This window comes from Saimiri boliviensis, chromosome 1 (assembly GCF_048565385.1).
Source record: "Saimiri boliviensis isolate mSaiBol1 chromosome 1, mSaiBol1.pri, whole genome shotgun sequence".
Taxonomy (NCBI): Eukaryota; Metazoa; Chordata; class Mammalia; order Primates; family Cebidae; genus Saimiri; species Saimiri boliviensis.
Window position 1 is genome coordinate 158,423,177 of NC_133449.1, and position 124,295 is coordinate 158,547,471.

A 124,295-nucleotide genomic window follows, 5' to 3' on the forward strand; every position below is an offset into this window, starting at 1 on the left:
AGGAGAATCACTTGAACCCGGGAGGCGGAGTTTGCAGTGACAGGAGGCCAAGGGTGGTGGTGGGCACCTGTAATCCCAGCTGCTTGGGAAGCTAAGGTAGGAGAATCACTTGAACCCGGGAGGCAGAGGTTGTAGTGACCCAATATCACAGCACTGCACTCCAGCCTGGGCAACAGAATGAGACTCCATCTCAACAACAACAACAACAAAAGATTATGGGCACCGGAATCATTTGGCAGGGCCCAGCATGGGAATACCCTGAGCTACATAGGCATGGACATCCATACAGACCCATAAGCAGAACGGTGTGCACGTTCACACACAGTGACACAGGTACTGTACACACAGGCACAGACACATAGACACATGTATAAATGGGTCCACATCAGACACACACATGTACATATCACACACAGACACAGGCATATATATGTATATACACCTGCATGTGTGCACACATGGAACTTTCTTATATTCTCCCCCCATAAGCAATTTGCAGTCTCACAACGCTAGAAATGATATCTACATATTCTCCTGGAAAAACAGACTTCCTACAACACGGCCTAAGCCATGACCAGAGGTGCCTGAGTCCCTCCTCTTACAACCCCTGCTGCTGTACGCATGTGCTGAGGAAAAGCCAGAACCCAGGATCTGGGCCACTCCTGCCTGATTCATTCCTCTCTAGGGCCACAGAGTTTCCTCTTCCCGGCTTGGAGCAGCCTCCCAGGCTCAACACCTTGAGTTCTGCCCCTGACTCATTCTGCTTCAGCAAAGCCCTTAGACCTGTGGTTTGCACAAGTCAGAGCACTACCCAAGGCGGGGATGGGGTGATGTTGGTGGTGGGAAGGGGGAGGTCACTATCAGGTAGTCAGGCAAGGGCTCTGGAGAAGGTTAGGGTGTGGCTGTGTGGCTGCGGTGGGGCACAAGGAATGTGTACCAGTCAGCCCCGCTGGAAAGGTCGCTCATGAGGTAGAGAGAGTATCCAGCTGTAACCCAGCACTGTCTGCATTTAGGACTCCCTGACATTGCAGCTACTAGGCCCTGCCCTGCTCAGGAAGCTTCAGCTACATTGTCACTACGGGGTGAGGCGTCTGTGGAGCCAAGGGGATGGCTTACCCTAAACCTGTGACCCAGCCCCTCACCAATTCCAGATCACGTTCTAAGCAGCACCCACACTCTCAGTTTCCAGCTCAGCAACCCTCAGCTTGCTTTCTAGACCTCTGCCAGGGATCTTTCTGCCAAAGGTAGGCTGTACCCATCTAAGGGTGGCTTGAGGGATGGCCAAGTTGTTGTTTGCTGGGAAGACATTAGAGTGGTGAGGATGGAGTGTGGCCATATGGGGTGAGATGTCTAAGCACCTGCATATAACCACTCTCTTATAGGAAGAGAAGGGGCCAAGAGAAGGCAGTGGGGGCTGGAGCCACAGGACGCTCCATTTGTACTCTGGCTTTGTGTCCTGTAGTATTAGGGACAGACCTGCCTGAAGTCAGTCGGTCTCAGGGCAGAGACGTGGAGCCCTCCCCAAAGGCGTTTGTCAGGCTGACTTTTTATTGCAATGATAAAAGCATGAGACTGTATGTAAGAGAAACTGGATTCTGGCCAAGTTTTAATAGAGTCCCACTGGATATGAACGTAGGCTCTGGGGTCAACTACTTGGATTTCAAAGCTTTGGGACCTCCTGGCTGTGTGACCTCAGACATAATCACCTTGGTGAGCCTCACTTTTTTCGTGTGACACATGAGATCAATAATTGTCTCTCCTTCATGGGTAGAAAAATACTTAGCACAGTGGCTGGTACCTAGTAAGTGCCTAATTAGAGTGATTCTATGTGACACTAACTGCTTTCTTTGAGTCTCAACCCCACTTCAGAAAAGGAGGGGATGATACTAAATTCAGTGTTTTGTTTTTTTTTTGAGATGGAGTTTCACTCTTGTTACCCAGGCTGGAGTGCAATGGTGCGATCTTGGCTCACCACAGCTTCCGCTTCCTGGGATCAGGCAATTCTCCTGCCTCAGCCTCCTGAGTAGCTGGGATTACAGGCACGCGCCACCATGTCCAGCTAATTTTTTGTATTTTTAGTAGAGACGGGGTTTCACCATGTTGACCAGGATGGTCTCGATCTCGTGACCTCGTGATCCACCCACCTTGGCCTCCCAAAGTGCTGGTATTACAGGCGTGAGCCACCGCGCCCTGCAATTCAGTGGTTTTAAACATTTCTCCAGACATTCTCCGTCTGGGATTAGGTCTGAGGGAGAAGCATCTCGGTGCCCAGAGCACAGCAAATGAGCTGAGTATTCTCCCAGCAGCAGGACTCTGGCTTCACAGATAGTTTAGACCTCGAAATCCTCATCAAAGGGTTTGGAGAGGAAAACAGTTCTTAGAGAGCTGTAATAACACCTGGGGGTTATAAGGCCCCGGGGGCCTTTGCATATGCTGGTCCCTTTGCTGAGAACACCTGCTGCCTCCCACGTCTCAGAAGGGACGTGGGAGCCACTTAGGTTTCAGATCAGAAACCTCACTTCCTCAGGAAAGCTCAGAGCTTCTGTTACAAGTTCTTGCTCCCTGTAACCATCCCTATCTACACTACACATCAAGGTTGGGGAGCATTTGATGACACTCTTCCAAGAGGTTTTCTTTCAGCTCCATCCAGGTTTAGTGCCCTTCTGAGGTGCCCCCAAAGAACCCTGTGCTGTGCATTTTACATACTTAAAAACTCTTGTCAGTTCCAACTCAACTTAGCAAAACATGCTGAACAGAAAAAGGCTTCTGAGTAGCTGCAATGGGTTTTACCATGTAATTTACTCATAAGGAGCATGTGTTGCCCAGAGATGATAGATGATATATTCTTTTCTTTTTTGGAGATGGAGTCTTGCTCTGTTGCCCAGACTGGAGTGTAGTGGTGTGATCTTGGCACACTGCAACCTCCGCCTCCCAGGTTCAAGCGATTCTCCTGCCTCAGCCTCCGGAGTAGCTAGGATTACAGATGTATTCATTTTATACTCAATGCAAACATGTAGTTATCTAACAGATTCACTGTTGTAAAGAAGAGAGAGAGAGATGGCCCCTGGAATAATTGACTGCTGACAGTGTCAATGAGAGTGATACTTTCAACCTTGGCTATCACAACTCCCATGGTTCCGGAAAGCCACCACCTTTTTCTCCACTGTCCAACAGCCACTGCGGAGAACCTCATGGAGTGGAGGACGAGAGATGTGAAAGTTCAGGGGGATGGAAGGAGGCTTCCTTGACACAGTGGCATCTGAGCCTGACCTTGAAGCCTGGCTGAGTATGATTTAGCCAGGCTGAGACTGTGTGGGTGGATTAGAGAAGAGCAGGGGAAGGGAGGAAAGGCATTTCAGGCAGACAGAATCATCAGCAAAAGTTCAGGCAAAGACTCATCAGCAAAAGCAGCCGAGATATCACCCATCCTGGAGGCCCTAGATCAAATAGCTTCCTCTGCTGCATGTTCCCAGAGTGCTCCCTACTCACCTGTCATGGAATGCACTGCACTGCACCTGTCAGCTGGGTCAGGGTGTGCTCGGTACAGGTCTCTCACCAGAAAAGAAACTTCTAAGGCAGGAACTTACTTGCCTTAACCACAGTTCTGTCTTTAGGATTGAAAGAATTAATAACTACTCATCTACCCTTTCTGCTATGAAAACACACCACACACACACACCGCATCCCCCACACCACACAGACACACCACACCACACACACCCACACACATCACAATACACATACCACACCACACACACACCACACACATACCATACCCACCACACACAAACAACACACTACACACAAACACCACACCACACACAAACACTCCACACACCACACACACACACCCTTTCCCCTATGAAAACACACTACACACACCACCCCCTCACACACACCACACATACACCACACCACACACACATCACACAAAACACACACACATCACACACATCATACACACATACCCTTTCCCCTATGAAAACACACCACACACAAACCATCCCCCACATACATACCACACACACACTTTTCCCTGTCAAAATACACCACACACACACATCACCCCCTCACACATACCATACACACACCACACCACACACACATCACACACACCACACACACACCACACACACCCCCTTTCCCCTATGAAAACACACCACACACATGCCGCCTCCCACATACACACAACACACACACCACACCATACATATACCACACACCACACACACACACTTTCCCCTATGAAAACATACCAGACACACACACCGCCACCCGCCAACACCACATACCACACACACACCATACCACACACACACCACACACCACACACCACATACTCCACACACACACCACACAAACACCATAGACAGACACACACACCACACATACATCACACACATACCACACATGCATCACACACAGCACACACACACACAGTGCACACACACACTACACCACACATGCACCACACACACACACACACACACAACCACAACCACATACACACACAGACTCTCACAAACCTGCTTTTACCCTCAGTGTCTAGAACGGTGTCTGGCAAGAGGTAAAATCCTCAATTAGCATATGGAATGAATGAATGAAGAAGTAACTCTCCTTTATTAGAGGTGAAGCTCTGGGAGGCCAGGGCTCACGTCTTAAGCAATGTTGTTTTCCATCTCCTCTCGAAAACGGGGTCAAGTGGGGCCCTGAGAGAAATGTCCGTATTCTGGGAGCAGATCTCCTGGCTTCCGCTCGGGTAGCAGAGGAGGGCCTCAGCTTCCTCACTCTTCAGCTCTTTACAACCTGCCCATTCTCCCATCAGGCGTCAGTCTTTCTTTCCAATCCTAATTTCTACAACTTCCCCTCAGCTGTCGATATCATGATTCCCACAGATCCCTGAAGCCACCCTTTTTCTCCATTGTCCAACAGCCACTCTGGAGAACCCCTGGAATAAAGGTATAAGGGCAAGAGGCTCAGTAGGATAGGAAAAAGCTTCCCTGAGACAGCAGCATTTGAGCTTGGCCTCAAAGAAGGTTGGGTATGATTTAGCCAGGCTGAGACTGCAAGGGTGGCACAGAAAGGAGCAAGGAGGAAAGGCATTTCAGGCCGACAGGACCATCAGCAATGGCTCCAAGGATTACCAGTGAAAATTCAGAGCACTGTGGCTCCTTCCCCTAAGAACACTGGGGGATTCAGTGTTATGGGGGTAGACGGATTGGTGGGGGCTGGAAGAGATTTGTGACTTGGCCTCATTTTAAAGAAAGGAAGTCGTGGTATCATCAGCAAAAAGAAAACTGAGATGTGGCCTTTCCTATGAAAGAAACTCACTGTGCAACCATATGCAGGACCTTGCCTTTCCTGGACCTCCTCATCTACAAAACAAACGTTCTGAATGAGGCAATCCCGCCAATTTTTCTAGCTCTGAAGTCCCGTGACTAAAACTGGTTTCCCCCTAGCTTCTCACTCCGATTTTTGGCCAGACCCAGGACTCGTGACCAGAGAAAAGGTCAGTCTTGCTGATTTCAGGACAAAAGAGGGATCTGTCTGTGCTGCCAGTGCCCGTTTCCCATGCCCAGGGCTTTCTTTGCTCATGTGGTTGGTGTGTCCGGCTGTCACCATGTCTATGGTGTCACCTGCCCCTACTAGAGACTTTCATCCTCAGGGCTACTGGAGCATCCCCGGAGCTTGTCCTGGGGGAAGCTGGCATAGCAGGTCAAGGAGTAGAGGTGAGGGAGGGGGGCTATGGGGACCTGGCAGGGCACTGTGGACACCCTGATGACACTTGGCTCGCTGGCCCAGCTTCAGCCTTCCTTTCCTATGCCCACATATGTTTCCTGCTGCCAACAGATTTTGGAATGAGTCAGATCTGGCTTTGAATTCCCTCCTTACTACTTACAAGCTCTGGGCATTTGGCCTAGATATTTTACTTTCCTGAATCTCAGATTCTCCATCAAATTGGAATGATATTAACTATGCATTTGTTTATTAGCTGAATTTGGCCATCCATTCATTCATATCCACATTCTTAAATAAGTGTTTATTGAATACCTACGGTGTGCACACACAATGCAGGGGATTCAGTGGTCAAGCTGACATGGCCACAGCTCTCACGACATGGTGTAATGGGGTTGCTGGCTTGCATGTCCAACACCATAGTCACTGACCACCTGTGGCTACTGAGCATTTGAAATCTGGCTACTATGACTAAGGAACTGAATTTTGAATTTCACTTAATTTTAACCAATCTAAATTTAAATTTAAAAACTCAGTTCACTTTTAAGTACACTTGACATAACTTGGGAATATGAAGCTACTTTTTCATCTATAAATTTCATGACATCTAAATATGAGTCAACTATCACCAACAAACATTTACCATTTGAGGCAAGATGTGCTAGAAGTATCTGAAAACATACTAGATTTTAAAGACATTGCAAGAAATAAATGAATAAAAAAATCTTACAAAAAATGTTTAAATATTGATTACATGTTGAAATGATAACATTGTGAATATATTGGTTAAATACAAATATATTACCAAAATGAATTGCACCTCTTTTTTTTTTTTTTTCTTTTTAAATGTGGCTCCTGGAAATGTAAAATCACGTAGAAAAAGCAGCTCACATGCTTTTTCTATTGGACAGTGCTGTGTTAGGCAATTAAACAAGCAATTACAATGTAAACTCATAAAATTATGGTGAGCATTAAATGAGATACTGCCAGTAAAGTTCAGGGCAAGTATTTTGTCAATATTAGCTACAGCTAAATATCAGACACTGGACTGAACCCCAAATCACTCCTTTCCCTGTCTTGGAGCTGAGCTCTAGCTCCTATTGCTGAAGATGACTTCTTTCCTAGGAGTCTCCTGGGTCTTTCATGCAAACAGGGTCTTCCTCATCCCATCACATGGTCCTTTGGACACTCTGACACGTGTCTATTAGAGCGTGAGCCCAGGTGGGCTCCTCAACCCCCTACTTGAAACTATCTCTGCCTTCTTCCTCCTCAGCAGTACACTTTTCTGCCCACCTCAAAAACTGACCCATTTACCAGGACGTTCCAAGTCATTTCTGGATTTCACAGATTGATACTATTCCCCACAATGGGGAGGGGCAATTCAGCATTGCTTTTGCTTTTTTTTTTTTTTTTTCTTTGCCAAGCAAGATCTTAAAAAAAAAAATCATCTCATTGTCATCTTCTATCACTTTATTTTATGAGAAGAAAGACTTTTAAAAGTGAGACACTTTTTTTCCTTTTTTGCAGAATTTGACAAACTAATTAAAAATTTATATGAAACTGCAAAGGACTCAGAAAAGCCAAAACAATCTTAAAAAGGGACAAAGTTGGAGAACATACACTTCCCCACTTTAAAACTTACTGCAAAGCTACAGTAATCTAGACAGTGTGATACTGACATAAGGATAGGCATATGGGTCACTGAGATACAATTCAGAGTTCAGAAATAAACCCTTATATTTATGGTCAATTGATTTTGACAACGATGCCAAGACAATTCAATGGGAGAAAATAGTCTTTTTAATAAACAGTGCTGGGACAACTGTATTTGCAGATATGAAGAATGAATTTGGACCCCTGTATTACTCCATTCACAAAAATTAGCTAAAAATAGATCATAGACCTAAATTAGTTAAAAACTTTTATGAAACTAAAAGGGTATATCTTTGCAACCTTGAGCTAAGGAATGACTTTCTTTCTTTCTATCTCTCTCTCCCTGACCTCTGCTCTTCCCCTCCCCCTCCCCTCCCCTCCACTCCACTCTCCTCTCTTTTTGAGACGGGCTTTTGCTCTGTCACCCAGGCTGGACTGCAATGGTGCGATCTTGGCTCACTGCAACCTCCACCTCCCATGTTCAAGGGATTCTCCCACCTCAGCCTCTGGAGTAACTGGGATTACAGATGTGCACCACAACCCCTGGTTTATTTTGTATTTTTGGTAGAGATGGGGTTTCACCGTGTTGGCCAGGCTGATTTCAAACTCTGACCTTAAATGATCCACCCACTTCAGCCTCCCAAAGTACTGGGATTACAGGCATGAGCCACTGCATCTGGCCAGTGATTTCTTAAGATATGATACCTAAAGCATAAGCAGAAAAAAAAAAAAAGGACAAATTGGGCATCATCAAAATGAAAAGCTTTTTTGTTTCAAATGACGCCATCAAGCAAGTGAAAGGACCGACCTGCAGAATGGGAGAAAGTATCTGCTTATTGTACGTCTGATAAGGGACTTGTATCCAGAATATATAAAGAACTCTTAAAACTCAACCATATATAGACAACGCACTTAAGAAAATAGGCAATGATTTTAAACAGATATTTCTGCAAAGATTACAAATGACTAATAAGTATTTGAAAAAATACTCATTCTTAGTCATTAGAGAAATACAAAGGGAGACATCACCTCACACCCAAAAGAATGGCTATGATAAAAAGGGCAGATAATAACAAGTGTTGACAAAGACAGAGAGAGACTGGAACTCTCACGTGCTGCTGGTGAGAACATAAAACGGTACAGCCACTTTGGGAAACAGTTCAGCAGTTCTTCAAAAGGTTGAAGATAGAGTTATGATATGACCTAGCCATTCTACTTCCGCATATCTACCCAAGAGAAATAAAAACAGATCCACAAAAAAAAAGACTCATATACATATGTTATTAACATCATTATTTCTAATAGCTAAAAAGTAGCAAAAGCCCAAATGTCCATCATCTGATGAATGCATAAACAAAATGGGATATACCCATACCATGAAATTTTATTTAGCCATTAAAAAAGGAATGAAGAGGCTGGGCGCTGTGGCTCACACCTGTAATCCCAGCACTTTGGGAGGGTGAGGTAGGTGGATCACCTGAGGTCAAGAGTTCAAGACCAGCTTAGGCAACATGGTAAAACCTCATCTAAAAATGCAAAATTAGCCAGGTGTGGTGGCTTGTGCCTGTAGTCCCAGCTACTTGGGAGACTGAGGCAGGAGAATCGCTTGAACCAGGAGGCAGAGGTTGCAGTGAGCTGACATTTCACCATTGCACTCCAGCCTGGGCAACAAGAGCAAAACTCTATAAAAAAAAAAAGAAAAGAAAAAAAGGAATGAAGTACTGATACATACAATAACAGAGATGAACTTCAAAAACATTGAGCTCAGTGAAAGAAGCCAGTCACAAAAGAACATATGTAGTATGATTCCACTTATGTGAAATGTCCAGAACAGGCAAATCTATAGAGACAGAAAGTAAATCAGTAGTTGCCTAGGGCTGGAAGTGAGGAATGGGGACTGGGGCGTGGTTGCTAATGGGTATGAGGTTTCTTTATGGGGTGGCGAAAATGTCCTAAAATTAGATTACAGAGATGGTTGCATGACTCTGTAGGTAAAGTAAATGTCATTGACTAGCATACTTTAAACAGATAAATTTGATGGCATATAAATTATATCTCAATAAACATAAAAGTGGGTGCTAGGACAGACAGTATATTGGTTAAGAATGCAAGGCTCTGGTATCCCAAGGTCTTCAATGAGTTCTAGCCTTGCTACTTTTTTGTTTCCTCTTCTTCTTTCCCTGAGAGACAGACTCAAGTTGCCCTGAATTTATGCTCCATTTTTTTGTTTGTTTTGTTCTTGAGACAGGGTTTTGCTATGTTGCCTTGGCTGGCCTCAAACTCCTGGGTTCAAGGGATCCTCCTGCCTCAGCCACCATGTCCAGTTTGCCATGTTTAGCTGGGGCTGGAAGATATTTAACGATCATCTACTCCAGTCCTTCCCCAACACATTTTAAATAAAATACTAATAATCATATCGTCGTAATAGTTAACGATCATTGAGCCTTTACTGGGAGCCAAGTACTATGCTCAGCATTTCGTATACACTGTGTCCTCCAACAACTCTCAAAGGACTCAAGGCCACAGTGTCAGTAAGCAGCAGCGCCCTCATGAGACTGTCAGCGTTGGATAAAACGTCAGTACTCTTCATCAAAGAATGGTTAAAAGTGAGGATTTGGAGCTTGGCTGCAAGTGCTTGCACCTTAGCTCTGACTCTAGACAAGTTATTGAACTGCTTAGAGCCTTAATTTCCTCATCTTTAGAGTGGAGATATAGGCTGGGTGCAGTTGCTCAGGCTTGTAATTCCAACACTGTGGGAGGCCGAGGTGGGAGGATCCATTGAGGCCAGGAGTTCAAGACCAGCCTGGGAAACTTAGCAAGACACCCCCCCGATCCCATCTCAAAAAATAAAAAATAAATGAAGTGGAGATACAAATCCTATGTAGAGTTATTGCGCTAAGCTGTGGTATTGCATGTAATTCACCCAACGACGTGTGCGGGCTGGCTGTTTGTTGTCATTATCACTCTATGTGTTACCTCCTTGTGAGGAAGCCCAGAGCATGAAACAGAGTCAAGTAAGGTCCTTCTGGCTGAAAAGAGCTGGGGCCCCAGTTCTACATGTCCTATCTGTATTCTGCTGCCCCTTCCTTCAAGGCAGCACCAAAAACAAACACCTTTCTTTGGGACTTTAGGGCTTCTTGAAGCATAGTTTGAAATCACTGTTCTTAGCCCATCCTCCCTCATTCATTGCAGAGGGAAAGATACTACTTAAGGTCACACAGTCCAGAGGCAGAGACAGGAATAGAACCCTGGCTCCCTGAGTCCTGACTCGGTTGTTTCTGTAACAGTTGGGGTCCCCAGGTCTCCCTGCTGCCTCAGTGGAGATTGTGCTACTGCCAGAACTCCCAGATTCTGCTCCCTCCCTTCCCCTAGTCTCAATGATAATCCTTTAATGAATTAAGTGGAGCAATTACGGGGGGTTATAGGAGGGTTTTGGTACTTTGTGGTAACCAACTGGTATCTTGCAGAGTCCTGTTTACTGTCAGTTGTGTACTTAGAGATAAACCCTTTCACTTTCCAAATCTTCACCAGAATTTCCTCCCCACCACTCTCGCCTCCAAGTTAGCAGTCCCTACCAGGTAAAGGGGATAAAGTGTGAACAAGATCTTTATCTTTTTGCCTCCTCTCCAGAGTTCAGTTGGTACAGCAGATGGACACAAAACAAGCAAAAACCAAGGCACAATCCAAAAAGATAAATATTGTCAAGTTATCTACCAGTTTGCAAATCTCTTTGCCCAGGGTGGAGTAAGAGGTTGGGTCTTGGAGGTAGCACAGAACTAGGCTTTTCTGTCTGGAAGGTTTCCCTGCTGATCTTCAAGGCTGGCTCCTTATCCCTTCAGGGTCACCTTCCCTGACTGCCACACTAGAGCAGTCTCCAAGCCATTCTAGCCCTTTTTCTGCATTACTTTTTTAGAAGGACATACCTCTATAAAACCATCTGATTGATGCATTTGCTGATGTGTTTATTTTTCGTGTTCGCCCAGCCCCCTCCCCAGTAGAAGCTCTGGTGGTGAGAAGTATGTCTGTCTTGCTCATGACTCCATAGCCAGCATCAGAGCAGTGCTTGGCATCGGGTAGGGACTCGGTAATATTTGTTGAATGAGTGAGTGCTAGAAGGAATGGGAAGGTAAATGGCAAAGAAATGGGATTGGGAAAGGAATCTAGTTCTAGATCCTTCGCTGACTTGCAGTGTGATCTTGGGCAAGTTTCTCAGGCTTTCTGGTTAACCTCATTTTCTCTGCTTCCATTGCAGAATTAAAGGCTTAGAGTTAGCCTCTCTTTCAGCTGTGTGCTCAGAGCTCCTTAAGATGATTTTCACATTGAAATATAACCCAGGCTGGAGTGCAGTGGTGCCATCTTGGCTCACTGCAAATCTGTGTCCTCCGGGCTCAAGCGATGTTCCCACCTCGGCTTCTTGAATAGCTGGGACCACAGGTATGCACCACCATGCCCAACTACATTTTTTGTATTTTTAGTACAGACAAAAACTCACTATGTTGCCCAGGCTGGTCTCAAACTCCTGAGATCAAGTGATCTGCCCACCTCAGCCTCCCAGAGTGCTGGGATTACAGGTGTGACACCGCGACCAGCCAAGCTCCCTAATCTCTTTTTTTTTTTTTTTTTTTTTTTGAGACGGAGTTTCGCTCTTGTTACCCAGGCTGGAGTGCAATGGCGCGGTCTCGGCTCACCGCAACCTCCGCCTCCTGGGTTCAGGCAATTCTCCTGCCTCAGCCTCCTGAGTAGCTGGGATTACAGGCACGTGCCACCATGCGCAGCTAATTTTTTGTATTTTTAGTAGAGATGGGGTTTCACCATGTTGACCAGGATGGTCTCGATCTCTCGACCTTGTGATCCACCCGCCTCAGCCTCCCAAAGTGCTGGGATTACAGGCTTGAGCCACCGTGCCCGGCCTGCTCCCTAATCTTAATAGCACAGATGAATGCATTTTGACATGCATTTGCATTCATGCCCCCTTCCAATTGATATACATCTCCACCTCCCAAGGTAACCACTATTCTGTCTGCTGTCATGTGAATCAGTTTTGTCTGTTCTTGAAATTCACATTCATGGAATTGTACGGCACATGCTATTTTGGATCTGGCTTCCTTTTCTCAACATTTTGACTGAGATTCCTCCATGTCATCATGTATAGCAGTAGCTTGCTATTTTTCATGGTTCTGTAGTATTGCTCAATTTATTTGCTGTACTGTTAAAGGACTTTTAGGTTGTGTCCAGTTCTTGGATTTTATGAGTAACAATGCTGTAAACATCCCATGCATGTCTTTTTGTGGACATAAACACTCTTCCCTTGGGTATATCCTCAAGAGAGGACTTGCTGGTTGTATGGCTTATGTGCATGTCAAAGGAAATGCTGTGGCTGCTGTCTGTGGTTTCAGGCTCTGCTCCCAGCCCCCAGAAAACCAAGCCCACTCTCTTGCAATTAAGTGCCCTTAGTGGGAAGTTTGGGCACATTGATGTAAGGACAAGGGTAAGGAATGAAGATCCAGAAGACAGACCAACGTATGGTACCATTATTCGTACTGTTTCATAGATAAACACACTGAGATTCAGAGAAGGGAGCTGATTTGTCCAAATAAAGTAACTACTGAGAAGAAACCCTGGATTTAATCCAGATTCAACCAACTCCAGAGTCTTGTTTTTAACGACTCTGCACTAAAGCCTCAGGGAGTGGGTACCTGTATTTTCACCTGTCCAGCATCCATTCTGCTCTTGCTGCTAACAGCCCCCAATTATCCTTTGGGGAGGCACCAGCTGACACTTGAAGCAGTCTCAGTGGGCTCTCACTTCAGGTGCCTTCTAAGTTGGACCAGGACCAGCACCATGGTGGAGCACGTATGGTGCCCAGAAGAGCACCTATGGAGCAAAGTATAAGAGGGCACCCATCCTCAGGGTCAGCAAATGCCTGGTCAGCCTCACTCTTCTCACAGCCCTGCATGGGGCTCAAGCTTAGCCAGCCTAACCTCCCTTTCAGAAATCTGGATCTTAAGAGAACCAACTCCCAGAGAGGCATTGCATTTTTCTGGTGGTGATGGGTGATTGCCTGTGCAGATTGCACATGTGTTCCTGGTTCTTTCCTAACTGTGAGCCCGGTGCTATCTCTTATTCTCTGTGTCACCCATGGCTCTTCATTAAACCTCCCTTTTTGCTTAAGTTAGGTGGGGTTGGTTTCAGTGGCTTTTAGAGAACCTAACAGAATATGTGATTTGGAACACGTTGTCATGTTTCTTTCTTTTTTTTTTTTTTTTTTTTTTTTTTTTTTTTTTTTTTGAGACAGAGGCTCGCTCTGTCTCCAGGTGTCAGGCTGGAGTGCAGTGGTGTGATCTCGGCTCACTGCAACCTCCGCCTCCCGGGTTCAAGCAATTCTCCTGCCTCAGCCTCCTGAGTAGCTGGGACTACAGACGTGTGCCACCATGCCCAGCTAATTTTTATATTTTAGTAGAGACAGGATTTCACCATGTTGGCCAGGATGGTCTCGATCTCTTGACCTCATGATCTGCCCGCCTTGGCCTCCCAAAGTGCTGGGATTACAGGTGTGAGCCGCCACACCCGGCCCATGTTGTCATGTTTCTAAGCACTCTTCCCTTGGGTTTATCCTCAAGAGTGGACTTGTTGGCTGTATGGCTTATGGTTTCACATATGTCTGGAGTGGGCTTGGGTTCCTGGGGGCTGGGAGCATTGTTTCCATCTGGGAAATGGGGATTCTACGCTTGGCACTTCAGCTGGAAAACACAGCAAGCCCCTAGGCAAGGGCTCCTTTATGCATTGCTCTCTAACCCCAGCTCCACAATGGCATCAACTGGGGAGTTTTAACAATCCGATGCCCAGGCTTGTATCTTATCCCAATTAATTCAGAATCTCTGGGAGTGGGCCCAGATATCAGTACTTTCTAAAGCTCCGCAGATGATTCCAATGAGCACCAAGGGATGAAAACAACTGCTCTGAACTACCTGGGGATTTCTGTGGGTAATTAGCAGCTCTGCTTCACCGGCGCAGCCCACACCTTCATGCCTGGGACTTCAGCATAGGCATTAAGTGGCCTCCATCTGGGCAGCAGCCAGGTGGGAGGAGGAACAAGAACCACTTATCTACATTAGGCCTCCCTCATCCCCAGGTTCTGTGAGGATCCCCACAGAAGCCTGGTGAAAGCTGGAGGGCTTAGCTCAAAATCTTTAGGCAATTTGAGTGGCTTGTGTCTGGGAGCTACTGAGGAGTCTGAAATCTTAGGGGCAAGGGCTATGGAGAGGTCACTGAAGCTATTTTCTTGCCCATGGGCAGGTGGCACTGACAGGGGCCTTCCGAGATGAAGAACTGGATTCAAACCTCAACCATGCCAGATGCCAACCAGTGAATGTGGGCAAGCAACAGCAGTTGCAAAACAGATGTTTATGGAACAATTACTGTGTGCAAAGCCCCAAGCCAGACAGCCTCAATCCGGGCGCATCAAAGTACTCTGATTTAGAGGACAGAGGTGGAACCCCAGAATCTGCCTTTGTCAGTAGGCATTTGTCTTAGTCCATTCCTGCTGCTATGAAAAAATACCCGAGACTGGGTAATTTATAAAGAACAGATATGTGTTTCTCACAGTTCTGGAGCCCGGGAAGTCTAAGATGAAGGTCCCAGGCAGGTTCAGCGTCTGACAAGGTCTCTGCTTCTGAGATGACACCTTGTTGCATCCTCCAGAGAGGATGAACGCTGTGACTCACATAGCAGAAGAGATGGAGGGGCAAAAGGGCCTAGTCATTTCCCTAGAGCCCTTTCATAAGGGCACTAATTCTATTCATGGGGGTGGAACCCTCTTGACCTAATCAACTCCTAAAGACCCCATCTCTTTGTATGATTGCATGAGGGATTTTCATTAAGAATTTTGGAGAGGACACAAACATTCAAATGATAGCAGCATCCAAGTAATTCCTAGATAGATGGGCTCCAGATAGGAACCCTGAAGCTGTTTTATCAACGTGATTCTAAAGAACCCTGAAGCTGGTTTATCAAAGCGATTCAGTGCTGGGCATCACAACAGAAGCTGTGGTATCGGGGAAGAACAGCACTTTTTGGATGGCGAGATAAAGTGAGTAAGCCAGATGCTGACTTCAAGCAGCTCCAACACATTAGGCCCTCAGCTTTCTCCACTGTTATTTGATGGCATAGGACCTACTGTTGTGTAGTATAAATTCCGGCTCCTACATTGTATTCCTCTAAGAGTCACAATTCATATACTAGCTCTGAATCCCCTGCATTGTCCTCTTGAAGTGCATCTAGGACTGAGATGTTGTTTAAATGTGTTTATAACCACTATCCTCTGACAATGGCATACAGCTTTGTGCAGAATGCGCTACCATCTGCTATTTCAGGTGATGCTCATAATTTCCTGTAGTGGCAGGCTGGATCAGTTACCCCTGTTTTTCAGCATAAAATCCATATTATCACATGGCCGGTAAGAGTCAGTAAGCAGAAGGGCCAAATTCAGATTTGGAAATCTGACCCAAAATTGGACAAACGTGGACCAAGATTATCTGTCTCTCTGCTTGGCCATCAATTTGTCCATCATCCATCCATCTATCCGTCCACCCATCCATCCATTCATCCATCAATCCTTGAGTCCATTAATCCACACATCTGCTTTTATCTTTCATCTATTTAATACACTCATCTGTTTCTGTGTATTCATTTATTATTGTGACTTGGTCTCTATAAAAATCTGCCTATTCAATTTGGCAAACATTTACCCAGAGTCTGCCATGTGCCATACACTCCCTCTACTTGTACCTCCTGGCTCCACGCTCCATCTACCTCATCTTTCCTGACTACTCCAGCCCCCACTGAGTGCTTTCTCCTCTGGCCTTTTTGCAGGACCCTTTGTCTATGTGGCCACGGTCTCTGCTCTTTCCTGGCCCACATTCTAGTTTGACTGATTGTGAGTGGACCCTTTGTCCTTCCTTGACTGCCATGATCTGGCTCCATTCCTATCCTATGACAGACTCCAGGGAAATATTCATTAGCTGGATGACTGCATCCCCAACTAGACTGTTTGCAACTCAAAAGCAAGGACAATATCTTTTCAAGAGTTTCATTCCTTCCTCAGTTCCCAGTTTAGGGTTACACACATGGCAAGCATTTTGCTCACGATAGAGGGCTTAAATTCACAGTCCTTAGGAGGTGTAAGGAACTTTACAACTTTCATTCTTTCAACATATCTTGCATACATATGTTTGCTAGATGCTCTTGCTAGGCATAGAAATTAGTGAAAACAACATTTTACAGAGGAGGGAGGGAATCCCGGAAAAGGACAGCCTGATCACAGTGAGGAGAACACCACCTCTCTGCACCTAGATAGTTGGTTCCTGAGCCAGATAGTGTGTGGCTGAAGATCTCCAGAGAGGAGGTATTGGGACAAGGAGGTATTGGGCAAGCTTGACTTGCCGAGTCAAACCAGTCAGGCCCCATCGAGAAGCCACTTCTGCAGAGAGAGCCTGAGTCAGCTCTCACCTGCATAGATCACATCAGGATGACCAGGGGCTGGCAGCGGGTGGTGGGAGTGGCCCTGAGTATGCTAAAGGAAGGAAAGTGGGGGTGCTCCAGTGGATCCTGGGGAACCATACCCTTGACAGGGGATATCTGAGCCATGGAGTTCATGTCCAAGGGCCAAGGATACTCCAATCAGGCCAGGTTTTCCCTCACTCTTGGGAAATAGCTTGCTGACCTTGCCCTCCCGTATGTTAAAAGCAGAGATTGCAAAGATGTCAGTTTATCAAGCACAGCAGATCTTAAACTTTAATGAGCCCCAGCATGACCTGGGGAACTCAAAGCATGGGTAGATCTCTGTGCACTCCATGATATAGACCATAAGACACACTGTTGAGTAAAAAACTTGCAGAATGACAACCCCCTTCCCCCTTCCCACAATCAACACATTTCTGTATATTTCCCACTGGCATATTTGTATATGAATGTAAGTATCTAGAAAGATTACATACCAAAATGATGACATTGGCTGTCTTTAGAAAGAATATTGGTAGTGATGGCAGAGAGGGCTTTAGCCTTAAAAGGATTGTTTTATTATTTTATTAGGAAACGGTATCATGTATTATTTGTGTAAAAAACCTGTGGAAGCCAATTTCTTTTCTTTCTTTCTTTCTTTCTTTCTTTCTTTCTTTCTTTCTTTTTTTTTTTGAGATGGAATCTCACTCACCAGGCTGGAATGCAGTGGCACAATCTTGGCTGACTGCAACCACCTCACAGGCTCAAGCGATTCTCCTGCCTCAGCCTCCTGAGCACTTGGAACTACAGGCATGCCCACGCTCAGCTAATTTTTGTATTTTTAGTAGAGACGGGGTTTCACCATGTTGGTCAGGATGCTCTCGATCTCTTAACCTCATGATCCGCCCACCTCGGCCTCCTAAAGAGCTGAGATTACAGGCGTGAGCCACCATGCCTGGCACAAATAATTTTTTTTAAAGTTTAGATTTCTTCAAAACTTTTCACCCATTTTGTCTGGTTGGAAGTACAAGAATCTGCATGATAGCCAAATTTTGGGGTGCTTCTTTGGAGATGACTCCTGGGTGCTTTTGTAGAGATGACCACTTTGAGAAAACCTGGTCTAGTCCAACCTCATATCATAAAAATGAGCATTTTGAGGGTCAAAGAGGGTAAGGAATTTGCCTGAGACCACACAGCATAGTAGTGACTAGGATGGGGTTTGATCCCAGGATATTTTACTCCAAGCTGGTGTGTTCTTCTGCATACAGTGACAAGAAAGGAAGCTTACTAGGAGAGGTAGGTGGTAGATGTCCACGACCAGAGTGTGAGGGGTCTGGGGCTCTGTGCACTGCTGAGTTAGTATAGTTAGCAGTTTCTGGCTGGGGGAACAGGGATAATGATGGGGGCAGAAGGGGGAAGAAGGGAAAGGCAAACATTGCTTATCTTCTCAATTTTTCTTTGAGCTGCTTTGTTCTCAGACCTCCTCCTAAGGTTCCTTCCTGTTTCCAGCAGGGGCAGTGGCTCAGGGAAAACACACAGCTTTACCCTGACAGCCTTGCTGCTGGGTGGCCTGGGGCAATTTCCTTCCCTCTCTTAACCTCAGCTTCCTCATCCACACAGTGGACTAAATCGGAGTCTCACAAACCTGGTTCGGCATCCTCTTGGAGGCTCAATTAAAAGTATGCAACACGTTTCGAAATAACATGTTGTACACGATAAACATATGCTTTTTTGTCAATTAAAAAAGTAATAAAACTCAGAATCCTGGGAGCCTTCACGATGGGGTTGGGGCCTGGAATGTACATTTTTCAACAACTCCATGTCTCCCACCCCCACTGACAATTCCTACAAACTCTGAAGTTAGAGAACCACTGGGCTACTGAGTCTCTTTTCCCTGAGCAATCCTCCCTGCACTGTGGGCCTTGGGTAGAACTGAGGCCTGCTTGTGAGGAGAGCTTGGAGGGGCACCGTGATCCCCACTCCCCAGGAAAGCCCTGCCTCTCTTCTTGCTGTCTCTGTCTATGTTGGGGTTCCCCAGCGTCTCTCCTCTTAGGGCCAACCACTTCCTAGTCTGGTCAGAATGTCTGGAATGTGGCTTCTCAGGGAGACAGGGCCAATACAGCTGGCAGAGCTGCCTCAGGAATTCAGGCAGCAGAGAGCAGACTCCTGCTCCCGAGGGCCCCTGCTCTAATGGCCTCCAGGTGACCTGCAGAAGCCAAGCCCAGGTGGGCAAAGGAGGGCTGTAGGGCTCTGAACAGGCTGGGAGGTCTTGTTAGGCCTCAGTTTCTTCACATACATTCATGTCCTACTCCTCTGCGTGGGTGATATTTTGGCGCCTCCAAAGCAATTTTGCATCTATAAATCCTCTGCCCCATCACATTTCATCAGCACTGTGCAAAGAGCTACGGGAAATCTGCAGATAAATTAGACACCAAACAGATCCAGGAAGTTTCCACTTTTTGGCCCTAGGCACAGTGCTTAATGTATTACCACCAATTCGTCACCTTATTTAATCCTCATGATAACCCCTGCAAGATAAGAACTGTTATCATCTCTATTTGGCAGATGAGAAAACTCCTCAGAGAGGTTAAATTACTCAGTCGACGCCACACAGCTGCAGAGCGGGGTTTGAATCCAGATCGGTCCAACTTCAAGTTTAAACTTTACCCTGTGCTCCACTCCCTGACAAGTGCTGCAAAGGAATGAGGAAAACACAGGAATATCTTGTCCTGATTTCACTGTGAGACCCGAACAGAGCAATCTGTGCTCCATGATGGCAGGGAACCCTCTAGCAGTGCACAGAGATGGTCCCGAGCAGACAATCTCATGATGAACCTGGTAGGTGTGCGTGGAATGATAGTCTAGGCAGAGAGATAGCATAGGCATTAGAGGGTGGTAGGCTGTAGCTGAGGACCCATAGGCTAGCTGATTTGTAGAACTAGCTACATAATTTGCAGGGCCCGTTGCAGAATAAAAATGTGGGGAATCTTATTCAAAAGTGATTGAGATTTACAAGACAGAGACAGCAGAGTAGTGAATTGAGGGTGGGTCTATCTACAAGTGCCAAGTGGCATGTCCATGCCAACTCCTGTGATTTGGTTGGACTATAGCCTAACAGTGGTAGTTAAGAGCATGTATCTTGAAGCTGGATAGACTTAGTTCAAATCCTAGCTCTACCATTTAAAGAGATGAAACCTTAGACAAGTCACTTAAATCTCTCTGACTGCGTTCTGTCCTCTGCAAAATGAGAATGATAATAATAGTATTATTTTCAATGGCAAAAACCGCAACTACTTATGCACCAGCCTAAGACTTCATAGGGAAGATCAGTTTCATGATTCAATGAGATGGTGCTTAGCCTAGTACATAGTAAGTTAGGACAAATACTGTCATTATTACTGCGACTATTATTGTTGTTGTTATTTCTATGCAATGGGGAAAAATGGGAGATGGTGCTAGAAATGTAGTCTATGGTTAGAAAGAAGGAGATGAGACAGAGGTACTGGTTCCCTGGGCCATGGCTACATCAGAGTTGCAAGTCTGAGGGCAGGTAAGGGTGGGGATAACATCAGAGGTTCTGTTTCAAGTTTTCAGAGTGACTTGAAACCTCTCAGGGTTCTCACTGGGGAGACCTAATCAAGGCCATTGAACCAGCCAGCCCAGCTCCAGTGCGCTCACCCCAGAGCCCCACCCACCAGCAGCAGCGTGGGCCAGGCCAATTGAGGACTGGGCTGGCAGTAGATGAGCTCATGCCCGTAGGCCTGGCCAACAAGGCCGGACGCTTCTGCTGACAAGAGCCTGTCAGAACTGCCGGCTGGGGGTCAGGATGAGCTGGAGAGCTCGGTGGTGCCCAGATGCCTATGGCCAGCAGGTCTGCTGAGTGTTTGATTACATTCCCGGGCACCCCAGGCAATGCCAGGGTTGGCCGTTCCCACTCCTGCTGAGTTCCGTCTGTCAGCTGCAGAGCTGCCATCCCAAGCCCGGCCCCCACGGCCCACCTACCTTCCACCTTCTGCTTCTCCTTTTCGGCAGCAGCCCTGGCTACAGAGCCAGGTGGCCTCATCCCCCGATGACTTCATCCTCCTTAAAGGCATCATGTCCCTTTGACCGTCGTGCCTCTAGAGGCTTTCCTGTCCACAGACCAGGCTTGAGGCTCTCTGCTTTGTTCTTGCCTCCCAGGTTCACTCTCATCTTTCTATGTGCCCTTCCCCAAGGAGAATGCAGTGTAAAGGAAGGGGCCTCAACCTGGAAAAGCAGTTTGCATTTCACAGTCACCGAACGTGTTGCAATGTAACCAGTGCATCAGCCAAGTGTCCCCAGTGGGCTGAATCCTCTCTTGAGACTGGTCTTCTAAGGTGGACGACACTCACTTGGCACCTACCCTGTGTATGCGGCACACACGGTGGGGTCATGCAGCAGTTCTCTCAACTAGGGTGACCAGCCATTCTGGTTTTCTTGGGACTGTCACAGTTATTGAAAGCCCTGCATCCTGGGAAACCCCTCAGTCCCAGGCCAACTGGGACGGCTGGTCAGCCAACCCTGTACGTGCGTCTGTGACATGCTGCCTCTGATGATGTGTTGGATTTTCACTGAACAAATCTGAGCCTTTAGCCGGCCCCAGAAGGAGTCAAGGGGAGTCAGTTTTAAAAATTAAAATAATACTGTCTATGCTTCTGGACTTTATGGGCACCCTGAAATCTGCTGCCTGGTGAGAGTGTCCTCTGCTCTGTCCCCTCATTTACATCACTGCTTATTAGGTTAGTGTGACCGCATTGCTCTAGAAAGAAGAGCCAAGGAGGGAAGGAGAAAGAGCTTACCTGTTTCATAAGGAAGAAGAAAACTTTCCCCAGGCAAATAGGGGAAATGGACATGACTCTTTTCTAGTTATTTCTTTAGAAAACTACAATACCCCAGTAAAAACTTTAGAACTCTAGAATGTTAGAGCTGGATGTTAAAGATCGGCATTCAACACCTCCTTCACTGAGAGAGGGATGCTGAGGTCCAGGGAGAGGATTCAGAATCAGTTACAAACACTGATGCCTGGGCTCCACCCACAGGCAGTCCAGGGCCTGGGCTTCCCAGGTGATGCCAATATGCAGCCTTGGTTGAGAACCACTGAGATAGGCACAGACCCATCCCTGAGGAACTTCAAATAGAGTAGGGCAGGAGTTAAAGTGAAGAGGGGCACACGCAAGGGCCAGAGTCACACAAGGGGTCTCACCAGAGGGTTGTGAGGAGAGGGGAGACCTAGGCAGTGCACAAAATGTTGGGTTAAGGGCTTCAGACAGACCGGGGCTTGATCTTAGCCTAGTCTAGACCAGTGACCTTGGCCAAGTAATTAAAGCTTTTCTGAGCTTCAGTTTCTTCATCTGAAACACAGAATGATAATAGTACCTAATCCATTGTGGTGGTGTTCAGAGAAATGAGGTAATTCATGCAGAGTGCTGAGATGCGTGCGGACACAAAGATGAGCTGTTATTATTATTGTTATTACTTCTAGATCAGGTCAGGGGCTTGGTTAGGCTGTGCTCACAAAGGGGAGTGGAAGATGAGCTATGCTAAGACAGAGAGGTACCATTTCAGCAGGAAGAGAGAGAATTTTGGATATCAGGGAATGAGAAGTTTCTGAGCGTGCTTGGAGGGCATGAGGAGTCAATTTCCCTGGTGCACAGGAGGCTGGAGGCCTGAAGACCCATCAGAAAGGTCCTGGGGCCAGGAGGGAGAAACCAGGAGTGGGTCAGGAGAGTGGTAAAGGAACTGGGGACAAGCGAGTGGATGCTGGCAGCCTTATGAGGCTCTGTAATTTATCCTGATACCCATCTCCGCCTCCTGCAACAGGCTGCAGATAGTCCCTGTACTGGACAGCCTGGAGCCCAACCTTGGCCCCAGTGAGGGCCCCCGAGGGAAGACAGTCGCCTGCCACTCTGCACATGACTAATCAAAGGGCCTGTGGGGCTGCCCTGCCACTCTCCCTCTGGTTAATGCCTAATCGGACCAAACTTGGAGACTTGGGTGGCAGTCAGCCAAGTGGATAATTGCTCAGGTTAGCCTTGATCACAGGCTACCTGGGAATCGATCACAGTAGCCCCCCTCACGCTGCAACTCTCTGGGTCTCTCATCCGGGGCAGAGGCAGCCTGTAGAAGGGAAGCCGCAGAGAATTCTACTGGTGGGGATTCCCTCTGGATATCTTGAGCAACACACCATAGCAGCTTGCTTGGTGCCTGTGGTCATTCTGGATGCTGGTGACAGGTCCCTGAAGGCACGACTCACAGTGGCTGCAGCAGCTGCATGAATGAACTCGCGCTGAGAGCCAGGAAATAGCAAAAGCCCCATTGCTCCTATATAAGCAACAAGACCAGAACCTTCGTGGTTTCGCTAATCCATAGGGTCCAGCTTAAACGTCTAGACACCCAAGTCCTGGCCATAGTACCAGGTCTCAGTTTTGTCACATGGCAGGTGAAACAGATCTGCTCTGAGTGGTCCCAGTGTGGCTGTGACTCCATTTAACAAATGTGGAGACAGAGACTTAGCAAATTTAAGTCATTTGCCTTGGGACACAGCTTATAAAAATAACAATAACAACGATACGAATAATTCTTATTTATTAACCGGGTGGAAGGGTGGCTGCTCAGCTGAACATCAACTAGCATTGCTAAGAGTTCAGACTGATTGCTGGGAGGGTGATAAGCGCCTTGTAATTAGAGGCATGCAAGCAAAGCCTCACTTACGTGCCAGGAATGTTGGAGAGGGGCTTCAAGATTTGGGGGGAGGCTGGGGATTGGACTGAATGGTTGCAGAGTTGTTTTCAGCTTTGTGGGGCAGGAACTATTTCATTTACCTCTGTGTCTCCAGGGCCCGGTACAGTGTCTGGGAAAAGGTAGACATGGGGCCTCACCTGTGTATGAACACACAAAACAAGCAAACAAATGTGTCCTATAACTAAAAAAGAGGCAGCAGGGGACAGGAGAGCTAATTCTTGTGTAACTCTTCTCCCCTTCTTTTGAAACACTGGTTCTCAACACAGTGGAATCATCTGGGGAGCCAGAACAGAGAGGCACCTCATGAAGTGTGTCTCTGCACCCCAGTAAGCCATCACACACCGTGCTTTGTGCTGCACACACAATCGGTCTTGTTAATCTCTACAAGCTTATGAAGCAAGTATTCTTGTTACCCCCATTTTATAGATGGGGGAGCCCAAACTTAGAGAGGTTAAGTCAGGTATGGGGAAGTCACAGCTGAAAACAATAGGAATAAAAATTACCTTTTATGGGGGACTTTCTCAGCTAAGTCCTTACTGGTTTCTTAGCAACCTTTATCTCATTTAATTCTCATAACAACCTTATGTAGTAGGAGCTATTATTATCCCCATCTTTTCAGAAAAGGAAACTGAGGCTCAAATTGGTAACTCACCCAAGCTTACTGGGATAGTAGCTGGCACTGCCAGGGTTTCGAACCAGATCTGGTTGGCTCCAAAGCCTTGGGGAAGAAGGGCTGTAGTTGTTAGTCTCAGATCTGGAGCATGGAGAAGTGGAGAGAACACTGTTCTGAGAGCCAAGTGACTTTTTCCAGTTGCCTCGTGGTCTCTGTGTGACCTGGGGCAGTACTACCTGTCCAGGGCCTCAGTTTATCCCCCGGTGAAACCGAGAAGGGAGGTGGAGATGGGCCTGATTTCTCAGCTCCTTTCCAGCCATCATTTTCCATGACTCGATTCCCCACCGTGAGTTCTGGGCCACAAACCAGTTGGCTTCCTCCCTCCCTCTCCGTGAGTCGGAGAGCTGGCAGGAGGGGATGATCCGCCTCAATTCTCCCACCTCCCTCTTCCTCCTCCTCCTCCTGGGCTGGGACACACCTACTCCAACTTTCTCAGCAGCCTCTCCAGCTACGGGCTGCGCGCCTTCCTGCTCCCAGTCTCTGCACCTCCCTCCGGAGCCTGTCAGCCTGGCCCTCGTGAGTGGGGCGCCAGCCCAGCAGCCCACTCTGGGGCACCCTCCCCTACCTGAAGGGCACAGGTAAGAACTGCTGGAGGATGGGAAGATGCGGGAGGGGGCGGCAAAGTTAATCCAATCTTGAAACTGGTTCCAAAGCAGGCTGGAGGTGGGGGCTTCTGGAAGGTAGAGAAGGAACCAGGGGATGGCTGGAGCAAGCACAGAGAGAGCAGACAGGGACATCTGGGCCTGGATCATCCAGGAACACTGAAAGAAGCCAGTGCGGAAGCCAGCCCGTGGCTGGGGATCGGGGCCCAGGAATGGACAAGGCTGGAACTGTGATCTTGTGGAGGAGGAAGGTCATATTTGCACGTGTGGGAAGTTGGGTTCCTGTCCTGGAAGAATCAAACCCCCCACTTGGGCTTTCTGGAGATAAGCCTTTAATAGGACATGGGGGAGATTTCCTCTGTAGTTTTATGGGGAAGTGCCGGCACCAGGAATTGAGAGGCACTGGTTTCTTGTGTGTGTCCAGGTGGGCACAAGAACCTTATCACAGACAAAGCTACCTGGTGGCTAAGGGAGAGTCAGATAGTCTGGCCAGCCCTGGCTCTCCTGCAGCTGCTGAGATTAGAACCTCAGCTTCCCTGACCATAGAATGGGGGGACATGCATAGTCTCTAAGAACTGTGGAAGGCTGTGAGTCTGAGTGGCACCAAGACAGCACTGGAGTGGTTGGGGTGGGAACAGCCCTGTTCCCCTGTCTTGGGGAAAGCAGAAATCTGATGCATATCTCCGGAGGCAGGAGAGCCAAAGTGGAACGCTGAGCAGAGCCACTGCTCTAGAGTTCAGTTCTCAGAGCGGGTGCAGTGCCATTTGTCACAGCATGGGGAGCAGTGAGGCAGTGCAGAGGTTTACCAAGGGCTCAGAAAGGCTCCCTCTGTGCCCAGCCTCAATCTGGAGCTGATGCCTGGACTCAGGGGAGAGGAGAAGGTGGAGGAACAGGCTGGGAGGTAGGTGTTTCTAGTCCTTCAGCCCTGTTTTCCAGGTGGGGAGCAGAGACTGGACAGGTGAACATGTCTTGCTTACGGGACTCTACTGAGAGTTATTACAGCTTATGCTCATTGACTGTTTCCTGTGTTCTGGGGACTATGCTGGGCATGTCTTTTGGAATTTTTGAGGTTTCAAATCCAGGCAGTGGGGCAGAGTGAGAAGAGAATTTCACTAATCATGTCCCTGTGACTCACAGGCTGTGTGGCTTAGGACAGTTTCCTACCTCTCTGGGCTGATGCCTCAACATATTAAAAAAAAAAAAAGGCAGTTGGATGTTTGTTAAGATCCCCTCCTCCCTTGATTTATTTATTAAATATTTATTTATTTTGAGACAGGATTTCTCTCTGTCACCAGGCTGGAGTGCAGTGGCATTATCATGGCTTACTATAGCTTCCAACTCCTGGGCCCAAATGATCCCCCCATCTCACCCTCGTGAGTAGGTAGGACCACAGATACACACCACCACAACTGGCTAATTCTTTTAAAAAATTGTTTTTTGTAGAGATGGGGTCTCATTATGCTTCTCAGGTTGGTCTTGAACTCTCAGGCTTAAGCAATCCTTTCATCTCGGCCCCTAAAGTGCTGGGATTACAGGCGTGAGCCACCACACCCAGCCAAGATCCCTTCTGAATCTATTCTGTTGGGTAGATGGAGCATGAGTGATTTTCTCCATCTTGCTGAAGAGGAACCTTAAGAGGTTCAATGTTCCATGTCCATGTAAGAGGCAAACTAAGGTCTTCCCGCAGGGCTCCCCATAGAGTACATGTTAGACTTCTTGCAGGAAGATGCTGAATCCATGATGTCAGCTAGCCCGATGCTCAGCTCCCTGCGTGCCCTACCCTAAGTGTGACTGAATTCACCTTGGCCTGGAAGTTCTCCTTCCAGATGCTCTGTGACAGGTTGTGGCACTGTCCTGGTGCTGCCCAGGTAAGACCAGGTGGGAGAGGCTGTCAGGCAGGCACTAAGCCTTAGAGACAGCCTGTGTGTGTCTAGGGGGAGATGGAGTTGGTACGGTTGGGGACCTTCCTGCATCCCCTAGATGAACCCTGTCTTTTGGATTCATTTTAGGAGGCAATGGACATGACCTCTAAAAGCCTCCTATGATCCCTGGGCCCCTAGAATGCAAACTGAGCTAGCTCAGAACCTCAATACTAGTATTTCTAGGACTAATAATACTAATACTCACATTTATGATGGAGGTTTATACACAGGTTTACAAAGTAAAGTGTGGGTCCAACTCCTGCTTATTAGCCATGTGACCTAGGCCTCAACTTCTCTAAAAACTCAGGCTCCTCATTTGAAAAATGGGGATCATCATAGCTCTTCTACAGAGAATTGATGTGAGAAATGAGGGGGTGCGTGGAAGGGAATGCAGGAAATCCCTAGGGCCTTCTTTATTATGTTCACCCTCATCAAAGAATGGATTCTTCTCTCTTCCTCCCGGAGTGGGTATCATCTCACAGCACCTTGACGTATTCCTTCCTAAGACTGATCACAACTATAATTATTGATTATTTGTGTCATTTTTTAAAATATTGGCTCTCCTACCAAGATACGCCATGGGTCTGTCTTGCTCACTGCTCTGGTGCCTGGATCCGGCACAGTGCCTGGCACATAAAAAAAGCTCATTGCCTATCTGCCGAATGAATGAATGAGTCTTCATTTTGAACTCATAGATGAGAACTGCTGCTTACTGGAGGACTAAGTATTAGCCCCAACCCAGTCACAGATACAGTCAAGTGGAAGGGCCCTTAGAGATCACTGAGTCAGACAGATGGTAATGGTGAGGCCTCACCGGGGAAGTCTGGTAAGTTGACTGAGGTCACACAGCAGTGGGGAAAGCCAGACCACTACACAGATCTTTGACTTGCCTCTGCCTCATTCTGCCTTGCCCAGTTCAGGAGGTGTTCCTGTTTTTTATGTGAGTGACAGGTCAGTCTTGAAGGCCGGTGAATGGCTCCCACATCCTCCGGAGGCAATGTGGGATCAGCAATGAGGGTGATCTCTAGATTGTGAGCTGCCCTCCAGAGGACAAAAACGTCATCAATCAGACCCCTCTCTCAACAAACACCAACGCACACATACACATTCATACAAAGACACACACACATCACTCCATCACTATTGCCAGTGAGTCAGCATATCACTGTAACTACAACTGGAAGAACCCTTGGGAATTCTCTGAAGTCTCCCTTGAAGAATCATTGCTCCCATTTTATAGATGGAACCATAGCTTCTGAACTATTTGCCTAAAGTCACATAGCCAGTTTGTCTGGGCTGGCATGCACTCAACAGTGAGCTATTTGTGAGCATGGGACTTAAACAGTGAAAAGAGAATTCTCAATGACTCAATCCCTCTATGCACAGGTCAGCAGGTTATACCTGTGAATAGGGGGGCTAAATCATTGAGAATTTCACAATTCCCTTTCACAAACCACTTCTCTCCTACTCTGCACAGCTGCCCACATCACCCTATACTGCTTCTTGTTGTCGTCATTGTTTTCAGTGTGGAGATGATGAATAGACTCAGAAAGGTTAATCCCTCCCTGCAAGTCACACCGTTCTGTTACCTTAACAGACACTTAATGAGCACTTACAATGTGTCAGGTCCCCAGAGACTCACAGTGGGTGAAGGCAGGGCCATAAATGGGTGGTTTAATATCTCGAGGTAGGTAGTAAAACACATGCAAACTCAGGCTGGCATGGGGACCCAGAGGAGTGACCGTAGCTGGGTTATAGATTCAATGAAGTTCTTGGAGGAGTTGGCACTGAACATCATCAGTTTTAAAGGCTGAATGAGAGTTAAATAAGGAAAGAAAAGTGGGAAAGGCATTTAACAGAGGGAAAATAACATATGCAAAGGCACAGCAGTTAAAACAGCAGATGTGTGCAGGAACCTATAAACCGGGTGGGGAACATCTGGAGACTCGATCCGAGAGATAGGTTGGGCCGGATCATTGAAGGTGATCTTTTTTGTGTATGTCAGGCCAAAGAGCATGGCCTTTCCAAAAAAAAGTCACTTATATGTAATATACTGTTGAAGGAAAATTATATACAAAAGTAAGCAGCATGGTGTACAGAAGCCCTATCACCCAGCTTCAACAATTATGTTTATTTTGTGGAGGTTTTGTTTCTTTTTTTTTTTCTTTTTTTTTTTTTTTGAGATGGAGTCTTGCTCTGTTGCCCAGTTTGGAGAGCAGCGACATGCTGCAACATCCACCTCCTGGCTTCAAGTGATTCTTGTGCCTCAGCCTCCCGAGTAGCTGGGACCACAGGCATGTGACATCATGCCCAGCTAGTTTTTCTATTTTTAGTAGAGACAGGGTTTCACCATGTTTCCCAGGCTGGTCTCCAGCTTCTGACCTCAAGTAATCCGCCTGTCTTGACCTCCCCGAGTGCTGGGATTACAAGTATGAGGCAGCATGCCCAGCCTGAGCCACTGTGCCTGGTCAACAACTATGTTTCCTCTATACCTCCACCAACTCCTCCCCTATCAGATTATCTTGAAGCAAAGTCCCAGATATATAATTGCACCTGAAAATATTTCCATATATTTCTTTAAAGTAGAAGGACTTAAGAAAGTAATTTCAGGAGCATGGCTTTTATTTTATAAACGTTGGGGAACTGTTAAAGGAGTTTAAGTCAGAGTGCTTTGGCTGGGTAGATCTATCTGCAAGGAAAGGAGTCAGATTAGAAGGCTAAGATCTCCTGTTTTTTCCCCCTTGGTTGATCATAGTGCCTGATATTCCACCACTACGCATTGATTAACAAATTATCTTCCAAAATCCAGCTCTTCCTGAAAGGGGCAATGTAATAGGCATTTGCCAGTTTGGAGTCTGCAGAAGAGAGAAATCCTCCCTTGCCCCCTTTTCCGTTCCTGGGCAGCCCCTGCAAGACCACCTGAGGCAGCAGGAGAATGCCATCTTTCCTTCCACTGGCTGGGGGCAGGGAGCTCACAGAGGAGAATTCTCTGGTTCCCATTTGGCTCCAGTGCCCGCAGCAGTTGGCCTGGGCACAAGCCAAGCAGGATGAAACACGCCAGTGGTGCAGTAATGTCAGCATGTGTGCACGTGTTGGCCTGCATGTGCTCACGTGTCCAGTGTCAGAGCTGCTGCCTATCCCTGCAGCATCCTCTCCCCTCAGGGTCTTCCCAACAAATGCAAGGCTCAATGGTGCGAAACATCTCATTTTGGACACTTGGAAGCTTAGCCTGAGGGAGCGGTAGAGATTGGTATCAGTAGGGCACGTGAGCTCCGGAGCCGGGGTGCTCGAGTTCCAGTCCTGGCCTTAATACTTTCCATCTCTGTTACCTTAACACATGATTGTACGTTTCTGAGAGTTGTATAATGCTATCTACCTCACAGAGCTGCTGAGAGTTAATGCGTGTACAGGAGCGTAGTCAGAACAACCTAAGAGCTCTCTAAATGTTCGTTACTATTATAGATTTAGGGGCTCCTGAAGTCTTGGGAATTGACTTAGAGGATCATAACATCTTGAAAAATTCCTAGAATCTCAACTCTTGGAAGTATACATTACAGAACGCTATTGAATCCCTGGTACACTCTCTACTCTGGCCTGGTAGTATCTGACAAATTCAAAAACAGAGTGCATAAATTGTAAGTTACAGCTGAAAATTTTTTTTTCTTGGGATGGAATCTTGCTCTGTTGCCCAGGCTGGAGTGCAATCATGTGATCTTGGCTCATTGCAACCTCCGCCTCCCGGATTCAAGTGATTTTCCTGCCTCAGATTCCCCAGTAGCTGGGATTACAGGCATGTACCATCATGTCTGGCTAATTTGGTATTTTTAGTAGAGATGGGATATCACCATGTTGGTCAGGCTGGTCTTGAACTCCTGACCTTAAGTGATCCGCCTGCCTCGGCCTCTCAAAGTGCTTGGACTACAGGCATGAGCCACCATGCCTGTCCACAGCTGATAAATTTTTATAAAGTGAACTCAAATGGTGGCTAACCAGTAACTGGAGCAAAAAGCAGACATTCTCAGTCCCCCAAGACCCCCCTGGTGCCCCTTGCCAGTCACTGGCCACTACGTAGTGACTCTTATCCAGATGGCCAGACTATTCTCAACGCCTCTGAGGATGGCCACGTTGCTCCTTATTTAGGGGCTATGTACTATTGTTAGGAGAACTCCAATTATTAGAGAGGTCCAGGGAGTTAATCTGGAAGTTGCTACGTTACACTTTACCTTAAATTATTTCATTTTTTACTGTCATATTTCAGTGACAGCCTAATTTAGAGGCAAGCCTCCCAAATATCTGAGACTGTTTTTTAAAAAATACAAATTACTTAGCCCCATCCGAAGTCTACAAACTTAGGTGGAGGAGTGTGAGGGTGAAGGCAGGGAATCTACATATTTTTTCTACTTAAATTCCGGCAACTTTCATTTAAGGAATCGATATTTTTATAAGCTCCAAGGGGGCTCAAGGTGAGGTCTGCTGGGCTTGCTAGCCCTGGGTCTAGCAGTTCAGAGTTTGGACTCAAGTCAGATAGATGATTTGTTCCAAAGCATGCTCCACACTCACTGGCCACTGACCTTGGACAAGGCACTGGGCCTTTCTGACCCTCAGTTTTTTCATTTGTAAAATGGAGATGAAAGGATAGTATCTGCCTTTGTGGGTTGCTGAAAGGCTCTAAGACATCCACAGCACAAGAGCTCACTAAGTGCGAGGTGCTATAATCAACTTTACTACTACTGGACAGAACCCGTATGTGGTGGGGCCAGGGGAGGTCTGAATCTGGCATCTGAAATTTTGAGTTTGAGTGTTGACTGGGCCAGTTGCTAGCAGTATGACCTTGGACAAGTCCTTTGAGCCTCCATCTCCTGGCCTCGACTTCCCTACCTATAAAATGGAAATATGCCTTGCTCCTTTCATGGGGTATTTGAAGGAACTAAACAAGAAAATGGAGCAGAATACTGCTCCAAGAACAGAAAAATGCTGCGGGAGGTAAACCCCAATGAGCTGGAGCCCTGCTAAGCCTGGGAACCCCATGGAAAGTGGGCTTGCCATTGTCCTCGAGGTTCTGTGAGGGCAGGCCAGGTAGGGGAGGGTAAAGGGAACCGCTGAGGTGTCGGTTTTCCACAGCCCTGGTATGCCCTGGCATGGTTCCTGTGATTCTTGGTTTCTGAGAACTAGCTCCTTCCTGGTTCCTGGGCCAGGAAGGGTCTAAGATCCCATCGCTGTGAAAGCCCATGCAATTTGCAGGTAGTCCAAATGCTTTTATTATTTTAATGTCTTCTTATTTTTTAATTAAAGTCTTCTTTGAAGTCCTTTACTAGTGTTTAAAAAAACCTTTTTTTTTTTTTTTGAGACAGAGTCTTGCTCTGTCGCCCAGGGTGGAGTGCAGTGGTGCAATCTCAGCTCACTGCAACCTCCGCCTCCCAGGCTCAAGTGATTCTTGTGCCTCAGCCTCCCAAGTAGCTGGGACTACATGTGTGTGTCACCACACCCAGATAATTTTTGCATTTTTAGTAGAGACAGGGTTTCACCTGTTGACCAGGCTTGTCTTGAAATCCTGACCTCAAGTGATCCACCTGCCTTGGCCTCCCAAAGTACTGGGATTACTGGCATGAGCCACTACACCTGGGCCCTAAAAAAACCTTTTTAATAAAGTATAATAAGCACACAGAAAAGTGCACATCTTAAGTGTACAGCTTAATGAATTTTCCAGAAGCTAACCAGCTCCCAGATTGCTAAATAAAATATTACTATTATTCCAGAAACTCTCTTTGTATCCTTTCTTTTTTTTTTTTTTGTTTTTTTGAGATGGAGTTTTGCTCTTGTTACCCAGGCTGGAGTGCAGTGGCACAATCTTGGCTCACCGTAACCTCCACCTCCTGGGCTCAAGCAATTTTCCTGCCTCAGCCTCCCGAGTAGCTGGGACTACAGGATCGCCCCACCATGCCCAGCTAATTTTTGTATTTTTAGTAAAGACAGGGTTTCACCATGTTGACCAGGATGGTCTCGATCTCTTGACCTTGTGATCCACCCACCTCAGCCTCCCAGTCTTTGTACCTTTCAAGTCACACACCACTTTCCTCCCACATAAGAGTGACTCTATCTTAATCTAATCTATCAAATCTATGAATTTGTTTTGCCTGTTTTTAAACTCTATAAACATGGAATAGCACAGTATGTAATTTAATATATGGCTTCGTTTGCCCCATATTATGTGAATGAGATTCATCTCTATTGTCACCTAGAACAATAGTTCATTTTCTTTGCCGTATAGTATTCCGTTATATGACCATACTGAGATCCATTCTGCTCTTGATAAATGTTTGGATTATTTCTAATTTGGTGCTGCTATAAGTAGTGATTAATCTTTTGGTGAATACATGTTCACACTTCTGTTGACCTTGGAGTGGAACTGCTAGGTTGTGAGGTGTGGATATGCAGAAGGAACCCCCTTATTTTCAGGTTAAGTTCCATTCATTACAAGTAGAGCATGGCTCCCCGGGGTTCAGTCTCTAGGAGATAGAAAGACCTCAGGAAGATGAACAGCTGCCTCTGGGGTTGGAGATGCTGATGAACAGAGGCATGTGCAGACAGTGACATGTGCAGGCTCAGAGACTTTCAGGTGATACAGCTAATCATAAAACTCAGATCTGTTGCTTTCCCTCTCTCATCTGCTCTTCTGTTTCACTTTAGCAATAACGTTGTGTCCACTTTGCTGGAGGGCCAGTGCTCCCCCACCAACAGTCAGCAGACCACCTACAGAGGAAATGTGACTCCCACTTTGAGTCCCACGGCAGCCCACCTGAATCAGACTTCTTGAGGATGAGACTGTGATTTTTAACACAGTGACATTTGAGAATCACTTCTCCAGCCTAAACACTTTTTTTTTCCAGCCTAAACACTTTCTAAAGACTGCAGCCTTTTCCTGATGTCCTCCATCCCCCCTCCACTGGGGACATAGGATCAGGCCACATTTGGGCTATCAGCTTTGAAAGGAGGCATGGTAGAGCATAAGATTCTAAAGAAAGAGATATTCCCTTGCTCAGCAGATCCTGAACACCAGTCACACCAAAATCACCCAGGGAACTTGTTAAACATCTACGTTGGAGCCCCACCCCTAAGGATTTTGATTCAATAGGTCTGGGGTGGGGCTGGGAATATGTATATTTTTAACCTTCACCCTCATCCCCTCAGGGAATTCCTAATGGTGGGAATCTCCAGTTCAATCCACAGGCCAGCTTTGAAGATGAGAACACAGACTGGGCCCAGCCACTCTGTTGAGTTTTGTGTCTGCTGACAGCTGGGCGGAGCAGTTACCTTAGCTAAGAAAAAATTGGTGTATGTGGACAGAACCCAGGGGGCTTGAATGTTGAACACAGGGACCTGGCCTGCAGCCCACCAGCAGAGGCTCATTTGCATCTCATTAATACGCACCTTGGGTCACTCAGGGTTCTCCCAAATCATCCCTGACCTGTCTCGTGCCTTGGCTTTGCAGTCAGGTTCAGCCAGCTCAGCAGCAGGACCAGGCACCTCAAACAGCAGAAAGCCTGTCTTGCCCCACTGCCAGAGCACAGCTCCCACCTGCAGCAACCTGCCTGCCTGCCTGGCTTTGTCCTAAGCTGTTCTACTCAGAAGGGAGAGGACAGACAGATGGCTGGGCTGGGCTGGGCTGGGCCAGGCCGGGCTGCAGGAAATGGAACCTATGCTGAGAATCTGTGTTTGCTGGCAGGAGAGGATCTGAGGTTATATGATCTCTGATATGGGAGAGGGATCATATCATCCTCCCCCTTCGCAATTGCCCCTTCCAACCCATGGGCGTGGGCAGCGGGCCAGGGGGACTGTTGGACACACAGGTGATCTGAGTTTTATCCTGGCTTGGCCTATACTAGCTGTGTGATCTCAGGAGTTAAATAACCTCTCTGAGTCTCAGTTATCTCATCTACCAAATGAAGATAATTATAAGGTTGGTGTAAGCTAGCTTAAAGGAGATAATGCCTGCCAAGTGCTCACCACAGGGCCTGGCACGCAGTAGATGTTCAATAAATGTCAGCTGTGAGCAGCTGCAAGCGCTCCATAGTTCCAGACCTCACCATCTTCAGGGCATCTGGCCATAGCTCAGCGGAGGATTAGCTCAGCGAGGTAGGAAAGCTGGGACTAGTCTCCATTGCTGATGGATGGGTGGAGGCCCCATGAAATGAGGTGATTTGCTCAGGGCTCTCTCACTGGGCTCCCTGCTTGGCCCTCCGATATAATACCAAAGAAGTAGGAGTTGAGGTTCCTGAATTGTCATTTTCATCACAGCAGCCACCTCACGGGGGCTCACATAGCAAGACACTGTACCGACTGCTTTGTGCCCTTCACTTAGTTCAGATCCTCATAACACCCTGATGATTACATTCCCTCCTTTATGTCTGAAGAGACCAAGCCTGTGTCAGGTCCCATGATTTACCCAAAATCACACACAACCAGCAGTGGGCCGGGGCAGGACTCTAGCACGGTCAGCCCCTCTCCAGAGCCTGAGTGTGCGGCCTGACTGTAGCTGCCCCATCTCCTGGAGGGGCCTGAGTTAGAGGCAGAACCTGGTTAGGAGCGGCCACATGTGGCTGATGGTCTCACGGAAGGGAGCAAGGAGAAGCTTCTGTTTCGTCAGTTAAGAGGAACAGTATTCCTTTTGCTGATGGCCACAGGGCCTGCAGGATCCCAGGGAGGCTGTTTATTGTGTTTTGGATAGAGACAGGCAGGGGGCCCAGAGTGCTCACCCCAACATGTCAGTGTCAGAACACAAAAGATGGGGAGATTTATGTTTTTATAGAATGTGCAGGACATTTTCTTTTCTTTTCTTTTCTTTTTTGAGATGGAGTTTCGCTCTTGTTACCCAGGCTGGAGTGCAATAGCGTGATCTTGGCTCACCACAACCTCCGCCTCCTGGGTTCAGGCAATTCTCCTGCCTCAGCCTCCTGAGTAGCTGGGATTACAGGCACGCGCCACCATGCCCAGCTAATTTTTTGTATTTTTAGTAGAGACGGGGTTTCACCATGTTGACCAGGATGGTCTCGATCTCTTGACCTCGTGATCCACCTGCCTCGGCCTCCCAAAGTGCTGGGATTACAGGCTTGAGCCACCGCGCCCAGCCATGCAGGACATTTTCTACCTGGTGTTGTCACTGTCAATACCCTTCTGGCCGCTTCACACCCACGCTCTGCCCCCTCTTCAGCTCTGGGATGAAGGAGGTCACATCTGTTATAGTTTGAATGCTGCTCAAGTTGCGGCTTGAGCTTTGCTGCAAATCACTGCAAACAGAGAAGGAATGTCACGAAGACCCACGTGTGTGTGTGTGTGTGTGTGAAGGGACCTTCCTTCCCACAAGGGGCTCCTGTGGGAGTGAGGGTCAACACATATACAGAAAAGAATTCCTACATTCTACACGTATTTTTTGAGCACCTAACGTAATGGTAATAACAATCACCCATTAGTGACCTTCTGCATGGCTGGCAGTGCGCCAAATGCCATCCATGCATGTGCTCATTAAACCCTCCACTAAGGCAAGTGTCACTAGCCTCATTTCACAAATGGGGAATCTGAGGCTTAGATAGGCTCAGCCATGTCCCTCGATGCCAGCAGAGGCAGCACTGAGAGCAGGTCTCACTTCGAAGCTGGGTCTTTCTCCCTGTACACTCCTCTTGACTAATGCAGAAGACTTTGGCCTTGTGAGATGCTGAGGAGCTCCCCAGGCTGACAGTGGAGGTGGGGTTGGGGGAACAGCATGACCAGTACCAAAATCCCAGGATGGAGGAGCCCGGGTTCTGGTTCCGATTCAGTCACCAACATGCTATGCAACTTGAAGAGACCCCTTCCCTTCACTTGGAATAGTTTCTTATCTTTATAGTACAGAGCTTAGACTGATGGTAGTCTTCAAACTGTGCCCTAGGGAGGCCAGGGATTTCACTGACAAAAGGACAATGTGTAGGGGATGGGGCTCTGGGCCCTACTCACATCTATCATAGTGGGTCTGTTTCAATCCACTTAACATAATAATGAAAGTTATAAAATAACAACAGTTAGCATTTATTTAGCAACTACTAGGTACTATGCATGTGTTGAATGTTTAACTGGCACCGTCTAGTTCAACCTTCAGAACACTATCTGAGGTGGATTCTGTTAGTATCTTTCTCTCTTTTTTTAAAAATGTATTTGCTTATTTATTTTTTAAATTGACAAAATTTGTACATATTTATGGTATGCAACATAATGTATTGACAATGTATGTACTGTGGAATGGCTAAATCAAATCATTTAACACATCCATTGACTCATATTCCTATTTTTTATTATTAATTTTATTTATTTATTTATGGTACTTTGGGCTCTGGGGTACATGTGCACATCCTGCATCCTGCGGGATTGTTGCATAGGTACATACATGCCATGGTGGTTTGCTGTCTGCATCCCCACCCCCACTGTCACCTACATCAGACATTTCTCCCAGTGTTTAGAGATAGGGTCTTACTCTGTCACCCAGGCTGGAGTGCAGTGGTGTGATCATAGTTCACTGCAGCCTCAAACTCCTGGGCTCAACCAATCCTCCCACTTCGGCCTCCTGAGTAGCTAGGATTACAGATGCAAACCACCACACATGGCTAATTTTTAAATGTTTTGTAGAGATGGGGTCTCAATTATGTTGCCCCAGCTGGTCTTGAACTTCTGGCTCCAAGCAATCCTCCCGCCTTGGCCTCCCAAAGCTCTGGCATTACAGACATGAGCCACCATGCCTGGCCCCTACATGCTTATTTTTTGTGATGAGAACTATTAAAATTTACTATCTTAGCAATGTTCAAGGACAATACACAATGCATTTCTTAATTATAGCTACCATGTTGTACAACAGATCTCTTGAACTTACTTCCCCTCCACCCAGAGAGCCCCGGAAGTGGGGCTGGATTTGTCGATCTGCCAGAATTCTTCCTTTCTCTCACTCCCACCCCAAGCCCCGTGGTCCCGGTGCTTCCTCTGCTTTGGGAATTTTTCAACTCCAAATGCAAATTTTGTATTCTTTGACCCTCTCCCCAAACCCCACCCCCCATCCCAGCCACTGGCAACCATCATTCTACTCACTGTTTCTACGAATTTAACCTTTTTAGAATTCACACAGAAGTGAGTATATGTGGATTCTAAAAAAGTATTTGCAGTATTTGTCCTTACGTACTTGGCTTATTTCACTTAACACAATGCCCGCCAGGTTCATATATGCTGTCACAGTTGACAGAATTTACCCACCTTTTAAGGCTGAATGATATTCTCTTGTGTATACAGACCATATTTTCTTTATTCATTCATCTGCTGTTGGACATTTAGGGTCATTCCTCTTGGCTATTGTGAATAATGCAGTAAACACAGGCGTGCAGGTATCTCTTCGACATACTGATTTCATTTCCTTTGGATGTATACCCAGTAGTGGGATTGCTGGAGCATATGGTAGTTCTATTTTTTATTTTTTGAGGAACCTCCAAACTGTTTTCCGTAATGGCTATACTAATTTACATTTCCACCAACAGTGTCTGCCGGTTCCCTTTTCTCCACATCCTCTTCAACAGCTGTTTTCTCTTGTCTTTTTGATAATAGTCATCCTAACATAATCTCTGTGGTTTTAAGTATCTCTCTTTCAAAGGTGAAGAAAAGCAGAGGCTCAGAGATCAAGTTATCCCAGGTCGCCCCAGTTGGGACTTGAGGTCTTGGTTTGAAAACTCATCCTTTTACAAAGGGTTCCATTGGCTCAAACTGGCATAAACCACAGGATAGTAAGCACCCCACGAAACGACGCCCATTCAGCAGGGACATTCTGGCCTTTGCATTTTGTTCTCTTCTCCATCTGAAAGCAGCTTTCTAGTCCTCCTGGAGAGCCTATCAGGGCACAGCCTTCCTCACCTAGAACCTAAGGGAGGTGACTTGCCTCCTTGTTCTGTGTCAAGAGCTTCTAATGAATAAAACGCCGGGCAGTGCTCTGCTAAGCTGGAGTTGGCTTTGATCTTTTTTTTCTCCACCTTTCCCTTTTCAGGGATTTTAACAGTTTTTATCTAACAAACTCCTCCTACCAGAGAGCCCCAGAAGAAATAGGTCTAGAGTTCTTGACCCCTCAGGCTTCCTTCCTTCCCTCTCTGCCACCCCAAGCCCTCGCTTCTGGGGTTCCCTCTGGCTTAGGGACTTTTCAGCTGCAAATGCAAAGCTCATGGATCCATATAGACAACCCTAGGAAGAAAAGACCCCAGGCACGCCTCTTCCTCTCTCTGGGCCTCATTGAGTATCAGGAGCTGCAAACTCGAAAACCCACAGCTGCGTTTCCTTGCTCACGTCTCAGGGCCTTCGCCTTGCCTGTTCTGTCTGGAACGCTCTTTCTCAAGATAGCTTTGTGGCTCTCTTGCTCACTCTGTTCAGCTCCCTGCCCAATGTCACCTTGTCATATAGGACTTCCCTGACTCTCCTTTAAAAAATAGCCCCACACGGTGTTTCTTTATATTGGTTTTCATCACTTGACATAGTCAATATTTTTTTGTTTATTGTCTCTGTCTGCCACTAGAATACAATCCCCACAAGAGCAGAAACCTCATCTCTCCTGTTCTCTGTTCTAGATGCCTGGCACAGGGCAGGCCCTCAGTGAGTATTAAATGAATGAACAAATGAATGACTTTGGCAGAGGAAGCTCAATAACAGAATACTTTCTTCACATCTCCAACTCTGTTCCTTTTCTTCACCAAAGCTCCAGGCCTCTGGAAGAAGCCCTTTTCCTCCTTCAAATATTCATTTCTCCAGGGTCATATTATGACTTTTGAGGGCTCCAAGCATCTTAGCCTTTGTGGGTCTCTTCTTCCATGAAACAATTATAAATTATAATTATGTGGTTATAAATTACAAATTATGTTTCATGACAGCATTGGTATAAAGATGTATGTATAGTCCTGCACCACATCATGACATTTTGGTCAATGTGGGACTGCATATATGAGAGTGGTCTCATAACATTATAATACCATATTTTTACTGCACCTTTTCTATGTTTAGGTATGTTTAGATACACAAATACCATACTTACAATCACCTACACTATTCAGTACAGTAGGATGCTGTCCAGGCTTGTATCCTAGGAGCAATAGGCTGTACCACATAGCCTAGGTGTGTAGTAAGCTTCACTATCGAGGTTTGTGTAAGTGCACTGTGTGATGTTTGCACAATGACAAAATCACCTAAGGACACATTTCTCAGAATGTATTCCCATTAAGTGAGACATACTTCTGTTATTATATATCAAAACTCTTGAACCTAAAAGTTTTTCTTTCCTTCGTATTTCAAATAAATTAAAACATTTGTTATTGATTCAATTTTCAAATTCAAAAGGAAATTCTCAATAATTTGTTGACTATAGTAACTTTCCATAGTAGTCCTCATTCCTGAAAAGACGTTTAAAAACCCAAACACCTAAACTATAACTTAATGGATTTAAACTAGGGGTGAGTGAAAAGCTGTTTTTAAAGATTCTCCTGGTAATTCTAATATGGATTAATAGTTGAGGTCCACTGTTCCAGATAATATTTCCCAGTTTGCTCCCTTAGATCATTCCCAACCTCCCCTAAGGCATAATTTGGGGACATACTCATTCCAAAAGCTAATCTTTTTTAATACTCCCTTGTTTCCTACACCATACTGCTAAGTATATATGAATTTTAGCTTTTTCCCTTCCATACCTCCCTAGCCCACATATGAGAATCTCAGTTTTTCTTAAGAGAGTCTCCCTTTTCATTCTGCTTTAATAATATGCACAGTCCCGGGTCCTGGGTGTGCCCACTGTACCTTATAGATGAATGGACCCAGCATCTTCCTCTGAATCTCATGAATCCTGTGGTTCCTGTGCTGTGCTCCCTAGAGCTGGGCTGTCCAATGTGGCAGACACAAGTCACGTGTGGCTTTTAAAAGTTAAATTAATTAAAACAAGATAAAATGAAAAACTCAACTCCTCAATTGTACTAGCTGCATTTCAAGTGCTCAATAGCCAGCCATGGATGGTTCGTGGCTCCCTTCCAGGACAGCACAGAGACAGAATGTTTCATCACCGCAGAAAGTTCTGCTGGAGAGCACAGCTCTAGAGTGAGCTCCAGCTACTTCAGGCCTTTGGGATGTCTCTCTTCTCAGAATGTGGATTCCTATTCTGTGCTGGTGTTTGCATCCATCCCGTGCTAGATGAGTGAACCTGGGCATAGTCTTCAAATTATCCAAGCCTCAATTTCACATTTACAGATTGAGAGTAATGAATGTCATAGTACAGATGATGATGATACATCACTAACTGGTACTGAGTGTGTTCCAGCGCTATGTATTTGCCATAGTTTAATTCATTCAGTCTTCTCAACAACTCCATGAGGTAAATACCATTATCATCTCCCTTTTACTGAAATCAGAGAGATTAAATAACTACCCAGGAACACACAGCTGATAAACAGAGAGCTGGGATTTGAAACCAGGTCTGTCTGATTCTGGAGCCCACTTTCTTAACTTTTAATTTTGTCAGTTGCTGCATGTTCTACCCAAAGACCAAGCGAGATAATGCATGCAAATGCTTACTTGAAAACTTACAGGTTATCTTAAAGATATAAGCAGAATAATTTTTGTCATCAATAATAAAAAGAATACTAATAAATAATGGGACCTCATATGCCAGCTCTCTTTCATCCATGTCCTAGATAAGGGTTTCCTTTTTATTCATTACTCTAATTCCAGACTAGGCCAGGCATGGCTTTTCAAGTCCACACGGCAATTTGCTGAGCATTATTGGCCCTAATAAGGTGTTACTCTGTGTCTTTCCTCCCTGTGCTTTCACCTGTCAAATTATCTGTCTTCCTTGGGAAGTAGGTAGGAGTAGCTATTATTATCTCCATTTTACGGACAGGCAAATTGAGACCCAGAAAAGATTCCGTGGCATTCCCAAGTCACAGGACGCATCAATGGCTCAAGCCACTGGCTCCTCTCCTGGCTGTATCCAGTTCTTTGTTTTGTTGTATGAGAATCTAACACCAGCTGCCTACAAACTAACAAATGACTCACATGTTCATCCAAGTTTCTTGAAAGTAAATTAAGTCTCCCTACCCTTGATGAATTCCAGTTGTCTTAAACCAGTAGAGCCCTGTCCATACCAGAGTGGGTGTCTTGAATAGGAAAAACCTTCCTTTTGATTTGAGGTCAGATAACTCATCCCAGTGATGTAGCCCTGTTTTGGTCCTGCTTATTTTCAAAAACTGTCAATGACTCCCTACTACTTAGGGGAAAAATTATTTCAGTGGCTAAGACTTGACAAGCAGGTGCCTAGAATGTCACCATTCTTTCACACACAGTTTTTATTCTGGTTCAAAGCACAGTCTCTCTTAATTCATTTCTCTCATCTCTTTCATAAACAGAATATGTTTGGGATTCTTTCTTGAGAGCCACAGTCTTAGCACTGAATGCCTGGAGCAGAGGAGTAGGGCAATTAGAGGGATTTGTTACCCATTCATTTCAGCCCTTCCCTCTATATGCACAGACATTATTTATGGATAACAAAAAAGGTCTGCAGGCTTAGGCGACTTACTTGACCAAGAACATAGAGAGAATGAGTGACTTTAGGTCTCAGCCTCCCAACACCCAGGTCAGGGATCAGCTTATTACACTGACTATCAACCAAGCATTGGCAAGTGTATAACCCTGATCCACAGCCAGAGGAAATCCCTTTGCTGCCTTTAGCGGGGGGCTTGTTTAGGGTCTGATGGAGACCATAGGCATGCACTGGCCAAACAACTGTGCCCATATGAGTTGGAAGAGACTTCAGAATGCCTCTTATCTCCCTCAAGGACAAATATCCTTCTACAATGGAACATGCTCCTCAGGTGGTCACCCAGATTCTGCTTGGATTCCCCCAGTGACAAGGAGCTCTCCACATTCAAACTTTTATCAATGACTTGGATAAAGACATGGATGTTACAACTGTCAAGTTTCTGAATGTCAGAATCAAGATCCTGAGAAGCTGGAGTAGAGAGCTGAAACAGTGTGAACTGAATCACAGCCTCATGAAAGCCCTATAGCACTAAGTGGCAGAAAATCAGCCTGCACAAGCATAGATCAGCAATGACATAACAATTTGTCTGAAAGTTTTGTGTGTTTTTTTTTAGACAGAGTCTTGCTCTGTCCCTAGACTGGAGTGCAAGGGCACGGTCTCAGCTCACTGCAACCTCTGACTCCCTGGTTCAAGAGATTCTCCTGCCTCAGCCTCCTGAGTAGCTGGGATTATGGGCATGTGCCACCACGCCCAGCTAACTGTTGTATTTTTAGTAGAGATGGGGTTTCACCATGTTGTCCAGGATGGTGTCCATCTCCTGCCCTTGAGATCTGCCCACCTCGGCCTCCCAAAGTGCTGGGATTACAGGTGTGAGCCACTACACTTGGCCTGAAAGTTTTTATTATACACAAACTTAACAATTAACAGTATAAGCCAAGTGCTAAAAGTCGTATTACTGGGTAATATTTGTTGAAAACTGTATCATGTATTGTGCTCAGCACTTACGTGCATTAACTAACTTTATTCTTGAAATAATCTTAGGAAGTAAGGAAACTAAGGATCAGGGAAGGCAAGCCATTTGCCCAAGGTCACACAGCCAGAGCCTGTGTGTTGCTAGCCACCTTCTCCTGCCTTCCACATCTTTGAACTGGGACTGAGAGTTACACATATCCTAAAAGGGTTCATACACATATCCTAAAAGGGTCCATTCATGGCCAGGTAGACACAGAACTGGCCACACAATTAATGTACCCACACAATTATTCAAAAACTTGACTACTAAGTATACATGTGTGCCCTCTTGCAAATGTGCACATTCATTCACATGCAGATCTCTTTCTGGGCCTGAGGAGTCAAGGAGCAGGAGGCCCCACCCCAAACAAGCGCCTGCTCGCAGCTTCCCGGAACAGTCTGTGGCTAGGCCAGCAAGCTTGGACTCGAACAGAGCCCCATGGCTTCCTGCTTTGTTGGGGCACAGGCTGGACCTTCTCCAGAGGCTTCAGCAGACCCCGCCCTCACCCCAGGCTTTGATTCTGCCTTGGCATTAAAGCTGGTTACTAATGTGTCTTGACTTTTGTCTACATACCAGGCACTGTGCTGAGTACATTAACATGCATGATCTTCTGTAGTCTCCATAAAACCCTGTGAACATGAATGCAATACTCTTAACAGCCCTCTCTTACAGATGAAAAAGCTGAGGTTCAGGGACATCGAGTAACTTACGGTTAAACAGGTAGCAAGCGGTAGAACTGTGACTTGAACTCGAACCGTCAGATTCATAAGTGACCACAGCTCTTTCCAGAAGCACACCTGGGAGGAAGGAACCTGGCTCTAATTCTCACCCTGTGACCTTGGGCAAGTCTCTTTCTTTCTTTGGGACTTCATTTTCCAGCTTCCAAAAGGAGGGAATGATCGTGAAAGGCTCTGTTAGCATTCATTCTGTCACTGCTTTTCCTAAGTCTGGATTCTTCCATTTTTCAACTAGTGTTAATTGAGCCTGGTTCTACACCAGACACTGTTCTAGACACTAGGGGATTCATCTGTGAATAAGATACACAGAGCTCCTCTCTTCGTGGAGTCCAGTGTCAAGCGAGAAGACAGTTATTAAACAAACAAACAAGAAAATACTGGGTAGTGATATGCGTCATGAAGAAAATAGGGCAAAGTGATAAAGAGGGAAATTGGCAGGAAGGCTACTCCAAACAGGGGCTCAGGAGGTGACATTTAAGCTGCAAACTGGATGACAAGAAGGAACTATCCATGTGAGAATCTTAAGAGAGACAGTAAATGCAAAGGCCCTGAGGCAGATCCCAGTTTTGTGTGGCTGCAGCTCGTGAACTGGAGAAGCAGCATGGGCCCAGATGGTGCAGGGGCCTTCCAGTCCAGGGTAAGGAGTTTCTATTTTAATCTAAGTGCTAGGAGAAGCCACTGGAAAATTTTAAGCAGGTAAGTCGTATGAATTGATGTATATTTACACAAGGTGTTTTAAAATAGTCCCTGGGTGTCGTGAGCTGGGGGTTGGGTAATGCAAGGAGCCCAACATGTCTCTGTGCCCTGCAAGCCTGTTCACTCATCTGGACCTGGGGCCAGGAAATAGCTGTCGCAGACACTGTGCCCTCCCTCAGCAAACTACTCCCCAGGTGTGCAGGTCTTACAGCCTAGGCAGGCCATGGGCACCAAGCTGCCATCCAAGGGTGCATTCTCTCTGCATTTTAGCCTCCTCCAGGGAGACCCCTCCCCTTCCCCTTCCCTACAGCTCATCTTAACGGCGCCTGCGCTGCGAGGTGCCTGTGCAGCCACTTAGCAGAGTATCTTGCTGGGGCCTGCCCAACAGGGTTGCTGAGCCGGTGAACAGGAAGCTCTCCACACAGCAGGGCAGGCAGGGCTGGGAGGCTGCGTGCACCCTGGGCTCTCAGAGCTGTGGAGCCAGTGGACCTGGGACCGGGGTGAGGACTCATTTTCCCTTGGGGTTTCAACTTCAAAAGCAATGCCATCCTGCAGGGGTTGGGAGACGAATGACTCAGGGTTCCCTTGGGGGCTGGGTCAGGGGTAGAGTGAGTGTGGCTTTTCCCTGGGGCCACCGTGGGGTGGGCTGCAGCCTTAAGCATGGGGGGACAGTAGGGCCAGGCAGGGTGGGAAATGTACAGCAGCTCTTTCTGCCACTAGCTTTCGGACCTCGAGTCAAGAATCTGCCTCCTGCCTGCCCTCTCCTTTCTCAGATGCATGGGCTTAGGGCACCACCAACAGAATCTCAACAGTCGGGAGGCAGGTGGTAGGGAAGCTGGAAGGGTGGGACATACTGAAATGATTCTCTGTCACAGGCCTTCAGACCCCGAGTTAGACAGGCTTTTCTATTCCTGCCTCCCATCTGGAGATGCTGTCAGCAGGATCTTGGGGAACCCCGTGTCCAGTTCATGCAGGACTCTGGGAAGACAGGGCTCCAAGCCTCTCCTTCCCCGCTTGCCTTGGAAGTTTAACTCTTCCTTGGTTTTGAAGAGCAAGGCAACTGGAAAATCAAGTCTGGCCAGTTTCATCCAGGAATGCTCCAGCACATCTGGCTAGCAGCCAGAAGCTCCTAGAAATCAAGGCTCCCAGGGGCAGGTCAGGCATCAGCCCTGTGCACCAGCCTTACACGTGGCCCTGCCAAACCCTGCCCTGCTCCCTCTGCCCCTTGTTCCGTCCGGTCCTGATGAGTCTCACATTTTCACCCAGGCTGGAGTTCAGGGATGGGCTCTGTGGGAAGCAGCAAGGGTCTAAGTGAGGCAAAGCATTTACTTACGATTAATTCAACAAGAACTAACTCCCAGGGACTAGTTCTTACCTGGCCACACACTGTGTGACTTGGAGCCTGACCGATCTCGACTTTGGGGCTCTATTTCCTCATCTATGATGAAAACCAGGGACAGAACCCCATCATCTCTAGTGTCCATTTCAACTCAGACATTCCAGAAGCCTGGGAGTTTTCATGTTCCAGGTTACAAGATGAGTCAGAATCATGCCTGTCTATAAGGGACATGTGGTGAAACAGGTACAGATAGGGGCAGAGAGGCAGCCTGGTCTGTGCAAGGAGCTCCCACTAGCTATAAGGCCCTGGGCAGCTCCCTTCTTTTTATGAACCTTAGTTTCCTATTATCAATAATGGCTGATATTAAGTCAGAACTGACAATAAACCAGGTACCTGATAAGTCATTTACCTTTATTATTTCACTTAATTTTCACAGCAATCCTGTGAGATTGATAATTTTCTTGTCCTTATTCTACAGAAGGTGAAATGAAGGTTCACTGAGGTTAAATAACTCGCTCTAAAAGTCACCCACCTAGCAAATGATGGAGGCAGGGCTGAGAGCCAGGCAGCCCGATGCCAGGCCTGGGATCTTGGTCCCTTTGCTTTCCTGCAGCCTCTGCATGTGGGGAAACAGCTCACTTTGGGTAGAGCTCAGCCCTAATGGAAGGGCCTTGTAGGAAGAAGAGAGGGAAGAGCAGTTTAGAACCAGATTGCTAAACTTGGTTCCTGGCTAAGAGCTTGGACTATCTCACCATCATCCAAGGAGTCACAGAAAGTTTTTGGGAAAAAGAGTAAGAGTCCAGGCCTCTGTTCTAGCTGCTGAGTGCCTTTGAGAGTGCATTCTGACTAGTCTGTTGTTTTTCAGCCACGGGGTTTCTCAGCCATGGCACTATTGGCATTGGGGCTGGATAATTCTGTTGCAGGACTGTTCCTACCCAAAGCTCATCTTGAATTGTAGCTCCCATAATCTCCCTGTATCATGGGAGGGATCCAGTGTGAGGTAATTGAATCATGGGGGCTGCTCGTTCTTGTGCTGTTCTCTTGATAGTGAATAAGGCTCAAGAGAGCTGGTGGTTTTATAAAGGGGAGTTCCCTGTACATGCGCTCTTGCTGCCATGTAAGACATGCCTTTGCTTTTCTTTTGCTTTCTGCCATGATTGTGGGGCCTCTCCAGTCATGTGGAACTATGAGTCCATTAAACCTCTTTTCTTTATAATTACCCAATCTTGGGTATGTCTTTATTCTCAGTGTGAGAACTGACTAATACAAAGGCACTGTCCTATGCATTGTAGGATATTTAGCAGCATCCCCGGCCTCTACCTGCCAGATCCCATTAGCATCACCACTCCCAAGATGGGACAGCCAAAAACACCTTCAGACATTCTCAAGTGTTTCTTAGGGTCAAAATCACCTCCAGTTAAGAACCACAGCAGTGGAAACCATTTTTTCCTCCCTAACTTACACTCTGTCTTTCTTTTTCTGCCCAGGGTTTCGGGAGTTTTCCACCATGACTATTGCCCTGCTGGGTTTTGCCATATTCTTGCTCCACTGTGCAACCTGTGAGAAGCCTCTAGACGGGATTCTCTCCTCCTCTGCTTGGCACTTCACGCACTCCCATTACAATGCCACCATCTATGAAAACTCTTCTCCCAAGACCTATGTGGAGAGCTTGGAGAAAATGGGCATCTACCTCGCAGAGCCACAGTGGGCCGTGAGGTACCGTATCATCTCTGGGGACGTGGCCAACGTATTTAAAACTGAGGAGTATGTGGTGGGCAACTTCTGCTTCCTGAGAATAAGGACAAAGAGCAGCAACACAGCTCTTCTGAACAGAGAGGTGCGAGACAGCTACACCCTCATCATCCAAGCCACAGAGAAGACCTTGGAGTTGGAAGCTTTGACCCGCGTGGTGGTCCACATCCTGGACCAGAATGACCTGAAGCCGCTCTTCTCCCCACCTTCGTACAGAGTCACCATCTCTGAGGACACGCCCCTGAAGAGCCCCATCTGCAAGGTGACTGCCACAGATGCTGATCTAGGCCAGAATGCTGAGTTCTATTATAACTTTAACACGAGGTCAGAGATGTTTGCCATCCACCCCACCAGTGGTGTGGTCACTGTGGCTGGGAAGCTTAATGTCACCTGGCGAGGGAAGCATGAGCTCCAGGTGCTGGCTGTGGACCGCATGCGGAAAATCTCTGAAGGCAACGGGTTTGGCAGCCTGGCTGCCCTCATCGTTCATGTGGAGCCTGCCCTCAGGAAGCCCCCAGCCATTGCTTCGGTGGTGGTGACTTCACCAGATAGCAATGACGGTACCACCTATGCCACTATACTGGTCGATGCAAACAGCTCAGGAGCTGCAGTGGAGTCAGTGGAAGTTGTTGGTGGTGACCCTGGGAAGCACTTCAAAGCCATCAAGTCTTATGCCCGGAGCAATGAGTTCAGTTTGGTTTCTGTCAAAGACATCAACTGGATGGAATACCTTCATGGGTTTAACCTCAGTCTCCAGGCCAAGAGTGGGAGTGGCCCTCATTTTTATTCCCAGATCAGGGGCTTTCACCTACCACCTTCCAAACTGGCTTCCCTCAAATTCGAGAAGGCTGTTTACAGAGTGCAGCTTAGTGAGTTTTCCCCTCCTGGCAGCCGTGTGGTGATGGTGAGAGTCACCCCAGCCTTCCCCAACCTGCAGTATGTCCTAAAGCCATCTTCAGAGAATTTAGGATTTAAACTTAATGCTCGAACTGGGTTGATCACCACCACGAAACTCATGGACTTCCACGACAGAGCCCACTATCAGCTACACATCAGAACCTCACTGGGCCAGGCCTCCACCGTGGTGGTAATTGACATTGTGGACTGCAACAACCATGCCCCCATCTTCAACAGGTCTTCCTATGATGGCATCTTGGATGAGAACATCCCTCCAGGCACCAGTGTTTTGGCTGTGACTGCCACTGACCAGGATCATAGGGAGAACGGCTATGTCACCTATTCCATTGCTGGACCAAAAGCTTTGCCGTTTTCTATCGACCCTTATCTGGGGATCATCTCCACCTCCAAACCCATGGACTATGAACTCATGAAAAGAATCTATACCTTCCGGGTACGAGCATCAGACTGGGGATCCCCTTTTCGCCGGGAGAAGGAAGTGTCCATTTTTCTTCAGCTCAGGAACTTGAATGACAACCAGCCTATGTTTGAAGAGGTCAACTGCACTGGGTCTGTCCGCCGAGACTGGCCAGTAGGGAAATCAATAATGACTATGTCGGCCATAGATGTGGATGAGCTTCAGAACCTAAAATACGAGATTGTAGCAGGCAATGAACTAGAGTATTTTGATCTAAATCATTTCTCCGGAGTGGTATCCCTCAAACGCTCTTTTATGAATCTTACTGCTGGTCATCCCACTAGCTATTCCCTGAAAATTACAGCCTCAGATGGCAAACACTATGCCTCACCCACAACTTTGAATATTACTGTGGTGAAGGACCCTCATTTTGAAGTTCCTATAACATGTGATAAAACAGGGGTATTGACACAATTCACAAAGACTATCCTCCACTCTATTGGGCTTCAGAACCAGGAGTCCGGTGATGAGGAATTCACTTCTTTAAGCACATATCAGATTAATCATTACACCCCCCAGTTTGAGGACCACTTCCCCCAATCGATTGATGTCCTCGAGAATGCTCCTGTCAACACCTCCTTGGCCCGCCTAGCAGCCACGGACCCTGATGCTGGTTTTAATGGCAAACTGGTCTATGTGATTGCAGATGGTAATGAGGAGGGCTGCTTTGACATAGAGCTGGAGACAGGGCTACTCACTATAGCTGCTCCCTTGGACTACGAAACCACCAACTTCTACATTCTCAATGTAACAGTATATGACCTGGGCACTCCCCAGAAGTCCTCCTGGAAGCTGCTGACAGTGAATGTGAAAGACTGGAATGACCACGCACCCAGATTTCCTCCTGGTGGGTACCAGTTAACCATCTCGGAAGACACAGAAGTTGGAACCACAGTCGCAGAGCTGACAACCAAAGATGCTGACTCAGAAGACAATGGGCGGGTTCGCTACACCCTGCTCAGCCCCACAGAGAAGTTCTCCCTCCACCCTCTCACTGGGGAACTGGTCGTTACGGGACACCTGGACCGTGAATCAGAACCTCAGTACATACTCAAGGTGGAGGCCAGGGATCAGCCCAGGAAAGGTCACCAGCTCTTCTCTGTCACTGACCTGATAGTCACGTTGGAGGATGTCAATGACAACTCTCCCCAGTGCATCACAGAACTCAACAGGCTGAAGGTCCCAGAGGACCTTCCCCCCGGGACTATCTTGACATTTCTGGATGCCTCTGACCCTGACCTGGGCCCTGCAGGTGAAGTGAGATATGTTCTGGTGGATGACGCCCACGGGACCTTCCGGGTGGACCTGATGACAGGGGCGCTCAGTCTGGAGAGAGAGCTGGACTTTGAGAGGCGAGCTGGGTACAATCTGAGCCTGTGGGCCAGTGATAATGGGAGGCCCCTGGCCCGCAGGACCCTCTGCCATCTGGAGGTGATCGTTCTGGATGTGAATGAGAATCTCCACCCTCCCCACTTTGCCTCCTTCGTGCACCAGGGCCAGGTGCAGGAGAACAGCCCCTCGGGAACTCAGGTGATGGTAGTGGCTGCCCATGACGATGACAGTGGCTTGGATGGGGAGCTCCAGTACTTCCTGCGCGCTGGCACTGGGCTTGCAGCCTTCAGCATCAACCAAGACACAGGTACTGGGAGTAGGGTAGGATGGGGTGCTGGGGCCGGGAGTAGATGGGTTGAAGGAAAAAGAAGTCAGGCTGCAGGCTGAAATGAAAGGCAATAAATCGGGATCATTTTTCCTGTGTATTTTATTTTAAATTAATTTTTGCAGGAAATATATATTTCTATATATGTGCATATAGACATACACACATATGCACATATGTTACATATTCTGTATATTAAAGTGATTCATCCGATTATAAATTTTTTATATAAAATTTAGCATGAGTTCTCCCCTGTGTTCTATCTCCCCAGATATAATCTTTATTAACAGTTTGGCTTATTATCTTCTAAAGTTTCTTTCTTTTTATCTTATATGTCATATTTTATTTTACCGTTATGAAAATATAATATAATAGATACTATTATAAAATTTACTTTTTTCACATCATGTAACATCAAGACATTTTATTTGTCAGTTCATCTGTTTTAATTGGAATCATATTATTCTACCATATAGGCGTAATGTTCTTATTTATATACTTTTACTTATATGCATGAGTCTCTACTGGAAAAATTCTCTGTTTTTTTTGAGACAAAGTTTTACTCTGTCGCCCAGGCTGGAGTGAAACGGTGCGATCTTGGCTCACTGCAACCTCTGCCCCCCACCCACCCCGAGTGCAAGTGATTCTCCTGCCTCAGGCTCCCAAGTAGCTGGGATTACAGGCGCCCACCACCATGCCCGACTAACTTTTTTATTTTTAGTAGCGATGGGGTTTCGCCATGTTGGCCAGGCTGGTCTCGACCTCCTGACCTCAGGTGATTCACCCAACTTGGCCTCCCAAAGTGCTAAGATTACAGGTGTGAGCCGTCATGCCCAGTCAAAGAATTCTTAAAAATGAAGTTTCTAGATCAGAGGATAATGTGCATTTTCTGTGTTAGTAAGGAATTCCAAATTGCTCTTCAAAAAGGTGACACAACCACATTCCTTTTTTTAAGTTTCAAGGAAAATAAGCCAAGTCAGGACTTTCTGAGTGCTCACTATTGTTAAGGCCCTAAGATAGGTACCCGGTGGAGATCCAAAGTGAATAAAGGAAGATCACTGCTTTCAAGGAGTTTGAAATTTGGTGGGTAATTTATTTCCACCAAAACCAAGTTGTGATCGTTTGTTCTCAATGTTGGCTTTCAACAACCTTTGTCTCTTAATCTAATTAAGCTGTTTATTTAGAAAGAGCCTAAGATTAAGGGTCAGTCCCAGACCTCGTTCTTCCACATACTTGCTACATAATCTTGGTCAAGTCGTGCCACCTCTCTGAGCCTCAGTTTCCCCAGCGGTCATCTCTATCATGCTATGACTGTGAGCGTGGGCCACGCCCTCTCACATAGGCCCTGCCAGTGCAGTGTGATCCATGAGAGCTTGGAGTGTAAGCTTCTTTTGCTCATTCTTAGACCCTCAACTTCTAGAACAGTGCTAGCCCATAGTAAGCAATTGGTGGAGGAAATGAACTAAAGAATGAATCTCAGCCCATTAAAATCATGAAAATGGTGGAGAAAAGAACAGCAATTTATTTGTCAAATCCCTAACCCTGAAACTGATAATTGCCAGGACATAAAGTGTGAAAGAAACAGTTCAAGGACAACTATAAGAAAACCTCACTTGCAGAATGTGAAATACATCAATGGAACTTGGTTAAAGTAGTCAAGAGAAGGTAGATAAACTACCACTATCTTCTGAAAACCCTACATATGCCCACCTGCTAAAGGCATGGGCCCATTTTAGCAGAGGAAGGCTCTGAGAGGTTCTAGGATAAGGATGTTAATTCCCCTGTGTTCAACTCAGCATCTCCCACATTATACGGTGGAAGCAGTTCCTTCTTTTCATAGAAAATCGATTATTAATATCCTCTCCACTGTGCAGTTTGGGGAATGGTGGGTAAGGGCGACTTCTAAAGCCACTTTGAGCTCTAAATTATTTTGGGTTTGCTGACTTACTGTCTCTAGGAATGATTCAGACTCTGGCACCCCTGGACCGAGAATTTGCATCTTACTACTGGTTGACGGTACTAGCAGTGGACAGGGGTTCTGTGCCCCTCTCTTCTGTAACTGAAGTTTACATTGAGGTTACGGATGCCAATGACAACCCACCCCAGATGTCCCGAGCTGTGTTTTACCCCTCCATCCAGGAGGATGCTCCCGTGGGCACCTCTGTGCTTCAACTGGATGCCTCGGACCCAGACTCCAGCTCCAAAGGGAAGCTGACTTTCAACATTACCAGCGGGAACCACATGGGATTCTTTATTATTCACCCTGTTACAGGTAAGAATCCAAAAAAAAACTGGGTGAACAGGGATCTCTACAATGGGGGTTCTCAAATTGTGGGCCCCAATCAGCACCGTCAGCATTACCGTGAACTTGGAAATTCAGATTCTCCGATCCCACCCTGGACCCACTGAATCAAAATTTCGAGGGTGAGGCCCAGCAATCTGTGTTTTCACAAGACATGCAGGGGATTCTGATGTGTTTTAAATGTGTGCTAACATTTGACCACGCTGTTCTACAAAGTCCATTTCTGGGAAAATGAAAAGGATCTGTCGTCCTGTTTCCTTCCCTGGGGCCCAAGGAAACTAAGGAGGTTGCCCATTGGTCAAGCTGGGACTAGTTCAGACCTCTAAGAGGTCCCAGCCTGACTCCTGAGTCACAAGCCACAGGTTAAATCCCTTAACCCTGCCCAGAGTGGTGGCAACGTGAATCCACTTATGTTGTCAACGATCTCAGCAGCACCTGCCCAAAGCCTTCCGGGACAAGGATGGTGGGTGGTTGGGAGAAATCCAGAGGTCAGCAGCTGGCAGCAGTGAGTCAGATGTGCCCCATCGAGATGTTTTGTTTGATTTGCTTAAGCTTTAAACAATTAGTTTTTCAAGTTGGCAGCCAACACTTGAAACTTAGAAAATTCCACAACACACTCCAGACTTCTGGTTGTTTTTTAAAAATGGAAGGATCAGGCCACACTGTCTTCATAGTCCCGCTGAGCCACCATGGCCAGGAACTGACAGCAGCTCCCTTTGTAGACCTGGCACAGCCGCTCTGGTCCCTGCAGTTCCTACCTTTGTGTTATCCCTAGCCTGTGTCCCTCATTGTCGCCACCTGCTGGCTTTCCTTGGTGCTGCAGTGTGTGAGCCCTGTCCCGCTACTGCAGACGCTTCTTAAAAGCCGCATCTTCCTCTTTGGGGATGAACAACAATCCTATTGTAGAGGAGGCTAACATTTTCCCCACGGAACCCAACATCCTGTTTCCCATCTCAAGCAATTTACTCTTGTCCGAGAAGGATGGAACCTGCTGAGACTGGAGGAAGGGAAGAATGCGAGCAGGCAATTCCTTGATTCTTAAGACAAAAGGGAACCAGGAGGGGGTTGAGGTTGGGAGTCTTGGTGCAGACAGAGGAGTGGGTGAGATTTAAGTTCCTATTTGCCTGCTAACATTTGTTGCCAACCTTTCCTGTTAACCTTTGATCTCAGGGTGTGGAGTAGTTCTAGGAGGAGGATGCTTTTCTCCTGGAAAACAGGCTGAAGCTGCCTTTCTACCTGGGCCCATCCTGTCCCTCCCTCTTCAGAAGTGGGAATAGATCTCTCACCTAAGGCATTAACTTTTCAGCTTCTTCCAAATCCTTGTTCTGTTTACTATCAACAGTTCACTGACAGTAGGTCTGGCAGGATGCCCTAGTGGGCAGAGACATTCTTAGACTAAAGAAGGGAAGGAATCTTTATTAGCAGGAACATTTTCTAAAGTAGAACAAATTACCAGTGCACCCCCAGCCCACCTTTCTCATCACCACTTTTATTTGTCTCACTTCCCTACTTGGATGCCTTGGGTGGTTCCTCTGTACCCTTAAGATAAAGTCAGGAAGCCAGGCACAGTGGTTCATGCCTGTAATCCCAGCACTTGAGGAGACCGAGGCAGGAGGATCGCTTGAGCCCAGGAATTCGGAGCTGCCTGGGTGACATGGCAAAACCTCATCTCTACAAAACATAAAAAATTAGCCTGGTGTGATGGTGTGCACCTGGAGTCCCAGCTACTCAGGAAGCTGAGGTAGCAAGATGGCTTGTGTCTGGGAGGTCGAGGCTGCAGTGGGTCATGATCATACCACAGTTCTCCAGCCTGGGTGACAGAACAAGACCCTGTCTCAAGAAAAAAAGAAAAAAAAAGATAAAGTCAGATCCTGCTGTGCTGTGTCCTACAAACTCATGCCTGGTCTGCCCTTGCTGACCTCTGGCCTCATCTTGCCCTCTCCTGCTGCCCCTCACCATGTTCCAGCCACATGGCCTGCCTCAGTTGGGGACCCTTCCATGCAGGACTTTGCGTGTGCTGTTCTCTCTAGCAGGTGACTCTTCTCTCCTTTTGTTGGTTAACTCCTGCTCTTCTTTCAGATTTAAGCTCAGCTGTTCTTATAGAAGTTTTTCCTGATACCCTAACACACTTTCCAGCACCGCCTACTCCTTTTTGTGACACTGATCATGCAGGAGGTTATATTCACTTGTGTGATTATGCCACTAATCATCCGTGTCCTTCACTAGACTTCAAAGCTTCCTGAGAAAAGGGACCCTAACTGTTGGTGCCCACCATAATTTCTTCAGTATCTGTCACACAGTAGGAGCTCAACAAATCATTGCTAAATGGATGAGTGAATCTCTGCCAGCATCCACAATGTTTTGTTAAGCCGAAGATCGATTCACATACTCAGCGAATGTTTAAAGGCATCTGCCCTTATCAGGCTTCTAAGCAATATGCTGTGGAGTTATGTGAAGATAACAAAACACGGTTTCAGGTCTTGAGAAATTCGGTCCATCAGCAGCATGAAGATTTGCATATAAACACGATAGAACAAGTTTGAAAGAGCATAATATTATAAAATATGTGTAGATCCAGGGCCCGGGCCACTCAGAAAAAGGAGGAAGCTGCTCTGGGTGGTGGATCTGCAAGGACTTCCTGGAACAGGGGTAGTTATGCTGAGATGGAGGGTGGGAGGATTTTGAGAGGCAGCAGTCCGGGAGAGCGCATGGGCTAGGATGATGACACAGGTGCTATCTGGGAGGGAGGAAGACCCCGATCTTGTTGAAGACAATGCAGGTAGATGAACTTTTATCTCTGTTCCACCACTCATTAATAGTGAGCTCTTGGGAAAGTGACTTACCTGCTCTATGCTTGAGTTTTCTCACCAGTGAAATAGAGATTATAATAGAGACCGCCTGGGCTGTTGTGAGGATTCGATGAGTTAATATACGGAGATATAGAAAGAGCTTAGCTGAATGCTTGTGCATGTGAGAGCTCCATGAGGGTTGGCTCTTTGATGCTGCAGGAGGGAACAAGGTGAAGGTGGAAATGGGGCAAGACCTAGATTGTGGTGACTCAGGATAAGAGGAGTTAAAGATCAGGAATCTGTCAGAGGTGGAGTCAACAACAGTTGGAAAAGTGTTGGATGAGAAAAGATAAAGGGTCAAATATGGGTCTGAGACAGGGTGTTGGGGAAGCATTTGTTTGGAGGAGAAAAATGGCAAGAGTGAATGAAGTCTACTGAGTGCCGCCTCATCCAGGAAGGGCGAGAAGAGTTTGCTATGCACCTTAGCGAACGTGCACACGGCTCTATGAAGGTGGTTCTGCTGTGTCCCCATTCTATTCAGGCACTTCCTGGGAACCCCGACACCGACTTCAGAGAGGAGGATGAGGATGAGAATAGGGATCACTGTGCAGGAAGCCACAGGGCATTGATTCCAGAGGCATAGGACATTAGAAGGTCGGGGAAGGCAGTGATGAGAAGCAGAAGGAGAAAAGAAAACCCAATAGGGTAGGGGAGAGAGGGGGGTGGAGAGAGAGAGGAGAAAGAGAGAGAGAGAGAGAGAGAGAGAGAGAGAGATTCAGAGACACAAAGGGAGACAGGAGAGAGGAAGAGCTGGAAGGGAAGAGAGGAGGACAGTGAAAGACACAGAAAAGAAACAGAGCAAAGGGAGAGGAAAGAAGGGCAGGGAGGAAAGGAAGGGACGGGGCCAGATGGAAGGCTTACCTGCCAAGACCTCCTAGTCCTTGTGCTCTTCCTGGGGGACCCCGGGCCCTAGGCCCTTCCCCATGAGGCCCCTCAGCTCGGGGCCGAGCTGGGACAATATCCACACCCTCCCATCCCACAGGAGTGTGTTTTCCTTCCTCTCGTCCTCCTCCTTTGACTGGAAGGGCCCTGAGTGCAGAGCTTTTCAGAAGCCTTCTCTAATCTCTCCCACTGCAGTTAGGGAAGAAAGAGCTGGAATGACTTGTGTTCAACGCCACAAGGCAAGAACATGCCCCCAGCAGAGCCCACACCCTCACACCACACTCCCATTGCCATGACTCGAGTCTCTGGAGCATCACGGAATCCCTGTTCCCCTCACTGAGCTCCCAGCTCTGTCACTGAGCCCCCCAGGACACCGCTGGGCTTTTCACTGAGCTGCTTTTTCTACACTTAATTCCATGATCTCAATCACTTCATCACCTAAACAAGATCAAGAAATGCAGTGAAAGTGTTCAGATGGCCCGTTGACCTCTACCAAGAGCTCTGCTTTCATTTGTAAGAAACCTTCCACAGCAGCCATGGCTTGGGGTGACCTTCTGGGTCCCTAAAAACCTCGACCTCAACTTCCCTGAATCTTGTAGAGAGCTAGGAATTTCTCTGCCCAACTTCTTCAATTACTGAGAGGGGCCCAGAGGAGCCCTTCTCTATTCATCTGCACCAGCCTGTCATGGGAAGAGCCAGTACTAGGATCCTGGTGAATAATAATAATAATAAATGGGAAAAATGCTACCACTTTGTGGTTTCTCTGAAACTGAAGGCAACAGTTGTTATTTCTGCTCCAGCTCCTGACAAACTGCCTTTGTTGTTGTTGATGGAGTCTCGCTCTGTCACCCAGGCTGTAGTGCAGTGGCACGATCTCGGCTCACTGCAACCTCCGCCTCCCAGAATCAAGCAATTCTCCTGTCTCAGCCTCCTGAGTAGCTGGGACCACAGACACCCGCCCTGACGCCTGGCTAATTTTTTTGTATTTTTAGTAAAGACGGGGTTTCAGCATATTGGTCAGACTGGTCTTGAACTCCTGACCTCAGGTGATCCACTCACCTTGGCCTCCCCAAGTGCTGGGATTACAGGCATGAGCCACTGCACCTGGCTAACAAACTGCCTTTTTTACTCAATATATTGTGTGCAGCATTTCCCTATCTACACCATGTGTTTTGAATAGTTGCTTAAGATTCCTCTTTATGTAAAATGTATACAACTCTTCCCTTATATGGATTGTGTCCAATTATTTGCTTTTTAAAACATGACTATGGTGAACACCTTACATAATCATCTACCCAAATGTATGCACTGACTTCTTTAGAATAAATTCCTTCAAGTGGGATGAGAAGTTCACAATTTAAGCTAGAAAGACGTTAGTGATCACCCAATTCAATTCCTCCTTTTGTAGAGGAGGTTGGGGTTGAATCGGTGGAGAAATAAGCAGGAGCTTTCTGGAGTCAAGACGAGGCACAGAGGGAGTCAGTGGGTCCCCTGGAAGGAAGCTGAAGCTGGAGTTGGGTTTTGGCAGAGCCATAGGAGGGGAAGAGAGAGGCTGAGCCAGGTAGTATCCTTCCTGGAGGCCTCCCAATCCCAAAGACCCTGATTGCTTTCCCAGCCCCACCATGACCCTAACCCACTCCTGTCCCAACATATGAATTCTCAGAATTAAATTGGTTGTCAGGACTTTTTCTGATGTAAAGACAGAAACCCAAGGCAGGTTGGCTGAGGCAATAAAAGCCATTTGCTTTCCTACTTTACAGAAAATTTCAGACGTAGTATGGCTGCAAGCACAGCTGTAGTCAGTGTTCGAAGATTTAATGAAGGCTCTGCCTCCACCCATCTCGTGGCTCATTTTCTCTGAGTGGCTCTATCCTCAGGATTCCCTCCTCCTGTTGCTGTCAGGTTTCCTCCTGTCCTCTCAGCATGCCGGCAGTGAAAAAGGCTGTTTTTAGAGCTCTTGCAAAAGTCCCAGAATTGATTCTCACCAGACAGACTGGTCTATTACAGAGCCAGGTGCGAGGGCCAGGGGGATAGTCCATGCTAACTGGCTATCCTTGGGCTATAAACTTCTCCTCAGGTGGGTCGGCCTCACCCCAGATCACAAAGGATTAAAATTAGGAATGGCATGGTTCCCCCTCAGGAGAACTGGGGTTTGTTTATTAAAAGAAGAGGGAATGAATGAGCAGAAGACATCCAGATGCAAACATGCTCCATAGATTTTATTTTATTTTATTTTATTTTTGAGATGGAGTTTCGCTCTTGTTACCCAGGCTGGAGTGCAATGGCGCGATCTCGGCTCACCGCAACCTCCGCCTCCTGGGTTCAGGCAATTCTCCTGCCTCAGCCTCCTGAGTAGCTGGGACTACAGGCACGTGCCACCATGCCCAGCTAATTTTTTGTATTTTTAGTAGAGACAGGGTTTCACCATGTTGACCAGGATGGTCTTGATCTCTTGACCTTGTGATCCACCCGCCTTGGCCTCCCAAAGTGCTGGGATTACAGGCGTGAGTCACCGCGCCCGGCCCTGTTCCATAGGTTTTAGTGACAGGGAACCAAAACTGCATCACAGCAGTGTGACATTGACCCTTGTGCACCAGTAACCCTACTGGTGGCTTCCACCTGGCCATCATCCTGACTGGGGAGGCTGCCTGTGGTGGGCTGATAGCTGAAGTTTTGCTGTATCACCCCTGCCTAATAGTGAAAGCAGGAAGTAGCTGAAAACTTCAGTTGACACATTGTCTCTGTTGTTCTCTCCCACCTTCTCACCTCACCCTCCCTTTCTCCCTAGTTTCATTTCCCCTTAGTGTTCTGATTCTTCTCAGCCTACAGAGAGGTCATAGTCCAATAGACCCATGATAAGTTGAAAATATTGTCAGTCAAAACTGTGTTTAAACACCGAACCTACAGAACATAATAGCTTAGCCTTGCCTACCTTATATGTGCTCAGAACACTTACATTAGCCTATGGAGAGGCAAAATCATCGAACATAAGGCCTATTTTATAATAAAGTATTAAATATTTCGATATGTCAGTATTTTTACTCCTTCATTATTTGTACGCAATACCTCATTATTTGAATACCGAAGTGAGGGTAAGAAACAGAATGTGTGGGTACTTGAAGTACGGTTTGTACTGAATGTGTATCACTTTCACACCATGATAAACCAGGAAATTTTGAGTTAAACTATCCTAAGTCAGGGATGGTCTTTACGTGTTCTTCAAAGATCGGAAGAATTCTTTTTTATTTTTTATTTTTTATTTTTTTATTTTTTGAGACGGAGTTTCGCTCTTGTTACTCAGGCTGGAGTGCAATGGCGCGATCTCGGCTCACCGCAACCTCCGCCTCCTGGGCTCAGGCAATTCTTCTGCCTCAGCCTCCTGAGTAGCTGGGATTATAGGCACACACCACCATGCCCAGCTAATTTTTTTTTTTTTTTTTTGTATTTTTAGTAGAGACGGGGTTTCACCATGTTGACCAGGTTGGTCTCGATCTCTCGACCTTGTGATCCACCCGCTTCGGCCTCCCAAAGTGCTGGGATTACAGGCTTGAGCCACCGTGCCCGGCCTAAAGATCGGAAGAATTCTTATCTGAGATTTGAATGTAATTCTTGAACTTGCCTCAGTAAAGTGTCCCTTTTGCTCATGTCTCTCCCCTACCATCTGTCTCCCAGGACTCCTATCTACAGCCCGGCAGCTGGACAGAGAGAGCAAGGACGAACACATCCTGGAGGTAAGTCATGGTGGTGAATCCATCCGCTGGATTCGAATGCCTCCTACAGAAGGTGATTTATGGAAGCCACGTTAGGCCTTGGAGCCATGTGCATGCCTAGCACTATGGCTGAGGAGGGCCTGGGCTCAGGGAGGAGGATATATGTGAGCTGGACCTTGCTGAATGATCCTTGGATCTTTGCTAGTTCCTCAGTACTGAGAAGGAAAGGAGTCTGAAACTGTGTCCAGGCTGGGCAGGGACCATTGACTAATTAGTAGTGCCTGCAGGGAGTGAAGGAGAAAGGGGAGCAGGACACATGCTCTAGGTACTTACTGAGTCCGGTCCATCCCTCCTGGTCCAGGGAGACAGAATCATTCAAGGTCAAATGCTAGGTCAGTAGCAGAGCCAGGATGAAAACCAGCCCTTTGCCTTCTGGGTCTGTGCTCTTTCTAGGATGCCTCTAAAATCACATAGGCTTTCCTGGTGCCTAGTCCAATGAAAGGCTTTGGTTAGTGACCTAGAGGGAGCTAAATCAGAAGAGAAGACTATCAGGTGGAAATCTAACTATTTTCCTCCTGAGCTGTCCTTCACTGATGATCTCTTCTAGTTTCAAAGGCATAAGGAGGGAGGAATACATATGCCTCAGCAGGAAGTAAATTTTGCCTTTGATACTTCCAGGAACTGCATGTTCTTTTTCCTTTGGTAAGAAACAGGTGTGATTGGCCAGGTGCGGTGGCTCACGCCTGTAATTCCAGCACTTTGAGAGGCTGAGGCAAGCAGATCACTTAAGGTCAGGAGTTTGAGACTAGCCTGGCCAACATGATGAAACCCTGCCTCTACTAAAAATACAAAAATTAGCCAGGCGTGGTGGCATGTGCTTGAAATCCCAGCTACCCAGGAGGCTGAGGCAGGAGAATCGTTTGAACTGGGGAGGCGAAGGATGCAGTGAGCCGAGTCTGTGCCACTGCACTCAAGCCTAGGTGACAGAGCTAGACTCAGTGAAAGAAAAAAGCAATAAAGAAAGGAAGGAAAGAAGGAAGGGAAGGAAGGAAGGAAGGAAAGGAAGGAGACAGGAGGGAGGAAAGGAAAGGAAGGAAGGAAAAGAGGGAGGGAGGAAGGAAGGGAAGGAAGGAAGGAAGGGAGGGAGGAAGGAAGGAGGGAAGGAGGGAAGGAAGGAAGGAAGGAGGGAAGGAAGGAAGGAGGGAAGAAAAGAGGTATTATTAGTAAGCAGTTGCCAATGGCCTTCTAGAATTCCTAGGGACTGAAAGCATTCTCCACAGTTCAGTAACAGATATTTACCTCTAAACACCAAATGTTTTTAAAATTCGGAGCCATTTCAGGTGGAAACGTCCCATCTGGTGTGATGCCCTCGCGGCTATTGATGCATGTGATTATTTGCCCCTGCGTTAAATAGCTACTGGCTCTGAAACGGTTTGGGGCCTTTTCTCAAGCCAGATTTTATTGCATGCATCAGACCATGTGTCTGACTCACGAAGTACCACTCATTCCCTCATAAACATCTTCTCATTTGTTTTCTCTCATCTTGAGCAGCTTAAGGAAGCCAGAGAACTCAGATTAGAAACACAAGCGAATAAAAAGTAGGTAGTCTCTGAGAAATGGCCCGTGGGTTGTCCCACATAAAGGACACCAGCTTTTGTCGAGAGACTCTGACTCTGTCTTCTTCCAGTTCTTCCTATTTCCTTTCACTGTTTCCACTGGCTTTCCCATGGGCAAAGTTACCAGAGAGCTCAGTTCCAAGTAAGCGACGTTACGATAATAGAAAGCACAAGAACAAACTGGCTAATATTTCTAGGTTGTTAAAAGTGGTGGTAGGGCTGTGGTGGGTGGCAAAATACAGTCCCTAATTTGCAATTGTCAGCTCAGGTGCTCATGCTCAATTCTGCCCCCAGGTGACTGTGCTGGACAACGGGGAGCCCCCACTAAAGTCCACCTCCAGGGTGGTGGTAGGCATCTTGGACGTCAATGACAATCCACCTGTATTCTCCCACAAGCTCTTCAATGTCCGCCTTCCAGAGAGGCTGAGCCCAGTGTCCCCTGGGCCTGTGTACAGGCTGGTGGCTTCAGACCTGGACGAGGGTCTTAATGGCAGAGTCACCTACAGTATCGAGGAGAGCGATGAGGAAGGCTTCAGTATTGATCCTGTCACAGGCGTGGTGTCATCCAGCAGCATTTTTACAGCTGGAGAGTACAACATCCTAACGGTGAGCAGACAGATGGAAGCCACGGAGGGAGGAGTGGCACGCTTGTTAGGGACTGTCTGAGAATTCAGGGGGAGGGAGACAGCCCGCCAGCATGAGGGCAGTGGTACTCTCCTTCCTGGCCTTCTCCCAGAGAAACTGGGAGTCCCAGCTTCAGCCAAAGGATCACATTCTGGGTCCTTCTCTTTGAGGGCAATGCAATTTTTGCCTGGGAAATCCCCTCTATTCTTAGAAGGATTTTGTGAGAGTAACAGAGGTTTTGGAAGCAATAAGCCTGGGTTCCAGTCCTAGTACTGCCATTTTACACCTGTGTGACCTTGGACAAGTCATTTAACCTTTGTTTTATCATTTGTAAAATGGAGATAAGAACGCTTTTCTTGTGAAAAGCCAATATATCAAGTAGTTAGTGCATGGGTGCTTATATCAGTCAGCCTGAATTCAACCCCAGTTTCATTGCTAGCCAAGCATTCATCTGGTAGGTGAATCGACCACGACGGGCCCTAGTTTCTTCTTGTAAAAGACAGATGATAGTTTCCAGTTTCATCCATGAAACCATCATTCTCAGCAAACTGACACAAGAACAGAAAACCAAACACTGCATGTTCTCACTCATAAGTAGATGCTGAACAATGAGAACACACGGACACAGAGAAGGGAATGTCACACACCGGGGCCTGGCGGGTGGAGGGCTAAGAGAGGAATAGCAGGAGGTGGGGGACTGGGGAGGGATAGCATCAGGTGAAATATCTAATGTAGATGAAGGGGCAATGGATGCAGCAAACCACCACCATGGCATGTGTATACCTATGTAACAAACCAGCACGATCTGCACACACATGCACCCCAGAACTTAAAAGTATAATAATAAAGAGAGAACCTCTCCCAGGGTTATTGTGAGAATTAAATCAGATATTATACACAAAGCTCTTAGAATAAGGCCTGATAATAGTGAGTGTCCAATAAATTCTAGCTTGATAGGTTTGTGGTAGTAGGGAAAAGCAGAGGGCATATGTATATAAAGTCCAGTTTAGGAAGCAGCACATAGTAAGTCTTCAGTTAACAGTGGCATTTATGATTTTTATACTAACCATGAGATTCTTGAGCACAGGTTATAGGTTTCGTTCGCCACCACGCCTGCAGCAACTGGCAGGGAACCTGTTTACAGCAAGCCCTCAAGTGTGCGTCAAACGGATGAACGACTGGACAAGAGGCCAGCTTGGTCAGAATTACAGGACGCCCTGGTTCTTGTCCTGTCTGCTTGGGCCTTCTTGTCTCTTGGTCCTAACCTCAGTTTTGGTGTTGGCCGCTTTCAGATCAAGGCAACAGACAATGGGCAGCCACCACTCTCCGCCAGTGTCCGGCTACACATTGAGTGGATCCCTCGGCCTCGGCCGTCCTCCATTCCCCTGGCCTTTGATGAGACCCACTACAGCTTTACGGTCATGGAGACGGACCCTGTGAACCACATGGTGGGGGTCATCAGCGTAGAGGGCAGACCTGGCCTCTTCTGGTTCAACATCTCAGGTGAGGCGAGGCCAAGGGCCCAATGAGGGCCAGCCCCTCCCATCCTTATACACTAGCTCTCGTTTTCCTGCTACAGCCCTTCTGGCCCTTCCCAAGGTCAGGCTCCTTGGCAGCCCCTCTTTGGGCCCTGAGTGAGGACTCCCTCTTTCCGGCTTCTCTGGGAGCACAGGCTGTAAGAATGCCACGTCTGCCAAGTTTTCCTTTCACTCCAGCCACGATCTCTAACCCCAGCCAGAGCTGGCAGTGTCTCAGTTACCCCAAGAGCATGGGAGACTCAAGATGGTCCAGGAAGACCCAGAGCAGAAAGCACACGCTTGGGGTTCCCTTTTCTGCCTCAATGTGAAAATCATAGTTGACAGTGAGCCTGCCACCAGCTATGCCCTGGGGCCATGCTCAATGTTCTGGCTCCAGGTTTCGCCCTTGAGATCAGGGGAAAATGTCCATTCTCATTCCAGGAGGCACTTGGATCTGGGTTCTAATGGCCTTCTCTGAAATTCCTCTCTGTCTCTAAACCAAGGTTTTGTTTCAACATCCTGGGGTCACAGAACCCTTCAGGAATCTGGTGAATGCTTAGGTCCTCTTCCCAGAACGTTGTGTATACAAACACACACAAATGTAAATCTGCATACAATGTAGAGGATTTACAGGCTCTCTGAATTCATCCAGGGATTCCAGGTTAAAAATCTTCAAAGAGTTTCAGCACCCACTGAACATGGAGTCCTAGTACAGAGTTTTCCATCCTGGCTAAGAGTAGGATGGAATATATGCACCTGACCCAATCTTTGAACCTCCTGTACTTACTTCCAGTTCTGGTTTACTGTCTTTTTTTTTCTTTCTTTTCTTTTTTCTTTTCTTTTCTTTCTTTCTTTTTTTTTTTTTGAGATGGAGTTTCACTCCTGTTGTCCCTGCTGGAGTGCAGTGGCATGATCTTGGCTCACCACAACCTTTGCCTCCAGGATTCAAGCGATTTTCGTGTCTCAGCCTCCCGAATAACTAGGATTACAAGCATGTGCCACCAGCTTTGGCTAATTTTTGTGTTATTAGTAGAGACGGGGTTTCTCCATGTTGGTCAGGCTGGTCTTGAACTCCTGACCTCAAGTGATTCGCCGCCCCCTTGGCCTCCCAAAGTGCAGGGATTACAGGTGTGAGCCACCGTGCCCAGCTGGTTTACTGTTCTTTCTTTTAATCGTTTTACTTTTTTTCTTTAATGCCAAATTAACGCATGTACCCTCTATTCCAAAAACACACATGGGCTGGGCACAGTGGCTCACACCTGTAATCCCAGCTACTTGAGAGGCTGAAGCAGGAGGATCACTTGAGGCTGAGTCCAAGGTTACAGTGAGCTATGACTGTACCATGCACTCCAGCCTGGGTGGCAGAGTGGGACCCTGTCTATAAGTAAATAAATAAGCCCACACGAATGAATGCAGAGAAGAAAATAAAAATCACCTAAAGTTCCACCAATCAGAAGATAATCCACTGTTATAATTTTGATGTGTTTCTTTCTTGTCATTTTTTTTTTTACATACACACGTGCGCACGCGCACACACACACGCCCTTAGGGTTACATTAAAATATGGTTTTATAATATTTTAAAATGTAATTTGTCATGAACATATTTCTGTGTCACTAAACATATTTCTAGATACTAGACATTTAAAAAGCTTCATGTTATTTTACATTTGGATTCTTATAGTTTATTAATCAAATTCAAATGAAAATAACTTGACAACAACTTGACAGAATAAATTACAGTTTTGGGGACTCCCTGGGGGAATAAACTATACAACCTGTCTCTCAGATCTTGTGCTGTTTCTGAGCAGAGTCTTAGAATCCCTGACTCAGGCTCCTCCTTGAATGCCCACAGTCCTGCCAGCCAAGGTTGGCATTTACCACCACGTCCTCTAAGCCTGACAACCCAAGCCCATCTTCTGCTACGCTGTCTAAATCACTGAGGTTGTGTGTACTTTCTCCCCACTCCCACTCCAGGTGGGGATAAGGACACGGACTTTGACATTGAGAAGACCACAGGCAGCATCATCATTGCCAGGCCTCTCGATACCAGGAGGAGGTCGAGCTATAACTTGACTGTTGAGGTGACAGATGGGTCCCACACCATCACTACCCAGGTTAGGAGCCTCAGCTGGGGATCCCTGTGTTGAGACCAGAGGGAAGGCCTCCTTGGTTGGGATGAAGCTACAGAGGTTTTCTGTGGATGTGGTGTTCCTCAAGGAACACTGAATTTAGAGTAAAGATTCTTGTCTAATACACTCTCTGCTTCTGTGATCCTGGGAGAATTCTTGCTCCTACTCTGGATCTATCTATAATCAGGGGGTTGTTTAAATGAGCAGTTTTAATTAAAGATAGAGTACCACGGGGAACCATGGGTATAGGGGCATGATGGTTGGGTAAGTGGGGCTCTGAATTTCTATTCGGGCTTCAGCCAGAGTCTTACCTGTTTCTCTCTCTCTCTCTCTCTCTCTCTCTCTCGATGGAGTTTCACTCTTGTTACCCACGCTGGAGTGCAATGGCATGATCTTGGCTCACTGCAACCTCTGCCTCCTGGGTTCAGGCAATTCTCCTGCCTCAGCCTCCTGAGTAGCTGGGATTACAGGCATGTGCCACCATGCCCAGCTAATTTATTTTTAGTAGAGATGGGGTTTCACCATGTTGACCAGGATGGTCTCGATCTCTTGACCTCATGATCCACCCGCCTCGGCCTCCCAAAGTGCTGGGATTACAGGCGTGAGTCACCGCGCCCGGCCGGTTTTATCTGTTTCTTATATTTGGACTTCACACAATGTTACCATTGATGGAAAGACTCTTCAAGAAAATTTTTGTTTTTGAAAAACACTAGACTCTGCAGCATCTGAAGGTCTTTTGATTTTGAAATACTATCATTCATTCAACAAATATTTCTCAAGTGATTGCTGAGTGCCAGACACTGTGCTAGGCCCGGATGGTACAGGGAGGTCCAGGCCGACCTGTTCCCTGTTCCCCTGGGCTCTCAGTGTACCTTCTCCCTCACTTCCTTCTCTAGGTCCGCATCTTCATGATTGCCAACATTAACCACCATCGACCCCAGTTTCTGGAAACTCATTATGAGGTCAGAGTTCCTCAGGACACCCTGCCTGGGGTGGAGCTCCTCCGAGTTCAGGCCACAGATCAAGACAAGGGCAAAGGCCTCATCTATACCATACATGGCAGCCAAGACCCAGGAAGTGCCAGTCTCTTCCAGCTGGACCCCAGCAGTGGTGTCCTGGTAACAGTGGGGAAATTGGACCTGGGCTTAGGGCCCTCCCAGCACACACTGACAGTCATGGTGAGTAAGTGGAAAAATCCGGTGAGAATATGCTTGCATGTAGACGTGTGGGTGTGGACATGCTTGGAGACATGCTGAAGGTCCCCCTTCCCCTGGTGAGCCAGGTGTACCTATGCCCATAAGGACCATCCATGAGACAGAGTTGTGACATTTCACAGCTGGCCTAGGGCACCTTCCATAAGGGATGCCTGGGAGTGAAGGTGTAGGTAGGGCAGCTGCCAAGGAAACTCCTGTCAACGTCGGCTCTCACTGGACTCACCCAAATATTCCCCAAGAGCTCTCTCCCTGCTCAGTGACTTCATGACACAATGTGGATTCACATAGTGTCAGAGCTGGAGGGACATGGAGCCCCTCCTGCTGAGAGCAAGGATTAGGTCAGGCCAGCAAGGCATGCCGGACGCAAAATGTAAGAGGACTCACTCTCTGGGCCACGTGCCTGCGTTTCTGTGACCCCAGGAGTCAGCGCCTCTTTACCTTTTGCACCCTACTTACCTCACTTTCGTCCTTGTAGTTCTATCCCTGACCCTGCTCGTTTGTCTCACCGTATACCTGAGACCCACAGGGAAAGACAGACTTGCTCACTGTCATACAGTTATTTATGATGGAACCAGGATCAGAGTCTGGCCTCCTGTCTTAAAGATTTGGGTTCTTATGTGCTAATTTATCATCCTCTGGGCAAATAATATGTATTCAAGGCTCTGAGAAGTCCTGCAACAAAGAAAATGTATTTCATTTAATTCAGTGCTCCCCAAATTTACGTGACTATATAATTTTTTTCCTGTATAACATGCTAACATCTTGAAGAATGAATATTCTCTGAGATGTAATTTGGAAAACACTGCTTCTTTGCCTATTTCTGTCTTTCTCCTAAAATAGAATTATCCATAAAATAGCTAAGCCTGAGAATCACTGACTGATAAATTTACATAAAAGAAGAAAAAGAGCATAGATTAGAACAATATTTAAAAGAATATGGAGAGTTAGTTACAATTGGGCATATTTTAAATTGACATTCTAGTTCATTGACCTTACCCTAACGCTGCCTCCTCCTATTCCATTTGCTGCTCACCCAATTACCCTTTTGGGTTCATAGGTCAGAGACCAGGAAATACCCATCAAGAGGAACTTTGTATGGGTGACCATTCATGTGGAGAATGGAAACCTCCACCCACCCCGCTTCACCCAGCTCCGTTATGAGGCAAGTATTCCTGACACCACAGCCCCCGGCACAGAGCTGCTGCAGGTCCGAGCCATGGATGCCGACCGGGGAGCCAATGCTGAGGTCCGCTACAGCCTCCTGAAAGGTGAGAGGCCGGGCCACAAGCTCAGAGGATGGGTCAAGATGCTTTAGAAATAAAGGAAAGTACTAGAGGCATGAATCTGCAAATTAATCAAGTACCAAGCTCATGAAGTCTTGGTAAACAATAATTCTAGAGCATTCCAAAGATAGTAATAACAGTAACTAAGGACCACTCATGTTGTGGGAGAATTTGCATATATATTATATAAACTCACCAGTGACCAAATATGTAGAAGATATTTATGAAGTCGATGCAACATTTAAAAATGTAATTAACTTCACACATGCATGTTAGAATATTTTGTAAGTTGTATGGCTTAGTTTTAGAAGTACTTTTTATTGCGCCGGGCTCGGTGGCTCAAGCCTGTAATCCCAGCACTTTGGGAGGCCGAGGCGGGTGGATCACGAGGTCGAGAGATCGAGACCATCTTGGTCAACATAGTGAAACCCCGTCTCTACTAAAAATACAAAAAACTAGCTGGGCGTGGTGGCGCGTGCCTGTAATCCCAGCTACTCAGGAGGCTGAGACAGGAGAATTGCCTGAACCCAGGAGGCGGAGGTTGCGGTGAGCCGAGATCGCGCCATTGCACTCCAGCCTGGGTAACGAGAGCGAAACTCCGTCTCAAAAAAAAAAAAAAAAGAAGTACTTTTTATTTTCTGATAAGGTTGCACTGTGACTTAGTATCTATTTTACAGGTTTCTTCATCTCAAAAATGGGAATAATCTTACCTGTGACAGAAAGTCACTGCAAAAATTAAAAGAGAAAATGTATGTTAATATGTGTTGTAAATTGAAATACTGAATTGTAAATTGAAATGCAAATGCCAGGGGCTAGTACTTTCATTGATAAGTGTTAATTATAAGCAATTGCTATAACAAAAGTGATAATATCCAGTATCCAACTAATTATTAATAATAATTTGTAATAGTTATAATACATAATTAATGATATTTAATAGTAATAATTATATTTAATAATAAATACTTCATAGAGCTAGTTGCTATGAGGAACAAAGATGAGCATAATTTGCTGTCTGACCTTGCAAGACATAACATTCATTTATTGCATGCCAGTAGCTTGTACGGTAGCTACTGGTTGCCATATAACAGAAGTCTATTCACCCCTGAAGAAGAATATGGATTATAATGCATTGCTTGCTTTCTGTGATTTATGAAATGAAATCACATCTTTTTATCTCATTGACAACCTCACTGATGGAGATAATGACTTTATTTTCCAGATAAGACTAGTTTTAAGATATTCTTCTGATATAAAAGTAACACATGCTCATTTTTGAAAACATGAAAAATACGGTAACGTATAATGAATGCAACCCACAGCCATAATTTTCAGTACCCCAAAATAATTATTTTCTGCATTTCCCTCTTATCTTCCCTTATGCATATTTTTGTAATATTGAGATCATAATGAATATACAATTTTGTGCCCTGATTTATTTCTCTCAGCAGCATAAAATTACATAATAAATTATCATCAGAATTACATCTAGGTTGTTAACTTAGCTGCTTTTAATGGAATCACTTTAAAACAGCTATTTACTCATTAAAACCATGTTCTTTGACTGAATTTAGCAGTTATATGACAAATCACCTAACCAGTCAGCTGGAGAAGGGCTTCAAAGGTGGAGGAATCAGATGGAAAGTTTTATGACAAAACTTAGCCATTTGCTTTGTCATTGAAATAATAAAATTTGCACCCATGTGATAGAGGGCATAAGACTTGTAAAGTTCAGTAGTTTCTCAAGCGTAAGGCCTGTACCTGGGGTGGTGAGCGAAACAATTCGAGTATCACTCAGTTACGGCATCAAAGGTAATTGGGCATTGAGAAAGCACTCCTCTTTAAATTACTCCCTGAGAAAATGAAGAACAAAGTCTCTGCTGGGTACTAGAATGTCTATTAGTCTTCTCTAGTACCTGCCACTCTTTGTTTACAAAAAAAAAAAAAAAAAGGATAACTCACAGGCTCAGACCTTTGGCAAGCGGTATCTTGATTTTAACAGGGTATTTTTTCTTTGACTTCTTTTTATGGTAACTTCTGATTTATGGAAAGCAATATGATGTTTTTATTTAAAGGAGCAACATAGATTTACCATTAAAAATATTTATCAAATTTTAAGAGTGAATTAATTTAAAGGAAAACATCAATTTATTAATGGTGTAAAATAGCATAGGCAATGGATGGATATTGAAAAAAATTACAAAGATGATGTGAGAATGCCTAAAGTTTAGGAAATACAGGTGTGGTGCAAAGGCATTTGCTCAGGAGCCTCAAGATAAGGATGTTCTATATAACCAAAGCTATTAAAAATTATATAAAAATGTAGCCAGGCATGGTGGCTAACACCTATAATCCCAGCAGAGGCTGAGGCTGGAGAACCTCTTGAACCCTGGAGTTTGAGGCTGCAGTGAGCATGCTCACATCACTACACTCCAGCCTGGGTGACAGGCAAGACCCTGACTCTAAAAAAAAAAAAAAAAAAGTTATATAAAAAATGGTTAAAAATTCTGTATAACGCAATTTTTCAGTAAGAAGCTTTTCCCACAAAAGGCATTACTGAAATTCAGAGTGGAGTGTGCTTTTCCTATGGAGTCTCCTTTTTTGGTTTCAAAGACCTAATATAGCTTTGGTTTGTAGCTTAAGTTGTATCCCGGAAAATTAGTAATAGCTGATAGTGATATGAAGTACCTACTATGTGCACCATATTAGAAAATTTATAAAGTATCTACCCTGCACATTATATCCAGGGTGGATATACATTATATGCAGATTTTGCTCTGTCCAGGTTTTGTGTGATAGCCCATTTACTGATCTAGAAAACCTAGTTGATACCTCTGGAGGGTGTGGCACACTTGTTTCTCTTGTCTTCTGTTTCAGGGAATGGTGAAGGTTTCTTCAACATCAATGCCCTGCTAGGCATCATTACTCTAACTCAAAAACTTGATTGGGCAAATCATGCCCCACATACCCTGACAGTGAAGGCAGAAGATCAAGGATCCCCACAATGGCATGACCTGGCTACAGTGATCATTCATGTCTACCCCTCAGATAGGAGCGCCCCTATCTTTTCAAACACTGAGTACTTTGTAGAGATCCCTGAATCAATCCCTGTTGGTTCCCCAATACTCCTTGTATCTGCTATGAGCTCCTCTGAAGTTACGTATGAGTTAAGAGAGGGAAACAAGGATGGTGTCTTCTCTATGAACTCATATTCTGGCCTCATTTCCACCCAGAAGAACTTGGACCATGAGAAAATCTCATCTTACCAACTGAAAATCCGAGGTAGCAATATGGCAGGTGCATTTACTGATGTCATAGTGGTCGTTGACATAATCGATGAAAATGACAATGCTCCTATGTTCTTAAAGTCAACTTTTGTGGGCCAAATTAGTGAAGCAGCTCCATTGTACAGCATGATCATGGATAAAAACAACAACCCCTTTGTGATTCATGCCTCTGACAGTGACAAAGAAGCTAATTCCTTGTTGGTCTATAAAATTTTGGAGCCAGAGGCCTTGAAGTTTTTCAAAATTGATCCCAGCATGGGAACCCTAACCATCGTATCAGAGATGGATTATGAGAGCAGGCCCTCTTTCAAATTCTGTGTCTATGTCCATGACCAAGGAAGCCCCATATTATTTGCACCCAGACCTGCCCAAGTCATCATTAATGTCAGAGATGTGAATGACTCTCCTCCCAGGTTCTCAGAACAGATATATGAGGTAGCAATAGTGGGGCCTATCCATCCAGGCATGGAGCTTCTTATGGTGCGGGCCAGCGATGATGACTCCGAAGTCAACTATAGCATCAAAACTGGCAATGCTGATGAAGCTGTTACCATCCATCCTATCACTGGCCGCATATCTGTGCTGAATCCTGCTTTCATGGGACTCTCTCGGAAGCTCACCATCAGGGCTTCTGATGGCTTATATCAAGACACTGCCCTGGTAAAAATTTATTTGACCCAAGTCCTTGACAAAAGCTTGCAGTTTGATCAGGATGTCTATAGCGCAACTGTGAAGGAGAACTTGCAGGACAGAAAGGCACTGGTGATCCTTGGTACCCAGGGCAATTATTTGAATGACACCCTTTCCTACTTCCTCCTGAATGGTACAGATATGTTTCAGATGGTCCAGTCAGCAGGTGTGTTGGAGACAAGAGGTGTGGTGTTTGACCGGGAGCAGCAGGACACTCACGAGCTGGCAGTGGAAGTGAGGGACAATCGGACCCCTCAGCGGGTAGCTCAGGCTTTGGTACGAGTCTCTATTGAGGATGTCAATGATAATCCCCCCAAATTTAAGCATCTGCCCTATTACACAATCATCCAAGATGGCACAGAGCCAGGCGATGTCCTCTTTCAGGTATCTGCCACTGATGAGGACTTGGGCACAAACGGGGTTGTTACATATACCTTTGCAGAAGATTATACATATTTCCGAATTGACCCCTATCTTGGGGACATATCACTCAGGAAACCCTTTGATTATCAAGCTTTAAATAAGTATCGCCTCAAAGTCATTGCTCGGGATGGAGGAACACCATCCCTCCAGAGTGAGGAAGAGGTACTTGTCACTGTGAGAAATAAATCCAACCCACTGTTTCAGAGTCCTTACTACAAAGTCAGAGTACCTGAAAATATCACTCTGTATACCCCAATTCTCCACACCCAGGCCCGAAGTCCAGAGGGACTCCGACTCATCTACAACATTGTGGAGGAAGAACCTTTGATGCTGTTCACCACTGACTTTAAGACCGGTGTCCTAACAGTAACAGGGCCTTTGGACTATGAGTCCAAGACCAAACATGTGTTCACAGTCAGAGCCACAGATACAGCTCTGGGGTCATTTTCTGAAGCCACAGTGGAAGTCCTGGTGGAGGACGTCAATGATAACCCTCCCACTTTTTCCCAATTGGTCTATACCACTTCCATCTCAGAAGGCTTGCCTGCTCAGACCCCTGTGATCCAACTGTTGGCTTCTGACCAGGACTCAGGGAGGAACCGTGACGTCTCTTATCAGATTGTGGAGGATGGCTCAGATGTTTCCAAGTTCTTCCAGATCAATGGGAGCACAGGGGAGATGTCCACAGTTCAAGAACTGGATTATGAAGCCCAACAACGCTTTCATGTGAAAGTCAGGGCCATGGATAAAGGAGATCCTCCACTCACTGGTGAAACCCTTGTGGTTGTCAATGTATCTGATATCAATGATAACCCCCCAGAGTTCAGACAACCTCAATATGAAGCCAATGTCAGTGAGCTGGCAACCTGTGGACACCTGGTTCTTAAAGTCCAGGCTATTGACCCTGACAGCAGGGACACCTCCCGCCTGGAGTACCTGATTCTTTCTGGCAATCAGGACAGGCACTTCTCCATTAACAGCTCGTCAGGAATAATTTCTATGTTCAACCTTTGCAAAAAGCACCTGGATTCTTCTTACAATTTGAGGGTAGGTGCTTCTGATGGGGTCTTTCGAGCAACTGTGCCTGTTTACATCAACACTACAAATGCAAACAAGTACAGCCCAGAGTTCCAGCAGCACCTTTATGAGGCAGAATTAGCAGAGAATGCAATGGTTGGAACCAAGGTGATTGATTTGCTAGCCATAGACAAAGATAGTGGTCCCTATGGTACTATAGATTATACTATCATCAATAAACTAGCAAGCGAGAAGTTCTCCATAAACCCCAATGGGCAGATTGCCACTCTGCAGAAACTGGATCGGGAAAATTCAACAGAGAGAGTCATTGCTATTAAGGTCATGGCTCGGGATGGAGGAGGAAGAGTGGCCTTCTGCACGGTGAAGATCATCCTCACGGATGAAAACGACAACCCCCCACAGTTCAAAGCATCTGCATACACGGTATCCATTCAATCCAATGTCAGCAAAGACTCCCCGGTTATCCAGGTGCTGGCCTACGATGCAGATGAAGGTCAGAACGCAGATGTCACCTACTCAGTGAACCCAGAGGATCTAGTTAAAGATGTCATTGAAATTAACCCAGTCACTGGTGTGGTCAAGGTGAAAGACAGCCTGGTGGGATTGGAAAATCGGACCATCGACTTCATAATCAAAGCCCAGGATGGAGGCCCTCCTCACTGGAACTCTCAGGTGCCCGTACGACTTCAGGTGGTTCCTAAAAAAGTATCCTTGCCAAAGTTTTCTGAACCTCTGTATACTTTTCCTGCATCTGAAGACCTTCCAGAAGGGTCTGAAATTGGGGTTGTTAAAGCAGTGGCAGCTCATGATCCAGTCATCTACAGTCTAGTGCGGGGCACCACACCTGAGAGCAACAAGGATGGTGTCTTCTCCTTGGACCCAGACACAGGGGTCATAAAGGTGAGGAAGACCATGGACCATGAATCCACCAAATTGTACCAGATTGATGTGATGGCACATTGCCTTCAGAACACTGACGTGGTGTCCTTGGTCTCTGTCAACATCCAAGTGATAGATGTCAATGACAATAGGCCTGTATTCGAGGCTGACCCATATAAGGCCGTCCTCACTGAGAATATGCCAGTGGGGACCTCAGTCATTCAAGTCACTGCCATTGACAAGGACACTGGGAGAGATGGCCAGGTGAGCTACAGGCTGTCCGCAGACCCTGGTAGCAACATCCATGAGCTCTTTGCCATTGACAGTGAGAGTGGTTGGATCACCACACTCCAGGAGCTTGACTGTGAGACCTGCCAGACTTATAATTTTCATGTGGTGGCCTATGACCAAGGACAGACCATCCAACTATCCTCTCAGGCCCTGGTTCAGGTCTCCATCACCGACGAGAATGACAATGCTCCCCGGTTTGCTTCTGAAGAGTACAGAGGATCCGTGATTGAGAACAGTGAGCCTGGTGAACTGGTGGCCACTCTAAAGATCCTGGATGCTGACATCTCTGAGCAGAACAGGCAGGTCACCTGCTACATCACAGGTAAGAACACCTGTCATGAATTGCAGGCTCGGGAATGTATTGAAAAACATGCAGGAAGAGGTGCCCTAAAATAGGTTCATGTCCTGGGTTTGCCACTTATCAGCAGTGTGACTTTGGGCACACTTAACCCCCTAGGACCTCAGTTGCTCCACCTATAGACTTAGCATGCATGTTCTCATTCACCTCACAGGCATGCTGGTAAGATCTTAGTTTGTAGAGAGTCCTATGCATTAAAAAGTGCTTTGCAAAAAGGATGTCTCATTATTTTATGTGAATCATACTCTAACTGCTGTCAGTTGTCTTTTGAAAGGTGGAGGAGGCACCAAGAAAGTTGCATGATCTATGAAAATTCTGTCAGGTGACTTTATGGAGAGTGTCCTGCCCAGGGAAAGTTGTGAGTGATACAAAATGCTTCTTAGTCAATCACAGGTCCTAAGTGTAGGCATGGCAGTGCTCCTTAGGTATAATTTCCTCATTTCACATAGGTGGAAACCAAGGCCCAGATGGGGAAGTTCAGCCAAGGTCACACTCTCGTGCTTACTTCAGGGCTGGGATTAAAACACTACCCTACAAGCTGTTTTCCTTAGTAGATACCTACTGTAAAACTAAACTACCTGACTCCCAATCCAATGGCTAAACCAGGTCACCAGTGGCCATGAGAGTTTCTTCACACCTCAGTGTCTTTGTTTTTCTCATCTCCAGGTGCCATGTTCCCCTATTCCCAAGAACATGGCTCCTTCTGTGATCACAGCTGTCCAGTGAAGAGCTCATTAGCCTGAATTTCCAACCAAGAACCATACACTCCTAAAGACATAGGATCAAAGCTGTTTGAAATACATTGGTACAAAAATAGAATCTTATCATCTTAAAATACCAAACTTCTAAAAATGCAGCAGCCTTAAAATCTCAGGATCACAGAATAAAAAATGTGAACATGTTATCAATTCTTGGAGTAGTTGCATCTTAGAACTCTGGAATCTTAGGAACTCAGAGTGAGAAATCTATATTCCCACATTCTTGTATGTGATTATTGTCAAGGAAAGAAAAGTGACTTACAAGCAAATCTAGAGCTCCTACAGAATCTCCTCTTAGGCCGCATCCTTAGTTGTAAAGTAAAACCTTGGAGCGTTTAGTGTTTTTGTTTTGTTTTATTTTGTTTTTTGAGATGGAGTCTCACTCTGTCACCCAGGCTGGAGTGCAATGGTGTGGTCTCGGCTCATTGCAACTTCCACCTCCCAGGTTCAAGCAATTCTCCTGCCTCAGCCTCCCGAGTAGATGGGATGACCGGCATGTGGCACCATACCAGGCTAATTTTTGTATTTTTAGTACAGACGAAGTTTCACTATGTTGGCCGGGCTAGTCTCGAACTCCTGACCTTGTGATCTGCCCTCTTTGGCCTCTCAAAGTGTTGGGATTACAGGTGCGAGCCACCGTGCCCAGCCTGTTTAGTGTTTTTGATTGCTTCCTACTACTCCACTGTTGTATAGCTATACATCTTAGACATTTATGTAGAATTGAAATTTGTTTCCTTTTAACTTCCTCCCATGCCTTCTGAGCCACAAAAATAAAAAACCCTCCCCTCAGTCACGTATTTTGGAGTGATGCTTCTCGTATTGATAATTTCATTTAACAGGAGGCATTTGAAGTCAGAAGCAGCTTCCTAACCCCAAAAAGTGGACTCAGTGTAGAATTGTGGGTTCCTAGTTAAGGAAGGAAATGTTTGCCTTCCCAGCAATCCTAAAAAACATGTCCAGTGGGCAGCCACCTGTGACACAAAGCCTACTTCATTTCTATTGCTTGGTTTCTGAAAGCTCTTCCCATTTGTTTAGAGGGAGACCCCCTGGGCCAGTTTGGCATCAGTCAGGTTGGAGATGAGTGGAGGATTTCCTCAAGGAAGACCCTGGACCGCGAGCACATGGCCAAGTACTTGCTCAGAGTCACAGCATCTGATGGCAAGTTCCAGGCTTCGGTCACCGTTGAGATCTTTGTCCTGGATGTCAATGATAACAGCCCACAGTGCTCACAGGTGAGAGCTCGGTGAGGGGCGAGGTGGGTAGTAGAGGCAAGGAAGGTAGAGTGAGGGGTGGGAGAGCAGAGCGAGGGGCAGTAGAAGGGAGTTAGAGTGGGGCAGAAGAACAGAGAGTGAGGAGCAGGAAAAAGGAGGGCTGAGGGGCCCACTCTGAGGCTGGCCGTCACTAACCTCACCACCCTTGCTTCTCCCCGGCAAGCCTCAGACTAGTTCATGGGAGCATTCTAGGTAATTCCTTGGCCCCCATAAGAATATGCCAAGCTGTTCAAGACTCATGGCCCACATCTTTCCCCCTACATTCCCAACAAAGGCGTATTTCTCCGCAGAACATATCCAGAAGGAAAGTAACATATGCATTCTTCAAACACAGCCAGCCGTGCCCAGTGGGCAAACCCCTGACACTGCTCAACTTGTTGATACGGCTCACTCTTATCAAATACATTAATAGAGACCTGACCCCAGACAAACTCCTCACCCCATTCCTGTATATGTGCCTCCCTCCATCTGCTGGGGTAATTTAGCCAACTGCAGATCCCCTCCTTATACATAGACACAGGCAAATACCTATACATATGTATCCCAAAACACATAAGCATATACCTAGTACATTCATCCATATACCCACATCTGCACGAGACAGGGCAGCCTCAGAGATGGGTCCCTCAGTCCCCCTTTCTCCTGCCCCTCATTCTGCCTCCCTTCTCCTGCCCCTCTCTCTGTTCTTCTTCCCCTCACACTATCACACATGCAGCTATACATAATACATTCACATGAACATACTTACATATGCATTTGCATATATACAAACCTTTACTTACTTGCACACACACATAAATGTATAGACACATACCTGGCAGCATACATAAATACATATATCTTCTCACCTTTTCTTCCTCCACTCTTCTACATGCCTGTCACAAAAAGACATAGTAGAAAAAGAGAGTCTGATTATTGATATGCATGCAAAATGTCTTTTCAGGATCCAAGATGACCGTGTTTTGGGTGGTCTCAGAAGGGAGGCTTTCTTGGGGAGAATGGTGGTCACCTTCCTTCTCTTTTCCGTCAGCCACCATTACAACCAACATCTGTCCTCCTCATGTTGGGAGAGGCTGGGATCAGGCTCACCCTGGCCCTCCTAGAGATGGTTCATAGCATCACTAGAGCCAGGGAAAAGAGGCCTGGGGAACCATCTCCACACAGCCGCCCAGGCATAAAACTTCCATCAACGCCTGTAATCAGAGCACTTTGGGAGGCCAAGGCAGGCGATCACCTGAGGTCAGCCTGGCCAACATGGCGAAACCCCGTCTGTACTAAAAATACAAAAAAATAATATAAAATATGAGCCAGGTGTGGTGGCATGTGCCTGTAATCCCAACTACCTAGGAGGCTGAGGTAAGATTAATTGCTTGAACCCAGGAGGAGGAGGTTGCAGTGAGCCAAGATAGTGCACTGCACTCTAGCCTGGGCAATAAAGTGAGACTCCGTCTCAAAGAAAAGAAAAGAAGAAAATAAATAAAACTTCCATCCAGGGCATACAGGGGTCCATGCTTGCCCACATTCCACAGTGGTGGAAACCGTGATGCTTGGAGGCTGGCTCTGAGTCAGCCATTGAAGAAAAATGGAATTCTCAGGGATCTCCAGCCTTTCCCCTCTGCCACTCCCTCAGATGTCATGAGGGTACCTGCAGCAAAGGGAGGGCGGGCCAAGAAATAGGGCCACTAGAGTCCAGACCTGACTCAAAAGTCAAAGGTCTGTCCTGGGGATGTGGTCAGGGAGATGAGCTTAACAGCATGGCCTCGCCACAGAGGCAGGGGAGATTGACCTGACACCTTCCAGAATGCCTGTGTCAGGCTCATCTCGCCTTCCTCCTCCAAAAGCCTCAAAGGACTGGGTGGAAGAAGTGACAGCAGCCTCTTCTAGCTCTGCCTGTTGGCTTTTCCGATGGTGGAACTTCTCCATTCTCTTTTTTTCTGACTTGTTCTCTTGTCATCCTCTTCCTGCTTTATATCTCAATTTTCCTTGCATGTTTTATCTTATTCTACCCCCTCTGTCCTTCTCCCTCCCTCCCTCTGCTTCTCTTTCTCTCTGTCTCTGTCTCTGTCCTTTTTACTGTCTCTGTTCATCTCTGCCCTCTTAGTGTCTCTCTTTCTGCTTCTGCCTCCCTCTGCTTCTCTCTGGATTTGAATGCAGTTCCCACAGTCTCCCTCTTCTTTGTCTTTCCATCTCTAGCTTCTCTATACTGGCAAGGTTCATGAAGATGTATTTCCAGGACACTTCATCTTGAAGGTTTCTGCCACAGACTTGGACGCTGATACCAATGCTCAGATCACATATTCTCTGCATGGCCCTGGGGCGCATGAATTCAAGCTGGATCCTCATACAGGTGGGTATCCTGAGCTGCAGGATCAAGACAAGAACTTCTTTACTGGATACCAAGTGCCCAGTGCCATGGTATTCTCCTTGGAAAGAAACAGGAATTAACTTATCCATCAGCAAACATATATGGGTCCTTTGTGCCAAGCATTGGACTGGGGATGTAATAAATAGATTGATAAGACAAGATTTGGGTCTTTACAATCCAGTAGGAAAGGGAGTTACTGAAGTGGTTTTAAATGTGCTCAATTAAGAAAAAATGCAGGGTAAGGGGATTTATTTTATTCTTTTAAAATTTATTTCAGCACAGCTGACGGTTTCTCTTTTGCTTCCCTTTCCCCTTCCTTCCCTTCCCCTCCCCCTTCCTTCCCCTCCCCTCCCCCTTCCTTCCCTTCCCCTCCCCTCTCCTCTCCTCCTCTTTCCTCTTCTTCCCTTTTCTTTTCTCCCCTTCCCTTTTTTCTTTTCCTTCCTTCCTTCCTTCCTTCCTTCCCTCCTTCCCTCTTTTTCTTTCTTTCTTTCTTTCTTTTTCTTTCTTTCTTTTCTTTCTTTCTTTCTCTCTCTCTCTTTCTTTATGTCTTTCTGCTAGCTATGGGAATAGCTAGCAGAAAGACAGAACTTGACTTGGGCTGTGGAGTGGGGTTCAGTAAAACAACACTGAGGAAATGTCACTCTGTGCGAGACTTGCAGACACAGAAGAGTAAGCCAGGGGTAAGAGAATGGCGGAAAGAGCACTCAAAGTAGCAGGAGAATTTATACAAAGACCTTCTCTGGGGAAATAGTACCCTCACTGAGGACCTGACAGAAGGCCACAAACGTGCCCAGAGAGGGAGGAGAAAGAACGAAGAATGAGGCTCCAGGGTGGGCAGAGCCAAATCACATCTTTAAAGCCATTGGAGGATTTAGGCCGGTGAATGTCATGGTCAGGAACATGATCTCAAGGTAGCTGTGCTGCAGACCGGGGATAACACCTCATAGAATTGTTGTGAAGATCACAGGTGAGAAAGCATATGGAAGCCTAGCCCAGGTCTGGCTCAGTAGATGTGGTTGCTATTATCATTGTTACTCGTCAGGGGACAGAGCAGTTTGGGAAGCTGTGAGTCTGGTGGAGTGGACTTCCTTTGGAAGAGCAGCCCACCGAGGAGGGATTCCTGTCCTACTGCTGCAGGGAAGGGTGCTGGGATAAGGAGCACAGAAAGCCCAGGTCACAAGGGCCAGCTGCTGACACTTGGCTTGGGTCCAACAGCTCAAAGGATGACTTGGAGACACCTGAGCAGGGGAGAGGGGTGTCCCAGGAAGCTGTCTGGGTGGATAGGAGGCAATGTTGTCCTTCCTAACCCAGCAGGGGCATGCAGAGTGACGCATGCAGAGTGACCCAGGCAGGTTGCCTAACCTCTCTCTGCTGCTCTTTGTTCAGCAGCAGGATGATCAGTAAGGACTTAACAAAAACAAAAAACCCAAACACTGGCATTTTTTCCGAATCTGGAAATAATACATGTTCATGGTATAAAATTCAAGCAATGTAGGTAAGTATTGCGGAAACTGGAACAGCTGCATGATCACCCCTTGCCCCACAGATAAGGAGTCTTGGTATATATTCTATCTGACTGGTTTTCCATGCGTCTCCAAAATGTTGATATGATTACTTCATGAAAGTAGAATACTCTTTGTCACTTGCTTTTCTTCACTCAGCACTATCTCAAAGCTCTATCATAATTCATTTTTGGTTACATGGTGTTTCAGAAAAACCTCTCTCAAACCAGGTTTTTCCTCTGCTTTCACACCCCAACAATCATCAATACAGAAGACTGTGACCAAATATGAGTGGGTTTCCCCAAGCAGTGGAGACCACTCAGGTGTCCTCTAATTCAATTCTGACACCACCTTCTGGAGATAGCATCAGATCACACAGGTTGAGGGCTCAGTCCACAAGACTGTATCCCTTCCCAGACACCAGCTGCAAGTCCAGGTCTCCAGAATGTCTGACCAACCGGCTTCAAGTTGGGGCTCTCACGACTCCTTCTTTGGGTTTGATTAATTTACTGGGACAGCTGACAGAACTCAGGAAAACACTTGGGTTTACTGGTTTATTATAAAGGATATTGCAAAGGATACAGGTGAAGAGTGGTGTAGTGCAAGGCATGAGGAAAGGGGCGTGGAGCTCCTGTGTCCTCCCTGGGCTCACCACCCTCCAGGAACCTCCACGTGTTCAGCGCTGTGGAAGCTCTGCAAACCCAGCCCTCCTGGGTTGTTATGGGAGCTTCATGATGCCAGCATTATTTCACCAGGGTACAAGGCAGGACCCTTTTTGGGGAGGGTCTTAAAACCCACAAAGAGAAAAGGAGGGAAAGATGGGAGTCCTCCTTTGGGGCAGGTAAAAGGAGAGCAGGAGAAGGTCAGAGAGATTCTGTTTCCTGAGGCTTAACACACCCAACATTATAACACAAAACTGTGTAATAAGGGCTATGAGAGTTGTGGGCAGGAGCCATGCATGAAAACCAAGATACATATAACACCACACATGGTATCTTGCTGTGTGGCTAAATCATAATATACTGAACCAGTCCCTTCTGAAAGACAGATAGGATGATTTCAATATGTTGCTGTTATAAACAGTACTGCAGAGAATATCCTTACACATAGCTTTTTATCTTTGGGTTGATTTTCTATAGAATATATATATATATATTCCAATTCTATAATTCCATAATTCCATATTTCCAATTCCAGAATTGGAATTATGAACCAAAGGATAAATGCATTTTATATATTGTTAGAAATTGCCTAATTAGCCTTTAAAAATGTATCTATTTTTAGCTTGTGGGTGATGATCTTAAATTGGCAATGTGGTGAGGGAGTGTGTTTGGGAGAATCAGGGAGGTGAATGGGTGTTGGGGGATACAGGCTTAGCTGCTTTCCTGACTGTATTGACACCTCCTTGCTGTGAACAAAACTGTGTGGCTGGGTTTGTCTCCTGTAGCTATCTAGAGGGCACATGCTTGGGTAATATTTAGAGAGCCCAACTTTTGTCATTTCTCCGGCCAGGGGAACTGACCACACTCACACCCCTAGACCGAGAAAGGAAGGATGTGTTCAACCTTGTTGCCAAGGCGACGGATGGAGGTGGCCGGTCCTGCCAGGCAGATGTGACCCTCCACGTGGAGGACGTGAATGACAATGCACCACGCTTCTTCCCCAGCCACTGTGCTGTGGCTGTCTTCGACAACACCACAGTTAAGACTCCTGTGGCTGTAGTATTTGCCCGGGATCCTGACCAAGGTGAGTCTGAGAAGGATTGAGGCCATTTCCAATGATTTCCTGGGTCACCTTGGGCAAGGGTTTGGCCCCTTTTGTGTCTCTCTAGGACTGATAAGGACCGTGCCTCCTTGTTGAGTCTGTGGACACTTTAAAGTACAAAGTATTTATCCTCAAACTGAACACTAAGTGCCATGTGACAAATGATTTTAGCAATGTGTGGAGGCAGGAACAAGGAATTTCAGCCTTTCTGTTTCTCCCCTTCTGCTTAGACCCAGGGACTTTTTCAATACTGCCATTTAGGCATTTTTAAGTACAAACATTTAATCAGAAATAAACCAATCAGACTTATTCAGTTTTATAATTTTATAATTCAGATAGGGTAATATAAATAGGTTTTATTTATATTTATAATATAAATAGGTTTTATAGGTTTTTATTTATATTTATAATATAAATAGGTTTTATATTACCCTATCTGAATTATAAAATTTTATCTATCTATCTATCTATCTATCTATCTATCTATCCTGTCCAATTTTCCTGAGTCAAATTTTATAATTCAGATATGGTTAAAAAAAATGCTGTCAGCATCAGAGTAGCCAGGTCAACATGGGAAAAATGTTGATGATAAAAGTGGGATCAAAACACCTTGCTCTGTTTGACAACAGCAGGGTAAAATTAAGATTTCCTAGAGAAAGTGAGTTTCAGCTTGGCATTGAAGGAGGTGAGATATCCAATGGATGCAGGGGTTCTAGGGAGGGCAAGCAGTCAATACAAAGGCAGGGTAGCTGGACCGGGAAATGTGTGTGTGTATGTTGTGGTGTGTGTGTGTGTGTGTGTGTGTGTGCGTGTGTCGAAGGTAACAAGTACAAGTGGAATAGACTTGCTCAAGACGCAGAAATGAGTTTGATAAGAGAGATCCAAATACATCAGAGCTGGAGTGACCCATAATCCATGTTATCTACCCCTTCATCTGATGGCTGCAAGGCTCTCTAAGTGCTTCATTAACCAATGCTTACATACCTCCAGGGACAGGATGCTCTCTACCTTCTAAGCAGCCCCTTCCTTCCATGGTTCCTCAGGCCATTATCAAGTGGGACATCTGTCAGTCCCGGACCTGCCCTCTGCAATCACAAAGATCTCCTATACACCTCCTAGAGTGGCCTTGTATCAATTTACGATTAATATTTCCAAAATGGTTATTCCAACCGAAATATTTCAACTAAATAATCCAGGTGTGGCTCGATCAGCATCTCTCTGCCTCTAGAAAATCGATGGTTTCTTCATGTAAGTGAAGAATGGGGAAGGCACATGGCATGTGAATTTAATGGATATAAACTCAACTCTTCTCATAGGCAATTCCTGTCACCATTCCACCGAAGAAGTATGTGCTCCACATGTGTGGGAGATGTGAGACCTCAGGCTGAGGGCTTGTGTTCATCTTTCTGGGGGAGGATCTCACAACTGACCCTTAAATGCTTGTGTTTTTCATACACTATGGCCAACTGCTTCATCTGGTACTTAACCAAAGCAAATACCATAATTAGAGACAAAGCTGGAGAAACATTGTGTGTTTTGATTTACTAAGAACTTCCATGGGTGTTTTCTTAACTTTCTATGTTGACGTAATTACAGACTCCATAGGAAGTTGCAAAAATAGGACTGGTGAGGACTGTGTGCACTCTTCATGAGCTTTCCTAGCGGCAGCATCTTACATAATAGTAGTATAACACCAAAACCGAAATCCCAGCTGCTCAGGAGGCTGAGGCAGGAGAATAGCTTGAACCAGGGAGGCGGAGGTTGCAGTGAGCTGAGATTGTCCTGCTGTACTCCAGCCTGGCCACAGAGCAAGACTGCATTTCAAACAAAAACAAAAACAAAAACAAACCAAAAAAACCTGGAAAATTGACATTGGTCCATTGGTCCATTGTTGGTAACTAGACTATAAGGCTTGCTACTCAGATTTCACCAGTTTTTATATGCACTCGTTTGTGTGTGTGTGTGTGTGTGTGTGTGTGTGTGTGTGTGTGTGTGTGTTTGTACATGCACACTTAGTTCTATGCAATACTATTCCATGTTTAGATTCTTGCAACCAACACCACAATCAAGACGCAAAACCATTCTATCTCAGTCGAGGAACTCTCTATGGGTGATTTTATCTGCACATTTTTCATTAATAAACTGATATTAGACCCAAATCCCTACATCATATTTTCAGATAATTTGATCGATTTGTACCTCCCTTCCCCCCAAAAACCCTTTAGTGAGCACTCGGGTCTCCCCGCCCCAGTCAAGACCCCTCCTGGAGAGATCCTCACTCCTAATATACCTGAGCCAGCCTGTCAGCTTCAAGGGAGCCCCTCCCCGGGCGCCCTGTGGCTGCAGGGTTTGCTGCAAGCAGGGCCAGAGGAGGCACCCTCAGTGTGGATCACACCCTTGGTCTCCCTGCCAGGCTCCAATGCCCAGGTGGTTTACTCTCTGCCGGATTCCGCCGAAGGCCACTTTTCCATCGACGCCACCACGGGCGTGATCCGCCTGGAAAAGCCACTGCAGGTCAGGCCCCAAGCACCACTGGAGCTCACCGTCCGTGCCTCCGACCTGGGCACCCCAATACCACTGTCCACGCTGGGCACCGTCACGGTCTCGGTGGTGGGCCTAGAAGACTACCTACCCGTGTTCCTGAACACCGAGCACAGCGTGCAGGTGCCCGAGGACGCCCCGCCTGGCACAGAGGTGCTGCAGCTGGCCACCCTCACTCGCCCGGGCGCAGAGAAGACTGGCTACCGCGTGGTCAGCGGGAACGAGCAGGGCAGGTTCCGCCTGGATGCTCGCACAGGTGAGAGCCTGAGCCGATGGAGAGAGCCTATGGAGATTTTGAACATATTAAAAAATAGAGTAGTACAATGGGCCCCATGTTCCCACCACCCAGCTTCAGTAATCAGCAGAAGCCAGCCCCGAAGCATTGGGTACAGGGTCTCAGGGAGCGCTGGGTTCTTCCACTATGGGGCTATCTGCCCCGTGCAGCGCCCCCACAGCAGACTTCCTCTGGTCGTTTCTCCCCTCTTCTGCTTCTCTCCGAGTACCAGGTCCCTCCTCCCCCCCAGCTTATGTGGGAACCTCCCTTAAAGGGGACCCTCCGACCCCCCAACTCAGGTCTCTGTGTCCAGGACCCTCAACGATCCACTCTCCTCCCACAGTTTGCGGCTTCATGGTCTCAGCTCAGGCCCAGCCAGGAGGCAGAAGCAGCTTGGCTGCAGAGGCAGGAAGCCCTTGCTGGAATCTGGGGCTTAAGCAACCCAGGACAAGGCTGCCTGCTTCCCTCCTGCAGTCCCCACATCCACCCCAAACATCCTGGCACCCCCGAATTTCCCCTTACTCTCATGAAGAGAGGAAGAACGAGGAAACCTTCTCTCTTCTTTCCTAGTAGCCACAGAAGAGTGTAAGTCAGGATCACAGAAACTCAGGGAAGCATCTCAGAGGCCACCTAGGTCAGCCTGTGTCTCACACAGATTCCTCCCCATGGTGCCCCTGGAATGGTGCTTTCTACCTTCCCAAACAGTTGTCTTATCATTAAGCCATATATTTTTAGAATTTATGATGGAGATTTTGAACGTATTAAAAAATAGAATAGTACAATGGGCCCCATGTTCCCACCACCCAGCTTCAGTAATCAGCAGCAGAGGCCCACCTGGTTTCCTCTTTAGCCTTCTGCCCCACATCCGTCCAATCCCAGACACTTTGTCATTTCATTTGTAAGGACTTCCCTGTGTATCTCTGTATAAGAAGAACTCTTTTTCTAAATTAAACCACAATACCTTATCACACCTAAAAGATAACAATTCCTTTATATCACCAGGCCATTTTCCAGATCCTCATAAATGTCTTTTTGAAGTTGGCTTGTTAGTATCCCCAAAACGTCTACATATTGCATTTGGCTGATATGCAAGATTTTAAGTGTCCTTAAGTGTCTAACATTTCTTCTTCCTCATTATTTGCCCCTGCCATTTGTTTAATGAAACATTTGAGTAGTGTGTCTGATGGAATTGTCCATAGTTTGGATTGGCTGGCTCTTTATAGTGTCATTTAGCATATCCCTCAGGCCCTTGCATTTCCTAGGATGACATTGGGATCAAAGGCCTTGATCAGGTTTAGTCAACAGTGCTTGGTGAACAGTGCTTCATAGATGATGCTATGCTGTTTGCATCATGTCCAGAGGCACATAAGGGCTAATTGGCTCTTTTTTTTTCTTTTTTTCTGCAGTTAAAATAGGTGGTGAGTTTAGGTGGTGTCAGCCTGATCCATTATGTATAAACATACAGTTATAATTTGGGTATGTAAGTCCACTATAGACTTCGTCATCAGCCTTCTTCTAATGTTTTACAGCCTTTGCTGATTGTTTTCTAGATAGATATACTTTTTCATGAAGGGCTGTCAAATGGTGATTTTCTAATCCTATTACTCCTAATTATTTTCTGACTGAATTTTTTATAAAAAGATGTCCATTGGCAAATGATGCTGTCGAAAGAAAAATAAAATAAAACAAAAAGCAGAGTGTCCACCGTTACCTATTTGGTTATCCAGGAAAGGCAGCATAAATCCTTGTTCTTTTATTTCTTTTTTCCAGTTTTCAGAATAATAACCTATGCCCTAACAACTTGTTGGCAACTTTGAGTTGGGTATTACAAATCTCATTTGATCACCTAAGGTCTGTCATTTACTAGCTGGGTGAGGTTGGGCAAGTCACTTGCCTATTAGAGCATCTAGGTCAATGGACTGATCTAGAAAATGGGAATCACAATTGTTCCTGCTCCTCAGGGTTTTTATAGATCCCAATGAGGTAAATTTAGCATTACACATTTAAATGAGATTTAAATCAAATATTACAGAAACAAGTGAGGGAAACACTGCTGTTGGGAATGAGAAAAGGAAAATGAGGGAGATGAGGGGAAAGGGGTCAAGGGGATAGCAAAGGGAGATGGACAGAAACATAACGGACAACACTCACCTTGCTGATCCCTGTTGAGCTGCCTCTCCTAGGGCTGGGCTCAGACCCTCAGTCCCGCGCCTTTGAAGGCCCAACTGTCTCACTGCTCCTGTCACCTCTTGCTTCTTCAGGGATCCTGTATGTCAATGCGAGCCTGGACTTTGAGACAAGCCCCAAGTACTTTCTGTCCATTGAGTGCACCCGGAAGAGCTCCTCCTCCCTCAGTGACATAACCACAGTGGTGGTCAACATCACTGACGTCAACGAACACCGGCCCCGATTCCCCCAAGATCCATATAGCACAAGGGTCTTAGAGAATGCCCTTGTGGGTGATGTCATCCTCACGGTAAGACTCTGCCACCTTTCTCTTTGTGGGGCATGAACTCTGGGCTGGGTTCTTGTCTCACCCCCAACACCCAGCCATCTGTGAGCATGGATTTGTTTATTAATTTAATACACTGTAGATTCGACTCTGACGTGTCAGAGGTTTATGTGAGATTTGAGTATGGTCAAACCATCCTCGGTCAAACTATCTCTCATGAGAGAATGTCTCAGAGCCATGTGATAAGATCAGAGACTGACAGAATGCGGCGTTGGATAGGTGAGGCTTGTTAGGAAAAGAGAGAAAAGAGACAGACCCCAGAGGGACTGCCAGAGACTCCCGAGTCTGGGAAGGGCCTGGTCATCGCGGGTGAGGTGGAATGAGAGTTGGGGGTGGGGCAGGGGCTGAGGGGACATTAAATAATATCTTTTTGCATTTAAATATGCAGTAGCTCCCTCATTCAGTGGAGTGACGTCCACCCACACTCCCACACTCCTACACTCTTCATCCCATCTTCCAGTCTCCTCTACCTCCACTCCCTGATACGGTGCACCCTGTGCTCCAACCACACAGGAATATGTACCTTTCCCCAGAACATCGTCTGCACTTCCACACTCTGGGCTCACACTATTTCCTCTGCCTGGAATGCCTGCTCCAACCCCAAAAGCACTCCTGATGCTTCAGGGCTTCATGAATCCTTTTCTAATCCCCCCAGTGTGATGTGTCACTCTGTGCTCTGTGTTCTCATAAGGCTGATCATACTTTACCCCAAATTAGAATTAGCCATAAAATTAGATATTAAACTTTCTGCAGGCATATTTATTTTAGCACATTCCTCACCTACAAGGACAGGGCCTAGCATACTATTAGCAAGAGTGAAGAAGTGAATGAATGAATAAACCGGCATGCTGAAGTCCATACTAGGATGTAAGTGAAGAGATCTCTTTGGCAGGGATGACTGTGATCCAGGTACTGCCAGCTCAAAGGCAGTCACTGGGGCAGGGGCATATCTGTTTCCTCCTACATTCCCAGGGATCAGGATCCTGTCCCTCCATTCACAATCCCCTTACCCTACTGCAGGTATCAGCGGCTGATGAAGATGGACCCCTAAATAGTGACATTACCTATAGCCTGGTAGAAGGGAATCAGCTTGGGCACTTCACCATTCACCCCAAGAAGGGGGAGCTACAGGTGGCCAAGGCTCTGGACTGGGAACAGGTGAGTCATGTGGGAGGGGCCCAACCTGAGCTCATCAGAGCAGCGACACAGTCTCGGGCATCCAGAAGATGAATCGCAGTCAAGACCTCATCCTGAAACTTCCTCAGACCTGCCCAGAATGTCTCTCACTTGTTTTCTCTGTTAGGCCTCTGTGGACTGTGTGGCCAGAGGCAGGAGAGGGACTGAGTGACCCATAACCTTCCCTAGAGGATCTCAGGTGGCTTCTCACAATTGAGTAGAGATCATTAGATCATTATAAAATAGCCACATTTTTGAGCATCTACTGTGAGCCACTTTCCTAAGTGCTTTAAAAGGATTTATGCCCTTTGATCCTCAAAATAATTTAAGGAAGTGCATCCTGACATTATCCTCACATAAAATCATTCAATTTCCCAAGGTCTCATTGCTAGCAAATGATTGAGCAGGGAATCACAGCAATTTCTGACTCCAGAACCTAAGCTCTAAAATGCCACAGGTGGGCAATGAGGGTGGGCATAGGGAAGTGTCTCCAACTTATTTTTCTGAAAACGTTAGTGATGACTCAGGGGGCAGAAGAAGGGACAACCACTTCATTGCTAACCTCCAGCGGGCATTCTGCAATAGGCCTCTAGCTATTCCCTGAAGCTCCGAGCCACAGACAGCGGGCAGCCTCCACTGCATGAGGACACAGACGTCGCTATCCAAGTGGCTGATGTCAATGATAACCCACCAAGATTCTTCCAGCTCAACTATAGCACCACTGTCCAGGTAAGCTTGAGCCACCAAGGCACCCAGAGTCCTTGCTCTCTTCATTTCCCTCCTAGCAGAAGGGGTTCCTCAGTGGTATAAATCCACATGAACTATGGCTGTGACCTTGACACTGATGTCCCCAAGGCAACAAAGACTGCTGTAGGACATTATAGACTCGAAAGGAATCAGGCACTGTGTTAGGCACTTCCATATCCGTGACCTCATTTGAGGCTCATAACAGTCATATGAAGTAGGTAGTGCCCATTTTACAGATTTAAAAGATTGAGGTTAAAAAAAAACATGCCATAGCTAGAAGGTGGCAAACTTGGAATTTAACACTAGGGTTTTGCTTTGTTTTGTTTTGTTTTTTCCCAGAACCCAAGTTCTTCCCTACCAATGATTTGCAAATAGGATTTGAAGAGGGTCTTGGGATTCTATGAGTAATTTTCAGGGCCATAAAGGGTGAGGGAGGTGAGGAAGTGAATAAAAAGGCAGAATTCTGGGTCCCACTATGCATAACCTAGGGTTGTTCCACCTCTACCTGTTTTATATACTATGGGTATGGGTTAGGATGCTTTGGCTGCAAATAATAAGTTACCTGACTAAAAATACTTTTTCTGAGAATATCCCCAGTCCACATCTGAACAAAAGCAGGATTTTGTAAGAAAGCGAGAGACAGCATCTGTTGGATAGGCACCAATCAGTTTCTGCCCATTAGATTCTGTTTGTAGACAACATTGTGATACCAAAAAGTTAACAACCATTAGGTTATAGTATACTAAATTCCCACGTTATGCAACAGAGGCTAAAATGAGACTCAGGGAATCTGGTTTTTCTTAAATTCCTGCTCATCCTTAAGTGCACTTATCAGAAGCATATGATATGCAGGTCTTCTAAGGAAGAAACCATTTGTAAGTATTCAGTTGGCTTTGGAAATCACAACATTCCCTTAGTATCTCAGGGAATAACTAATTTAAATACACGATTCATCAGTGCGTGATCTTGGGCAAGTCATCTCTCTACAGAATAAAGGGTTTAATCTTAGGTCTGTAAGAATCCTTTCAGCTCCAATGGGCTGTGTTTCTAAGACCCAACACTGCCCTCAGGGAGCTTCTGATCTGGACAGAAAAGTCACAACTACCTCGAAGGCAGGCAGAATGAATGAGCAGCAGTTTGATGTCCAGGCACCAGCTACAAGCAGAGTGCCAAGGACTCATTCCAGATGATGGACCCAGACAGGTGCAAAGGAAGGACCAGGACTCATTTTGCTCTTTGGTTTCCCGTCACCCTTGGTCTCAGGAGAACTCCCCCATTGGCAGCAAAGTCCTGCAGCTGATCCTGAGTGACCCGGACTCTCCAGAGAATGGCCCCCCCTACTCATTTCGAATCACCAAGGGGAACGATGGCTCTGCCTTCCGAGTGACCCCAGATGGATGGCTGGTGACCGCTGAGAGCCTAAGCAGGAGGGCCCAGGAATGGTATCAGCTTCAAATCCAGGTGAGAGCTGTCTAGGCTTTTGGTGGTGACCACAGGAAGAGTAAAGATTCTGGCAAAAGCCCTACAAGTGCTCCTTTTTTGTTTGTTTTTGAGATGGAGTTTCACTCTCCGTTGCCCAGGCTGGAGTGCAATGGCGCGATCTCAGCTCACTGCGACATCCGCCTCCCAGGTTAAAGTGATTCTCCCATCTCAGCCTCTCCAATAGCTGGGATTACAGGCACGCACCACCATGCCTGGCTAATTTTGTATTTTTAGTAGAGGTGGGGTTTCACCATGTTGGCCAGGCTGGTCTCAAACTCCTGACCTCAGGTAATCCACCTGTCTTGGCCTCCCAAAGTGCTGGGATTACAAGCGTGAGCCACTATGCCCGGCCATCCAGTGCTTCTATCATTAGGGAAAACAATGTAGAAAGCACTTAGGATGCATCAGGCACTGAGCGAGGTGCAGTTCAATTGCCTTTGCAAATTACAACATCCTCATAACACTCTTAGGGCAGGTATAATTACCACCCACTTTACAGATGAGGGAACTGAGGAACACAGAGGATTTAAGTGACTCACGTAAAGTAATACCAGCAATAAGGCGGAGACGGGTTGCTTCAAACCTAAGCACTCTGACCCCAGAATCCAACCTCTTTTTTTTTTTTTTTTTTTGAGACGGAGTTTCGCTCTTGTTACCCAGGCTGTAGTGCAATGGCACGATCTCGGCTCACCGCAACCTCCGCCTCCTGGGTTCAGGCAATTCTCCTGCCTCAGCCTCCTGAGTAGCTGGGATTACAGGCACGCACCACCATGCCCAGCTAATTTTTTGTATTTTTAGTAGAGACGGGGTTTCACCATGTTGGCCAGGATGGTCTCGATCTCTTGACCTCGTGATCCACCCGCCTCGGCCTCCCAAAGTGCTGGGATTACAGGCTTGAGCCACTGCGCCCGGCTAAGAATCCAACCTCTTAATCCCTGCTCTGTGCCTCGGCAAAACACTCTGGCTGTAGCTCTTAGAGCTTATCCAGAACAGCTCTCTGAACCTCAGGAGCTAAAAAAGCCTACCTCTGAGAACTGGCATGGGGCCCAAGTGAGATTTTGTATGTACATGTGTAGGGGATTCTGGTGGTGGTGTTATGGGTTGTATAGGAATTGCTAAAGAACAGTGACCAAGATGGTGGTCAAATATCTCTCCCTCACTTCATTCCCCCAAATCCCTTTCCTAAATCTCAACTCCAGTGGACCCTACTATTCTGTGAACTTATGGGCTGGGAATGATGCATTCATTCTTTAAGTCACTCCATCTCACAACAAGTATTTATTGAGCACCTACTACATGCGAAGCCTTTTGCAAGCTGCTAGGAACGTAGCAGAGGGTAAGGAGGGAACGGTTCCTGTCTCCAGGGGCTTTCAGTTATAATCATGGAGATAAACAATAAACAGGTAAAGAAGAAATAACATCCTTACAAACGATGATACAGAAGTAAAGTGATGAGAGACTCATAAGACAGGGGACACACATTCAGAAGGAGGCTGCCCCCAGGAGGTGACATTTGAGCAGAGAGCCGAGCTACCAACCATGTGAAAGTGTGCAGGAGAGTCTTCACGGGGGAAGAACATGAGCTGGGAAGAGCCTGAAGTGGCTTGAGGTGTGGCTGAGGTGCTCAGAACATCATGAGCAGGGATGGGAATGAGGATGAGGAGTTAGGCTGGGCAGAACACGGGGGCCTCATGGCTTGGATGACTGTATTATCTGAGGTCCAAACTGTGACCTTTTGAGAGTGAGAGAAGCACTGATTTAGTCCATTTGGTCTGCTACAACAGAATACCATAGGCTGGGAGGCTTAAAGAACAGAAATTTATTTCCCACAGTTCTAGAGGCTGAAAGTCCAAGATCAGGGTGCCAGCATGGTCAGGTTCTGGTGAGCACCTCCTTCTGGACTGCAGACTGCCAGCTTCTCATTGTATGCTCACATGGCTCTTCTCATAAGGGCCGTAATCCCATTTATGAGGGCTCCACCTCCAAATAGGATTACATTGGGGATTATATTTTAACATATGAATTTTGAGGGGACACAAACATTCAGTCCAAAGCAGGCACTAAAAATAATACTTGGTGATAGCTGATTCTCAAGAAGTAAAAATCAAGACTGTCCTTAACAAGCCAGGGCATCTAATCAGCTAAGTGTATGTCTTGGTAACACTTTCAGATTCTAATCTGAGTACAATGAGAGGTGGTTGAAGGGTTTCAGACAGAAAAGGGGTCCTTTCTGTGTCTCAGAAAGCTCATTTTTCAAGCTCTATAGAGTGGGTGAGGGAGACTAGTGAGAATTCATTCAAGCTGGAGATAGTGGTGCTGAGACCTCGGGGCGATGGAGAAGATGCAGGAAGTGGACAGATTTGGGACAGATTTTTTTTTTTTTTTTTTTTTTTGAGACGGAGTTTCGCTCTTATTACCCAGGCTGGAGTGCAATGGCGCGATCTCGGCTCACCGCAACCTCCACCTCCTGGGTTCAGGCAATTCTTCTGCCTCAGCCTCCTGAGTAGCTGGGATTACAGGCATGTGCCACCATGCCCAGCTAATTTTTTGTATTTTTAGTAGAGACGGGGTTTCACCATGTTGACCAGGATGGTCTCGATCTCTTGACCTCGTGATCCACCCGCCTCGGCCTCCCAAAGTGCTGGGATTACAGGCATGAGCCACCGCGCCCGGCCCTTGGAACAGATTTTGCATGCAAAGAGGCAGGAGTTGGTGGAGTGGATGTGGGAACAGAAAGAAAAGAGAAGATTCAGGAATGATTTCTAAATTGCTGGCTCCAGTGAAGACTTGGGTGGTAGTGCATATGTGAGACTGGAAAGACCCAGATGGGGAGGCAGGACAGGTTTATGGTCTAAACCAAGGCTCTGTTTTACATATTATCTCCCAGTTGTTTGTGAGACATCCAAGTGGAGGTGTCCGATGGGTAGCTGGGAATGGGAGGAGATAGGTGGATGGCCCTCGAAGCTAAGAGCATGGATGTGATTGCCTAGAGAGAGATGAGAGAGAATGGCTTCCTGACCTCTGTATTCTCAGACCCAGGCCCAGGCCCCGCCTAGACAGGTGCTTAGTAAAGACTGGCATCGTCACCATCAATTGCATTTGTCCTGTATTTCCACTTCCATGCACTAGGAGGCACCATAGGCTAGCAAAGAAAAACACAGGCTGTGGACGCAGATAGGTATTCAGATTCTGCTCAGGCCTTACCTGCTGTATGACCTTGGGCAAGTTACTTCACCTCTTTGAGCCTCAGTTATATCTTTGGTAGAGTGGGTGACTTAGTAGTACCCATCTCATAAGAAAGATAAATCATGATAATGCATTTAAAGCATCATAGTTTATCTATGATAATGATTAGCACATGGTTTGTACTCAGTTAATGTTAGCTATGCATTATATATAATCAGTAGTAGTAGCGTTGTTGTAGCTAATGTTAGCTATACATTATAATTAGTAGTAGTATTGGCCAGGTGTGGTGGCTCATGCCTGTAATCCCAGCAGAGGCTGAGGTGGGCAAAACCCCATCTCTACTAAAAATACAAAAATTAGCCACATGTGGTGGCATGTGCCTGTAATTTCAGCTACTCAGGAGGTTAAGGCAGGAGAATCGGTTGAACCCAGGAGGCGGAGGCCACAGTGAGCTGAGTGCCCGCTGCACTCCAGCCTGGATGACAGAGCAAGACTCCATCTCAAAAAAAGAAAAAAAGAAAGAACGAAAATTAGTAATAGTGTTAATTATTGTTGTTGCTATTGCTATCTTTTCAGTGTTATGCACAACTTCCAGCAGTAAGTGTAATCTTACAACTTTCTTGCATATGAAAAGTGTTGGAGTGCATGTGAACAAGATGTTACTACAGGGAAAATTGTGGAGACCCTTGTTGACAGTGGAGGAAGCAATAACATCACTGAGGAGAGGAAGGCAAGCTTGTCCTTTCTAAGTCAGGCAGGAAGTTGCAGGGATGTATGGTGAAACATGAAAGGAAAACACACTTCTCACTTACATTCTTTTCCCTACTTAAGTATGGCCCAGTTACCCTCACGGCCTCTCACAGTTCTGGCATAAACTGCAACCCTGCGTGCGCCAGCCCAACAGTGAGGCCAGCCCTGCCTCTCCGCCCACCTGTTCCAGCACCCATGTCCTGTCTATGCTGCTGAACACATCACCTTCATTCCTGCCCAGGGACCTTCCACTTGCTGTTCCCTCTATCACCTCTTCTCATCCCTCAGGACTCAAATGTCCCTCCGCAGAGACTCCTTCCCTTTTAACCTGATCAAAGTGAGTCTCTGTTTATTTCCTTCATAGCACTTTATCCAAGTTATGTGGTAACTGATTTATTGCCTCTTTTCTCCTGACCCCAGCAGGAGACTCCATTGACTGACCAGAGGAACAAATTCCCACTTCCACTCTAATCACAGAGCAAAAGGGAATCCCAACGAGAATTTCCTTAGTCTGAGCAGGGTGCATGGTGCATCGGAATCGCTGAGGTATCTGAGGGCGCACTTGAGGAGAGGGACAGAATGAGAAAGCTCATGAGGAAGTTAGCCCAAGTCTATGGCTGCAGAGATTTAGGAAGAGGCTCAGAGAGCCTAATGTCACATGAGGAAACCACATTGTTTGTCTGCATGGTATAGTATGTAACTCTCTCCTTCATCCTTTACAAAACCTTCAGAAAATCTTTATCATATGCCAGTGCTTTTGGAGTTAGATTTTTTTCCTAAATGGAACAACGCACTGAGCCAGCCCTCAAGTTGGGTGTGGGGCAGAGAGACTTGGCTCTGCAAGGAGGCCCAGCCTCAGTTGGGCCCAAGAGCGCTGCAGTTCCGTTAGGTGACAGCAGTGTTTGTCTTGCCCACAGGCATCAGACAGTGGCATCCCTCCCCTCTCATCTTCGACGTCTGTCCGTGTACATGTCACAGAGAAGAGCCACTACGCACCCTCCGCTCTCCCACTGGAGATCTTCATCACTGTTGGGGAGGAGGAGTTCCAGGGTGGCATGGTGGGTAAGATCCATGCCACAGACCGGGACCCCCAGGACACGCTGACCTACAGCCTGGCAGAAGAGGAGACCCTGGGCAGGTACTTCTCAGTGGGTGCACCCGACGGCAAGATTATCGCCGCCCAGAGCCTGCCTCGTGGCCGCTACTCTTTCAACGTCACGGTCAGCGATGGGACCTTCACCGCGACTGCTGGGGTCCACGTGTACGTGTGGCATGTGGGAAGGGAGGCTCTGCAGCAGGCCGTGTGGATGGGCTTCTACCAGCTCACCCCCGAGGAGCTGGTGAGTGACCACTGGCGGAACCTGCAGAGGTTTCTCAGCCACAAGCTGGACATCAAACGGGCTAACATTCACTTGGCCAGCCTTCAGCCTGCAGAGACCGTGGCTGGTGTGGACGTGCTCCTGGTCTTTGAGGGGCATTCCAGAACCTTCTATGAGCTCCAGGAGCTGGCATCCATCATCATTCACTCGGCCAAGGAGATGGAGCATTCAGTGGGGGTTCAGATGCGGTCAGCTATGCCCGTGGTGCCCTGCCAGGGGCCAACCTGCCAGGGTCAAAGCTGCCATGACACAGTGCACATGGACCCCAAGGTTGGACCCACGTACAGCACCGCCAGGCTCAGCATCCTGACCCCGCGGCACCACCTGCAGAGAAGCTGCTCCTGCAATGGTGAGCACAGCATCTTCCCAAAGGATGAGCAGCAGTGCTGGGCTCAGCCCGCCTGACTCTAAGCATGCAAATTTCACTGAGGCGCTGTGAGAGAGTTCAGGGAAGTTTCAATAAGGCCAAAGGCCACCGATCACCATAAGACAGGTAGTGGCCTCACAAAATCTAGTTATGGAATAATACCCAATTCTCAGCTCCTTTTTGAGATTAAGAAAATAACAGTAAGAATACAATATGCAGTTTAACATCATAGCTAAGAGCATAGGCTGTGGCTTCAGACCTCATGGATTAAAATCCAAACTCTACCACTTACTAACCAGGTGACTTTAAGAAAATTTACTTCACTTCGCTGTGCCTTTGAGCTGGGCTGTTGTAGTAATTAAATCAGTACTAGATATCAAGTGCTTGCTTAGAACAGTGCCTAATGCATAGAAAGTGCTCAATAAATGTGAGTTACTAATACTGCTACTATTATTACCATAGTCTGCTGGTTATAAGCTCACGGTTTAGACTCAGACAGCTCAGGTTCAAACTCTAGCTCCATCAATCACTAGCTGTGTAACCTTGGGTGTGTTGTTAAAACCCTCTGAGCTTTTTAGTTTCCTGTCTATAAAGTAGTGAAAACAGGAACACTCACCTCCTGGAGTTGGTTTGGGGGTTAAATTACATAATAGTTATAAAAGCACTTAACCCATGGCTGGCCCATAGTAAGCCCAGATCAATGGTCACTTTCATTCCCATGGCAGCAGTTGTTGCTATAAGGAGCCTGCTGTATGCCAGGCTCTGTGTAGGCGTCACCTAAACTAATGGACCCCACAGCCCTAAAAGCAGGGTTGTCAATCTCATCTGCAGTTGAAACTGAGATATGAGATTTACTTTGCTTGAAACTGTACAGCTTCCAGTGAAGGCCTGGTTATTCAAACATCTGTGTGTCCCACTCTAAAGCCTGAGCGCTTCATAAGCTCTTCAGGCACTCCGTTTTCTAGCAAGACTCACCCGGCACCCCTGGCATTAAGACCGAGGGAGCAGCTCAGGATCATTGGCTAAAGGAAAGTGACTTGGCTTTCAGCTCACCAGCGCCCCCGCCTGGCCTGCCCTGCCCTGCCGTTTATGGGTCCAGCTGCCTTGCATTCTGGATATTCTTTCTCAGAAGATTTGTGGACTTGTCCAGGGACCACTCGATTTAGGCTGGGAGGGCTTCTCTCTGTTGGGCAGGGGATTTCCTTCTATGTGTCTCTTGCCCCAGAGCCTGCTGCAGAGAAAGCCAAGATGGCTGAAGGGTCTCTCTTGTCCACCTGGCATCAGATAGCAGGGGTTCCAAAATTCAAGATTTTGCAAAGTCTCCTGGAGAGAGCGATTTTAAAGAGACATGCTCCTGGGTGTCACCTCTACAGGTTTTTATGCAGAAGGTCCTGAGTGAGTCCTAGAGGTGGCATTTAATTATGAAGCAGCAGGTACAAGGGCTTGCATTGAAGAAATACTAGATAAATTCACTGATCACCAGAATCAGTTGGAAAGAGGTTTTTTACTCTATTTTTTAACATTTCAGTGAAATGTAAAACATACAGGAAACCAATTCATGTACCATAAGTACACACCTCAAACAATTTTTATAAAGCAAATATGCCTGTGTAGCCAGCACCCAGATCAAGGAAAGAATATGACTAATATCTCAGAAGCCTCTCTCGGCATCCCCCTTCCAGTTGTTGCACCCATGATGGTAATATTTTTAAAATACCTATTTCCATGTGCTGCCCAGAACTACTGAATCAGACTCTGAGAGGAGAACTTAGGATTCTGTGTCATAAAGACTCTCCAGCTGCTCCTGATCTCCAGCCAGGTGTGGGAATTTCTGATTTAGATCATCTTCAATATCACATACAATAAGTAACTACTACAATGAGATTGCCAGTGTCAGGGAATTTTGGACTTCTTTGGATTTTTTTTTTTTTTTTTTTTTGATAGACTCTCGCTCTGTCCCTCAGTCTGGAGTGGTGTGATCTCAGCTCACTGCAACTTCTGCCTCCTAGGCTCAAGCGAGTCTCCTGCCTCAGCCTCCTGAGCAGCTGGAATTATAGGCGAACACCACCATGCCTGGCTAATTTTTGTATTTTTAGTAGAGACAGGGTTTCACCATGTTGACCAGGCTGGTCTCAAACTCCTGACTTCAGGTGATCGGCCTGTCTTGGCCTTCCAAATTCTGGGATTACAGGTGTGAGCCACTGCATCCGGCTGGAATCTGTGGATGTTATAATCCCTTGTGCCTCATCCTGTCTGGTTCTTCCTTCTCCTCCTTTTGGCCTTTGTTCTCTGTCTTCAGCAATTCCTCTTTGCTAGGTATCTGGAGGCTGGACCGCTCATCCTTGTCCCCTGACAACCGATAATCTTATTCACACTGGGGTTTTGGGGATTTAATAGCTGGACTCACTTCTGGGGAGGGTGGATTTTTTAAGATCTGGGGAGGGCTGTGCTTCCCAAAGAGGGTTCGACAGAATGCTATTCCCAAGGGTGGTCCACATAAGAGTGTCCCACAGTCAAAGAAGCTTAAGAAACTGAAGTTTACTCCATAGTATGCAACTGTGCATTAGCCATTGCTAAGGCAGGATGGAGGATGCCAGACTTTACAGAAGTTTTGGCCATGCAGTCTATCACTACCTGCCTCTTTATCATAGCAGCATTTTATTGTTTACCTAAATGATTAGCTCCTGCTGATAAAAGGAGACATCCTGAGGCAAAAACCTCTGTGAGTCTAAAATCACACATAAATGCAAAATCTACATTCCCAAGTGATGCCAGAAATAACAGGGAAACTATGTAGGATAAAAACTTTAATTTTCACACACTTGATTCGTTATATTTCTGGCCTGATTTTTGCTTTATTTTAAAAAATATTATTATTATTATTATTATTATTATTATTATTATTATTATTAGAGACATGGTCTCCATCTGTCACCCACACTGGAATGCAATGGCAAGATCATGGCTCACTGCAGCCTTGACTTCCTAGCTCAAGTGATACTCCTACCTCAGCTGAGAGGATGTAATTCCAAGTAACTGGATTTATAGGCATGTGGCATCATGACTGGCTATTTTTACTTTTATTTTATTTTTTAGAGATGAGGTCTTGCTCTATTGCTCAGGCTGGTCTCGAACTTCTGGGTTCAGGTGATCCTCCTGCCACAGCCTCCCAAACTGCCAGGATGATAGGCATCACACCTGGGTGACTTTTGCTTTCTTAATGGTTTAACATTCATATTCTTGACCCAGGCTGGGACCTAAGGCAGGGGTCCCTGTAGCCAGCGGAAGGTAGGGGGGTGGCTCTTGTCTGGCTCTATTTGTGAGACTGGAAAGGTTCCACACAACTGGCACCCAGCCTCGTTTCTTCATGTATAAAATATGAGCAATGACTCTGACTGCCACCCAAGGATTGAATAAGACAAAGTCAATCCAAGGGTTCAGTGGGGACCACTTCAAGTGGAAGTGACAGCTTCGGTTGCTTTCTCAGGTACAGCTGCAAGGTTCAGTGGTCAGAGCTATGTGCGGTACAGACCCCCAGCGGCTCGGAACTGGCACATCAGTTTCTACCTGAAAACACTCCAGCCACAGGCCATTCTCCTATTCACCAATGAAACAGCATCCATCTCCCTGAAGGTAAGGCACTACCAGCCTGAGAGATTTCATATGGGTGTCCCAGGCTGGGGAGGTAGGGGTGCAGCATGAAGAATGTCAGGAAGCCTGCTTCTGGCAAAGAAATCACTACACAGTTTTAAGGGATTCTGGGTGTGACTGTTGGGCCACATGACTGACCCGTCCTGGATGGCCATAGTCACCCAACCTGGAGATATATGTCCAAGGACAACCACAAGTAGTGCTGCTTGCTCTGTGGGGTAAGATAGAAATGGAGATGGATGAGGTCACCTAGCCCTGGTGCCGCTACCACTTTTGCTGAGTAATAGGCCAGTGTTTCCCAGGGAGTGGGGAATGACCTACCACTGTGGGTTCCCCAAGATGACAAATCCATGAAGTCACATGGAATCACATGGAAGAAAAACAAATTTTCTTTGTAATTATCATTCAGTCCTTTGGATTATGTCATGTAGAAGGTCACAGTCTGCCTATCTAATTTTAACACCTTTATCACATGTGCCAGTTAGCCATTTTTTTTTTTTTTTTTTTTTTTTTTTGAGACAGTCTCTCTCTGTTGCTCAGGCTGGAGTGCAGTGGTGTGATTTCAGCTCACTGCAACCTCTGCCTCCTGGGTTCAAGCAATTCTCCTGCCTCAGACTCCTGAGTAGTTGGGATTACAGGCACATGCCACCACACCTGGCTATTTTTTGTATTTTTTTTTTTTTTTTAGTAGAGATGGGTTTTTGCTATGTTGGCCAGGCTGGTCTCAAACTGACCTCAGGTGATCTGCCTGTCTCGACATCTCAAAGTGCTGGGATTACAGGCGTGAACCACCACACCCGGCCCCAATCTACCATTTCAACAAAGAGAAAGCCAACTTTGGCCACTAGATTTTAATTCATTCAATACAGATTTATTGAGCATCGACTATGTGACAGGCACTGTTGTAGGTGCTTGGGTCTCATCAGTGAAAAAGACAGAAATCTCTTTTAAAGCTTTCATTTTATGGGGGAGAGACTGACAATAAACATAAACATAATAGCTCAGAAAATTACAGAATTTTTTCAAATTTGATAAGTATTATGAGCAAAAGGGAAAACTGGATAAAGGGCATCAGGGGGTGAGAAGAGTTGCAGACTGATTGATTGATTGGTTGGTTGAGACAAAGTCTGTCCACTCTGTTGCCCAGGCTGGAAGGTAGTGGCATGATCTCGGCTCACTGCAACCCCGGCCTCCTGGGTTCAGGTGATTCTTGTGTCTCAATCTTCAGAGTAGCTGGGATTATAGGTGTGCACAACCATTCCCACTAATTTGTTTTGTTTTGTTTTCTTTGTATTTTTAGCGGAGATGAGGTTTCTCCATGTTGGCCAGGCTAGTCTCAAGCTCCTGGCCTCATGTGATCCACCCACCTTGGCCTTCCAAAGTGTTGGGATTACAGGCATGAAACATCACATCCAGCCAGTTACAATTTTACAATTTTAAATAAAGTGGCCAGGGAAGGTTTCATTGAGATAATAATTGAGCAATAATTTGGAGAGTGTGAGAAAGTTAGCTCTATGGACATCTGGAGGGAACAGCATGCTAGTTAGAGGAAACAGCAATGCAAAAGCTTTTTTGACAGGAGAATGCTAAGCATGTTTAAGCGATGGGCTTGGAGTTCTACCTGCTCCAGTGAAGTGAGTCAAGGGAACAGGAGGAGGAGGAGTTTATCAGAGATGTAATGGGATGGGGCATATCTACATAGGTCTTGTAGGACATTGTAAGAACTTTGGCTTTTATTCTGAACAAAATTGAGGCATTAGAAGATTTTGAGAAGATAATTGCAATGATCTGATATAAAGGGTCATCGTGGCTTCTTTGTTGAGAATCAACTTTAAAAAAACAAAGATAGGAGCAGAGAGACCCAGTGAGGAGGCCGTTGCTATAATTTGGATCAAAGAGGATGGTGGTTTAGACCAAGATGATGACAAAGGAATTGTAAAGATGTCAGATTCTGCAAACATTTTGAAGGCAAAGCCAACAGGATTTCCTTTAAGTGAAGGGTGGGAGAGAATGCAGAGTGAGATTTTGGCCTGGGATACCAGAAGAATGGATTTTGTGCCAGCAGGCCTGGGGAGGGGTATGTATGGGTGGATATAAGGTCTGGGGAGGGGAGATCAGGGTGAAGTTTTGGATGTGTAAGTTTCAACTGCCCGTTAGACCTCCAAGTGGATCTTGAAGGACAAGCCTAACGTTGTGAGGTGTCTAGGCTGGAAATGGGGATCTGGGAGTCTTCAGCGTATACATGGTACTGAAAGCCACGGGATGGGAGGGGACCACCAAGCAGTGCAGATGGAAAAGAGAGTAGGCCAAGGATTACTCCTTGAGACCCTCCAACATTAGCAGGTCTGAGGGAAGAGGGGGATTCAGCAAAGGAGACTGAACATGAGTAACCGGTAATGTTGTAGGAAACCCAGGGAGTATCGTATGTAGGAAGCCAAGTGAAGAACACGTATCAAGAAAGAAGGAGTGATCTGCTGGGTGATCTGCTGCTGAGAGGCCAGTAAGATGGGAAGTGATTTGGCAACACAGAAATCACTGAATCCCCTGACACCAGTGGTTTCCATTTATGGTAGGTTGGGGTGAAATTTTGCTGAAAGGAGAGAGCAAAGAAGGAAAATATATGGCTGGAAAACTGAAGTGAAGACAATCTTTTTTAAAAAATAAAGATTATCATCTGTAAAGAAGGTGTATTTTTGACAGTAAAGATTAGAGCAATAACAGCAAATTTGTATGCTGTGGAATGATTCAGTAATGAATGAACAAAGATGTAGGAAAGAGGATGGGGAATCGGTAGAGCCTTGAGGTGGTGAGGGGGTGGAGTCTAGTGAATAAATGGAGAGATTGGATTTAACTAAGGTGGATAGATGTGATGGTGAAAGTGCCTGCCCATTCCCGTAGGATGTGAGATGATCAGCTGAGAGTGGGGATGGGGAGGGAGGCATTAGGGATCTCAGGAGACAGACCTAGTGAAAACAGCCATCTGGAAGAGTAGGTGGTCTCAGGAAGGGAGTGTGATTGCTGGGCAGCATTAAAGGTTCATTTGAGACCCCTGGTCATGAAATTAAAGAGACCTGTGAGCAAGGCTGCATGTGTTCCTCCAGGCATGCTCTGCTCCGTGTCTGTATCAAGCAGGTGGAGAGTCAGATTTCTCCGTAGTTGTGGGTTTACCAAGTGAGTTCTACGAAGTAAGAAAGAGGCAGGTCAAGAGTATGTGCATGCCTGTAATCCCAGCACTTTGGGAGGCTGAGGTGGGTGGATCATCTAAGGTCAAGAGTTCGAGACCACCCTGGCCAACATGGTGAAACCCTTTCTCTACTAAATATACAAAAATTAGCTGGGCCTGGTGGCATGCACCTGTAATCCCAGCTACTCAGGAAGCTGAGGCAGGAGAATCACTTGAACTTGGGAGATGGAAGTTGCAGTGAGCCTATATTGTACCACTGCACTCCAGCCTGGGTGACAGAGGGAGACTCTGTCCCAAATGAAAAAAAAGAGAGAGAGAAGTGAAGGAAGTAGTTAGGATGATTGACTATGGAACTTAAGCTGGGTAAGGAGAGGAACATGGACATTACAGAGGTGGGAGACAGTGAAAAGACGGTGGGATCAACAGATTTCTGGTCCCAGACAGATAAAAAGACATTATTTAATTGCAATGTTTTACTTGAGTTGCATTCATTTTTGTTATCCCCCTTTTTAAATGGCAAGTGTGAGGGTTTTCTATTTATCCTAATAGTATTATCTCCTTTTAAAGTAAATAAAGGTATAGGTAGTATTCAACCAGGGCAAAAATCTGAGAAGTGGTGTACAGATGGCCAATGTGTAGGAAACACTGGGTTAGATCTTCAACTTTCAACAGAGAAAACTCTACCTAGCCCAAAGTCACCAGAAAAGTATTTGGCCACAGGCAGTCCTACCTCTTGGGAATGAAGTGAATTAAAATGTTTCAACCCGGTGGTTCTCAGATATTTTTTGCTTCAGGACTGTTTATACTCTTGAAAATTATTAAGGATTCCAGGGAAGTTTTGTTTATGTGGATTATAACTATCAGCATTTTCAGTATTAGAAATTAAAACTGAGATGTTGAAAAATATTTATTAATTTATTTAGAAATAATAAGAAACTCACATGTTAACACAAATACAATAATTAATTAATTGATTGAGTTTTTTCTTTCGATTTTTAGTTTAGGTTCGGGGGTACATATGCAGGTTTGTTATATGGGTAAACTGATGTGTCATGGGGGATTGGTGTACAGATTATTTCATCACCCAGGGAATAAGCATAGTACCTGATAGGTAATTTTTTTGACCCTTACCTTCCTCCTACCCTCTAGCCTCAAGTAGGCCCTGTTACCCATTGTTCCCTTCTTTGTGTCCATGTTTACTCAGTGTTTAGCTCACACTTGCAAGTGAGAATGTGCAGTATTTGGTTTTCTGTTCCCGTGTTAGTTTGCTTAGGATAATGGCTGCCAGCTCCACCCATGTTGCTTCAAAGGACATAATCTCATTCCTTTTTTATGACTGTATAGTAGTCCACAGTGTATCGGTACCATATTTTCTTCATCCAGCCCACTATTGTTGAGCATTTAGGTTGATTCCATGTCTTTGCTATTGTGAAAAGTGCTGCAATCAATATATGGGTGCATGTCTTTAATTACCACATTTTTATGAAAAATTATTACTTTCCAAAATAAAAGGGAAGAGTGGCATTGTTTGACATTTTTGCAAGCCTCTGTTTTGTCTGGCTTAACAGAAGATTGCTGGCTTCTCATATTTACTTCATCAGTTGTGACAACGTGTGTCTGTAAAACTCTGTTGTATACTTGTGAGAAAACAAAGATAAAAAGGGCAAATCAACTCTTAGGATTACAATAAAAATACTTTGCCCTTGTGGCTCCCCTGATAAGGTCCTGGGGACCTATTTTGAATACTGCTAAGCTGTTGAATAAGGAAGTGGAAATGGGAGAGAGGTTTTTCAAATCACTGAAGGCCAACATTCACAAGTGTGGAACTCTGGAAAGGCCTGTGAAGAAGCATTCGAAATACAGGTTCTTGATCAGCAAAGCATCTCTGGGCTTCAGTTGCCTCATCTGTGAATGGAGATGTCACCCCCACCCACACCATCCCATGGGGTGTGGTGAGAGCAAAGGAGAGACCATCAACACAAAAGCACTTTGAGGGCTTTTATGCCCTGCAAATACCATGTCTAAAACAGCCTTGAAAATCACCAAACACCACCCCTCCTACCCATGAAAATACGAACAACATTCTTTGAACTGGCAGCCTGTGAGCAGGTTTACAAGGGCTCCTTGGCTTTGCTGATGGCTGTTTGGGTTTTCTTTGCAGCTGGCCAGTGGAGTGCTCCAGCTGGAATACCGCTGCCTGGGTGGTTTCTATGGAAACCTTTCCTCCCAGCACCATGTGAATGACCATGAGTGGCACTCCATCCTGGTGGAGGAGATGAACACTTCCATTCGCCTGATGGTTGACAGCATGGGCAACACCTCCCTTGTGGTCCCAGAGAACTGCCATGGTCTGAGGCCCGAAAGACACCTCTTGCTGGGCGGCCTCGTCCTGTCGCATTCTTCCTTGAATGTCTCCCAGGGCTTTGAAGGCTGCCTCGATGCTGTTGTGGTCAATGAAGAGGCTCTAGAACTGCTGGTCCCTGACAAGACGGTGGCAGGCTTGCTGGAGACACAAGCCCTCACCCAGTGCTGCCCCCACAGCAACTACTGCAGCCAGAACCCGTGCCTCAATGGTGGGAAGTGCTCACGGACCCACGGGGCAGGTGAGGGCTGGGGTGCCAGGCTGACCCCAGGGTTTATCCCAGAAGGCTCTTCAGGTGGGAAAGGTGTGTCAGGGTGGAGATCTCAGAGCCTCCTGGTTCCAAATTTCTCACTCTTCCCCTCACTACATTGTGAGTAACAGGTTGGAATCTGCTAGATCTATACTAGGGGAAGCCAGGAGTATCCCTTCCCCCTCAATGAAAACTATCTTTCTACTTTTGAGGGGACGAGGGAGGATATGAATGGGGACCTCAGGGACAGATGGTTGAGTTAATCACACACATTAGTGTCATCATTGGTCCATGCACAGTCTCTTTCTCATTTTCCTTTGACCTATATTCCACTCACTTCCCCCTCTCCAACACCAGAGGCAGACATGTAAAGGTTTTGAATGAGTTCTTGCAAAACACAGGTTGTTTTTCATATGCTTGAACTTTCAGTTTATATAAGTGGTATATATTGTTTACACTTTCTCTCAGCACCGTATTTTTAAGATCCGTCAATGCTGCCATGAGCAATTTTCATTAACTGCTTCTACCTGGCTCAGTACTCCATCATGTGCCTGCACTCACGTTTTCCCTCTCCACTCCCCCAGTCCAAACACCCATCTCCATCATCAGTGCTGCAGTGAGCATTCTCCTATGTGTCTCCTTGTCAACCTGTGTGAGAATTTCTTTCACACACATCCCATACCCAGGAGTGGAAGTCACATGCTCAGAGTATGCAAATAATTACTTTGATTAAATGGGGCTACATTGCTCTCAGCATGGCCACAGCTATTTATACATCACATGCAGAGTGAGAGGTTCCTATGCACCCACATGCCTGTCAACACTTCGCATTATCCCACTTCCTGATTTTTGTCTGGCTAATCATGTGTTATTTCTACCTGCAAAATATCCAAGGAGTCCATTACTTCTCTCCTGCCTCACTACCGTCCCTCTGACCTAAGCCCCCATCACCTCTCACTCTGGCACCAGCCACCTCCCTGTTCTCTGGCTTCTCTCCTTGCATTTCACCTTCCAGGAGGAGCCAGGGTGATCTTTGCCCGGCACACATCTGTGCATGGCACTCTCCTGCTGAGAACTGCCCAGTGGCCCCTGTGCTGTTCAGATAGAGTCTCAATCCCTGCATGTGGCTCCTGCACCTTGCAGGCTGTGACTCATACTCTCCCTGTCCCTCACTGGGCTGGCTCACCCTGGTGTGGTTTCAGTTCCTTGACCATGCCACATTCTTCCCTAGCCTTTGTACATACTCTTCTCTTCTGCCTGAAACACTTGTTTGCTCTCTATCTTCTTGCCTGGCTAATTTCTACTCATCCTTCAGATCTCAAAGGAAATATCTCCCAGGTCCCTAGAGTAAGCTAGCTTCATTCTCCACCTCTCCCAGCATTTCCCTTCAATAAAGCTAATTTTATTATAATTACTGAGATATCGATATTATAGTTAGCTGCCTAGGTTCGAACTCCAGCTTTACCATTTACTGGCTGTGTGACCTTGAACAAATCCCATCCACTCTCTGTGCCTCCTTTCCTTATTTACCATCCCTTTGTACCTGTCCCCTGATGAGGATCGTGACAGTGATCTCAGGTCGTTGTGAGGATCAAATGAGCCAACACAGGAAGATCCTTGGAACAGTGATCAGCACTAAGCTTATGTCTATAATCATTATCCTGTTTATTACTATGCTTTAGGTGACCGTTTGGTCTGCTGGGCTGTAAGCTGTTTGAGGGCAGGGACCAAGTGCTCTTGTTCAGCAGGGCACCAATGCCCAGTACGGTGTTGGGCACAGAGGGGAACCACCAAATAAATAAATAGTAATTGAATGGCTGTGTCAATACGCAAGTTTGCCAAGGCCAGGTCTCCTTTAACTGCTAGGCCAGCGCGCCCCCTCACCTCCCTGCTCTTTCTCCCAGGCTATGTCTGCGAGTGTCCACCGCAGTTCTCCGGGAAGCACTGTGAACACGGAAGGGAGAACTGTACATTTGCACCCTGCCTGGAAGGTGGTACTTGCATCCCCTCCCCCAAAGGAGCTTCCTGTAACTGCCCTCATCCTTACACCGGAGACAGGTAATCCCAGGGGAGGCCACCTGCCGTGGGCTCCTCACCGTGGGTTTGGCACCATTAGGGAATGAGCTCTGTGCTCTGACCTCTAGAAAGTCCAGTGGGAGGCCAGGGGAGAGTGCTGCCGGGACCTGGCTTCCAGGCCTTTCCCACGTGCTAGGGCAGTGGTCCCCAGTCTTTTTGGCACCAGGGACCTGTTTCATGGAAGACCCTGTTTCCATGGGCAAGGCAGAAGAAAGGGAAGATGGTTTCAGGAGGATTCAAGCACATGACGTGTATTGCGCACTTTATTTTTATTATTACGACACTGTAATCAACATACAATGAAGTAACCACACAGCTCACCATCATGTAGAATCAGTGGGAGCCTGAGCTTGTCTTCCTGCAACTAGACAGCCCCATCTGGAGGTGATGGGAGACACTGATGGATCATCAGCGTTAGATCATTGTAAGGAGCATGCAAGTTAGATCCCTCACATGCACTGTTCATGCTTCAGTGGGAATCTAATGCCCTCACTGATCTGACAGAAGACAGAGCTCAGGTGGTAATGCTGGCTCACCCACTGCTCACTTCCTGCTGTGCAGCCCTGTTCCTAACAGGTCACGAACTAGTATGGGTCCGTGACCCAGGGGTTGGGGACTCTTGTGTTGGGGCATCTCCCTCCAACCACCTGCATCAGAACACTTCTGGATGAAGAAGCTACTTGCTAGAGATTTCCCCAGCCCTATTTTGAACCGACTGCCTCAGATTCACCAGTTTGGGCTTAGGAATCTGCACGTTTAGCTAGCTCCTCAGGTAGTTCTGATCCTTGCTGCAGTCTGAAAATGACTGAAGTGCTTATTCTCTCGCTCTGGACCTGAACTACTCAGTGGCCTGGGGAAAACGGTTCCACTTGGGCAGGCACTGCTGTGTCTGGTCCCCAGTGCAAGCTGTCTATGCCTCATACTACGTGGGGCTGCAGCAGCGCAAGGGAAACAAGAATCATTCTTAGAATCCTAGAGGAAAAGAGACTTTAACAGTTATCTGGTTTTATGACTCCCAAACTTGGGAGCCTTTAAAGAATCACAGAAGAGACATGAAAAATGTAAATTCATGGACCCAACCTAGACCAACTGAATCAGAATCTCCAAGAATGAGCCTAGATTCTATTTTTAACAAGCCCCCAATGGATCCCTTTGCTATTAGCCTGTGTGTAAGAGCCAGCGATGTAGTTCACCCACTAATTTTACAGCTGGAGAAACTGAGGCCCAAGCAGGGAGAGGGCTTTCCCATGATTACCCTGTGTATGTTGATTACCCCAGTTCTTTTTCTTTTCTCTCTTTTTTGAGATGGAGTTTTGCTCTGTTGTCCAGGCTGGAGTGCAATGGTGCAATCTCAACTCACTGCAACCTCCGCCTCCCAGGTAGCTGGGATTACAGGCATGAGCCACCATACCTGGCTAATTTTTGTATTTTTAGTAGAGATGGGGTTTCCCCATGTTGGCTAGGCTGGTCTCAAATTCCTGACCTCAAGTGATCTGGCTGACTCAGCCTCCCAAAGTGCTGGGATTAACAGGCATGAGCCACCATGCCTGGTTGACCCCAGTCCTTTCTCTCAGCAACTGGTGTGTCCTGCCCCGTTTCCTGCCCTGCTTTGCAGTAGAGAATGCTATTCATTCATGAGATGTGTTGGGAGAACATTGCATAGCTCAAAGCGGTGTCTGTATTTTAAAGGAAGACCTTGGGGGAAGACACCATTTAACCCAAAATAACAAACAACTGGTAGGGAAATTTCAGGCATTGAGAAATATTCTGGACTCAAACGGGATGGGGCAGACTTTCCCAATATCCCTCAACAGTGGATAAAGCTGGCCACAGAAGTTTCCTTGGAGCTTTACACCATGGAATGCCAAGCTAGAGGGCCGGGTGTGGTGGCCGACGCCTGTAATCCTGGCACTTTGGGAGGCTGAGGTGGGAGCATCACCTGAGGTCAGGAGTTCAAGACCAGCCTGGCCAACACGGTGAAACCCTGTCTCTACTAAAAATACAAAAATTAGCAGGGCTTGATGGCAGGTGCCTGTAATCTCAGCTACTTGGGAGGCTGAGGCAGGAGGATTGCTTGAACCTGGGAGGCGGAGGTTGCAGTGAGCCAAGATCACGCCATTGCACTCCAGCCTGGCAGACAAGAGTGAGACTGAGTCTTTAAATAAAAAGTAAAATTAAATTAAAAAAAGGAATGCCAAGCTACAGGCACCCTGAGAGATCACATGCTTTCTCTGAGCAAGTAGCCCATTGTAAGGTAGCTCATCTGTTGGCTCCTGTGACCTCCTGGTGAAGCACAGCAGGGAACACGGGTGCCTGGCTACTATTACTGGGCAATGCTGACTTGTATCTGAAACCCTGACATCATTGCTAGAGGGCAGCTGGTATGTTGATGTCTCTACTGCAGTGATATGGGTGGAAATCTGACCTCATGATAGAGGGTGTATCCAATGCCTAGAACTTATTGCTAAAAAAAAAAAAAAAAAAAAAAAAAAAAAAAAAAAAAAAAAAGACATTCCCTGAGCCCAGTTCCTAATGGTCACAAATGGAAATGTAGCTGAGACCCATACTTTACTGGTAGAAGGTGGGAAGTTCTGATGTTGATATGCTTGATAATTACTTTTGGGGGGTGGCGAAGAAATGGGAGACAGCAGGTTTTGTGAGAAGCAGCTTCTGTACCATAGATCTCTGGAAGTGGTGACACGGAAAGGGCAATTTCATGACTCGGCCCGCTGACTACTTCTCCGTCTCTGCAGGTGCGAAATGGAGGCGAGGGGTTGCTCGGAAGGACACTGCCTAGTCACTCCTGAGATCACAAGGGGGGACTGGGGGCAGCAGGAGTTACTGATCATCATAGTGACCATAGTGTTCATTATCATAAGCACTGTCGGGCTTCTCTACTACTGCCGCCGTTGCAAGTCTCACAAGCCTGTGGCCATGGAGGACCCAGACCTCCTGGCCAGGAGTGTTGGTGTTGACACTCAAGGCATGCCTGCCATTGAGCTCAACCCATTGAGTGCCAGCTCCTGCAACAACCTGAATCAACCGGAGCCCAGCAAGACCTCGGTTCCAAATGAGCTCGTCACATTTGCACCCAACTCCAAGCAACGACCAGTGGTCTGCAGTGTCCCCCCCAGACTCCCGCCAGCTGCTGTCCTTTCCCACCCTGACAATGAGCCCGTCATCAAGAGAACCTGGTCCGGTGAGGAGATGGGTCAGTATAGCCACAGACGCTTAATCTCTGGGATTGATGGAAGTGGGTGGTGGTCCTAAACACTCCGTTATCTGAGGCACGGGCGTTTTTAGCCACCACTCATCCAACCCCTTGGGATGGGACATGATGAGATGTGCTCAAGGTTTACAGCACACTGATGCTGGAGCAGAAGCCAGGTTTCTGTGGCTCATTCTACTGCACTCCTCCAAATTCCAAGTCACTCCATGGGACTGAAGTTCGTGATAGAAATCTGTAGACCTCGCGTAGGGTTGGATAAAATCCTTGGAGTGAGAAGGGGGCTTCTGCACATTTGTGCTTTTCTGGGAAGGGAAAGGAGAAGCAGTGGTCCAGGCTTCTGGTTGCCCAGTCTGGAAGTGCAGCAGCCTCGGGCCAGACCTGACTGATGAAGAGGAGAAATCTCACCTTCCTCTTATCTTTGACTCAAAAGGAGGTGCATTAGTAAAGCACTTTATGTTTTGGCATAATCATTGGCAGTTACGATAAGTATTTTCACTGTGTGTGAAACAGGAAAAGTGGGGCTCATAAACACACAGTGACTTGTTCTAACTCAGCCAACTATTCAATAGCAGAGGCAGGGCTAGGACCAAAGGCTCCTGGCCTCCCGATTTCCGAGCCACATCTCATTTCATCACTCTCTATGACAGAGCCCATCACACCTGTGAGTCAAACAAACTGCGTGTGTTTCCTTCAGTTAAGGGGATAAAACTCACCAGTAGGACTTTGGAGGACCCCCGTATCCCAAGCTGTGGGAGTGGGCTGCATGGAGCCATCCAAATCCTTCCCTTGTTCACTGACCCTCAGAGTAGTGGCAGGGATTTGCAAAATGGGCTGGCCTTGGGCCAAACCTCTAGCCTTGAACTTGCCCCCACTGGATTCTATGTATCAACCTAAGCCACCAGAGACAATCCGCACAGATGGGCTCCCCCCCCAATCTCCACCACATGCTAGGTTATATACAGCTGCCACAGAGCCAGCTGAAACCTTCCCTGGGGAAAATGAGCTGACCCTGTCTCCTTGTTCCCTTTCAGTGTACCCTGGCGGAGCTACGGTCTGGCCCCCTACTTACTCCAGGAACGAACGCTGGGAATACCCGCACTCCGAAGTGACCCATGGCCCTCTGCCACCCTCAACTCACCGCCACTCAACCCCAGTCGTGATGCCAGAGCCTGCTGGCCTCTATGGGGGCTTCCCCTTCCCCCTGGAGATGGAAAACAAGCGGGCACCTCTCCCGCCTCGTTACAGCAACCAGAACCTGGAAGATCTGATGCCCTCTCGGCCCCCGAGTCCCCGGGAGCGCCTGCTTGCCCCCTGTCTCAATGAGTACACAGCCATCAGCTACTACCACTCGCAGTTCCGGCAGGGAGGGGGAGGGCCGAGCCTGGCAGAGGGGGGCTACAAGGGGGTGAGTATGCGCCTCAGCCGAGCTGGGCCTTCTTATGCTGTCTGTGAGGTGGAGGGGGCACCTCTTGCAGGCCAGGGCCAGCCCCGGGTACCCCCTAACTATGAGGGCTCTGATATGGTGGAGAGTGATTATGGGAGCTGTGAAGAGGTCATGTTCTAGCTTCCCATTCCCAGAGCAAGGCCGGTGGGAGGCCAAGGACTGGACTTGGCTCTTCCTGTCTCGTAGGGGGGAGTTGAGTGTGGCTGGGAAGGTGGGAGGGAAGCCACCACCCCCAGCCCAGGCTGCTGTCCCTTGAAATGTGCTTTTCTGGTCCCCCAGCTAGTCCCTGAGAGTGGAAGGAAGCTGAAGCTAGAGCTCCAGACACAGCACTAGGGCCCCAGGGGAGAGGCATGCCTAGAGCAGGGACCCTGGAAGACCAGGAACAATTGACTCCCAGGGTGGGCGAGAGACGGGCGGTCTTCCTGACCTGCCATCTCTCAGTCCCCGGGGAGGAGCCTGATCTACTGTGCCGGCTCGGCTTCCCCAAGACGCATTCTCGCACCTGCCCACAGCTCCATTTTGGAGGCAGGCAGGTTGGTGCCTGACAGGCAACCACGACATGGGCCATACAGAGGAGCTCCAGAGGGCTGCGCGGCATCCTCCTAGGGGCTGGGCTGAGCAGCAGGGGGGCGGGCACAGTCGCCTGTGCCCCTGCCTCCGTCGAGCAATCATGGCGTCTTTGTCAAGTGTCGGTGCCACGTCAAGCTCTGTGCTTCGCACCGGGGAGAAAATGGTGATGGAGGGCAGCAAGGACTCCGAGGACCACGCCGGGCCTCGGGCCGCAAAGGTCCCGCTCCGCAGCCCGCACACAGAGCACCGGACCCCACCTCGGGGTCACACGACGGTCTGCCAGTCAGGGCCTGCCAGGAGTCTACGCAGCTCTGAACCTTCTCTGTGACAGAATTCAGACCTCATGGAACTCTGGGCTCTTCATCCCAAGTGTCCCAGGCACTTTTGGCCAAAGGAAGGAAGGAACTAATTCTTCATTTAAAAAATTATTAGGCACTTTTTGACCTTGCTGTCTGGATGAGTTTCCTCAATGGGATTTTTCTTCCCTAGACACAAGGAACTCAGAACTCCTATTTAGGGCAGGTTGGAAGCAGGGAGCTGGACCCCAGTGTCCAGGCTGGACACTGGTCATTGCCGGTCTCTCCATCGCAGATGCCTGCCCATCAAGTGTTACCTGCAGCGACTCAACCCTATGCATGGAGGGTCATTGTGGGCACATGTCTACACATGTGGGTACCTGTGGATAGTACGTGTGTACACATGTGTAGAGTGTATGTAGCCAGGAGTGGTGGGGACCAGAGGCCTCTGTGGCCTTTGGTGGCCTCACCACTCCCTCCCATCCAGTCCCTCCCTGTGGTCCACTGCCTTTTCATGTGTGTTGTTTCTGGAGACAAAAGTCAAAAGGGAGAGCAATGGAGACTCGCCCATAGGGCTGCTGCTTCAAGCGAGAGGGAGCTGTGTGAGTGAGAGCCAATCTGTGTGAGTGGTTCGCGGCTGTATGTGTGACTGTGAGAGTGAGTGACTGATACATGGTTTCATTGGTCATTTTTTTTTTTTAACAATAAAGTATCTTTTTTACTGTTATTTTCTGTGTTATTTAGCCTGTTTGGGGTCGGGGGATGATGCAAGGGTCCACGGGCCCTTCCAAGATTCATAGATTTGGGGAGCTGGGAGGGATCCTGGGAATTGTCAAGCACAGAGAGTCCTGACCTGGCAATATTACCTACCCCAGACACAAAACCAGAACCTCTGGGGTGGGGCCTAGGAAACTATTTGGAAAGAACCCTCTGCCTCTGATACAACTGTCTGCAGTGGTTTGAGTGGCTCTGAGTGATGAATCCACTAACCAGCAGGCTAGCTGAGAGCCCAGGACAAGAGCTGGGGCCTCCTGCCCCTGCCAGCACCCTTTGCACTGCATGGCATTAGTTATGGAGACGGGACTTAACTATCACAATTCTTGCGAAGTCGGCCCTCCTGGGACCCAGAGTCAGCCTGTGGGTGCTAGTCCACAGCGCACCTGCAGTACCAGCTAAATGTGACTTCACAAGGCAACCATGATGAGACCAAGACAGGAAAGCCCAGTCCCTGCCTTTAAGTTCCCAATCCAGCCGGGCAAAGAAGGCATGCCCGTGGGAGACACCACGCAGGCGGTGGCTCTGAGGCGGGTCAGGCTTGATTCCAAGCCCGGCTCTGTCACACACTAATTATGAGGCCTCCAGCAGATACGACTTGGCCTCTCATTTTTTGAGAGAATTTTTTTAGAGCAGTTTTATGGCTCACAACAAAATTAAATGGAAGGGACAGAGATATGTCCCCCACTCCCATGCATAGCTTCCCTCATTATTTATGTTATTTTTATTTACTTATTTATTTTGAGACAGAGTTCCCTCTTGTTGCCCAGGCTGGAGTGCAATGACACCATCTCGGCTCACCACAACCTCCACCTCCCGGGTTCAAGCGATTCTCCTGCCTCAGACTCCTGAGTAGCTGGGATTATAGGCATGCACCACCATACCTGGCTAATTTTGTATTTTTAGTAGAGATGGGGTTTCTCCACGTTGGTCAGGCTAGTCTCAAACTCACACTCAAGTGATCTGCCCGCCTTGGCCTCCCAAAGTGCTGGGATTACAGCTGTGAGCCACCGTGCCTGGCCGCGTCCGTCATTATTAACGTTCCCCACCAAGGGTATAGTTGTTGCAATGGGCAACTCTCCATCGACAGATCATTATCACCTGAAGTCCACAGTTTACATTAGGGTTCACTCTTGGTGTTGCATGTTCTATGAGTTTGGACAAACGTAATATATGTATCCAGCATTACAGGCTCTTGTAGATAGTTTCAACTGCCCTAAAAATCCTCTGTGCTCTGCCTACTCATCCCTCCCTGCCCCCTAACCCCTGCCAACCAAGAAACTTCTTGCTGTCTCCAGAGTTTGTTTTTTCCAGGATGTTATATAGTTGGAATCATACGGTATGTAGCTTTTTCAGACTGGCTTTTTTTTTTTAAACTTAGTAATATGCATTTAAGATTCCTCTATTTTCCGGGCTTAATAGTTCATTTCTTTTTAGTGCCGAATATTAATCCACTGTCTGGATATACTGTAGTTTATTTACCCATTCACCTTCTCAAGGACATCTTGGTTGCTTCCAAGTTTTAGCAACTATGAATAAATCTGCTATAAACATCTGTGTGCAGGTTTTATGTGGATATAGGTTTCTGACACCTTTGGGTAAATACTGTCCAACAGTCTTCCAAAGTGGCTGAACCATTTCGCATTCCCACGAGTGAATGAGAGCTCCTTTTGCTCCAGATTCCCACCAGCATTTGGTGGATTTCGTGTTCTGGATTTCGACTTGTCTAATGGGTCTATAGTGTGGTATCTCACTGTTGTCTTAATTTCGCATTTCCCTGATGGCGTATGATATGGAGCATCTTTTCATATGTTTGTGTGTGTGTGTGTGTGTGTGTGTGTGTGTGTGTGTGTGTGTTTTGACATCTATAGATCTGCTTTAGTGAGGCAGCTGTTAAGACGTTTGGCCCATTTTTAAATTGGGTTGTTTTATTAATGCTGAGTATTAAGAGTTCTTCGTATATTTTAGAAAACAGTATTTTACAATATGCCTTTGAAAATATTTTCTCAGTCTGTGCCTTGTCTTCTTGACACTGTCTTTTACAAAGCATAATTTTTATTTTTATTTATTTATTTTTGAGACAGAGGCTCACTCTGTTGCCCAGGCTGGAGTGCAGTCGTGAAATCTTGGCTCACTGCAACCTCTGCCTCCTAGGTTCAAGCAATTCTCCTGCCTCAGCCTCCTGAGTAGCTGGGATTACAGGTGCGTACCACTACACCCAACTAATTTTTGTACTTTTAGTAGAGACAGGGTTTTGCCATGTTGGTCAGGCTGGTCTTGAACTCCTGACCTCAGGTGATCCTCCTGCCTCAGCCTCCCAAAGTGCTGGGAGTACAGGCCTGAGCCACCGAGCTCCCGCTACAGGTTTTTAATTTTAGGGAAGTCCCGCTTATCAATTATTTCTTTTATACATAGTGCCTTCGGTGTTTTAATTAAAAAGTCTTCGCTAAACCCAAGTTCTCTAGGTTTTCTTCTATGTTATCATCTAGGAGTTTTGCAGTTTTGCATTTTACATTTAGGTCTATGATCCACTTTGAGTTTTTTTTTGTGTGTGTGAAGGATGTAAGATCTGTATCTAGATTCATTTGTTGGCATGGGGCTGTCCAGCTGTCCAGCACCATTTGCTGAAAAGGCTGTCTTTGCTCCACTGTCAAAGTTGAGTTGGGCCTCTCATTCCTCAGTAAGATGAAGATAGTAAGTAATATAGGAATAATAGCTATCTCATATTGTCGTGAGCAATACATGTAAATGGAAAGCTTATTGAAGCATAAACAATAGATGGTGGCCTGAATGAGAGAAAATAATACCAGGCTGGATATGTGGTTCACACCTGTAATCCCAGCACTTTGTGAAGCTAAGGCAGGTGGATCACCTGAGGCCAGGAGTTCAAAACCAGCCTGGCCAACATGGTGAAACTCCATCTCTACTAAAAATACAAAACTTAGCCAGGCATGGTGGCATGCACCTGTAGTCCCAGCTACCCACGAGGCTGAAGCAGGAGAATCGCTTGAACCCGGGAGGCGGAGGTTGCAGTGAGCTGATATCATGCCACTGCACTCCAGCCTGAGTGAGAGGGTGAGACTCTGTCTCAGAAAACAAAACAAAACAAAACAAATGAGCTGGGTGTGGTGGTGGGTGCCTGTAATCCCAGCTACATGGGAGGCTGAGGCAGGAGAATTGCTGAAACCTGGGAGGTGAAGGCTGCAGTGAGCCAGGATTGCACCACTGCACTCCAGCCTGGGCAACACAGCAATACTCTGCTCAAAAAACAAACAGCAAACAAACAAACAAACAAACAAACAGGTAGCATATAGATCGGATTAATTTATCAGGGCTGGGCAGGATATCACAAATTGTCCATTGTTGCCCAAATTTCTGTCGTTTTGCTTATCACTTTCATAACTTTTGTCCTGATAGAATGCAACCTGTACTGTTATTATTATTAATTATTTTGAGACCGAGTTTCATTCTGTCACCCAGGCTGGAGTGCAGTGATGCGACCTCGGCTAACTACAACCTCCGCCTCCCAGGTTCAAGTGATTCTCCTGCCTCAGCCTCCCGCTTAGCTGGAACTACAGGCGTGTGCCCAAACCCCCGGCTAATTTTTTGTATTTTTAGTACAGACAGGGTTTCACTGAGTTAGCCAGGATAGTCTCAAACTTCTGACCTCGTGATCCGCCCACCTCAGCCTCCCAGAGTGCTGGGATTACAGGCGTGAACCACTGCCCCCGGCCTCTTGTGCCATTATTTACTTAACTTCAAAAATATATTCAGATGTTTACAAAATATTCTTTATTCATCTTAATATCTCTACACTAAAGGATTTGAGGGTATTTTTTTCCTGATACCATGAAAATATGTAACCATTCCGACCGAAAAATGACTGGCAGGGGCCCCCCCTCTTCATCTTTGGGAAACACTGACCTGGCCTTCCTCATTCCTGATGTTCTGCACAGCTAAGGCCCACAGAGAAGGGGACTGTCTGAGGTCTCACAGCCAGAATTTCAGAGGCAAGACCCCAACTCAGGTCCGACACCCAGCCTGGGATGTCCACACAGTATCCCCCTGCCTCCCGTTCTCCAGGACGGAGGACGCCTTCTTAGTCCACCAGGCGCTGCCCTCCCCTTTTCGTCCGCAGCCTGCGCCTTCACAGATTAGCCACCAGAGGGCTCTCTGGGATCAAGGACCAGTTTACTGGGCCTGGGGGAGGCCTGAAGGTTTTCGGTTAAATCCCCGCATCTTAAACCGCTGGGGCTCAGGCAGATTTCCGTTCACCATCATTACCCTCACTACCAACAGCCACTACCTCTACTGCCTCCTCTTACTGAGCATTTGCTATGCCAGGTGCTGTGCAAGCACTTCGCGTCTGAACTAATTCTGACAAAAACCTAATGTGGAGCCAGGTGCGGTGGCTCACGCCTGCAATCCCAGAACTCTGGGAGGCCGAGGTGGTTGGATCACCTGAGGTCAGAAGTTTGAGACCAGCCTGGCCAACATGGTGAAACCCCATCTCGACTAAAAATTAGCCAGGTATGGTGGCGGCTGCCTGTAATCCCAGCTACTCTGGAGGCTGGGGCAGGAGAATCGCTTGAACCCGGGAGGCAGAGGTTGCAGTGAGCCGAGATCGCGCCATTGCACTCCAGCCTGGGCGACAGAGGGAGGCTCTGTCTCAAAACAACAACAAAAACAACCCTAAAATGATGTAGGTGCTATCATCATTTACAACTGGAGAAACCGAGGCACAGATAAACTGAGGGGCCTGTAATTTGTGTTAGTAACTTAAATAAGGTAAGTCACGGAGTTCACGAGTGACAGGGCCAGGATTCCAGTCCAGGTCAGCCTGACTCCGGAGGTGCGCCTTACGTTTGGGTTCGTGAATCAATGACAAATACGAGGGACTGACGATCAGGAGCACGTGCAGCAGAGCAGCTGAGTTCAGAACACGCCAGGAAGGCCATGCTCATTTCTAGGTGGCACAGTGCCAAGGTGTCCAGGTTTGGGGCGATGGGGACTCACCTTGGAGCTCAACCCCAAGCCTCTCCTGAAACCCTACATCCACTTTTGGGGCCGGGCCTTAAGCGTGGCACAGCAGCCTGGAGCACGGCTAGCGGAGCGGCCGGAAGGGAGGGGCACGGTGGGGGTGGGGGGACTTGCCGCCATGCTGTGGGGAGGGGTTTCAGGAGCCAGATGAGGCCTTGCTATTGTAGAGGGAAACGCAGCTGGGATTCGCCAGGACAAACGGTGTAAGAATTGGGAAACAGGAGAATTGGGAAACGGCTTCCTTCAAGGGCTGGCGGGTGAGGGAGGGCTCGCACAGTTGTCGTCACACGGGTGGTTCTCAAGCCTTTACAGAAAGGGCACGTGTGTTTTCCAGGCATTAAGGGCAGTGCTCTGGTGGGGGGAAGATGGGGTCTCCAACGCAAGCCTGAGGCCCGGGCTAGAACCCTCAAAAAGTGAGTATCTGGGGATAAGGAAGGCAGAGCCAAAGGCCTTGGGTAGAAAACGACTTCTGCTGAACTGAAGATATGTGTGAAGAATCTGAAAGAGCTAGAGGGCAAAACAAGATCCAGTATGTAAAGTTCTAAGGCATAGACTGACATACCCAGGGCCTGCAGCTGGTCCGCTACAGAACAGTCAACCCAACCTCTTTGCACAGCTTGAAACACTGATAGAACGCCAGCCGGCTGGGGCTCCAGGCCCAGGTACTGATCAGTTGCCCATGGTGCAGAGAGTCTAAGGACAGGCTTTGGAAGTCCTCAAGCAGCCTCTGCCTTTTTCTAGAAGGGCACCGGCTGTTTCACTGAATGAAAAGCAAGAACTTTCTCAGGCATCCAGCTGCAAAAAAAAAAAAAAAAAAAAAAAAAAAAAAAAAAAAAATTTAACTTGTCTCAAAATTCCTCAACGAATGTAAAGGGTCCAACCAAGAAAGGTGCTTGGTTAGATTGATACAGCGCTCACAATATAGTGATGTAACTTCCTTACCAGGCCAGGCCACTATTCACTAGGGAAGGAGACTACACTGAATTTAGTAACCAAAGATTCCAGATACATAATTAGCCCCCAAGGGCAGAGTGGGAGTAGATCCCATTTGACTTGAGCAGTGCCCTCAGGCAGCTCACAATCTGGAGAAAGTGGCCAAGTAGTCACATGTCTCCAACACAGGCAGGTACTAGGCTAACCAGAGCAGGGAAGTGACAGCGTTGCTGAGGAGGGAGTTCTAAGTTCTGATCGAACTGGCCAGGGAAGGTCCGCTGCAAAGGCCCAGACATCTGGGCCGGGTCTTAGAGCAGAGCTTCTGATTTAGCACAGTAAGGAGGGTCTTTAGGGAAAAACCTAAAGTGAAGGCCTAGGGGTTTTAAGTGTTTGGGCAATAGTGGATAGTTCTGATGGCTGGGAGTGACTTACAGAGGGCAGGGTGCGAAGCAGGCTTGAGTCGAAGGACAGGCTTGGAAATGTGCCGTGCTCACTGAAGGAGGTGAGGTACGAAACGAAGGAATCGGCTGACAGGGGAGTAGGTCCCAGCAGCAAGGACATGAGGTTTGATGTCAGATAGACCTGGCTTCCCCACTTAGGAAATGTGATCGTGGGCAAGTTACTTAACCTTTTATGCCTAGATTGCAAAGTGGGGATATTACCAGCACTTTCCTTTCCTGTACTCAGTACAGGAGATAACATATATACAGTGCTTAGCGTAGTTGGTATCAATGTTCATTCAGGAGATGTTAGAGATATTTTACCATTACTACTGAAAAGGCAGCTCTTGGTGTAGTATCTGTATCGATACACTCTCCTTTGTTCCATGGCCACAGTAAAAGGACATCCCCCCAGCTAAAGATAGGTGGCACTAAATGGTCTCAGGCATTGGTTCCTGGCAGCTGAGGCGGTGATTTCCACCCCATCCCGCACCCCCGCCAAGGGGCTATCTGGCAATTCTAGAGACATTTCTAGTTGTCACAACTTGCAAGGTGCAACTGACGTCTAGTGAGTAGGGGCCCAGGATGCTGCTAAACATTCTCTAATGCACAGAAAAGCCCCAAATGTCGCCAATAGTGAGGTTAAGAACAAATAATTATCCAGCCCCAAATGTAAATAAGAGTGAGGTTAAAAACCCCGTGGTGGCTCGAGCCTGCAATTCCAACACTTTGGGAGGCCGAGGTGGGCATCACCTGAGGTCCGAAGTTTGAAACCAGCCTGACCAACATGGAGAAACCCCGTCGCTACTAAAAATACAAAATTAGCTGAGCGTGGTGGTGCATGCCTGTAATCCCAGCTACTCGGGAGGCTGAGGCAGGAGAATTGCTTGAACCTGGGAGGCAGAGTTTGTGGTGAGTCAAGATCATGCCATTGCACTCCAGCCTGGGCAACAAGAGCAAAACTCCGTCTCCCCAACAACAACAACAACAAAGAAACCCTGTTCTAAAGAAACCCATACAACCTTTATGTAGCATCAGAGCAGCTGGAAATCTAGCCTGGAGCAAAAGAACCCTTGTGCCAAAAATAGCAATTATGTATATGGTTTTGCTCATTTTTAAAAAGGCACCATTCTAGAGTCCACATCTGTCAGAGTAAATATCAGGGTGAGTGAAAAATGAAAGGCAATCTAACAATGTAAAGAATAATATAAAATGACCAAATAGGATTGATTCCAAGTAAGCAAGGCTGGTTCCATATTCAAAAATCAATCAATGGAATCCACCATATCAAAAGGTGAAAAAAGAAAAACTGTACGATCATTTCAGATACAGAAAAAACATTTGACAAAATTCAGTACTCATTAATGATTTTTAAAATATCTCAGTGCAGGAAAAGAGGGGAACTTCTATAAAAGTTGTGCAGCTTACATCATACTTAAAGTGAAAGACGGAATGCTTTCCCTATGAGATCAGGGACAGGACTAGGATGTTCCTCTAGTGAACATGTTCACCACTTGTTTCCAAATTGGAAATCTGAACCATTGTGATGTGGCAAAAAAAAAAAAAAAAAAAGAAAAAAGAAAAAAAAAAAAAAAGAGAGATACAGATTGAAAAAGAAGAAACACACCTATCTCTATTTACAGACAACATGGTTGTCCAAAAAGAAAATCCCAAGAAACCTAACCAAAAACTTGGAATTATTGAGTACAGAAAGGTCACAGGATACAAGATGAAAATACGCAAGTCAATTGTATTTCTGTATACTACCGATGGACACACTGAAACGAATAAAAAAAATTATCATTTATAATTGCTCCAAAGAAAATTAAATACTTAGGTATAAATCTAACAAAACATAGGATCTGATAAATGGTTAAAATAAGAAATAGTGTTGGGAGGCCC

At 46.7% G+C, this 124,295-nt stretch overlaps 1 protein-coding gene across 3 annotated transcripts; it reads left to right on the top strand.

Annotated features, from left to right (window-relative positions):
• Positions 1–24,730: 24,730 nt before the first annotated feature.
• On the top strand, positions 24,731–115,933 carry FAT2 (FAT atypical cadherin 2). Of its 3 annotated transcripts, none has more exons than XM_074378936.1 (24): positions 24,731–24,897; positions 47,680–50,958; positions 52,934–53,248; positions 60,682–60,740; positions 62,630–62,941; positions 64,252–64,462; positions 66,453–66,592; positions 67,504–67,785; positions 68,879–69,089; positions 71,982–76,034; positions 77,864–78,060; positions 80,293–80,446; positions 83,479–83,712; positions 86,144–86,527; positions 88,807–89,021; positions 90,078–90,215; positions 90,819–90,962; positions 92,244–92,441; positions 97,316–98,126; positions 101,632–101,777; positions 107,141–107,582; positions 109,496–109,649; positions 112,421–112,878; positions 113,928–115,933. In XM_074378936.1, exons 2-24 carry the CDS (start codon positions 47,700–47,702, stop codon positions 114,458–114,460), a joined length of 13,050 nt encoding a protein of 4,349 aa, XP_074235037.1. In that variant the 5' UTR covers positions 24,731–24,897; positions 47,680–47,699; the 3' UTR covers positions 114,461–115,933. The 3 variants fall into 3 exon arrangements, with proteins under 3 accessions (XP_074235037.1, XP_074235045.1, XP_074235043.1); XM_074378942.1 differs by lacking the exon at positions 24,731–24,897 and adding an exon at positions 24,908–25,822; XM_074378944.1 differs by lacking the exons at positions 107,141–107,582; positions 109,496–109,649; positions 112,421–112,878; positions 113,928–115,933 and adding an exon at positions 104,201–105,846 and having other exon boundaries at positions 24,737–24,897.
• Positions 115,934–124,295: the final 8,362 nt, after the last annotated feature.

What these genes read in the sequence shown, in the direction of transcription:
- FAT2 (XM_074378936.1), top strand. Translation starts at nt 47,700, where the DNA reads ATGACTATTGCCCTGCTGGGTTTTGCCATATTCTTGCTCCACTGTGCA. An exon ending in CTTCTGGTTCAACATCTCAG is followed by an intron (nt 64,463 to 66,452) that starts GTGAGGCGAGGC and finishes CTCCCACTCCAG; the next exon opens with GTGGGGATAAGGACACGGAC. An exon ending in CCGCTACAGCCTCCTGAAAG is followed by an intron (nt 69,090 to 71,981) that starts GTGAGAGGCCGG and finishes CTTCTGTTTCAG; the next exon opens with GGAATGGTGAAGGTTTCTTC.